The sequence below is a fragment of the Schistocerca gregaria genome, chromosome 2 (assembly GCF_023897955.1).
Source record: "Schistocerca gregaria isolate iqSchGreg1 chromosome 2, iqSchGreg1.2, whole genome shotgun sequence".
NCBI classification, from domain to species: Eukaryota; Metazoa; Arthropoda; class Insecta; order Orthoptera; family Acrididae; genus Schistocerca; species Schistocerca gregaria.
This window is the reverse complement of record NC_064921.1, coordinates 913,099,487-913,243,665: the sequence shown is the minus strand read 5'-3', so window position 1 is coordinate 913,243,665 and position 144,179 is coordinate 913,099,487. Positions and strand designations below refer to the sequence as shown.

The 144,179-nt window shown below is 41.3% G+C and overlaps 1 protein-coding gene across 1 annotated transcript; it reads left to right on the top strand.

Annotated features, from left to right (window-relative positions):
• Window positions 1–56,788: 56,788 nt before the first annotated feature.
• LOC126336645 (uncharacterized) lies at window positions 56,789–106,374 on the top strand. Its single transcript, XM_050000568.1, has 3 exons — window positions 56,789–57,124; window positions 88,868–89,026; window positions 105,491–106,374. The coding sequence occupies exons 1-3, from the start codon at window positions 57,055–57,057 to the stop codon at window positions 105,715–105,717; spliced, it is 456 nt and encodes a 151-aa protein (XP_049856525.1). The 5' UTR covers window positions 56,789–57,054; the 3' UTR covers window positions 105,718–106,374.
• The last annotated feature ends 37,805 nt before the right edge of the window (window positions 106,375–144,179 follow it).

The following is a 144,179-nucleotide window of genomic DNA, read 5'->3' as shown; positions in this document are numbered from 1 at the left end:
TTGGTGCCAAAATGAGTCACAACTTGCAGATGACTGCACCCTGCATACTTTATAGCCACAGACAAGACCAAGACTCCCAGCAGATATATCGAGTGCACATTGGCTTTCTTTCCAGCCCTGAATGTTATCTGTCTAAGGGGCTCCATAATGTGCCTAATGTTGGAGCTCCTGATAACTTGTAAATCCCTTCCCCCATGTGCCTGCCCAAACTCTGATGAAGAAGCAGCCATCTTTCAACCACAGGGTGAATGGGCAATGCCTGATGGCCAGTCTCCACAATGGCCCCCCCTCCTTGAGCAATGCAAATGTGTTAGCACCCAGCACTCACCCTGCTGTGAGGATATCTCCACTTCATTGGGTATACTATGAGGTGCCTTGGAAGCAGAACCTATGGGCAAAAGATAGGATTGGCAAGTCTTTTTGCTAAGAAGATCACTCACAGCATACAGAACCATTAACAAGCACATACTGCCAGTAATAGGAAAGGCCAAATGGTATGTTAAAATTAAGGAGTTTTTTTGGGTAATTGAGTTAACTATAGTGAAAGGTTTAAGCACCAATGTACTATTAGGATGTGATTTCCTTGCAGATAAGATGTATACTAAATTATGTTGATAAACTGATTTCCTCTAAATTTTTAAGTTGGAGAGTGTTTTCATATGTGCAAACATCAGTTCTGTCATGGAATGTTCTCTATGAAGGCTAAGAAGCCACGTTTTAATATTCCTCATTTAGACCAGGGGCAAATTGGGCACTATTAGAGGTTTTAACTCAATACACTGAGGGATTAACCAATCAATTGGGGGTAACCAGTAGAACTGAGTACAAGATCAGGTTCCCATCCACCAGTCATGTTATTGCATGTCACATCTCAAGATGGAGGATCACAATATCATGATGGTATGATTAAGTCACAGTCTCCCTCTACTTAGCATGCAGAACCATGAATAGGAGCCTACTACTGGTAATAGGAAAGGTCTTACAGTAGCTTAAATTAAGAAGTTGTTGTGGCCAATTGACTTTACTGTAGTGAAAGGATTAAGCACCAAAGTACTGTTTAGGTGTGCTTTGCTTGAAGATATATTGTGTACTAAATTATGTCGATAGAATGGTTCTCCTTTAAATTTGGACCTGGAAGTGTTTTCATAAGGCCGGTATTACACTATCAAATTTCTTTGTCAAATATCTTTGTCCAATATCTTTGTCAAAGATATCTGATGGTGTAATAAGGAGCTTTGTCAAATGTCGTCCAATATTTGATCAAATCTAGGGCCTCACTGTAGATATGATCAAAGAAGTTGCTTGTCTTCTGTTCACTGCAATGTGACATGTTACCACATGGAGCCCTAGCATCGCTGCACTCTGTCGTCTGTAGTGTTTTTATAAACATTGCAGGTAAATACAATTGGTGTGTGCCGACAGCTACAAAATTAATAGAGATGTATGAAGCTGATGAGGTGCTTTTTAATGTGAGGCACGCTGAATACAAAAATAGATTAGGAATGTTGGAGATCTGACCTGACCTGACCTGACCTAACCTAACCTAACCTAACCTAACCCTCTCCTGTAGCAAGGAATCGGAGTGTTACAGTGAGCCTGTCTTCTGCAGATGTAGCAGTTCTTAAGTGAATATTGTGCTTTGTGATATGAGGATACACTTCGTTGAGCGCATACAGAAATGTATGCTCATCCATTCTTAAGTAATTGAAGTACGACTTGACGTCCTCCACTATAAGCTCATGTAACAAGTTTTGTTGAATGCTTTTATCATGTCATCATAAAACCCACGGCTTTACCCATGTTTGTTTCCTTCCACCCGCTTCTCTTCCGCATATGCACACAGTGCAATTGTGGTACATGCAACTGCTGCAGTTGTTATTGTCAGCCATCTTGAACTTTGACGAAAAATTGGATGACAGTGTAATACCCCTTCTAGCGCTACGTCAAAGCTCTTTGTCAAATATATTTGACGGAATATTTGATCACATCTTTGAACAAATCTTTGACAAAGAAATTTGATAGTGTAATACCGGCCTAAGTGCCAACATCAGTTCTGTCATGAATTGTCTCCGTGAAGGCTAAGGAGCTACATTTTGACATTTTTCATTTAGATCAAGGGCAAGATTGGGCTTATTAGAGACTTTCTCTCAATATCCTGAAGTATCAACTGGTCAGTTGGGATAAACAATAGAATTGAGTACAAGATCATGTTTTCATATGTCAGTCACAATACTGCTTTTTACATCTCAATATGAAGGAAGTGCATAAGATCATGATGGTGTGAATAGGTCCCAGTTTCCCCGTACCTGGTGGTAAGGGGTACTGGCTGGCAGTCTTTTACCATTCTCGGTCAGAAGGTGATTCAGGAGCTTGTACCATTGCCAGACTTAGACAATTGTTTCATGTGGTTCTCAAAAAACCATTATTTTGTTATCATCAGTCTCAATCAGGTATACTATGGCAGAAGAGTCAAAACCTCTTATTGTGTTTTGTACAGAATGTAACTTACGTGAATACAACCGCATCCCATTTGGTCTGGCTACTGGGGTGTTACTGTTTCAGCAGTTAGATTCATCAATGGAAGACATTAAATTCAAGCATGTCTTTGTCTGTCTAGATGATGTTGTGACCTATAGTTAGAATTTTGAGGAGTATTTAATCCACAAAGGCCAGTTGTTGAACCACTTTAGGAAGCTGTGCTGACCCTGAAGTTGTCTAAGATAAATTTTCCATGTAGGAAAATATCTTTTGTAGGACACATAGTGTTGGCATTGGAATCATGAGCGCACAAAAGCCATTTGTGCTTTCCTGCAGGCTTGGAACGGAAAGGATTTCATGAAATTCGTTTTTTTTTTTTTTTTTTTTTTTTTTTTTTTTTTTTTTTTTTTTTTTTTTTAAGAAAATTCGTTGCCATCTTCACTCAGCTTGCAGCTCCCCTTAACCAAATATAATGGAAAAACATGAAATATAAGTTCTACATAAAACATAAACCTGTTGTGTTAGAGACAAAAATCAGGCCTTAAGTTGGGCACTGGCAAGGACTAGGAAGACTGGAGGGATAGCCATTTAGACTGTGAGAATTTCAGCTTGCTGATTAGAGATACGTCACATTTCAGCCACTGATATGCAGGTAGCTAAAATGTAGAATATTCTAGCATGAAGGTGAGGATGAGGAGGAAGAGATCTTGCAGGGTATGGAGGGACCTGTTTGCACTGGTGCTGTCCTCAATGAAATTACTGGCATTAAAAAATTTACCCGAGATACGGGATGAGGAGCCTCATGTATGTGATTTAAGAAGGTAATCAAAGGATGACAAACAAATTCACTGAAGAAGAAATTGCTCTTTTATCCCAACCACTACGATGATAAGGATAAAATACGTCCACCCGAATATTTAGTCATGCCCGTCTTTAAATATTTTCACCATTCCCTCTGTGAAAAGGGGGGGGGGGGAGATGGCATCTGGGGGTACACAAAACAATATTAAAGATTAAGGAACACCTAGCCAGGCTCACCTTAAATGAGAATCTGAGAAAATTAATCAGGCAGTTAGAAGAATGTATCAAGACTAAACCAAAATCCAGCACCCTGATAGGAGAACTCAATTCTAGCAGGGATAAAATTTTCATTGAATACTTGGCCTCCTGCCCTGTACCAAGGCAGAGAATTATTACATATTGGTAGCAGTGGATGCCTTTTCATGATTTATGTGGTTGGTACCAAGAAGGTTGGGTACTAGCAATGTGACTATTGGCCACCGAATGTGCTGGTTAGTGTTAATGCACAAGCCTTCTTATCCCATGAATTCAACTCACTGCAGTCCAATCTGTGGTCAGTCAATAATCTTCTGCAGGAGGATAATGACCCCAACATCATTTAGAAAAATGAAAAAATGAGAAACAGCACACAGCACTACCCAGCTTGGCCACCATGGGGAGACTAATTGCTGTAACAAAGACAAGTGTCCTACCACTATGGTTAGAGGATATGTTTACCTAGAAGACTTCTGGACATGTAGTAAAAGGGTGTGAAAGGTGATGTCTAAGATGTTGCCCCATTTTATAGGGCTCTACAAGGTTGTCAAGGCAATGTCTCCAGTCATCTTTCTGATCAGAGACCAGTACACATCTAAGTGCAATAGGGCACACATTTGTCAGCTTAAGTTAGGGACTGGTAACCAGATTGTTGATGAGCCATCGGGTACTTCAGCTAACTCTCTCCCTTCTGTTCCACCTTAAGGTAGGGAGAACTGTGCCATTTGCAGGCTACATCAGTGACTTGCTTTGCTATCAATATAGTCCACTGTACAGGAACCTGATGGTCGAGTTGCCTGGCACCTTGTGGATATGCTCCTGCAAGGTAGCCGCGATGAGGCTCAGAGCAGCAATGTGCAGGAAGCATGAGCTATGTGAAGGGAGGTAGTTGTGGTTCAACATGAAATGGCCTGTGCTCCCTGATATAAGGAGACAATATTTTGTGTCTGTGACCGTGGTGGACATGTATATTTTGTACCTTGTATGGACATAGTGGAATTGCAGCAACTGTGACCAAGGACAGTATGTGTTGTTATGGCATTTGAAGAAGGCTGAACACTCAACCATTGCTAGGACAATGCATAGCTATTACAGCTTGAAATTATTGGTGAATAGTTTTCTTGTTGAACTTTCGAGTATTTGTCAAGATCATAATTCACCACCCTGGTTACCTAGTGCCTAATTGTGAGTCAGTGACTACATTGTTAGCTGTAGAGAGCACATTGCCTTGTTAAATATGTCAGTAAATGTTATTCATTGTTCTATTCAAGATGAGTCAGCAAGTGGCTGAAAGTTTCTTTGTATTTACAGTTGTCAGTACATGTTATGTATTGTTGTATTAAAGATAAGTTGGCAAGTAGCTGAAAATTTAGTTGTTTTGGTGTGTAATTCACCTATTTGCTTGGGTCACATATCCTACTTCCTTTTGAGTGAATGTTTACATTGATTCATTAAGCCAATTATCACCAACTGTGGCATTTTATTTCATGTATGAATTATCTGATTACAGGTGGTGAATTTCAGGCTGTCACTAAGCTTATTTTTGTTACATAAAGGGAAGTGTAATGTAATGGAGTCTTTGGTTGGCAACATGTAATGAACACTTGTGCAAGCCCATTGCAACTAATTGTTGAGCATGAAGGTAGCACATACAGTGAGTGTACTGCACTGTAATATTGTTTTACCTTACAAGTTAAAATATGGTTGCTCTTTCTGTTAGTTAATTGTTATATCTATTACTTGTTTAAATTAAGGAAATCTGTTCTGTGTTCTGTGTGTCTACACTCACCTTTTGTTTATTAAGTTTCTGACTAGTTTTTGATGAGTACAGTGAGTAAGAGTTATTTTATTTCATGATAGGTTTGTGGTTTGTGCCGCTGATGGCCACCACTGTTGATTGAAATTGAAGTGTCTTTACTGTAGTGTCTTTCATTTATCTGCTTTTGCTATACCTGTGTTAGGCCTAATTCTCTCTTAGGATGATGAAGCATAAGTGTTATTTTCTTCTTCTACTGCTTCATAAGGTTTCAGTAGATACTTTATTTTGGGGCAATAGTACTAGTTTTTCTATTTTTTAAGGCAAAGGTTAACGTCCTCTCACTTTGTTATTGCTGCCTGGTGAAGTTTTCTGATGTAAATGTTTCTGTTAAAGGCTGAGTAATATGGTGGAATTGTTAGGATTAATACTACTTTTTGTTACTCTGTCTGTTGAAATAAATCTTTTTTGGGGGTTGTTACTTAGTTCCACCATTAACTGTACCTCAGATTTAAAAACAATTGTGTCATTGTTTATTTTAAACTTTTATGTAATCAATTAAGAAGTTGTTTTTTTTTTTATTTTTATTTTTAACGAGACTCTGGCTATGTTGCAATCATTTGACTAAACTTGTTCATATATTCTAGTAATGTTTTGCAATTGCTTGTGTGGTGGGCAATTGACAGTTGCAATGAATTCTGAATTGAATCAAAGTGTCATGTGTGCCTTGTAACATCTCAATTGTCAAAGTTTTGGCTGATTAAACTGAATTATCAATTGGGTAAGAGCTTCCACAAGACCTTTACATTTATGTCTCTATGCAAAGCCCAAAGGATGAATAAATTCATGAAACAGAAACAAAAGGTGCTACACAATATCAATAATAGGTATCGCTTTACAAGATACTAGTATATTTCATAGAACCTTATTCCAGTGGAGTAAGAGAAAACCTAAAGTAAGATCATTACTGTTCATTAATTTAGTATGCTCGAACTTATGGGTAAAATTGTCAATATTTTCTGAATGAACAGTTTCCATCTCTAAAAATTTGTTAAGGTCCTACTACTATACTGCTCATCAAATAACTCATCCCCAGTACAGTCAACACTATTAAAATATCTCCTTTCATGAGCATGTCAGTCCACTGGCCTGGTTATTGCTATTTACACAATTTTGAATAACTTTGAATAACCTTCTGTTTATGGGATTCATAAAACTAGATTTTCTTAGACCAATCAAAACCTTCCTGAACATTTTTGCAATCAACTGATTCCCAAAATAATGGTATTGCTTAGATCTGCAATTACTGAACAGCCATGCAAAAAATTTGTCATTGTAGTAAATGATACATGTTTCTTCACAATTTTACTGTGGCTCCCAGTTTCTCCTCCTCTTATTTTGATCCCCACTACTGGTATTTCTACAAGGTTTGCTGAGTAAATTTGGTCCCATACTCAGGGAACAAACGTAGCAGAGCACATACAGGAATCCTGCATTGCTATTTTAGGCAATGTCCTAGTGGAGGTGGTCTGTTATTGCCTTCCTCTAACCTATTGTGAAGTGTTGTGTATCTGTGTCACGTGGACGTGTTTGTACAATGTAGTGTTAGGTTCATGTTGTTATGTATGAAGGAAAGGGAGAGGGTGAAACCTCCTACCAGAAAATAGCTTACTCTTTTTTAATATCACTAAGGGGTCTACCAAGCTGAACAAACTCATACAACAGAGAGATCATCATTAAAAGTGCCACATGCCTCGCTTCATGAGACATTGCATAGAAGTTTGGTATGAAATCCAGGACTGTGGTGCAAAGACGTGATCATGAAGTTCACAACTCCACCACTCCTCCCCTTGCTGACAAGTTTTTGCAGTGAAAATTTTTAACAATCAGAGAGCTATTGTACCTCCAGGTCAAGTACCATTACACAGGAATGCATTAGTAACCTTGACCACAGATGCAAGTATAACAAAATCTATGCTTTGTTTAATTTTATCCCTCAACTTTTTGGATATTCCAGAGATTGGACTACAAGTGTCTGCTGAAGACTTGAATCCCTAACCATCAGCTTGAACATTAATATGTGGATTTCACAGTACCTTCTTTCCTTGAGTACCTTCCATATAAAAGATCATTTTCAGTCTATTTAAAATTCATTATTTAGCATTGTTTTCTTCTACAAGTCTCTTCCCATGTGTCTATAGAGTACTCAGGGCAATGCTAGGTTCCATCCCACTTTTACACACTACACTAATAGACTGATCATTAGCATTTTCAGTGTGTATTTTGTTGGGTGCCACAAACTTATTTATTTATTAACACATCTGTAGAAAATTTCTGTCATATGGATGTAGTCAGGACATAAATAATCTCATATTTAAACATATAACATAACATGTACTCATCTAATGTAATTTGCTGTCCACGTGAAATTCAAATCTTCATCTTCACATTTTTACAGTTTTACACTTTCACTATTTCACTTATGCAGTATATACCATGCACTCACTAATCTTTACTACGGTAGGCCTACACTCTGACAGCCTTACTTCGTAGCAACATGTCTGTCAAAGACAACCAGAATATTAAAAGAGCAATCTGCAGCAGGATCATTTTTATGTAACAACAAATAAATGCACATACATGCTTCCTGATTTATGAATACAATGACATTTTATGATATCCTTCTTCTTTTAAAGGAGATCCTCTCTACTGTTTAGCTTCTAAGTATTCATTTAGGCTATGCAGGGATAAAGAGAATAAATAATCTCATTAATTTTCTTTGAAAACTAATGTATTTTCAAAGAGCTTTATTCTGTGCATTAATTTATTGTTCAAAATGCACTCAGCAGTTGTGGGTATCTTTTTCAGTTAACTTGAGCCATTTAGTATGTAGATAATAATCATCCCTGTTTCTCATATTGTAATCAAGCATGTCTCTGTTTCATTGTGCCGTGCTACTTCCTTTCAGGCACATTATTGTTGCAGATATCTATAGTGAGACAACAGCCATGATATTATGTTTTCTAAATTTACTTCTGAATGATTTCTTGGGGTCAGATTTGCAATGCTTCCAACAGCCTTCGTTTAAAGCTTTACTAACCTATGTATATGTATATGTGCTGCATTTCCCCAGACTATAATGCAGTATGATAGACGGGAGTACACTAGGCCATAATACATTGTTAGTGGTTACTTTTGAGTATACTTTGCTGATATGGTCCTCCCAGGTCAGGTGCTTATCAATAATTATAACCAATAATTTATGATTCCCTACTTCTTTGAGAACTGAGTTACCTAGTTCAAGGGAGATATTGTCAATCACTTTAGCTTTAGGTGGTTGTAATTCTGTGTATGTTGTGTTATTTACACTCACAAACAAGTTGTTTTCACTTAGACCAAAATTTACTCAAAAATCCCAACTCAATTTTGCTGTAAGACAATTCTGAACTTGCTTTTTGATTTTGCATGATAGTGCTTCCCCATTCAAAAACATTTTTACAAACTTATTCTTAAACTCATTTCAGGGACAAAATTATCATGACAATGTTGAATGAAATCTGTAGTACACAATTTATCTTCCCCAGAAAAACTTATAAGAATGTTTGTCACATGGCATAATGGGTATTATAACTTGTTGTTGCTAAATCTTCTTGTAAACTACAAGTCTCTATGCACATCAACTATATTCTCATCTAATACAGATATACTGCTTTTACAGTAGTCAATATTAATTGCAACATTCTTTTCTACTTCAATAACATGAATGTTAATTACAAATTTTTTATCATCAGTATCACCTTTAAACAATTCCACTGTCTTTTCTAAGCTTTCTTTTGCACAAGAGTTTCTGACTATAATTTTTCATCTTCACATTTTTTGTGTCTCTGTAGAGCTACACAATGATTGAAAAGAAGAACCTGAGTAACCTCGTGTTACATCTTTACAGCCCCCAGGGGCTCAGCATTCATTTGCTGGGTACGGGCTTGGCAGCCCCGGGGTTCCTGAGCTGGGGACTGGTAAGCGCCGCCAGTCCCCTGTCACCGTAAGCTCTGGGCATGCTTCAACGACCACCGTGCGGCGCCGCGGTGGAATGTTGTGTGTCTCAGGGAGTGGGGATCTTGGCTTGGCCGCCCGGATCGCGAGGATGGAATAAACCTCTATAAACAACCCCTCAATCTCAAGGTGTGCTGCGCGCCGATGAGATGCATGGCTGTTGAGGTGGAACAGTCATTAGCAGGCAACCTCTGGGGAACCTGCCACACCTCAGTTGTATAAGGCTTACCTAGGCACGCGGGGCTCTGTCTAGGTGGACTTCTAGTTCCCTAGCTGCTCGTGGGACTAAGATGGATCCTTTGAAATCCTCTTTTCCTCCTCCCAGCAGAAAGGGTGGGCCGCTGGAGGGTTCTAACACCCAGTCTCTGAAGAGGGCTCGTGCAGTCAGTCCCCCTGACTGCAGCACATCTTTGACAAGTGAAGTCTTTAGTAACAGGATGCATTCTGGTGCTCAGAATGTGTTTCGCATTGTGAAACGGAAGGAGGGTAGTTTCGAGAAGGTTTCGCCCTTCTATATACAAAAGGGATTGGAGGGCATCTGTGGCTCCTTGAAATCGGTGAAGCGCTTACGTAATGGGACTTTGCCAGTGGAAACTTCCACTTCCCAGCAAGCAACTAACCTCCAATCTGCTAAATGTCTTGGAGAGTATGCCATAGACACTGAATTGCACAGCACCTTGAACTACAGCAAAGGTGTTGTGACATGCCGGGATCTAGTTGACATTCCCAAGGACGAACTGCAACGTGAGTGGGCTCCGGAAGGTATCACACATCATGAAGAGGGTTGATGGCAATCTTGTCAAATCCGACTCCTTTATTCTGACCTTCAGTAGCACAAAACTTCCTGAACATGTTAAAGCTGGCTTCCTTCGCCTTAGTGTGAGGCCTTATTTCCCGACCCCAATGATCTGTTTGAAATGCCAGCGTTTTGGGCATACCACCTTAGGATGTAAAGGCGAAGCGACTTGTGGCAACTGTGGTAAGGCTGCTCATGGGGGAGTTGGTTGCTCGTCTCTGGCTAAATGTATTAATTGCTCTGGGAACCACCCTGTTTGGAGTAGGGACTGCCAAATATTTTTAGAGGAACGCAAAGTCCAGGAAATCAAAACAACCAAGCGAATCCCCTATGGTGAGGCCAAGAAGATCTATAAGTCGATGCAACCTCCCACATTTGCTACATCTTTCGCATCCCTGGTTCAGAAGCCTACTCCAAAAGTCGATGCCTCAATGCAGACCGAGGTGGTGAGTGTTGGCACTAACACCTGCAGCTGTCAGTGCACTTGCAACACAGCCAGTGTTTCAGAGCCACCTGTGCCTTGGTGGAGTGCCGACTGCCGCTCTGCCATCAGGACCAGGCGTGCGGCTCTGCGTTGGTTCAAGTCTCTGCCGACTGCTGAGAATCTTGCAGTATTTCGGGTGGCGAGGGCAAGGTGTCGCCACTTTATTCACGAGAGCAAGAAGAGGTCATGGCAACAGTTCCTCAACACCATTAATAGTTCCACCAAAAGTTCCATTGGGTGGGAGACCATCAGGAGAATTTCTGGCAGAGGAGGTATGTGTCCCATAGCTGCTGTAATGAATAACGGCACTCTCCACATGGATCCGCGAAACATTGCCCAGACTATGGCAGCGTATTTTGCCACAGTTGCTGCAACAACCAGTCAGGATCCAGGTTTCCAGCGCCATAGGGCCGTTGCTGAGAGATGTAGTCTGAACTTCCAGTCCACATCTCATGAAGTTTACAACTGCCCATTTTCTATGTGGGAGCTGGATTCTGCATTGTCTAGAGCTCGTGACACCTCCCCTGGTCACGACAGGGTCCGTTACAGTATGCTATGGCACCTCACAATGCGCAACAAAGAAATCCTCCTTGCACTTTTTAATGGAATTTGGGCGTCGGGTCGCTTTCCTGATGCGTGGCGTGAGGCAGTTTTAATCCCTTTTTTAAAACCTGGGAAAGACCGCACGAGCCCGAGTAGCTACCGTAGTGTTGCCCTCACTAGTTGCATAGGGAAGACCTTGGAGCGGATGGTCAACTGCCGCCTTGTCTGGATGTTAGAATCCCGGCAACTCCTTAGTCAGTTTCAGTGTGGGCTCAGGAGGTTTCGTTCCACCTTCGATAACCTGGCCCTACTGGAGGCGGCTATACAACAAGCTTTCCTACGCTGTCATCACCTTCTAGGTGTATTTTTTGACATTGAGAAGGCCTACGATACCACTTGGAGGCGTCTCATCCTGGAGCAACTTCACGAATGGGGTTTTCGGGGTTGTCTTCCTCTTTTTATTCAATCTTTCCTCTCGCCACGATATTTTAGATACCGAATTGGTGACGTCCTATCTGATTGCTTTGAGCAGGAGAACGGTATCCCTCAGGGTAGCGTTTTAAGTGTGACTCTCCTTGCCATCACTATTAATAGCATTACGTCCATAGTGAAAAGTCCTGTCCAGTGTTCTTTGTTTGTGGATGATTTCTCTTTGTTTTGCTCTTCTTCAAGCCTTGCAACGACAACGCGTCAGTTGCAACTTACGATTAGACGTTTGGATGACTGGGCGCGGAAGAGTGGTTTTAAGTTTTCCACCGAGAAGTCTGTATGTGTTCTTTTTAACCGTTCTCATTCGATTTTAACGTTTCCTGAGTTGCGGATGAGGGACACTATTCTCACTTTTAAAGACACGGTGAGGTTTCTGGGGCTCATTTTTGACTCGAAGCTCACGTGGTTACCTCATCTTAAAGACCTGAAACGGCGGTCGCTTAAGGCTTTAAGTATTTTAAAATGTCTTAGCCACAGTACATGGGGAGCTGACAGGACTTGTCTGCTCCAGTTTTACTGGGTGTTTGTGCGATCTCGGCTCGATTATGGGTGCACGGTGTATGGGTCTGCGAGGCCTTCTTACTTGAAGATGTTGGACGTTGTGCACCATGAAGAGCTTCGGTTGGCCACTGGGGCATTCCGAACTAGCCCCATACCAAGCCTCTGTGCAGAGGCTGGTGAACCGCCACTTCCTATGCGGCGACGGCTACTTACAGTGCGCCAGGCGTATAAAACTTTGTCCACACCATGCACCCCTGCATACCCTGCCATTGCTCAGCCTCCTCTGGCACAGTTATTTCATAACCGGCAACGTGCGACACAGCCCTATGGGATTCGCGCACAGGATTGCCTCACTGCGATGTCTATGGCTGGTCTTCGTGTTTTGCGTCGCGGTTGGAGCAGGTCCCCACCTTGGCTCCTCCAGAGACACAAACTTATTTTAGATTTGACTAATTTTACGAAAGATCGCACACCAGATTTTACATTCCAATGTCTGTTTTTTAACATTTTAGATGTGCATCACGGTTTCACTGTCATGTACACTGATGGCTCCAAACAGGAGAATTTCTTTGTGTAGTGTGTAGTGTTCCCTGATCTAGTTACCCGGATTCGCCTCCCTGCTGAATATACCATTTTCGCAGCGGAGCTCCACGCGATCCTGAAGGCACTGGAGCAGATGAATCGTGTTCGGGGCGATTGATTTCTTCTCTGCTCCGATTCTCTTAGTGCCTTATAATCACTGCAGAACCTGTATCCGACTAAGGCAATGGTCCAGCTGATACATGACCAACTGTACTTGCTCCAACGGTGGGGTACAGAAGTATCCTTCTGATGGGTGCCTGGTCATGTTGGCATCTGGGGCAATGAACAGGTCGATCGGGCTGCCAAGGAGGCCTGCAGAGAGCACGATGTGGTCCAGTGTCCTATTCCCTTGCAGTCAGTCATCGCTGCACTCCACAGGAAGTGCATGGAGTTGTGGGAGGACGAATGGCTGGCGGTGACAGCCAATAAACTGCGGTTGATAAAGTCAACCACTCGGCGGTGGCGTTCCTCCTGCCGGTTGCTGAGGTGGGAGGAGGTGGCGCTCACAATTCTTCGGATCGGGCACTGTCCTCTCACACATAGCTTTTTATTACGGCGGGAGGATCCACCATTTTGTGATGCTTGCGGTGTGCACATCTCTGTCCGGCACATTTTAACAGACTGCATTTTATACCGTGAGCACGGGCAGAAGCACAAGTTGCTCGGGATCTGCCTTCTGTTTTAGCTAATGATGAGACGTGTGTGTCTAGGGTTTTTAAGTTTTGTGATGTGTCTGGACTCTGGCCTAAAATTTTAGGCTGGAGGTTTTAGTGTATTGCAGAGTGGCTGACTCCTCCCCTTTTTTCCTTGTGGTCAGCCAGCCACTTCCATCTGCTACATTGTTTTAGCTTCCTCTATCATTTTCTTTCTGTGTTGTCCATGTTTTACTGCTGACGCTCTGCTTCATCCCACACTTTGGTGTGGGTGAGCACATGTTTTTCGACGATTTTTACCCATGTTTTCTGTTCCGTTTTATATTCCTGTTCAGGGATTTTTCTTGACGCCCATCTCACTAAGTTACTGAACGGGCGCTGAAGACCTTGTTGTCGTGCGCCCAAAACCCCTCTACTGCTACTACTACTACTACATCTTTACACTCAGAAGCCATTAAGTAAACTGCCAATCAAACATGGCTCGTGTGGTCTCAGTTAACTGAAAGCAATGTCCTTTGTTGTTGTTGGCTCTCTCATCTGTAATAGTTTCAATGTTCTTTTAAGTATTTTTCTATTTATTTAGACAATTTTAATGTGACATTTTAACTTCAGTTTTCAACTACATCCATACAAGCATTTGATTGTTTGTGCCCTGATTCAACAGTTATTTCTAATGTATTAAAGTCTATCCTGCCTGCTGCAACTTATTTGCTTTTAATCTGAAATCCAATTTACATTCACAGTTTATCTAAATAACTGTGTCATTTGTTTCTGCTACCTGACTACTCGGTTCACTTTTTGACTCAGCAGTTTGATTAGACACTTTTTCATTCAAATGTTGATGTCTGCTAATTCATAATGCAGTTTCTTTGTGAATTTATTTTTTAATCTTGAAATTTTGTCATTTGTTTCTGCTACTTGTTTACTCGGTTCAATGTTCGGTTCACTAATTTTGTCATTTGTTTCACATTCTGATTCATTAAATTTCCACCCAAAAGTGGATTTCCAAATCTTTGGTAAAAACTTGAATTATACCCTCTGCCCTATCCCTCTTAAATGTTTCTACATGTCATACAATTTTAAATTTGGCATTCATCCTTTTCACATATTTCCAGTTTTTATGGTAAATAATAGTAAAGTTTCATGTGCAATATTTTTCCCAAGGAGCGTCCACTTCACTAAACTCAGAATAGAAGAATAATAATTTTCAGTACTTAGCTCTTTTTTTCAGCAAATAATGTAGTCCTGAATAATGAGTCCAAGCATTATGACTCCACATTTTTATCGTTTTAATTTCAGTCTGCAATTCCAAAATATACCTGCAGTTAACTTATTTATATTAAGTTTTACAAGAATGAAGAAACTTTTTGACACTGTTTGTCCTGTAATACGATTCTCTCTCTCTCTCTCTCTCTCTCTCTCTCTCTCTCTCTCTTAAGGAATTTAAATCAGTATTTATTTTGAACAATTTTTTTTGAAATATGCAAACTGCTACTAAAGTGCTTAATTATTTTAATTACTTCCATTTACACAAGTTTAAGATGCAAAGTTACATCATTTGGTACAACCAATTACCTTGTAAACTATATTCAATTATTATATTACCAATTGCACTATTTGGAATTTCCAGAAATTCCTATTTCACAGTTTTGTATATTTCTTGCAAAAACTGTGTTATGTAAGTGAGTTATTGTCTTCCTGAATTATAAATTATTGTTTTAGCAGAATAAGAATGTTTTTACATGAAATTCTGAAGTATAATAATTTTTTGTAACAAACAGTATAACCAGATTGGTCAAAAAATTGTTACATAATGAATAAAAAATGTAATACAAACATATGTAAATATACAACAACATAAAAAACATACAATCCCTAAAGAAATGGACTAAAGTACATTTATTATCAACTCCTACACAAACTCTAAAGCTGTTAAATTAGAATGTTGACCCCTAATTCAGTTTTTATCTCTGTGGTGACCACAACTGAAAATATGTTGTCTATAAGACTTTGTTTTATTTATCATTCTTGTAGGGCTATTTTTAACAGGAGCAACAGATTTAAAAAAATTTCCTTGTATGCAGCTTCACTCACGAGGTTTATAGTGAAGCCCCCACAGACACTTGTAATGGGTTTTTCAGTAAACATATGTCCATCAGAGACTTGGATTTATTAATGAATGTGTCTATATTCCTACTAGATGATACATGACATGTGTGAGAAAAGTAATGAGACGGACAACACTGTGAGTGACCTGGCAATGCTGTGTTGTGATATTTGTGTATATCAGTGTGTTCACCCTTCCAGATGCTCAGTCCAAGTTTCACTTCCATACAGCCATTACATGATTTTTGAGACTGACAATGAAGTTGAATTTTTACTGTGCAGTACAAAAATGGAACTGTGAAATTTAGAGCAATGTTATGCAATCAATTTTTGTGGTAAACATGGGGAGTCAGAGAGTGTGACCTTTGAAAAGTTAAAAAGGCCTGTGGGGAAAACATTCCTTATCAAGAGCACAAGTTTTTCATTGGCAAAAATAATTTTTGGAAGACCGAGAACACATTGAAGATTAACCTCACTCAGGGATACCTTCAACTTTCAAAACCAATGAAAACGTTGAATGCTCTTGTGAAATCAGACTAATGTTTCGCAATGAGGATGATGGGTGACCTGTTAAACATTTCCACCATACATCAGATTTTGATCAAAGACTTACACAGGTGAAGGGCTTGTACCAAAATGTTGCCGTAAAACCCTGCAACTGAGCAGAAGGACAAAGAAAGAACTGTGTACATTGATCTTCTTGAGAGGATTGCCAATGACCATGAATGGTTCCGTCATGTGCTCACAGTTGATGAATTCTGGATTTTTTTACAATAGTCCTGAGACAAAGTGGCAAAGTGATGAGAGGCACATTGAGACATCTCCTCAACCAAAAAAAGCTTGCATGAACAAATCAAAGATCAAAAGAAGGCAGATATTATTATTATTATTATTATTTTTTACTATAGGGGTATTGTGCATACAGAATTTGTTCCTCCAGGACAAAATGCTAACCAAGTGTTTTATAAGGATGTCCTTGAAAGGCCCAGGAAGAAGGGTGAACTGAGTGAGACCAGACATTGCAGACAAGTGGATGAGGCATCATTACAATGCCCTATTTCACACAGCCATTTCCATCACTCAATTTTTGACCTCAAAAGGCATTCCTGTTGTTCCACAGCCCCCCCCCCCCCCCCCCCTGCCCCATTCACATGATTTGAGTTCTTGTGACTTTCTTGTTTTTTTAAAAGTCAAAAAATGTCTTAAAAGGACATCATTTTGGCACTCTGGAGAACATAAAAAAATGTGACCAACATTCAAAAAAGTCCTGCCAGTGTATAGCTGCCACAGGGTAAAACTTACTCTGAAGTCAGTCTCATCACTTTTCTAATATACCTCATATATATTGCTATGATTTTTACTTTATCCAATTTGCAGCAGCATCAAAATAATTTGCAGTATTCAAAAGGCATGGTATAAGAGTGTAAGTATAGAGCATTGCCACTTGCCAATATGAATTCTTGCATCTTCAATATAGATAATTAGATCATTTTTGTAATGTATAGTCACAGCATACAGAACCACTACTGTTGTATGAATGAAAAGAATCATCATCAACCATTGCCATCAACATCCATTTGATACCCATTTTTGAATAATACCTTGCCTAAAGTTTCCCACACACAGACACACACAGAATTTAGCACACTAATGTAGGCTGAAGAAATACTTTTTATATCAAGGGTATTTCGTTTAAAAACAGTACTTAGCTTTCTCAAAGCACCGAAAGTTCTCTCTGATATGTAATACATATTCATTATTCTGTTCTGTTATTTACTTCAGAACTATAATATGGGCCATTGTACTCAAACTGCTTCTAATTATAGTCTTTTTCCTAGGATTAATTAAATGTAAAGTGGAAAGAGAAAATTATGCCCCAAAGAATTTCTGGGAAATTTTCACATGGAAGAACTTGACCCCAAGTTGTTCAGCATCATTCACCATTTAATTTCAAACAACAGTTTAATTAAACAGTTAATCAATTAAAATAAGGTTACTTTAAACCATCAGTTAACCCAGAATTTGCTTTACCAGTCTCAAGACTATGTAATGTGACTCTAATTAACAGCATCCAAAATCAAGGTTCACAATTTGGCTAATGCTCAGAATAAAACAGTATGTTAAAATTTATTTATTTTACAAAAAAACAAATCATATTCATCTGCCATGGGAAACCAGCCACTTAATCATAATTAGTTGAATAAAAAAATTGCAACCTTTAGGAAAGTTCAGTTTAGTTATGTCATCTTCTGTAGATTATTTTCATAATTATTTTATTGATATAATGTGGGACCCCCCCCCTTCCCATGAACCATGGACGTTGCCATTGGTGGGGAGGCAATACAGATAGCCGTACCATAGGTGCAACCACAACAGAGGGGTATCTGTTGAGAGACCAGCCAAACGTGTGGTTCCTTAAGAGGTGCAACAGCCTTTTCAGTAGTTACAAGGGCCACAGTCTGGATGATTGACTGATCTGGCCTTGTAACACTAACCAAAATGGCCTTGCTGTGCTGGTACTGCGAACAGGTGAAAGCAAGGGGAAACTACGGCCGTAATTTTTCCCGAGGGCATGCAGCTTTACTGTATGGTTAAATGATGATGGCGTCCTCTTGGGTAAAATATTCCGGAGGTAAAATAGTCCCCCATTCAGATCTCCGGGCGGGGACTACTCAAGAGGATGTCGTTATCAAGAGAAAGAAAACTGGCGTTCTACGGATCGGAGTGTGGAATGTCAGATCCCTTAATCGGGCAGGTAGGTTAGAAAATTTAAAAATGGAAATGGATAGGTTAAAGTTAGATATAGTGGGAATTAGTGAAGTTTGGTGGAAGGAGGAACAAGACTTCTGGTCAGGTGACTACAGGGTTATAAACACAAAATCAAATAGGGGTAATGCAGGAGTAGGTTTAATAATGAATAGAAAAATAGGAATGCGGGTAAGCTACTACAAACAGCATAGTGAACGCATTATTGTGGCCAAGATAGATATGAAGCCCACGCCTACTACAGTAGTACAAGTTTATGCCAACTAGCTCTGCAGATGGCGAAGAAATTGAAGAAATGTATGACCTGGATAAACTGACTGTACCAGAGTTTGCATAGAGTTTGAGGGAGAGCATAAGGAAACAATTGAAAGAAATGGGGGAAAGAAATACAATAGAAGAAGAATGGGTAGCTTTGAGTGATGAAGTAGTGAAGGCAGCAGAGGATCAAGTAGGTAAAAAGACGAGGGCTAGTGGAAATCCTTGGGTGACAGAAGAAATACTGAATTTAATTGATGAAAGGAAAAAATATTAAAATGCAGTAAATGAAGCAGGCAAAAAGAAATACAGACGTCTCAAAAATGAGATCGACAGGATGTGCAAAATGGCTAAGCAGGCATGGCAAGAGGACAAATGTAAGGATGTAGAGGCTTATCTCACTAAGGGTAAGATAGATACTGCCTACAGGAAAATTAAAGAAACCTTTGGAGAAAAGAGAACCACTTGTATGAATATCAAGAGCTCAGATGGAAACCCAGTTCTAAGCAAAGAAGGGAAACAAGAAAGGTGGAAGGAGTATATAGAGGGTCTATACAAGGGTGATGTACTTGAGGGCAATATTATGGAAATGGAAGAGGATGTAGATGAAGATGATATGCGAGCGTGAAGAGTTTGACAGAGCACTGAAAGACCTGGGTCGAAACAAGGCCTCAGGAGTAGACAACATTCCATTAGAACTACTGACAGCCTTGGGAGAGCCAGTCCTGACGAAACTCTACCATCTGGTGAGCAAGATGTATGAAATAGGCGAAATAGCCTCATACTTCAAGAAGAATATAATAATTCCAATCCCAAAGAAAGCAGGTGTTGACAAATGTGAAAATTACCAAACTATCAGTTTAATAAGTTACGGCTGCAAAATACTAATGTGGATTCTTTACAGACGAATGGAAAAACTAGTAGAAGCTGACCTCGGGGAAGATCAGTTTGGATTTTGTAGAAATGTTGGAACACGTGAGGCAATACTGCCCCTACAACTTATCTTAGAAACAAGATTAAGAAAAGGCAAACCTATGTTTCTAGCATTTGTAGACTTGGAGAAAGCTTTTGATGATGTTGACTGGAATATGCTATTTCAAATTCTGAAGGTGGCAGGGGTAAAATACAGATAGCGAAAGGCTATTTACAATTTGTACAGAAACCAGATGGCAGTTATAAGAGTCGAGGGACATGAAGTTGTACCAGTGGTTGAGAAGGGAGTGAGACAGGTTTGTAGCCTCTCCCCGATGTTATTCAGTCTGTATATTGAGCAAGCAGTGAAGGAAACAAAAGAAAAATTCAGAGCAGGTATTAAAATCCATGGAGAAGAAATAAAAACTTTGAGGTTCGCCGATGACATCGTAATTCTGTTAGAGACAGCAAAGGACTTGGAAGAGCAGTTGAACGGAATGGATATTGTCTTGAAAGGAGGATATAAAATGAATATCAACAAAAGCAAAACGAGGATAATGGAATGTAGTCGTATTAAGTCGTGTCATGCTGAAGGAATTACATTAGGAAATGAGACACTTAAAGTAGTAAAGGAGTTTTGCTATTTGTGTAGCAAAATAACTGATGATGGACGAAGTAGAGAGGATATAAAATGTAGACTGGCAATGGCAAGGAAAGCGTTTCTGAAAAAGAGAAATTTGTTAACATTGAGTATAAATTTAAGTGTCAGGAAGTAATTTCTGAAAGTATTTGTATGGAGTGTAGCCTTGTATGGAAGTGAAACATTTAGGATAAATGGTTTGGACAATAAGAGAATAGAAGCTTTTGAAATGTGGTGCTACAGAAGAATGCCGAAGATTAGATGGGTAGATCACATAACTAATGAGGAAGTATTGAATAGGATTGGGGAGAAGAGAAGTTTGTGGCACAACTTGACTAGAAGAAGGGATCGGTTGGTAGGAAATGTGTTGAGGCATCGAGAGATCACCAATTTAGTATTGGAGGGCAGTGTGGAGGGTAAAAATCGTAGAGGGAGACCAAGAGATGAATACACTAAGCAAATTCAGAAGGATGTAGGGTGCAGTAGGTACTGGGAGATGAAGAAGGTTGCACAGGATAGAGTAGCTTGGAGAGCTGCATCAAACCAGTCTCTGGATGGCAGACCACAACAACAAACAATGATGTGGAACAAGTCAGATTACAAGATTTTTATTTTTTACCAGTTTGGAAACAGAAACTCGTCCACAGAATAGAAGGAGTTGTCCAAAAGAAATTATGTTAAGCTAGATTTAAAACTTGATCTGCTACCTGCCAGACACTTTATGTTGTTGGGAAATGATCAAAGATTTTTATTGCTGAATAATGTACCCCTTTTTGAGCAACTAACAACTTCAGCAACGAATAGGAAAGGTAATTTTTACCTCTAGTGTTGTACGTATGAACACCACTGTTCTTCGCGAATTGAGATTTATTTATAACAAATTTCATTAGCGAATATATATACTCTGATGGTGCAGGTAACATACCTAACTCCTTGAATAGGTGCCTACATGACGTCCTTGGGTGAACACCACTCATTATTCTCACTGCTCTCTTTTGTGCAATCAGTACTTTATGTCTAAGTGGTGGGTTACCCCAGAAAACTATTCCATAAGACATTATTGAGTGGAAATATGCAAAGTAAATTAGGAGGCTGATCTGTTTATTACCACGACTAGTAATTATATGAAGACCAAAAGAAGCTGAATTTCATTGTTTGAGAATTTCAGTAATATGCTTTTTCCAGTTCAAGTTATCATCAATGTGAACACCCAAAAATTAGGAGAAATCCACCCTGTTAACTGAGCCCTGTTCATATTCTACATCAACTGTCAGTATGACTCTATTTGGTGTACAGAACTGGGTATAGTGAGTGTTTTCAAAATTAAGGGAGACTCCATTTCCTGAGAACCAATTAATAGTTCTTTGAAAGACATCCTTAACAATATCTTCAATTGTTTTTTCTGGAATGGGATACATTAAAACACTCATGTCATCTGCAAAAAGTACTCGTTCTGCTTGCTGAACGTTAAGTGAGAGGTCATTCACATGAATAAGGAACAGCAGAGGACCCAAAACTGAACCCTGTGGGACTTTCTTTGTGAAATCTCCCCATTCACAAGAATTTACCACCCTCCCAACATTATTTGTGTTTGACATGGTCCACACAGTCTTGGCAAGCCTTGGAAAGATCACAAAAAATACCAACTGGTGATAATTTGTTAGGTGGGCTTGTAATATTTGATGGATAAATGTGTAGATAGCATTCTGAGCCGAGTAACCCTTCCGGAATCTGAACTGTGACATGCTGAGTAAATTATGTTCACATAAATGTGAGACCACTCTTGAATACATAAATTTTTCGAATAGTTTAGAACATAAAGTCATCAATGAGATTGGTCTATAATTATTTAAGTCACTCTTGTCCCATTTCTTTTGAAGAGATTTGACAATTGTGTATTTCAATCTGTCTGGAAAAATTCACTGTGCCACTTATTAAATTAGAACAACACTTCAAAGTTCTGTTAGACTCCATCACCACCACAAGACCCTTGTTTTTCAGTATATTTTCAATTCCCTTTAATATCAGTGGAGATGTTGGTGCTCTTTCTAAAGTCCTGGGGAATGACATTTTTTAACATATTTTTTTGCTTCTTCAACTGAACCCTTTAATCCTATTTTTGCTGCTACACTCAGAAAGTGATTGCTAAAAATAACGTGATCAGAATAACAAGAATAATTAACATTTCTGTTAAGATTATTTATTGAAAACAGACTACAAAGTGCATAAGATTTACAAAAACGTGGTTCCTCACAGATAACAATCACACACACACACACACACACACACACACAAAGGTTCAGTTTTGTGACAAAGATGAGCACCATCTGTTCTACAGTCCAAAGATTAGATTGTGTAGATATGAAAAAGATATTGTAACATACCAACGCTGTATCAGTCAGCTGGTCACAGAATTTCATAACTGCAAGACCTCATTCACTTTGCGTTCCTCGCAGGAGTGTCAACAAATGCAACACAAAACAACAGTGTTTCATCACATTAGCAAGTCAGGCAGAAAGCAGGGCATCAGTGCTTCGCAGCAACTGGGTAGCTAGTATCAGCAGAAGCTTAGTAAAGCAATACAACTGAGAAGTATCACATCACCTCGTTAACATGAAGTAAGAAGCCATGTCGCTAATGCAAGAAGGCATACTGAACATTGTTACAGACCAGTCTGTTGATATAACAAACGTGTAAAGCAAATAGGGTGTGATATGAATCACTGATACATTCCTATTAGGAAAGGCTATGCAGCCGTTACAAGTATCAATGGGTCAACACCAGCAGATATTTCACATTTTAAATATTCCAGATTTTGAGTTCAGAAGGGAATTGGTCAGAAGGATCGATGGGGTACGGGACGCATGTACTCGATTCCCTGACGTGGTGTTAACACAGGATATAAGTCTGCAGCAATTTCCTGCTCGTAGTCAACACCACCAGCAGCCACCAGAGATATGTCTTCCTCTCTGTAAGCACCAGTCATGAGTTCGGCACTGATGACAGCTTTCAATGCAGATGGGAAGGCCTGGTGTCTTCCGTGTCAACTTGGGCCAGGACTCCAGTGTTCCTACACTTCAGTGGGGCCACAGGGCCTACCTGCATGGCAGGCCAGGTTTGGCACAATTCTTGACCACACGACAACCATCATCGGGGTTCAGAGAGCAGAGATGAGCCACAGTTACAGGAGGGGATTCAGGATCTCCTAGGCTGGCATGTGTAAGCCACATACGCATGCGCCACCTTCTTTGAATGCGGAGGGTGGAGACGCAACATCCACTTCCTGAGTAGCTGCTGGGCACTCGAGGCACACCCAGGCTAGCAGCGGCAGAGGACTGCTGTACCATCACTAAAGGACAGATGCATTTTCAGAAATAAATGGTTAAAAGTCACTCTTCTTTTACTGCACCAACCGGGATACACAGGTTACAATCACCTCCTCTTCCCTGAGGAACTGGCAAGTGACCAACTAGGAGAGTGACTCGTGACATACCATCCATCTGTCATGCCTCCCAATAGTCACCACTTACAATATGAAAAACTTGCATTACACAGATATTACAATACATTTCATTTTTCTTTTAATGTTGACACTTCCTCCAAAGAAAAATAAAAGGTGAGTACCAAATTTAACATGGATTTATTCTCCTGCATTCCAATTCTGTCACGCAACATCTTGAGTCAAACCCTTTCCAGTGGCTTGGTTAGTATATCAGCAATCTGGTTGGTCCCATCAATGTATTCTAATTCAAGATCCCCTTTCAAGAATCTCTCCCTGACATAGAAGTGATGATGAACTTTTATGTGCTTTGATCTCTGATGATATGCTGGATTTTTTGATAGTTCTACTATACTTGCATTGTCAACATACAGCGTAAGAGGTATCACTTCTTTGGTAGTTCCAATCAATTCATACAACAACCTTTTTAACCAGATTAACTCCTTTCCTCCTTCACTGGCTGATATTATTTGCTTCCATAGTAGACATTGCCACTGTCTTTTGTAATTGACTGGTCCATGATACAATCCCATGACTGATAGTTGCAATGACACCTGTTGTTGAATGTCTTGTGTCCTTGTCACCGGTATACTCAGCATCACCATAGACTTTCAACCTCTCTTTGTTGGTGTACTTTGTTCACTGTGAAAGCAATATCTAGATGTGAGACTGTAGTCAAATATATCAGACAACACATTGCCTCTTAATAGGGAACTTTGCCTGTGGTCTTCTCTTTGACATTATTTTCTTCATGTACAGTTGGAGTAGAAATTCCATTATACTCAGCCATGACAAATCTTTTCAAAATTTCCTTTGTGTAGTCTTCTTGGTTCACTGCTATTGACCCATCTTCATTTTGCTGTATCTCCATACCCAAAAAGGTGTTGAGAGACCCTCTAGTTGTATGAAACACCAGCTTCAACATTTTCATGAACTCTTCAATATCTTCTCTGTTGCTGCCCACAACTAAACCATCATCAAAATAGATTGCAACATATAGACAGTTCTTGTTGCTCTGATCGTAGAAGTAACATGAATCAGCATAACTGTTTTTATATCTAGCCTTCATCATGAAGTCTAGGAAATATTCGTTCCAACTATGTGGTGTTTGTTTCTTTATTAGCCATTCAGCATCTTTACCATGCAGTTGGTTTCATCAAAATACATTTTCATATTCATAAAAGTATAGTTGTCACATATAGAGACTTGGGAGGATCATTATGTTTAATATCCTGAAGTGCTCATTGCTGGTTTCTCTTGGGCCCAATCCTTGTATGCATCTATTTTTCCCCTTTTTTGTAATACACAGTTTGTGCCTGTCGAATTACCCCATAACAGAATCTCATATTGCAGCTGTGACTGATAGAATGCATAATAGCAAAGTGTCAATAAACTTTTACCAACAGAATATCTTAGTTTATACAGCAGGAATATCACGAGTGCAACTTTGCCTGTCAGACAGCTTATTTGGTCATCCCATGAGAACCATTGGTCTATTCTTAGTCCCAACTGATTGGACACTGTGATTCTCTTCTTGAGATTAAAATAAATTTCCTCTGTTTTTGTGCTGTTTATACATAACTGGTTAGCAATACATCACACCCTACAGTTTTAAAAAGTCCATTATTTTTGTTTAGCACCTCTTGCATACTCTCACCTGTGGAGCTCATGGTCATATCATCAGCATATAAAACATTTTTGCAGGCTATATAGTTTGAGAAGTCATTAACATAGATAATAAAGAGGAGCCCTGTGGAATTCCTCTCTTAATTTTCATTAGTTCTGCTCTTTCATTGTTCACATGCACTAATTGTTGTCTGTTATTTAGGTATTATTTAATCAAATTAAGTGGTTTGTCTGCAATACTATAATATTTTAAAAATTATCTCATGTGATACTGTATCAAATGCTTTGCTTAAATTTATCCATAGTAGGCTTCTGTTCTACAGGTGTTCAGCTTGTTTACAGAGTTATTTATATATGTAGCAGTTATTCTACTCCAGTTAAATCTTTCATCTGTTTTATTCTGTGATTGCAAGAAAAAAGTTTCCGCATAATTCAGATCGTCACTTTTTGGTACATGGACATTTATTGAATTTACGAAGTGTTCGTTGAGAGTGTTACAATTTATTAGGTTACTGATTTCTTCGTTTACCATGTTTATCCCACTTTTAACTATGTTGCAGGAAACTTTACATTTCTTTGTAGAATTTAAGATATACTTTTCATATGCTTTCATTTTTGCTGATTAAATTTCAAATTTGTATATTTTTTTGTAACTTCATATACCTATTCTTTTTGTCTTGGCTGCCTTCAATGTTGTTCTTCTGCATGAGTAGAAGAATTTTCATTTTATTGAGGTGCGTAATGTACCACTTTTTGCTATGTTGTGGTTTATGCATATAGCTAGGGTTACATCTCTAAGTAATAAGAGGGCAGTTACTGTCTAATGTATTTTTTTTATATATTAGATACAAATGCAGAAAAGCTTTCATTTGTATCTTTGTCGATGGTTAGTATTGTAGTCCATTCTACTGTATTTAGTTCATTACGTCAGTGCTCTCTTCCTTGAGAGCTCTATATGTAGTTAGCATCCTGGTATCGTCAAGTGGTCAGATTTTCAATTTTGAGCCGTATGCCAGCACGGTCAGATAATCCTAATTTGATGGTATCCCACTCTACTTGATTCCTACACATGTAACGAGCTATAATCAGGGTGTATACGACCCGTGACAACTGGGAGATCCAAGAAAAACCCGGAACTTTTTTCATCCAGGAGAAAACCTGGAAAAACCCGGGAATTTTTTAGAATTCTGGGAATTTTCAGTGTTTTAATTTTCTGTTAAAGTTGTGTAATTTTGACCGGTAAGAACCGACACTCTAACAAAGGATAATACTGTATCCCGTTACTGCAGAATAATACTTCAACAATAAAACATAAACGAGAGAGAAAAATGAAAATAACTTAAATTGCAAAGGAAATGTGCCGTATGCAACGACACACAGTGCTCATACAAGCATGTGCCAACAGCAAAATGTGTCAAAGGCTTTAGGAAGACTATGCAATGCTTCATAACAACAAATAGCCTCCTATGAGCATAAAGTCACAACTGTTTATATTTGATTCGTTTTAGCAGTTATGAGCGGGCTCACGCGCATGCGCAGTTGAGTCGCGTTTGAACAGTAAGTAGATTCGCCCGCTTCTGGCTACGGGAATGTGGCTGATGGCTGAGCAAGTAGTCGCAGCAAGCAGCTACATGCTACCGGGAAAAGGGGTCGCCAAATTAATATTCTTGAGGAAAAAATGCTTGTTTCACAAAGCGATTACCATCCAGCGCACGTTGATCTATCGATTATTCATGTGATTTTGAAACGCATCCCTGTTGGTTTTTGGACATTTTTTGAACACATTTTGATTTATGAATGAATCGTAAGTTGATTTTTGAATGCGTGCATAGCGTATGTAATGTCTCTGTCAGGAGAATCTTGGTCGCATCTAGAAATAAACTTTCCGCAGACAAAAGGGGGCAGGGCTATACGAGCTGAGCGGAGTAAAGCCGAACGGATGAATGCCAATCGCTGTCTGATTATTTGGTTGATTGGGTTTGCGAATGATTAGCATTGTTATAATTACTAGCGAAATCCATAGATTCAGACTACCAAAATGGAAATAAACTACTAACAGGGATAACAGGTGAGAAAGATTACGTATTATCTTCTCGGTATATCCCAGAAAACGAAATTTTTACAGAAAATTTTTGACCAGATTGCTACACTAGTAAGGACCAGTTGTACAGTAGCCGCTTAAGTTCTATTCTGGAAGTAACACGGAAAAATTGTTGTATGAACACGTAACAACGCCTAACCAGAGAATGGTCGTGGGATAACTAAACCTGTAATTCTGGCTGGATTAGTGAAGTTAATCGGCGAACAAATTATGACAATGGCAGGATTAGCTACAGAATTGGTGACGACAAGATTGTTTGTTAGAACGAGGAAGGAGAAGAAACGGGGACATCACACAAATTATGGAAGAATAAGAAGATTCTAAATTTATATAAAAATTTCTTAATACTGCTTTTCGATCTCATACGTACTTGAGAAACTGGTGCGTGTAAATGAAATGTGAAACTGTTTCCTAGCATAAAGCTTTTTGCTTGTAGTAGGCCTAATAGGCATTTGATATTGGTACTTAGTGAATTATATTCTGTCGTATTATAAAAATGACCATTTGTGCCAAAACAGTCTCGTTTATCTGGTGTGTGTTACAAAATTGCTGTGATATTAGAAAGGCCTGTTTTGTTTTATCTAGCAGACAGTGACAAAATATACGTGATCAAATCGAGAAACCACACCAGTTTTGGGTATTATTTGTGTGAACAGCTTTTTCAGTGTTTCGATTATTCATGTAGCAAAACGTTTGACGAACTTTGATGAGGTAATACATCCTTTCTCAGAATGGAAAGCACGCCATGTAAAGCTGTAGCAATATTAGAGAGAGAAAAAGGCTAGGAGCTAAGAATTGAAGAAACGTGTACTTTCTTGCTTTTCTCTTGTCTTTATTGGTTTTATATACCCCATATTTAATTTTATGTCACACAAAACAGCAAGTTATTAGCTAACAGGCAATAAAGAGTGCATATTTTCTGAAGAGGTCGTATTCTGCCGACTACAAATAATTCCAGCCACTATTAATTGCGAGTTTTTTTTTTCTTCTTTGTCCTGAATATAGATTGATGGCCTGCATTACGAAATATACACGATAGAAGAATGCTCTCTGAAGAGGCATGGCACTGCACTTTGACACACTTAAGACCAAACAACATGTCTTTGATTTCCTCGAACACATATGTTTTATGTTTCAGACCTTTTAGGAAGATGTGCACTTCAAGATGAACATATTTTTGAATTTTTTTTTCTCCTTCGTTTACTCTCACGTAAATGGAAAAAAACGGATATCTGTGGCCGGGCGCTATCGAGTGAATTAGAATACATTCACATAATTACGGAAGGCGAAAATATGTTATTAGTTTCAGACTTTATTTTATTTCCACTTTCTGACAGTGAAGCATTAATCGCCTTGCAGAACAATGAAGTTATTTCTGTCTGTTTGCTAAAGAAATTTGACTTTTATTAACCTTTTCGGTTGAGACAGTCAATGTATTTGAAACGAAATGTTTAGTTCGACAGCACTGGCTGCATGTTTTCATCTTCTATCACATATGGCATTATGACACAATAAAGAACCAAACATGATAAAATACAGTACTGTTGTTACAAGAAAATTTAAATCCCGAAAATCACACTGAAAAGCTTAATAGAAGGTCGAGGTCTACTTCACTGGGAATCTGGATATAAGAATGTGCACTTTAAGTATGCATTTTAAATGTGCACATTTTAGTATGGTTCACGAAATTCTGATGCTCTTGGAGTATCCTCTGATGTCTTGTTTCTTGTATGACATAATGTATGATCGTTCAATGTTTTACACGTACATACATACGGGCTTCCTACGTCATGGCAGCTGCGCAAGCGCGGTGTTGCCTGTTATATGCGATCTCTGGCAACTGCTGAAACGAACATATTTCTAACAGATCGCGGGAAAATATTGCGAATGATGGTTTGAAAAGCATTACTTTCAAAGTAAAAATCCTTTTACGTAAGTTGAAGTATGTGCGAGAATGTACCATGACTTTCTTAAATTACTGAGCGTTTGACTCTCATTTAAAAATCAACTCTTTCATGATGAGTCTTTGAGAAGAATTTCAAACCCAGACGGTCAGACATTTGTCATTATTAAAAATTTTACTGGCACATGTGTGTGATATACCTTAAAGTGTAACAAGCACAAAAAGATCAACATTATATGCGATAGCTTAGCTTCTCTGGTAGCTTATTAACCTTGAGACCAATATTATATGTGAACGCTTTGCTTTTCTTATCGCAACACTATGTATATTAAATTAAAGTATTAACTTCCCCTGTTTGTGTGTTCGTGCTTCTTAACAGTGACGTTGCTGTTGGCTGACTACATCAAGTCCTGTGCTCTGAATACCCGCTGTCATCAGCTGGTGAGATCACGTGATATGAGCAATGACTGGCTTACAGAAGCACATCACAATCTCTATTTCAATGATTCGGAAAGTACTATGTGGTGTTTGGTGGAATTCCAATGTATACATTCGTAATACGAAAATACGCACCGTACATGTTGCTGCACATCAAAGATATTTCTAAAACGTGTCTTTTTCCCTGTGTTTCGTTTTCTAAAGTGCCGGGAAATTCAAAGCCTGTGTATAAACCCATAACCATCCGAAGGATTGATAAGTTTTGCAGGGAAAATATAATGTCACTTAACATGGGAAAAGTGTGTTTTCACCCGGGAAAGACGGGAAAAAGCCGGGAATTTTTTTTTTCCTTGTGCGCGTATACACCCTGATAATGCAAGTATCAAAGGTGTCCCGATGTATCAGATAGAGTGTCTTTTTTGTTTCACATGATATCTTTGTCCCTTGTGTGATCCATGGTTTCTTATTAGACTTCTGCTTAATTTGAGTTACCTTCAGGGGAAAACAATTTTCAAATAAGGTGCCAACTTCATTAATGAATGTTTTATATTTTCCATTTGTGTCTTGGATGCTGTAAACATCCATCCAATTAATTTCTTTGAGCAATCTCCTAAATTTCTCAGTTTTTAACTGTTTTATTGGCCTTCTGTATTCAGTTCCGATAGATGTATTACCCTGACAATTTTCAAAATTTAATGTCAGGTGTTGCATGTCATTGTCATATAGCCCATTTACTACCGGTTTTATAATGTGGCTTAGTTGCCTAGAATTGTCTATAAATATATTAACAATGGCGGTCTTAGAACATTTGTATAGCCTGGTTGGGAAATTTACAGTAGAGATTAAACTGAATGACAGTGTAACTGATTTCAGTAACTGTTCACTGACAGTGTTTTTCAAGACATCTATATTAAAATCATCAGCAACCACTATTTTCTTTTTTTTTTAAATTTTAGATGAGGTAATAAATCTTCAAGACCGTTTATAAACAGGTTGAAATTTCCTGAAGGTGCTCTGTATACGGATACTATTATAAAGGACCTATTATGAAATTCTATCTCTGTCGCACATGCTTCTAAGTGCTGCTCTAAGCAAAATTTATTAATGTCAGTATCCTTAAATTTAAAACTGTTTTTAACAAATGTGGCAACTCCTCCTTTCTCCATCTTTTGTCTGCAGAAGTAGGAGGCTAACTTAAATTCTGTAAGGTTTAACATATCTATACCAGTGGTCACATAATGTTCAGAGAGGCAGATTATATCAGCTGAGTTCGATGACTCTAATTCATTAATTTGTATATAAGTAGTTAATTAATTTTACTTCTAAGCCCTCGAATGTTTTTATGCACTAAAGATAGTTGGCATTTCACATTTACTGAGATGAAATTGGGTGGAAATAAAATTTCTGCTGATTGCTGTAAATTTTTAACCAACAGCTGTGTTCGCTGTTCCAATATGCCAGGATTATGCTGTTTGATTTCTTTCTCAAACTGAAGGATTGTTTCAATCTTTACTTCTCTCAGAACTTGACTTCATTCTGTCCTACCTATCCTAAAAAAGGTGCTACTCCAACGCCTATGACCACTGATATATTACCACTCATGGCAGTGCCTCCACCCCCACCCCTACATTTCCTGCTATTAGCCCAGCCAGTTTACCCTTCCCTTTCCTGTTGAAGTGTAGGCCATGTCTAGTATAAGCCCATCTACTGAGAGAATCAACAGGAGCAGAGCAGCCGTTCGAACTCCAAATTAACTCTACCGACAGAAGAGTTTAAAAGAGGTCGGTCGTGGCGTCTCAGAACAGACACAAACTCAACACTGGTATGTCTCATTGCTGATGAAATCTTTGCCAGGTCACACTCTATATTGTAACCAGGATCTCTGTCAATTATATTGCCCGGCCCACCCCGAATAACCACGGTGTCTTCCTTGGTAGATGTTTTATGTTGCTTATATTTGGCAGTCAGTAATATTAATTCAGTTAGTTTCTCTGTGAATATCTCTTCATCAGAAGCTGGTGGTCAGTAAACTGTTGGAATAATGAGTTTCTGAGTGTGTACAACCAAGACAGATGCTTCAAAAAGTCCTTCACCAGACAGGCTTGTGAGGTGTATCTGATTGAATATTTTAGATTCAAATTTTTGTGGATGTAAATGGACACTCCACCATGGGCATCGTATGGTGTACAGTAGCTTGTTGCCAGTGAGTAGCCATTATGGTACAAATAAGCTTATTTCTGCTGTTTTAATCAGATGTACATTCACACAGAGAATGCCACACTTGATTTCCTCCAGCCAGTACTGTAGTTCACTGACTTCATTTCTTAGGGACTGTACATTAGTATGTAACAAAAGTAATTCATTTTTATTCATTTTTGCTGCAAGATGGTATGTTGCTTGTATTGGGCTTAGTTTGATTATTTACTTTAAATGTAACTAATATAACATTTGTGTTTGTTACGTTGCTAGTGTTGTCTTCAGAGCTGTGTCACTGCAGCTGTTTCATTATGGTATACATTATTGTAACCACCTATAAGAACTGCAAAGTCACTCATTGACAAATGCTGCAATCTTCAGTGTTGGTGAGGATCTGGTTGAATCTTGATCCAGCTTTCACTATGCCTTCAATTATTTTATTTATTTTTTATTTATTTATTTTTGAGTTGTCAGTGTGTTCGTTTTTGTTGCCATCCCTCTTCCAAAACCGTGAGAGTAGATTATGATGTATGTTGCTTTTTCTCTTGGTATTTCTTGACTGTGTTCCATCTTGTTCTTTATCTGTTGCATTTGATACATTAAAATAATTAATGGAAAATCTCATATAAAGATGTGAAACAAATGCTAACAAAGAGATAGAGGGGTTGGCCAGTACTTACCTCAGCTCAGTACAGCCGACAGATACACAAAAAAAACGAAAATTTACGTTCCTAGCTTTCGGAATAAATGTTCCTTCATCAGGGAGGAGAGAGGGGAAAGAAAGGGAAGAAGAGAAAATGAGAGAGGGGAAAGAAAGGGAAGAAGGGAAAATGGATTTAGTTCCTCACAACCCAGCCCTTCTTCCCTTTCTTTCCCCTCTCTCCTCCCTGATGAAGGAACATTTATTCCGAAAGCTAGGAACGTAAATTTTCGGTTGTTTTTGTGTATCTATCGGCTGTACTGAGCTGAGGTAAGTGCTGGCCAGCCCCTCTATCTCTCTGTTAGTATTTGTTTCGCATTTGCTACGTTGTTTGTTTCACTCAGTTTCAAAACAGACACCATCAAATCTGGGTAGCTGCAAGATTTCTTGCTATTGTTTTTATTAGATGATTTAAAAACTTCTGCACTTTTTGTTTGAGATCATACAGAATTCTCTTCAGCAGACAAACATGCCCAGTACCATCTCCAAAACGTTCCAGTTGTCCCGTGTATACTCCTTCTTTAGGTACACGATTTAGAAAAGCTGTTTTGATATTAAACTGGTCGAGCTTTAATTTCTCTGCAGCAGACACTGCCAATGGGGTTCAAATTGTACCATGATGCATGACAGGGTTGAAAGTGTAAATCATGGAATTCTTTTAGATAAGCTAAATCATTATGGTTTGAGGGGGGCAGTGCACAAATTGTTTAATTCATACTTAACTGGAAGAATGCAGAAAGTTGAAATAAGTGGTTCATGTAATGTTAATAAAAAAGCTGATTCCTCAAACTGGGGGGCTATCAAGTACGGAGTCCCACAGGGTTCGGTCTTAGGTCCTTTACTGTTCTTGATATACATTAATGACTTACCATTCCTTATTGATGAAGATGCAAAGTTAGTTCTTTTTGCTGATGATACAAGTATAGTAATAACATCCAAAAACCAAGAACTAAGTGATGTAATTGTAAATGATGTTTTTCACAAAATTATTAAGTGGTTCTCAGCAAACGGACTCTCTTTAAATTTTGATAAAACACAGTATATACAGTTCCGTACAGTAAATGGCACAACTCCAGTAATAAATATAGACTTTGAACAGAAGTCTGTAGCTAAGGTAGAATTTTCAAAATTTTTAGGTGTGTCCATTGATGAGAGGTTAAACTGGAAGCAACACATTGATGGTCTGCTGAAACGTCTGAGTTCGGCTACGTATGCTATTAGGGTTATTGCAAATTTTGCTGATAAGAATCTCAGTAAATTAGCTTACTATGCCTACTTTCATTCACTGCTTTCATACCGTATCATATTCTGGGGTAATTCATCGTTGAGTAGAAAAGTATTAATTGCTCAAAAACGTGTAATCAGAATAATTGCTGGAGTCCACCCACAGTCATCCTGCAGACATCTATTTAAGGATCTAGGGATCCTCACAGTATATATATTCACTTATGAAATTTGTTGTTAATAATCCAGCCCAGTTCAAGAGTAATAGCAGTTGCATAGCTATAACACCAGGAGAAAGGATGATCTTCACTATGCAGGGTTAAATCTGACTTTGGCACAAAAGGGGGTAAATTTTTCTGCCACAAAAGTCTTTGGTCACCTACCAAACAGCATCAAAAGCCTGACAGATAGTCAACCAACATTTAAAAATAAATTTAAAAAATTTCTGGATGACAACTCCTTCTACTCATTGGCTTAATTTTTAGATATAAATTAAGGGAGGGGAAAAAAAACTAACTTAAGCATTAGTGTCATGCAATATTTTGTGTAATGTAATATCTTGTACAGACATCTTTCTTTAAACTGACACGTTCCACATCATTACGAAGTGTCGTATTCATGATCTATGGAACAAGTATTAATCTAATCTAATCTAATCTAGTCAATTCCTTGTCTTTGTACATGTCCTTTGGCCACAAGTTGACCCTTGAAGTGAACTTTCCCAATTTCTGCAGTTTTCTTCTGTAAGACCCATCAATTTTGCAAAATCCATACACCACTTCGATGCTCATCTAATATCCAAATATTATTCTTTTTCAGGGACTTTAATTCTTCATGAATGGCCTCCAACCCCTGATTTTTATTGCTAGACTGCAAAACTTCTGCGTCAGCTTGGATCCTTGTCCCTGATGATAGGAGTTCCACCAGCCATGTACACACAATCTCCACTGGCCATCCATTCTGGTTTCTTCCTCTCAAAACTTTTCCTCCTTCAGAACTTGACACCATATACAAATCTTCTTCCTCCTTATTTGTTCCTCTGGAACTGGACATTGTCTCCAAGTCTTCTTCCACTTCACTTACTCTTTCTGTTCTCTCATCATGGCTGACAGCTTCTGATTCCTTTTTCTCATCATAAGCCTGATTAGGCTGACTCTGTTGAACAGTGTCTTCACCAGCAACTTCAAATTCAGCAGTACAACTTCAGGCTTGAATTTTACATCATGACTTGGTACAACTTTACTTTGAGATGGTTTCCAGACCCTAAAGCCCTCTTCGTCATTTATGCAGCCCACCAGATGTCCGAGCACAGCCTTGTCATCAAATTTTGAACGAAAATTCTTATTCACATGTACATAATTTTATGTTCCAAAGATTCTGAGATGATTCAGGTTGCCAACTGGTCATCCATACCACAGTTCACATGGAGGTTTGTTTTCAGCAGAGAACATCTCAGTGTGATTTAAAAGTATTGCAAATGTATTGCATGCTTCTGCCCACAGTTCCTTTGACAATTTATTGGGGTTCAACATAGAACATTTACACTCCACAATAGTGCAGTTTTCGCTTTCTGCAACACCATTTTGCTGTGGTGTGTAAGGTGGAGTGATGAAATGCTCTATGCCTCTGCTTGCCAGCAATTCTGAGACTTTCTTGTTATCAAACTCCCCTCCTCATTACACCTGAACTGTCTGGCAACATGGCCATTTTTCTTGGCTTCATTCAAGAACTGTTCCAGGACTGCTGACTTCACTTTCCTGCTTAAGAAAGAAAATTTCATGGAACTTGTTCAAAACATCTTTGAAATGTACATAATGGTGAGCTTTTCTGAGAGACTGTGTAGAAATAGGTCCATTTACATCAGCATGGATTTGTTTACCTGTAACCATTAGTTGATTCATTCTGTTCCTTAATGGCAGCCTATGCATTTTTCCAAGTGCACATCCATCAGACAATTCTTCTTTGCACCCATCCACATTGATGTTCATCTGCTTTAAGATCCATTTCACATGTTATTTGTGTCAATGTCCAAATCTCTCATGGCTAAATAGCAGCATGTTTGACGACACCACCAAATACACCTGAGCTGGCTGTACAGATTTAATGACATGTTTGTCAAGAACATAGAGACCATGGCTGACATGACCAGTCACCATCTTTTGCCCAGTCGCTTAGTCTTCAATTTTGACACTTTTGTCATCAAGTCTGGTGCAACAACCTCTTCATGCAGCTGCTTTGACAGAGAACAAGTGAGCACTCGCTTCAGGAACATAAAGTATATCTTTCAATTCAACATTTTTTCTGACATTATTCAACTGCATTTGAATTTTCACAGTTCCCTGTCCATGAGCCAACATGCTCACACCTCTTTTTCCAACAGAAATATTTTCAGGGATGGCGAATTTCATATATGATACAAAATATTTGCAGCGATGTGATTTGTGGCACCACTGTCACAGTACCAACTGTCAATTCCAACACAGTTTTCGACTGAAGCACAAAAAATGTGACAAGAATGCAACTTTCTTTTCCATGTTCTTTTCAGATTGATTGATGCACATGTTATCTGTCTATTTGGTTGGACACTCTGGTGCCCAGTCACCTACATGTCCACATTTGTGACAAAGAAATCTTTGTTTCATGAGTTAAATATTCTTTTTTGATCTTCCGCTACCAATATCATCACTTTTGTTTCACTGAATTTTCTTTTTAGGGCAACTATGTGGAACAAATGCAGCTGATTCAACAATACTATGATCACTTAATTCAATTGCGCACGGTTTTTCAATCAAAATATTCACACTTTGATTTTCAGACAGAAGTGTGTCCCAAAGGTCATTGAAATTGTTGCATCCTTTGCCTAGTGTGGAGAGAATTTGGCTATTCAAAATTCCTTCAGACAAAGCATTTTCATTGTGCTTCTGTAATTTGTCATTCAAATCCACAAAAAGATTCTGTAGTTCTGCAAGGTGTGTGCTAATGTCCTCTTTTGCATCACATTGAACACGAATAAATGCTTCTGTCAACATGTTCAAATGTTGTGTACTGCTTTGTTTGAATCGAGCATGTAACTTATCCCAAATTTCACTTGCATGGATGCATGTTAACATGAGCTTGGCAACGGATTTTCCTAACGTAGATGCTAGTAAACTTGCTGCTTTTGCATTGTCTTTCAACCACTGCTGATGTTCCTCCTTTTTCTCCATGGTTGAATCTTGTGGCAATTCAGGACATTTGTACATATCATTTATGAGATCTTCAAGCACATATGCTTGCATCGACATGTGCCACTTCCACATCACCCAGTCTCTAAGTACTTTGAATTTTTCCACTTGTATTTTGTAATCACCAACACCAGCTGCCATTTTCATTGAACACACAAACAATGGGCAACTTTGAATTATTTTAGTCATGAGGAAAAACAACTAGTTTGTGGCTGTTCACATGCGGTTTGGGTCCATAACCTGTTAAATTTATTTATTGAAAAAAGATTACGAAGATTTACAAAAATGTGGTTCCTCACAAATAACCATTACACACACACAAAGGTTCAGTTTTGTGACAGAGACAAGCACTCTCTCTTCTACTGTCCAAAGATTCAATTGTACACATATGACAAAGATACGAAAATCTCGTATTGCATAGATATTACAATACATTTCATTTTTCTTTTAATATTGACAATTTCATCAGTAATATTGCCTTAAAGAAATAAGAGTCAGAACAATATATAATTAAGGGAAGACTAGTCCCTTAAAACTATTAACACAGTAACAGACCAGATGCAACAACATCAAACAGTAAGCAGATTCTTTGTACATGAAAAACATATATTACATGAAATATTAAATTTTCTAACCACAATAAGCAAAAACTTAATATTACCAAATAATTACATGGACTAGTTGCAACAGGCACAAAATACAGACAGAGTCCTTCTGGAATGATTACACCCAACATAGAGTGTCACCCAATGTCTAGATGTCTCTTGCAGATCATAGATGTGCGGACTGACCAGTGTGACCCTCTCAGCAACCCAAGCATGACAATTACTGCAAGTAAGGTAGATCCATACAAGCAAGTGCATTAACAACTATGATGGGAGGCAGACCTAGGATACAAAATTTATTAGTCAAGATACAAGAGGGAAAACTCACGTTAATCGCACAGAGGTGTAGGCCAGATTTGAAGTATAATATAAATATTAAATTTTCTTTAGTAAAATCTTGAACCAGGTCACTATGCTTGGGACTCACACATATTTAAACAATTACCTGTAATACCTGGCCTTCCTACCTTGAAATCTCAATAACATGAACAAGCTTACAAACATGATAAAATGCAATTAATCTACTGACTAGACAGCACAATAAGTTTACAGAAATCTTAAATATATAATTTGAAATAAAATATTAACTAGGTAACAAATTTGCATCAGCAAGACTTTTAATGCTTCGCAAGATGCTACACATTAAATTCCAGAAATTGAAACAAGGAAAATTAAGCTTCAATAGCTTACAGTTTACCACAGTTCCAGGAGTGAGCCCAGGAGTAAATAACAAGTCATATCCATTCAGTAGAACAACCATCCAGTGATGTAACCATAGTTTAAACTGAGCAGTCCATGTGGGCAGTACTGGAACACTCCAAGATTTGAGTCAGTTTTCAATCTGCTTAAATGCATGAATTTAAAACAAATTGCTCACATGCAAGGTTAAACAATGTCACATTACACAAAGCTGGACTTGAAGCAGATGATGGCAGTCATTTTAAATACAATCTCAAGCCAGCTGTCAGCAGCACTGGCAGTAAAAATGACAAGGACATGATTACTAGGTGTGTTTTTTTTTTTTTTTAAGTAAGTACCGTTTTGAAATTAGAAAAAAGAGTGGCTAAGATATCTCACTAATTTTACTTTTACTTGAAAGCCTGTACCTTAATCTATGCACTGACGCTATTACAGTTTGATTCTTCCTTGTTTATGTTGTGTACTGAGGGTTTAAGATGCCTCCGATAATTGTGAGTCCCGCCGACTGTGAAGTACTGGCTGTTATAAGATATCTTAGTGCTAAAGGTCTAAAATTGATCGATATTCATCATGAGATTTGTGCAGTTTATGGAGAAAATATTATGAGTGATGGAATGGTAATAAAGTGGGTGAGAGCATTAAAGATGACCATACAAATGTGCATGATTAGCAACGGAGTGGGTATCCTTCAGCCGTTAATGAAAGTTTGGTGCAGGAAGTGGACACTAAGGTGAGAGAAAACAGATACTTTACAATATCCTCCTTGGGGGATGACTTTCCTAATGTTTCTCATAGTGAAGAAACACCTGGGCAGTCAGCGTCTTCAAGGAGATGATGAAGTCTAAACAGTGGTGATGCAGTGGCTAACAAGTCAGGCAGCAGACTTCTATGAGAAGGGTATTCAAAAACTGGTACAACATTATGACAAGTGCCTCAATATTGACAAAAATTATGTAGAAAAGTAGATTGAGGCAGAGGCTTTCATTTAAAAATAAAGTTATTGATACATCTTAGCACATCTTTTTATAATTTCAAAACGTTACTTAGTTAAAAAAACACGCCTCGTACAGTACTTGAATCCAGAGTTCTGGAAAACCAGCTTTGTTCTCCACAGATATGGCTTTAATGGACAACTGGAAGGGGCAGAAATTCAGTTTTGGACTTTGGTTGATGTGGAATCAAAATATGGCATGACCACCAGGATAGGGACCACTGCAAAATGCTGCCAGCCCCCACTGCCTGCAGATCTACCAGCAGAATGCAGCACACCCAATAGCTTCCTCATAAAATGTCTTGACACACTTGGTGCACTCACCTCACTGCCAATATACCAAGTCTCCCTCACTATGCTTACCTTTTAGCCCCAGAGCACCCTCTATCCACATGGCAGGCAGCCAACCATAGATACACAAGCAACGATAGATCAACTTAAAACAGGTGGCCACAGATAATAATGTATTTTCAGTGTGACTGGTCAAAGTGCTCACCTACATTATATCACCCCTTGATAGCTCTGTTTGTTAAAGAACCTGCTTCTGAGTCACAGGGACAGGGGATAGGGGGGCACCATAAAGAAGTGGATCCCACTTTAAAATAAATACATAAAAGTCATCAGTCTTGTGACTGATTTGATGTGGACTACCATGAATTACTGTCCTGTGCTGACCTCTTCACCTCAAAGGAGCACTTGTCACCTGTGTCCTCAATTATTTGTTGGATATATTCCACTTTCTGTCTTCCTCTACAGTTTTTGCACTCTACAGCTCCCTCTGATACCATGGATGCCTTAACAGATGTGCTATCATCCTGTCCCTTTTTCTTGGCAGTGTTTTCATATATTCCTTTCCTCAACAAATCTCCTGAGAACCTCCTCACTCCTTACCTTAAGAGTCCACCTAATTTTCAACATTCTTCTGTAACACCAAATCTCAAATGCTTCGATTATCATCTTTTTTGGTTTACCCGCAGTCCATCTTTCTCTACCATACAATCCTACACTCCAAATGTATATTCTCAGAAATTTCTTGCTCAAGTTAAGGCCTATGTTTGATACTAGTAGACTTGGTTTTGCCAGGAATGCCCTTTCTCGCAGTGCTAGTCTGCTTTTGGTGCTCCAACCAGTATGGTTTATTTTGCTTCCTAGGTAGCAGAATTTCTTAACTTCATCTACTACATGATCACCAATCTTGATGTTAAGTGTCTTGCTTTTCTCATTTCTGCTACTTCTCATTACATTTACCTTTCTTCGATTTACTCTCAATCAAGATTCTGTACTCATTAGACTGTTAATTCCATTCAGCACGTCTGTAATTCTTCTTCTCTTCAACTGAGGGTAGCAATATAATAACCAAATCTTGTCATTGATATCCTTTCACCTATTGAACCTTTCTTTTATTACCATCATTGCTTCTTTGATGTACAGACTGAACAGAAGGAGCGGAAGACTATAGCCCTGTCTTAAAACCTTTTTAATCCAAGCACTTCATTCTTTGTCTCCCACTCTTATTGTTTCTTTTTGGTTCTTGTACATATTATACATTTCCTGTCTTTCCCTATAGCTTACCCCTATTTTTCTAGGATTTCTAGCATATTGAACCATTGTACACTGATGAGCACGTTTTCCAGGGCAACAAATCCTATGAATATGTTTCAGTTTTTTTTTCCAGTCTTGCTTCCATTATCAACTGCAATGTCAGAATTGCCTCTCTAGTGCCTTTTCCTTTCCTAAAGGCAAACAGATTGTCATATAACATATCTTCAGTTTTCTTTTCCATTCTTCTGTATCTTATCCTTGTCAGGAACTTGGATGCTTGAGCTTTTAAGCTGATTGTGCAATAATTCTCACACTTATCGCCTTCTGCAATCTTTGGAATTTTGTGGATGGTGTTTTTCCAAAAGTCAAATGGCATATTGCCAGACTCATCCATTCTACACACCAATGTGAACACTCGTTTTGTTGCCATTTCCCCCCATAATTTTAGAAATTCTGATTGAACGTTATCTATTCCTTCTGCCTTATTTGATCATATGTCTCCCAAAGATCAGTTAAATCCTGATTCTAATGGTGGATCCCCTATCACTTTTATGTCAACTCCTGTTTCTTCTCCTATCATCCCATCAGAGAAGCCATCCCCCTCATGGAGGGCCCCAGTGTACTCTTTCCACCATTCTTCTCTCTCCTTGCATTTAACAGTGGCGTTCCCATTGCGTCTTAATGTTACCACCACCAAAGGTTCTTTTGGCTTTTCTCTAAGCTGACTTAGTCTGTCTGATAATCATTTCTTTTTTAGTTTCATCACATTTTTCTTGGAGCCATTTTGCCTTAATTTCTCTGTACTTCCTAATAATTTCGTTCCTAAGTGACTTGTATTTTTGTATTCTTGAATTTCCATGAACAGTATTGTACTTCCTTCTTGCAACAATCAACTGAACTATTTCTTGTGTTATCCATGGTTTCTTTGCATTTACTTTCTTTGTACCTATGATTTTCTTTCCAGTTTTTGTGATTGCCTTTTTTATGGAAGTCCAGTATTGAATTGCCTACTGAGCTATTGCTTATCACAGTATCTGTAAGCTCAGAACACTTCAAGCATATCTCTTCAGTCTTCAGTACTTCTGTATCCTACTTCTTTGCCCATTGATTCTTCCTGAACTGTCTCTTGAACTTCAGCCGACTCTTCATCACTACTAAATTCTGATCTGCTCCTGTGTACATCTTACAATCCAGTACCTGATTTCAGAATCTCTGCCTAACTACGGTATGATGTAATCTAACTGTAATCTTCACCTATCTCCCAGCCTTTTCTGAGCATATTCCTCCTCTTGTGATTCTTGAATAGAGTGTTTGCTATAACACCTGAAATTTATTGCAGAACTCAATTAGGCTTTCTCCTCTCACATGACTAGTACCAAGCCCATATTCTCCCAGAACCCTTGCTTTCCCCCATCCCCTACCATCGCATTCAAATCCCCTACGACTATTAGAATTTCATCTCCCTTTACATACTGACTTACCCATTCAGTACCCTCATATACTTTCCCTAGCTGTTCATTTTCAGCTTGTGACATTGGCCTGTGTACCTGAACTAATGTTGTCGGTGTAGATTTTCTGGAAATTCTGATGAGAACAACCCTTTCACTGAAAAGTTCACATTAACTCACTTTCTGCTCTATCTTCCTGTTCATAATGAAACCTACTCCCATTATGCCATTTTATGCTGCTGTTGATATTACCCTACATTCACCTGACCATAAATCCTTGTCCTCTTTCCATTTCACTTCAATGACCCTCACTATATCTAGATTAAGCCTTAGGATTTTCTTTTCCAGGTTTTCTAGTTTCCCTGCCACATTCAAACTTCTTCCGTTCCATGGCCTGACTTATAGAACAATATCCATTCATTGGTTATTTAACCTTCCTCTCATGATTACGTACACCTTGGCAGCCCCTTCTGGAGATCCGAATGGGGACTAGTCTGGAATCTTTCACCAATGGAGAGATAATCATGACATTTTTTTTTCTATTTCAGGCCTCAAATACTGTGGGTACACAGTAGGTGTCTTTAATACTGTGGTTACCATTGCTTTCTGCACCCTCATGCCACTAATCATTGTTGATTCTCCCACCTTTAGGGACAGTTTTCCATGCCATCACCAAAAGAGCGCCCTGGATGTCTGGCTTCTCTTCTGCCCCCTCTCACAAGGCCATTTCCAGAATGAGGGTGACTTCTTATCCTGTACATCTTTTGCCACCACTGCTAATGATATTTACTCAAAATTTGGGGGGTGGTGTGGTTTGAACCTGGGATCAACAATGTTTTGATTACTAATCACTGCTGCTTCCTCTAAACCATTGTTAGTACAGTTGTCATGGACATGTTTATGAAGTTTAATGATACATTGTCAACTTAACTCTGAGCCACCAATGACCCTATGATCTCAGTACATGGAGGATCATGTGTTATAGATAAGTGAAATTCTCCACTGCCCATGGACATTCCACGCTACTGATGTAAATGCACTGGTTTTAGGCATGGACTATCTTTGACATTTCTACTTCTCACTTGACCTCAAAGAAGCAGCTTCCATACACCATGTGACCCAGTGCCTCATCCCTGGGGTTTTTGCCCTGTTACCACCTCCAGCAGGACGCATGCCTCAGGGTCCACTGGTACACCTAACAGTGTCAACAACGAGTTACCATTCGAGAATTTGCAGTGGCCATCGACATGATTGTGGCAACAAATCAGCAGTACCATGGCACTAATCAACAAGCAAAGAGTCTTCACATAGATAATAAAAACCTATTCCTCCATCTTTACAGTGTTTCACAAGAACTCAAGCACATGCCCTAGCCATGCAGGTCACTTGCGGCTTCCCATCCACAAAATGACTCCACCCTGCCAGACTGCCACCAAGTCAAAGGCACCACCAATGCAACAGAGCTCAACACTGCAAATAAAGGTTAATCTGGCGCCTCCAGCTTCACCTCCCAGTTGAGTGGTTGCACATGCCATTCTCTTTGTGCTGCACTAGAATGCTCATTAATGAGCCATTTGCAGAAACACAAAGTGCATTGCATTCTTACTATCCTCCCATGTGCCAAGTGCAACACAAAGCATGCTGCTTAGCTCCTGCTCTTCTGCAAGCAGCCAAACTGGTGACCAATGATCTCCTTCAGTCATTGGTTGTTCACACCTCTGACAGCTCATGGTCATCAGAACATAGTGTGATTTGCACTTTTGTCACTGGGGAGTGGGGGGAGGATATGTCATAGTACGGTTATATATTTTTCTTGTGTATGATACATATTAAATACCTACATATAATTTGTGATTTTCTTCTGAAAAGCACATTCATCCATTGTTGTTGTTGTTGTTTGTCTTCAGTCTAATGCAGCTCTCCATGCTACTCTATCCTGTGCAAGGTTCTTCATCTCCCAGTACCTACTGCAACCTACATCCTTCTGAATCTGTTTAGTGTATTCATCCATAATGATATTAAAGATTGTACCTGATTTTATGAAGAAGTGTGAATTTTTTTCATTTCTGCTCCTACAAACATAATGATATTTTGGCATACAAGTTCAGAATGAAGCGTATTAGTGACTGATAAATCATTAATCTATTTTACTTCCATTACCCTGGGATATGTTTTGAATGATAATTTCTGTTTAGCTATTACATATGTGGATCTGAACAACAAAGTTGTTGTGATTCCTATCTCCTGATGTTGCATCCTCTACAGCTTTTAAAAATGCTTTATAGATATGCACACATTCCCTGTTTCCCAACCTAAGTTCTCAAACTTCTGAACACTCGGTGAATATTAACAAATCTTTGCCACTTACAGACAGCCATGACCTAGTATTTTGCCAGTTTTGAAAACATGATAAAGGAACACAATTTCTGTCTATAATTTCAAGTCTGCTATGACTTCTCACAATTTTTAGTTCCCAGAAATTTACTAAATTTCTCTTTGTTAGCACCATCATTACCATTTTGTTCTTTTAGATGCACCATTTATTTACACTCTTTTTAACACCACTGTCAGTATCCGGACTGTCAGTGTTTGCATAGTTTCCACACTTTCTGGTATTGCACTGCTATTAAACAGTAACAAAATTTTGCTCTGTTTGAAGAAAGACTTTGAAATTCCATAGTTCATACAAACATACATGTACTCAACTCACTAATAGTGCTACTTGGCTTGAAAGGTCACAAATAATGGATTTTGAAGGTTAGAATAAAGCAGCAATGACACAATAAGAATGACAGTTCAGTTTGATATGTTTGAATAAAAAACATTTTCTCCAAAGTTAATGAGCACACATGTTACTGTTAAAATAGTAATAGTGTATTAATACTTTCTGTGTATGGCTCCATAAATTTAAATTAAATGTTAAGTTTTATATAACCAGTGAACAGGAAATAAACATCCCTGGTTGAGATGGGTAATTTAAAATCAGAGGATGGGATGGTTTGATACAGAGGGATGAAAATCCCCCCATTGCATGCTAGGCATCATCCATAAAACTGATCGGAAAGAGGATAGTTCTCTCTGGTTTTGTGGGGACTACAGAATGTTCAATTCTCAAACTATATATGATAATTACTCCATCCCCAACTTTCAGGATTTTACACACTCATATGCAGGTGAGACAGTCCTCAGTGTGATAGACTGCAAAATGGCTTATCTGCAAATACTGATGCACCCAGAGGACATTGCTAAGATAGTGTAGTAACAAGTTCTGCCACCGAATGTATCAGGATGACCAAATATAGCGGGAAGAGGTAGAAGGCATCATATTAAGAGTCGACCAAGCTTTCCAAGTGATTTATTGTTTCTAACTACAGTGCCCCAGTTCCTCTCGATCTGTGTCACCGGGTCCCGCAACACTGAGGACACCACTTCACTGTCTACGAAATGGCTTGGCGTGGAATGGCTGCTGCAGCAACCCGTGCACAAGCTGCTGTGTGTCAGCCTTGTACTCCAGTGGAGTTGTGTCATCGTGAGGATGCCGGCAGTCAACTCAGTGATGCTCGGTGTCAGCCGCAGGCGGCCAGCTGCTTGCTTCTCACCAGTGTGGCTTAGGACATGGTGACGACAAGTGCCTGTGATCTGTAGCTGAATCTGCAACCCTCGCTCCGGATGTCACTAGTGTGTGTTGGAGCCCAGAAGATTGCCCGTGGTAGTGAGCCAAAGAGTGGAGCCAAAGAGTGGCCCACCGCTGGCTGGTGGTCTACGGAACCCACGTCGGCCTCAGAGGGTCGAACCAATGACCCGCTGTGGACTGGGATGCTGGCGACCCATCTGTTGTAGCATGTAGTAGGTGATGTGACACGCCCCGCCGTCCAGGAGAGCTGCCACACTTGAATGAATCTCGTTAGAAACCCGCACCTATTTATACACGGCTGTGTGCCTCTGTTTTGCCATACGCATTGCTTCGCGTGATGTACTCATAACACGTTAGATTGGTCAGTGGGTCCCTTCTGCCTGTGATTTGTGACATACAAAACCGTTACGTTTACTCTTTCAGCAATTTGACGGCCATCTGGCCTCAATTCTACTTCGCAACTGTTGGTATGCGCAACTCACTGCAATCCGGCCTACACCTGGCTGTAACTTGTGCTCAGAATATTGCACAAAACTAACTTTCCCTACCCTAAATGGTGATGCCGCTACATTATTCCTCTCTTCGGAAAGACCCATTCCCCAGGACGACCCCTAACTAGCTCTTAACTTGTTTGGATCGGCACCTAGGTCATATTTCCTTACTATTAGAAGACTTAAATGTGGCCTACTGCCCCGTAAAACCACGGCATGAAACAAAACGTAAAAATTCCTTACTGGACGACCACTGCTCGATCAACCCCTTACCTATTCGTCTCACGCCCTCGGTATCCAATCCACTGGGACTTGGACTTCCTTGGTCCCCTCTTGGAATTAGCTCTCCGCCTGATCAGAAAGGAAATAACACATAACAAATTTAAGACTGCGATGACACTTGGCACAGAGGTGGTCAAAATGATCGTTATTTGCCATTGCCTTTCCCTATACTGAGCGACATGTAGCACAAGCTGTTCGGCTGATATGCGCTCCTCTTGCTCTAAAATGAACTGGTTTACGGATCTCAACAGATCTGGCTCCAGAATTTGATTTAACAAGGTCAGATGCTGCCTTGGCAAAAACTCTTTAAGTGGCTTCTGCCAGTACAGCTGTGGCTGCGTGACTCCTGAAATTGACGCTGGCAGGTGGAAGGTTGGTCCTATTATGTTACATGCAGTTCCATTGATAAAAATTCCGCTGCCCTCGAGCTCTAAACGTTTCGCTTTTGCAAATACTCTCGGCACAAAACAGTTTGCTACTACTATTCATTTTTAAATAGGTGGAGAAGATCAAATGCATCCCGACCCGTTGCAAAGTCAATTTTGGCTTCACAATGTCCCTTGGACAGTCTGTTCCTTTCCCCCTGGCTAAAAATAACTGCACCGTGCACATGTCCCATATTTGTTGCTTCACAGATTTTCCTCCAACATTCTCTAGTTTTGATCTAAACCCAACACCTATTGTGTGACTACTTTCATCCTTAAATTTATATTATATAAAATGGTGCAATAAACACGACTTTCCTGACCCAGCAATGTCGATAACCAAAAATTTAAACAGGAAATCGTACGACTCTGACATCGTTCAACACATATTTATTACGGCTTTGCTGCAAAATTTACTCCGACGCATTTAGTTCTCCAGAACTGCGTTTGATTTCTCCTCCAACAACACTCCACATAGGTCAGGCGCTACACTTTCCTTTTCAATGACCTGAGGACAGGGATCACCATCGCCCTTCTTCCCTCTTTAAAAGGACTGCTGTCCGCAGCAGGCTACATTCGAAAATACATACAACATATTCTCTGTGCTTAGCACCTTTCTTGGCTCTCTCTTTCTTCCTCTTTCCTTCCTGTGACACGCCTGGAACCACATCCGCGCAACCCTTAAATAGCCGTAACCGCCCAGTGTGTTCTATCGTTGTTCTAGTTGGCAGCTGAAACTTAACATTAACGGGGGATGTGGTTTCAACAACTTGGTATGGCCCTTGATACCTCGTGAGGAACTTCGTTTTCCTTTTTGCTTATAGGGGCTGGACATCATTACCCATTCTCCCACTCTATACTGCGGTAAACTTCCTTTCCGCTTTACTGCGTCTTCCTGCCTTTCCAAAGACTTTGTATTCGCCTATTGTACCCGTTTCCAAACATCTCGAACTGTCCGTGCGAACTGACGTACAGATTCACCGATCCTTCCTTTCTGTAGCCTCACCAAATCAAACGGTGACGGCAGTTTTCGCCTGTACACTACCTCATATGGAGACAAACCGGTATTCGTATGGACTTTTGCATTGTATGCGCATACAATATGCTTCAAATACTCGTCCCACTGATGGTGATGAGAATCCACATAAAAACTCAGCATCTTCACGTTTGTTCTGTGTACCCGTTCTGTCCTTTCGTTGGCCTCTGGATGCAGCGCGTTCGTCCTCAACTTCTTTACGTACAGCAATTCACACAGTTCCTTCATTAAATCCGACATGAAGTTGGTCCCTTGATCAGTAATTATTGTCTTGCGTACACCAAACGTCAAAATCCAGTTATTTACTAATGCTTGCGCGACCATTGCTGCCTGTTGATTTGGCATAGTCATCATCTCCACATACCTCGAAAAATGGTCTATTATTGTCAGAACGAATCTGTTCCCCGATGGTTTTCACCTGAAAAGTCCTAAGACATCGATCCCCAACAAAGAAAAAGGACATGTAGCTTCCGGAAATCATTGTAGCTGTATCTGTTTCCGACTCAAATCTGCTCTCTGCGCACATAGTTTAATTCTTGACAAACTGATCCATATCTCCTTTCCTATCTCTCTACCAGTACTTCTCCGCTACTCTTCTATTCTTCGCTCTACATCCTCCAAGACCAGGTAACACGTGATCACGTGCTTCCCTTAAAACCTCATCCCTCAACTTCGCTGGCACTACTACCCTTGGCCCTAACTTGGTTTCCCTGCACAGAAGACCGGCGTACATATTAAATTGTGGCTGTGTCCGATACAATTTACAATCGTTGTCCACATCCTGTAATTCTTGCCATACTGCTAGGTATGACCTATGACTTTTATTTTTGCCACCTTCCTACTTAGTGCATCCGCATTACTGTGCTTCGTCCCAGGCTTGTCCACCATCTCATAGTCGAATTCACTAAGCCTCACAGCCCATCTAGCGAGTCTAGTGGACGGATCCTTCAACCCCAACAACCACTTCAATGCAGCATGATCTGTCACTACCCGAAATATTCTCCCATATAAATAACATTTAAAATATGTGATTTCATAGATTACACTAAGCATCTCCCGCACCGTTGTTGAGTAATTCCTATCTGCTGCATTCAACTGCCTAGACGCATGGGCTACAGGATGTTCTTTCCGATCAATTTCCTAAGAACACACCCTAATGCTTGATTCGATGCATCGCATGCCAGTATAAACTCCTTTTCAAAATCTGGAAAGAACCGGACTTGATGTTAACACTTCTTTCAGTTTGTCAAACGCTTTCTGACACTCTTCTGTCCACTCAAATTTCACACCCTTCCGTAAGAATTGCGTCAACGGCTGTGCTAAATCTGCAAAACCCTTCACGAACTTTCGATATAAATTGCAAATTTCGATGAAACACTGCACTTCCTTAACTATTTTCGGTTCCCGAAAATCTCTTACAGCCTGTACAACCTCGAATTTGTTCGCACTCCGTCCTTACTGATAAAATGACCCAAATATTTTACTTCTTCTAATGCAAAATGACACTTCTCCAGGCTCAACGTCAAACGAGCTACTCTTAACCTCATAAAGACTTTCCTTATACGATGTCTATGTTGCTCCATACTACATGAAAATACTCTAATGTCATGCAAATAGACCAGACACTGCCGTGGTTTCAAACCCCTCAAGACACTGTCTAGCAACCTCTGAAGCGTTGCCGGAGCGTTTTTCAAACCGAATGGCATTCTAATGCATTGGTAATGTCCTCCAAGAGTAGAGAAAGCCGTTTTTGGACCATCCTCTGGAGCCACCTCTAACTGATGATAACCTCTTGTCAAATCAATCGTAGAAAAGTACTGTCACTATCCTATGTGATCCAAAGTCTTCGACATGTTTGGAATGGTGTATGTGCCCATTACTGTCTTATTATTGAGGTATCGGTAGTCACAACAGAACGTGAATTTCTTAGCTCCATCCATAGATTTTTTAGGCACAACGACAATGCCCGCTCCCCAGCAACTATTACTATGTTCTATAATACCGTCCGCAAGCTGATGATCAATGAAATCCTCCACAATCGGCTGCAAATACCTCGGTATTCTGTTTGGTTTACGGTAAACAGGTGCTTCATTCCATGTTGGTATCCTACGTTGAACTAATGGAGTTGCTGGTAACGGCCCTTGTGGAAAAAACAAATCCTTAAATTCCCACAACAATTCTTCCATATGCTCTCTTTCTCCTCCTTTCAAATACTTAATTTTGCCACGCAATGCAGTTCTATCGACAGTTAATCGTTGATCGCTTTGCTTGACTCTCGAACACGTGCTTCGTCATCTGGTACATCCAAATTTTCTACTAAAATTCCTTTCCTCAAATTCGCGTCTATTCGCCCGTCGTTCCCCTCCTCTACGCGTACAACACTACGTTTCACAAAACAACCCAATGGACCCAAAACTTCATTATCCTCCAATGGTTCAATAACACATACTGTACACACAGGTAAATTTGACTCCACACTTACCCAAAGCGGCTTCCCGGTGCCTCTAGACACACACTCATGCGAATTAAGCCTTAATGCTAATGTACGTGGTTCAGTTGGTCTGTTCATTACGTTGAATGCACCTTGTGACAGCTCTGCATTGACAACAGTTTCCCCTGTCTGAAATAACATTCCACCAAGTTCCACAGTTCATTGTCCAAGGTCAATTTTGGCATGATGTTGATGCAAGAAATCTACTCGTAGGATCATGTCATAGCCCTCGTTACCCATGGTACTACCTCCAAGCATGCATTAAATCGGACTTTCTCTATTCTAAAGTCAACTGTCACCGACCCCAAAAGCGTGACCTCCTTATCCCCCACTCCACACAATCTCTAATGTGGTGGGTCTAGCTTCCTTCGCCCCCTTATATTCCTAGTAGCCGCTTACACTTGCACCCCTGTGTCCAACAAAATCTCAAACATTTAAGTTCCTATTTATCCTACCACTGAACATTCCGCCTCTGCATACGTATTTGTAACACTGAAATTAAACGGGAGATCCCTTAGGTGTGTCTCGGGCCCCCTCTGCCGTTTAACGCTTGTACACTTCTCCTATTTCCGCTTCTCTATCCTCCCAGCTGCCGATTTCCATCTCTTCCTATATTCCTCGTTGACTGGGTACGTTGCCTCTGCACGTGTCCCATATGACCACACTTGAAACGTTTCACACCCGCTGTAAACACTGTTTGCCTCTCGCATACCGCTGTTGCCACGTCTATTTCCTCACATTGAATTGCCAGCTGAATGGCCGAATACAAATCTTTTGGAGTCCCTTCGCGCAGTTTCCGTGACATATGCGCCGGTAACCCTCTCAAAAATACATCAAGTGCCCTTTACTCAGACTCCTGCAACAGAACACTATTCGCTTAATCGCTCTGACCGAACTCGTAAGTATACTCATTAATTTCCCTTATCCTGTCCGCAAATTTCTCCATCGTCTCCCCCTGTCTCTTTGTCATTGTACTAAACCTCTCTCTAAAGTACCGAGTGCTATTCTGTTTTTTGTACCTTTGTAAAAGCCCTTCATTTAACTGCTTAAACTGTCCTGCCATCCTTAAGGCCTCAGAACACCTTACATATGTTTTCGCTTCACCTATTCGTCTAATCTTGGCTGTATGTAACAACTGGTCATCAGAACAACCATTCATCACCGCTGAACTCTCCAAGTCCCCCACTAACGAACGCACATCCTCAGATGCCTTGCCAGAAAACGGAATAATCATGCTCGCGGCAGCTGTATCAATCTCCTTAGGCAACAACGACTGATCAGGTGTGATATCCCACTCACTTCTAGATGTTAATTCATTTCTCAACTGCGTCTGCTGTCAATTGTGATACATTTTCCAACAAAATCCGTACCGCTTCTGGATTTGACACAACTCGCGTCCCTGACTCTGCCATTGTGTTGCTTTCATTCCCAGTTAGTCCCGAAACAAAACATTTAAGTACAAGAATAACCTGACTCCCTACACCTCAGTATCATCATACTGGGTAACATCATACCCAAACCAATGCAAAAGTAATTAAATGCTACGAAAAAAAATCTTACTGCCCCAAATATACTAACACTTATTCTGATATATATATATATATATATATATATATATATATATATATATATATATATATATATATATATATATATACGCAAAACATCTAAAATGGCCTGCCATGAGCCATACACAAAAAGGAAAGAAAACGTCCAATACTCAAAAGAAAACTGGTCGAAACTCACCACATCTTGTGAATGTAATGTGGGCAGTGGGCTCGAACGTCGTACTGGACAGACGACGTCTGCTGTTCTGACACCAAATGTAGTGACGACTTCTGGCACTGAATATATCAGGATGATCAAATGTAGCAGGAAGAGGTAGAAGGCACCGCATTAAGACTCGTCTGAGCTTTCCAAGTGATTTATTGTTTCCAGCTACAGTGCCCCCATTCCTCTCAATCTGCGTCACTGGGTCCCTCAAAGCTGAGGACTCTACTTCGCTGTCTCTGAAACGGCTTGGCGTGGAATGGCTGTCTCAGCATCCCGTGCATGCACTGCTGTGTGTTGGCCTTGTACGCCAGCGGAGTTGCATCGTCGTCAGGATGCCGGCAGTTGACTCAGTGGTCTATGTCTCTGCCGACTCAGCAGCATTCGGTGTGAGCCGCAGGCGGCCAGCTGCGTGGTTCTCGCCAGAGTGGCTGGGATCACGGCGACAACAAGCACTCGCAATCCGGCGTCCTAATCTGCAGCCCTCGCCTTGGGATGCCTCTGGCGTGTGTTGGAAGCCAGGACGCTTGCCTGCAGTAGCGAGCCATGGAGTGGCCCACCGGTGGCTGGTACGGACCCCGTGTCGGCCTCAAGGGTCGAACCAGCGACCCGCCATGGACCGTAACGCTGGCACCCCATCTGCTGCTGCGTGTAGCTGCTGGTGTGACACGCCCCGCCGTACTGGAGAGCTGCCACGCTTGAATGAATCTCGTGAGAAACCCGCACCTATTTATACGCGGCTGTGTGCCTCTGTTTTACCACACGCCACTTCACGTCACGTAATCATAACAGTCTAGATTAGCCAGTGGGCCCCTTCTGCCTGTGATTTGCGACATGCAAAACCGCTACGTGTACTGTTTCAGCAATTTGGTGGCCATCTGGCCTCTATTCTACTTCGCAACTGTTGGTATGCATAACATACTGCAATCCAGCCACACCTGGCTGTAAATTTGTAACTTGTGCTAAGAATATTGCACAAAACTAACTTACCCTATCCTAAACGGTGGTGCCTCTATAATACAGTCCTGGAAATGGAAAAAAGAACACATTGACACCGCTGTGTCAGACCCACCATACTTGCTCCGGACACTGCGAGAGGGCTGTACAAGCAATGATCACACGCACGGCACAGCGGACACACCAGGAACCGTGGTGTTGGCCGTCGAATGGCGCTAGCTGCGCAGCATTTGTGCACCGCCGCCGTCAGTGTCAGCCAGTTTGCCGTGGCATACGTAGCACCATCGCAGTCTTTAACACTGGTAGCATGCCGCGACAGCGTGGACGTGAACCGTATGTGCAGTTGACGGACTTTGAGCGAGGGCGTATAGTGGGCATGCGGGAGGCCGGGTGGACGTACCGCCGAATTGCTCAACACGTGGGGCGTGAGTACACGGTACATCGATGTTGTCGCCAGTGGTCGGCGGAAGGTGCACGTGCCCGTCGACCTGGGACCGAACCGCAGCGACGCACGGATGCACGCCAAGACCGTAGGATCCTACGCAGTGCCGTAGGGGACCGCACCGCCACTTCCCAGCAAATTAGGGACACTGTTGCTCCTGGGGTATCGGCGAGGACCATTCGCAACCGTCTCCATGAAGCTGGGCTACGGTCCCGCACCCCGTTAGGCCGTCTTCCGCTCACGCCCCAACATCGTGCAGCCCGCCTCCAGTGGTGTCGCGACAGGCGTGAATGGATGGACGAATGGAGACGTGTCGTCTTCAGCGATGAGAGTCGCTTCTGCCTTTGTGCCAATGATGGTCGTATGCGTGTTTGGCGCCGTGCAGGTGAGCGCCACAATCAGGACTGCATACGACCGAGGCACACAGGGCCAACACCCGGCATCATGGTGTAGGGAGCGATCTCCTACACTGGCCGTACACCTCTGGTGATCGTCGAGGGGACACTGAATAGTGCACGGTACATCCAAACCCTCATCGAACCCATCGTTCTACCATTCCTAGACCGGCAAGGGAACTTGCTGTTCCAACAGGACAATGCACGTCCGCATGTATCCCGTGCCACCCAACGTGCTCTAGAAGGTGTAAGTCAACTACCCTGGCCAGCAATATCTCCGGATCTGTCCCCCATTGAGCATGTTTGGGACTGGATGAAGCGTCGTCTCACGCGGTCTGCACGTCCAGCACGAACGCTGGTCCAACTGAGGCGTCAGGTGCAATGGCATGGCAAGCCGTTCCACAGGACTACATCCAGCATCTCTAGGATCGTCTCCATGGGAGAATAGCAGTCTGCATTGCTGCGAAAGGTGGATATACACTGTACTAGTGCCGACATTGTGCATGCTCTGTTGCCTGTGTCTATGTGCCTGTGGTTCTGTCAGTGTGATCATGTGATGTATCTGACCCCAGGAATGTGTCAATAAAGTTTCCCCTTCCTGGGACAATGAATTCACGGTGTTCTTATTTCAATTTCCAGGAGTGTAGTGATCATTACCCCTTTCGGCCTGTTTGAATACCTGAACATGCCTTATAGTCTGAAAAATGCTACCAAAACTTGGCAGAGATTCATTTATGGTATCCTCTTTAAAATAGACTATTGCTATGAATATCTTGATAATATTTTGATTTTCTCCCAAAACAACCAAGACCATGAGCATGACTTCAAATTAGTTCATGCCATCCTTCAAGATGGAGGGTCATATAAATGAAGGCACATTCTAGTTGATGACAGCATTAAACCAAAACCAGAATGGTCTGAATTCATCGGACAGTTACAACTTCGATAAACGTATCACAATTTGTAGGAATAATCAGTCTTTATGATCACCATTTGTCAACATGTTAGAAATTTAAAGCCCCACTCAACGGTGATCCCACTGTACCAAACATTCATAGCAAGAAGAAATTGGTATGAACATCGCAAATGCAAATCACATTCTGCCGAGCAGAGACCAACCTCACAAAGGCAATGGCTCTTGTCCTACCCCTGCCAAATGTGCCACTCATGGTCACAATGGACACAAGTGATATCGCCATTGGTGCAGTTCTTCAGAAAGTAGTCAATGCTGATGCGATGAAGTGGGAATTTCCCGTACGACCATTTCATGAGTGAACCGTGAATATCAGGAATCCGATAAAACATAAGATCTCCGATATCGCTGCTGTTGGAAAAAGACCCTGCAAGAACGGGACCAACGACGACTGAAGAGAATCGTTCAAGGTGATAGAAATGCAACCCTTCCGCAGATTGCTTTGATTTCAATGCTCGGCCATCAACAAGTGTCAGCGAGCGGACCATTCAACGAACCATCATCGATATGAGCTTTCGGAGCCGAAGGCCCACTCATATACCCTTTATGACTGCACAACAACAACCTTTATGGCTCCCCTGAGCCCGTCAACACCGGTAATTGACTGTTGAAGACTGGAAGCATGTTACCTGATCGGACGAATCTCGTTTCAAATTGTAACGAGCGGATGGATGCGTATGAGTATGGAGACAACCTCATGACTCTATGGACCCTGCATGTCAGCAGGGGCAGTTCAAGCTGGTGGAGGCTCTATAGTGGTGTGAGGCATATGCAGTTGGAGTGATATGGGACACCTGATACGACTCTGACAGGTGACACGTACGTAAGCATCCTGTTTGTCCATTGTGCATTACGACGGACTTGGAAAATTCCAGCAGGACAATGCGACACCCCACAGGTCTAGAATTGCTAAAGGGTGGCTCCAGGAACACTCTTCTGAGTTTAAACACTTCCGATGGCCACCAAACTCCCCAGACATGAACATTATTGAGCATATCTGCGATGCTTTGCAACGTTCTGTTCAGAAGAGACCTTCATCCCCTCGTACTCTTAAGGATTTATGGACAGTCCTGCAAGACTCATGGTGTCAGTTACCTCCAGCACTACTTAAGATATTAGTCGAGTCTTTGCCACGTCGTGTTGCGGCACTTCTGCGTGCTCGTGGGGGCCTTACAGGATATTACTCAAGTGTACCAGTTTCTTTGGCTCTTCAGGGTAGAATATAATTATTGTTCCACTCCTCTCTCAATTATTGCCCTCTTTTATGTTCTTTGGCTCTTATAACTGCAGTCAGATTTCTATACAAATTATAATCTTTCATTTCCTGTATTTATTCCTGACACTTTCATAATTTCAAAGAATGCTTTGAGTTATCATTGTCGAAAGGTTTCTTCGAATTTTAGAATGCTGTTAAATGTAGGCTTGCCTGTCTTCAGTCTGTTTTCTGAAGTAAGTTGTAGGTTCAATGTTGTCTGGTAGCCAAACTGCTCTTTCCCGAGATCAGCTTCTAACAGTTTCAACTTGTCCCACATATAACGTACGATTACAAAACATTCCATCAATGGGATTCGATCCGTGTACTTCAATGTCGAGATCAGCAGCACTCTTTCTTTGTTGTGACTTTAGCAACATTGAGATGGAATTAATGGATGGGGATACGTCACGGCTCGTGTAAGAGGCAGCTGAGGGGAAAGGGGACACGGAAGTGTGCGAAATAGGAACTTGAAGTCGTGGACCAGGAAGTGAGCGGCAATGACGAATAGATAAGCGTAATAGAAGTGCACCGGAAAGTGCTCCCCACCCCTTTTTATCATACAAGTAGCACCCAGCACCGCCGGCTCTCGGAATCACACAGCTTCCTTTCAGAAGTGTTGACAACAGTCTTGTGCAAAATGGATGTCCGAGTGTCTCAAGATCTTCTTCAGGCGCTGCTGATTCTGCTCGCCATCTTCGTGAGCCCTGGTGAGTACGAATACATTCTCGCGCTTCAGCAGTCATCTGTCAGTAGTTTGGCCGAATGTTTTTCTCTGTATTTATAGCAATTTTCTTTAGTGATCATATTTCTAAGATAACGGAAGCTATTGAGGGTATCGACAGAGATATTAGGAAGAACAGCAGAGCTTTTATAACCAGCGCACGAAATCAACTGATAATGGCCCCTTAGCTGAAATAGAATGTTTAAGATTTACTTTAATCTGATAATATCCTTTTATTTTATTATTCCTTGTTCCATGTAGTGAGTGTTTCGCTCATATGTAGAACACGTTACATGTTACTGTTAGAGTATCTATTGTTAGGGACATACTTGACTTCATGGCCAGGTTTCTACGGCCATAATGATCATGAATAACGCATTATTATTGAGGAAGTATTATGTTAATTCAATTACAGACTTTTACTAAATACTGCGCAAATTCGTTGCATCATCATACAAATACTAAGATGCTGTACAGCTAATACACACAAGATATTACAGCGACAATAAGTGGTTCATTACATTATAATCTATAAAAATAAAATATAAATGTTTGTTTGTTCAGAATCGCATATCTCTGAAAGATCGTCATCGACTGCTCTGAAATTTTGACAAAACGTTGCATTCAAATATGCGCGTTTATTTTCAAGTGTGCTGGAGCGCCATGTACAATATACAAATATATATGCAACGATTATAGGGAAAACCTATATAAAAATGTAAATGTTCTTCTGCGCAAAATCTTAAAATCTTTGAAATTTCTTAACCGACTGGTTTGAAATTTTGACACAACATTGAATTCGAATATGCGCGTGTTTATATATACCTATTTTTAAATATATGTACTATATAAATAGATATGTAATAAGTAAAAGGGAAAATTATTACCAGAAATCTCAAAAACTACTCGGCCGATTTACTTCAAATTTTTGTACATTGGTGTAATAAACGTTTGGACAAACACGGGCTACACATTTTTAAAATATATACTGGGTGATCAAAAAGTCAGTATAAATTTGAAAGCTGAGTAAATGACGCAATAATGTAGATAGAGAGGTACAAATTGACAAACGTGCTTGAAATGACATGGGGTTTTATTAGAACCAAAAAAATATAAACGTTCAAAAAATGTCCGACAGATAGCGCTTCATCTGATCACAATAGCAATAATTAGCATAACAAAATAAGACAAAGCAAATATTCTTTACAGGAAATGCTCAATATGTCCACCATCATTTCTCAACAATAGCTGTAGTCGAAGAATAACGTTGTGAACAGCACTGTAAAGCACGTCCGGAGTTATGGTGAGGAATTGGCGTCGGATGTTGTCTTTCAGCATTCCTAGAGATGTCGGTCGATCACGATACACTTGCGACTTCAGGTAACCCCAAAGCCAATAATCACACGGACTGAGGTCTGGGGTCCTGGGAGGCCAAGCATGACGAAAGTGGCGTCTGAGCACACGATCATCACCAAACGACGTGTGCAAGCGATCTTTCACGCGTCTAGCAATGTGGGGTGTTTTTTTTTTGTTATAATAAAACCCCATGTCATTCCAAGCATGTTGTCAATTTTTGCCTCTCTACCTACATTATTCCGTGTCTTATTAAGTTTTCAAATTTATAGTGACTTTTTGATCACCTGGTATATTTGTGAAACGTCGTTTGCAAATACGGAAATTTTATCGGTTTATGATTAGAATACTACTATATAATCTGGATTTGCAATAACAATAAACAAAGGCAAAGGCCAGGGGGAGGTGTGGGAGGAGATGGGCAGAGAGAGAGGGAAGGAGGAGATGCAAATAGAGGGGGAGGAGAAGATGGATGGAGAGAGCAGGGAGAATATCGTGGACAGAGAGGGGAGGAAGAATGAGGAGATGAACAAAGAAAGGGGGAGGAGATGATGGACAGAGACATGGGGAGAAGAATATTGGGACGTATATTCAATTCTCATATATGTTAGAAATGTGTACCTTCTCTTTTCTTTCTTTTCTGTCCAACCAGATTGAGTCACGGCAATGCATGGCTAGGAATAGCTAGAATACTCTACAGTAATTGTACTTATAGGAATTAAGTTGTAAAATGGAGATTATTGTTGATTTTCCAGAAATTCTTATTTAGAGTAAAAGGATTTTTGTTTAAGATAATGTTTTAAATGATTATTGAATTTGCACGGTTCACCAAATGACAGTTCTGACAAGAGCTGGTGAGCATGGTATATCTTGATGCTTGCGTAAGGTAATCCTTTCACTACCACGCTCAAACATTTTTTCTTTGTGTAAATCATGTTATTTCGCATATCACGTACGTGATGCATACTGTTGAATCCGTATAACATTTTACTTTTTATAAAGAAGGAGATCAGTGAGAGAATGAACCTGCAAGACATAGTGAGGATTCCCAAGGGTGTGAATATATTCTTCCAGGAGTGTCTGGGACGGGCTCTGACCGTGATCCTGTTATAAATAGACAAACTCCTTTCTTGACGATAATTACCTCAGAATATAGCGGCGTACATCAAAACAGAATGAAAGTAATCGTGGCTTGCTGCTTTAGTAAACTCTTTTAAACAAATACCGGCAATCACGCCAACATCAAATGAAGCTGACTTCAGTCTTCTGCATACACTGATGAGCCAAAAGGGTTTGGCACCCTCTGGTCCACCTTTGGGACGCAAAATAGCAGTGAATCTGTGTTGTGTGGATTCGATGACTCCTGGTAGTTTACCGAAGATACGTGGGACCAGATGTCTACGCACACGTTATGCAGATCCCATAAATTACCCACCGATGGTTTTTGGGGTGGAGATGATGCCAGATTGTGTCTCATATGTGTCCCATCGGGCTCAGATCAGGCACATCTGGTGGCCAAGACACCTCCGTGAGTTCAATATCATGTTCCTCAAACCACTGTAGCGCGATTCTTGCTTTGTGACAACGGACATTTATCCAGCTGAAAAGTGCCATCGCCGTCAGGGAAAACATCAAGCATAAAGGAATACTGGTGGTCCGCAATAATTTGCACGTTTTAAGTTCGTGGTCCAAGGCATATTTCTGCGCCTAACGTTTCTTCTTCCAAAGCTGGAACATCATCAGGAGCTATAAAGACTCATATAATATGAGGGTTGGAACTTTAATAGTGGCAACTATTTATTTACAGCTCATACAAAGTAGATACGCGTTTCAAAGTTTTACTTACTTTCAAAGTAGTCACTAACATTGTGTATAACCCGTTGCCAGCGATGTGGAAGTCGTAGGATACTCTTAGCAGTGCCAGTTGTGTTGACAGTTCGGGCGGCGCGGTCTATTACCCGACGAATTTGTAGCAGTTTTGTAGGAATGCCGCGAAGGTTTCCTTCAGTTTAGAAATCGAATAGAACTTACGAGGGCTAAAGTCAGGGGAGGGTAGTAGGTGGTATAGCACTTAGCAGTCCTATCAGTCAAACAACTCGGTAACAGCTTGCTCTATACGTGCTTGAGCATTGTCCTGCAAAATGATGGAGAAAGTGTCATCACATCTGTCTCTATGCTGTTCATTCTTGGAACACAACCTATGACCAGCTTAGAGACAGAACTGATGACACTTTCTGCAGGACCTGACCATCATTTTGCAAGACAATGCTCAAGCACGTACAGTGCAAGCTGTTACTGATTCCTTTGACTGATGATGCTGCTGAGTGCTATACCACCTACTGCACTCCCCTGACTTAAGCCCTCGTAAGTTCAACTCGTTTTATAAACTGAAGGAAACACTTCACGGCATTCGCTTCAGAACTGCTACTAGTTTGTCGGTCAGTAGACCGCGCCGCTCTAACTGTCAACACAACTGGCACTGCTAAGAGTATCCTACGACTTCCACATCGCTGGCAACAGTTAATACGCAAAGCTGGTGAATACCTCGAAGGTCAGTAAAACTTCGAAACACGTATCATTTTGTACGAGCTGTAAATAAATATGTGCCACTATTAAAGTTCCAACCCTCGTAGTTTCAAACTTAAAGAAGCTCAGCTAGTCGAAGTGTTTATACGTATCCACGCAACGATTGTGTCGTGACATCAACAGCCTGCTGCCTAATATCGTAGTTGTCATGGTGCCTTCGGTTACTACCACAGGCCCCATGGAACCGCAGGCGATTGTCTAGATTTATTAACACTGCCCCCACTGGCTTGCATCCTTGGCGTAGAGCACGTTTCGAACTCCTTTCGCCTGGATGACGGCGTATCAGAAAACGACCAGTGATCTGTTGTAACAAGAAACTTGTTTCACCCGATAAGGCGAAACGTTTCGATTGGTCAAGGGTCAGATTTCGATAGTCTCAAGCAATCTTAATTGACGATGTCGTGATCTCAGCATGACAGCAGGCGGAGGTCGCCTGCTGCAGGGACATCATTATCAGCATATACAGTTAACGACATGCTGCGAAACATTAGTGCCTGCACTATCATCTTACAGAGCGGCCAAGTCTCCGACGGCCACAATCTGGGATGAGGCGTGAACTTCCAACACCTTGTCCAGTATTCGTGGTTTCCCCTTTCTTCAACCACTTTTCACAGATGTTCACAGTCTTACCACGCGAACAGTCAACTAGCTGAACCGTTTCGGAGCTTTTCGCAGACTGTGCGTCGTTACTATGTTCTCTTATGTCAAGGCAGCCCGTATCGTCACAAGAAAGATTTCCTATTCGCCTCTGCTCCGCTTATGCAAGTACTTTCTTTACTGTACTTTCTTTATTGCGTTACGAGCAGGCATAGCCACCATTCTCGCGGTGATCAGTGGTCATAATGTTACCAGTTGGGTCTGATTCAAGAAATTGAGAAGGTCCAAAGAAGAGCGGCAAGATTCGTGACTGGTATACATAGCAATCGCGAGAGCGTTACAAATCTCATAGAAAGTTTGAAGTGGGACACAATAGCAGATAGACGACGCGCTAATCAGAAGGGGCTGCTCACTAAATTCCGAAATCCAATATTCACCGAGGATGTAGAGCATATATTATTACCACCAACTTTCAAATCGCGCAATGATCATCACTCAAAGATAAGGGAAATAAGAGCTCGTACTGAGGCGTTCAGGCAGTCGTTTTTCCCTCGTGCGATCCGCGAGTGGAACAGGGGAGGGGGAATATGACTTTGGCGCCAATTGTGCCCTCCGCCACACACCGCTTGGCTGGCTAGCGGAGTATATATGTAGATGTAGAACTCATCACTGTAATTCACATGTATCTACTGTCCATCTGAGCTAGATATTGACGTTTGGTTCAAGGAATCGGGGAAGTATCTGCTCTTGCTACATCTTCATCTTTGTATTTTATGGTCAAATTACGTCTTATTTAGATTTCTGTTTAAAACTGTGTAAACTGTGTGTTGCTGACAGTGAGAGAGAGAAAATTCGATTTAAGGCAGTCCAGAAACTATTGAAAAGCAGTGATGCAAGCAGTGCTACTGTTGGTGGGTTTATCAGTCAAGTGGTTGTGTTATTCGCAAACTCAAGTGATTCGAGTGAATGTTTCGCACTTCTCTGGTTTTAAATAACAACATTATTTGGAATAAGCGAAGCCTTTGGGATATGGACAGTTGTGGGAATGAAGAGAAACAATCTTTAAAAATGAACCTAACGATGTGAAATATTAATCATGAACTGTCATCACCTGCTTGTAATTTGTCATTTTCGACCGTAATATTTACATTTACCTGTTGTTGAAGAGACGTTTAATGAGAAATACGAAGATTCGGAGCATTCACACAAGGTTGGCGCCGATGGCGACACCTACAACCACACCTACACCAACAACCGATTTCTCATACACAAACAGCAGTTGAAACGTTGTTGTGATGCCTCGTGTAAGGAGGAGAAATGCGTACCATCACGTTTCCGACTTTGATAAAGGTCGGATTGTAGCCTATCCCGATTGCGGTTTATCGTATCGCGACATTGCTGCTCGCCTTGGTAGAGATCCAATGACTGTTAGCAGAATATGGAATCGGTGAGTTTAGGAGGGTACTACGGAACGCCCTGCAGGATCCCAACGGCCTCGAATCACTAGCAGTTGAGATGACAGGGATCTTATCCGCATGGCTGTAACGCATCGTGCAGCCACGTCTCGATCCCTGAGTCAACGGATGGGGAGGTTTGCAAGAGAACAACCATCTGCACGAACAGTTCGACGAAGTTTGAAGCAGCATTGACTATCAGCTCGGAGACCATGGCTGCGGTTACCCTTGACGCTGCATCACAGGCAGGATACCCTGCGATGGTGTACTCATCGACGAACCTGGGTGCCCGGATGGCGAAACGTCATTTTTTCGGATGATTGCAGGTTCTGTTTACAGCATCATGATGGTCTCATCCGTGTTTGGCGACATCGCTGTGAACGCACATTGGAAGCGTGTATTCGTCATCGCAATACTGGCGTATCACCCGCCGTGATGGTTTGGGGTGTCACTGGTTACACGTCTCTGCCACCTTTTGTTCGCATTGACGGCACTTTGAACAGTGGACGTTACACTTCAGATGTGTTACGACCCGTGGCTCTACCCTTCATTCGATCCTTGTGAAACCCTACATTTCAGCAGGATAATGGACGACCGCATGTTGCAGGTCCTTTACGGGCCTTTCTGGATACAAAAAATGTTCGACTGCTGCCCTAGGCAGCACATTCTCCAGATCTCGCACCAATTGAAAACGTCTGGTCAATGGTGGGCGAGCAACTGGCTCGTCACAATACGCCAGTCACTACACTTGATGAACTGTGGTATCATGTTGAAGCTGCATGGGCAGCTGTACCTGTACACCCCATCCAAGCTCTATTTGACTCAATTCCCAGGCGTATCAAGGCCGTTATTGTGGCCAGAGGTGGTTGTTCTGCGTACTGATTCCTCAGGATCTGTGCACCCAAACTGCGTGAATATGTAATCACATGTAGGTTCTAGTATAATATATTTATCCAATGAATATCCGTTTATCATCTGCATTTCTTCTTGGTGTAGCAATTTTAATGGCAAGTAGTGTACTTTATGTTAGTACGTTGGGCCGTAACAGCAATAAGTAAATCACAACTCAAGGCGACAATGACAAATACGTTTGTCGCTTCGGTAAATATATTCGTTCAGAAAAGTCAACTTGTACGACGGGTAGAGTAATGGACTACCGCAGTAATCGCTGTTACTGTCTATGACAAAGCTGTATTCAAGTTATCAAGTTCATAACTACTTGAGAAGTAAAATGGTCAGTAAATTTTTTTCAGAATATGTCACCGTATTCTAATTGTGTAAAATCCTACGACGTATCGGCCCCTTTTTGCAAACGGCCTTTCTATTTAAATAATAATAGTAATAATAACAGGGCTAACCCCCATTTTTGTGTGATTAGTTGGTTCAGAACAGAACTAATGAAGCCTCGGACAAGCGCTGTTATGTTCGGGGACGACGCTTGACCCTATGCCCGTCCACAATGGTAACGACACTGCTAGACACACGGAAAAATGATTTAAATCCAAATAGAGGTGTTTTGCAGGATATGCTTCTTGCAACCACTCTAGAAGGAAAACAAAGGCAGAGGATGAGATGGTCAGATGAAATTAACCGACACCTCATGTTCTGTTATTACCAAGCAACAAACTTAGGAACCAACACAACTGGATACAGATCACAAGTATACCCAACATTTATTACCAGACACCCAGAATTAAAAATTTTAACAGAACAACGCCTAGCTGATCAGATCCCGGTAATAATCAAAAATAACAGGATACCCCAGTCAGAAAACATCAAACAACAAGTACAACAAATACTGGAACAAAATAATGTGGAATCAGAAGAAGAAGAAAATACAGTAATGGACTCAAACATCCCAGAGCAAACAAACAAACAAAGAACAACACGCATAATTTAAACAATCAGAGGAAAACGAAATCTTAAGACAGCCACCAGAACAAGCACAAATAGAACATGAAGTGACATAATTTCAGCTGACATATATAGAATAAAAAGAATACAAACATTAGACCATTCTTGCATAGACCTCCAAAAAACCCACAAGTCGAAACAACAATAACAACTATCAACACAATCATATACAACAAAATAAATGAAAATACAACTATGGAAGAGTTACAACTACTGGTTTATATAGGAGCACTCACTACACTAAATATACACACTAGGCACAGATCAGAACCAATCAACACACAGAAGAAACCCACAAAACCAGCATGCCAACACAGGCTACAGATCAGAATAGAAAAACTGAGAAAAGACATTGGAGAGCTAACACAATTTATAAGAAACGAAATATCAGACAAAAAACGAAAAAGGTTAGTTGAAATCTCACAACAAGAAGCGATAGAGCAATTAGATGAAAAGAATCAGAAATTAGAAGCATTGGCCAAACGACTTAGAAGATACAAAAAGAGTGAAAATAGAAGGAAACAAAACCAAACATTCAACACAAACCAAAAGAAATTTTACCAGACAATAGATAACACACACATTAAAATAGACAATCCACCAAACATAACAGACATGGACACTTCTGGAGCTACATATGATCAAACCCGGTACAACATAACAGACAAGCATGGTGGATACAAACAAACATACACATACAAGACGATACCACAAATGCCTGAAGTGATAATTTTGCAACATGAAGTCACCCAAACAATTAATGCTACCCACAATTGGAAAGCTCATGGAAAAGATAAAATAGCAAATTTCTGGCTAAAGAAGTTCACCCCAACACATTCGCATCTAACTAAATTATTTAACAGTTACATTGCAGACCCAGGCACAGTCCCTGATACACTTACACAAGGAATAACTTTACTGAAACCTAAAGATCAAGGAGACTTAGCAAACCCAGCAAAATATCACCCCATATCATGCCTACCAACAATATACAAAATATTAACTTCAGTCATTACACAGAAATTAATGACACATACAACACAGAACAAAATTATAAATGAAGAACAAAAAGGCTGCCGCAAAGGAGCATGAGGACGTAAAGAGCAACTGATAATAGATGCAGAGGTGACATATCAAGCTAAAACTAAACTGGATAGTGTACCCCACTCATGGTTACTACAAATATTGGAAATATACAAAGTAGATCCTAAATTGATACAGTTCCTAAACATAGTAATGAACAATTGGAAAACTTAATATCCAAACAAATTCAAATAATGTCACATCACTGCCAATACAGATTAAGTGTGGAATATACCAAGGAGACTCATTAAATCCTTTCTGGTCTGCCTTGCTCTGAACCCACTATCCAACATGCTAAATAACACAAATTATGGATATAATATTACTGGAACATACCAACACAAAATCACACATTTGCTATACATGGATGATCTATTGGCAGCAACAAATCAACAACTCAACCAATTACTAAAGATAACAGAAGTATTCAGCAATGATATAAATATGGCTTTTGGAACAGACAAATGTAAGAAAAATATCATAGTCAAGGGAAAACACACTAAACAAGAAGATTACATATTGGATAACCACAGCGACTGCATAGAAGCGATGGAAGAAACAGATGCCAATAAATATCTATGATACAGACAAAAATATGAATAGATAATACAAATATTAAAGAAGAACTAAAAGAAAAATATTGACAAAGACTAACAAAAATACTGAAAACAGAATTGACAGCAAGAAACAAGACAAAAGCTATAACTACTTACGCTATACCAATATTGACCTACTCATTTGGAGTAGTGAAATGGAGTAACACGGACCTAGAAGCACTCAATACACTTACACAATCACAATGCCACAAATATAGAATACACCACAGACATTCAGCAACAGAAAGATTCACATTAAGCAGAAATGAAGGAGGGAGGGGATTCATCGTCATAAAAAACCTACATTATGGACAGGTAGATAATTTAAGAAAATTCTTTATAGAACAAGCAGAAACTAGCAAAATACACAAAGCAATTACTCATATAAATACATCGGCTACACCACTGCAATTTCATAACCACTTCCACAACCCTTTAGATCTCATAACATCAACAGATATGAAGAAAGTAAATTGGAAAAAGAAAACACTACATGGCAAGCAGCGTATCATCAAACACAGCCACACATCGATCAAGACGCATCCAACACATGGCTAAGAAAAGGCAATATACAGGGTGATTCAGAAATGCATGTAAATATTTGAAGGGTGTATTTGTGAGGTAAATATAAGACAAAAATGTTCTATAAATGTTTTTCCATAAACGTTTAATTCCAGAGTTATCGTTAAAATACGAAAGTCAGGTCCGTATCAAAACGACGTCAGTGCAAGCAGCAGGATGCCATATTCTGGTACGTAATGCACATACGTATCTCCCAACAGTTGATTCGAAACTGCATGAATAGTGTTTGTTTGTGTTTGCAATTGCTGTTTACTCCTACTGTACAGAAGATGGCGCTGATGTTGTTGGTAACGGAAACGTACTTCCTGTCGTTCATTCATCGTCGGAAGGCTACAGGTTTCGTGCACATGATGTACTCAAACAGTGAGTATGCTGATATGCACCTTGTGTATGGTGCAGCAGATGGAAACGCACTTGCAGCAAGACGAAGGTACAGTGAGCTGTTTCCAAGACGACGGTTACCAAGTCATCAGACGTTTGTATCTGTGGACAGACGTATGCGGGAGTATGGCATTCGTCCTGGGCCACATTCAGGTCGACCACTTGAGCATGCAGTGAACGTCGAGGAACATGTTTTGGACCTGGTAGACCAAGATCCAGCCATCAGTACGAGACAAATTAGTGCAGCTGTACGACTTCCACAATCTACTGTATGGCGGCTGCTTCGGAGACAACAGTTGCATCCATTTCACCTGCACAAGGTGCACGAATTGACACCTGCAGACTATCCTCGCCGTCAGCAATTCTGCCAGTGGTTACAAGAGCGTCATTTGAATGATCCAATGTTCATTCGGCGGATATTATTCACAGATGAGGCCATGTTTACTCGTGCGGGTATAATCAATTCGCATAATATGCACCAGTGGGCTGTCGAGAATCCTGGCGCGAGAATTGTGCGTGGATATCAACATCAATTCTCCATAAACATTTGGTGTGGTATTGTGGGGAATGACTTTCTCGGACCTCATGTTCTACCTCCAAGGCTGACTGGGCACGCTTACCGCGAATTTTTGGAGGGGGAATTGCCTGGATTGTTACAGGATGTCCCTCTTGCAACACGAGCCACCTTGTGGTTTATGCACGATGGTGCTCCTGCCCATTACAGCCGCAACGTAAGGGCGTACCTCAATGATGCGTATCCACATCGATGGATAGGTCGCGGAGGACCAATTTCTTGGCCAGCCAGATCACCTGACCTGAACCCTTTAGACTTTTATTAATGGGGCCGACTAAAGACATTGGTGTATTCTTCTGCAGTACCGAACAGAGAAGTGCTACAACAAAGAATTGAAGGGTGTTGTGAAATTATTCGTGGAGAGTTGAACGGACTGTGTAATGTGCAGAGATCATTGCGGCGACGAGCACGGGTCTGTCTGCAAGTTCAGGGACAGCATTTTGAACATGCATTGCATTAAGATTTGTGCAAATACAGTACAGTACAGTCTGTAAATTCTTCACGTATTTTCCTTAGTTATTTTGCATTGATTTAGTTCAATCAACAGGAACTAAAGTAATACAGTATTCGCGAGGAATTGTTTCAGTTTGTTACGTCACGTGTATTTACCAGTTTGCGTTTTTAGTCCAAATGCACTGTAATTAAACTGTGAACTCTGGGAAGTAAATACTTTACGTTGTATTGAATGTATTATCATGTTTTGTTCATAACTCTGTAATAAGCCAAGTATAGCAAAAATTGTATAGAACATTTTTGTGTTATATTTACCTCACAAATACACCCTTAAAATATTTACATACATTTTTGAATCACCCTGTATACAGTGAGACCCAAGGATTCATGGTTGCAATACAGGATCAAACAATAAACACCAGATATTACAGCAAGCATATTATTGATTATCCCAATACCACAACAGATAAATGCAGACTTTGCAAACAACAAATAGAAACAGTAGATCACATCACAAGCGGATGTACAATACTAGCAAATACAGAATACCCCAGAAGACATGACAATGTAGCAAAAATAACACATCAACAACTTGCCATACAACGTAAACTAAAAAAACAACACGTTCCCACATAGAAGTAAGCACCACAAAATGTACTGGAGAATGATGAGTACAAATTATACTGGAACAGAACCATTATAACAGATAAAACAACACCACATGACAAACCTGACATCATACTCACCTGTAAAAAGAAAAAATTAACACAGCTAATCGAAATATCTATACCCAATACAACAAATATACAGAAGAAAACAGGCTGAGGAAGTCAAGGACATGTGGCATCAGGATAAAGTTGACATTATATCAATTATACTATCAACTACAGGAATCATACCACACAATATCCACCAGTACATCAACGCAATACAGCTATGTCCAAATGTATATATACAAATACAGAAATCTGTAATTATTGATACGTGCTCAATTACCCGAAAGTTCCTAAATGCAATGTAACATATACCGTACAGTTAAAAGGAAGTCACGCTTGATCAAGGTCCGCGTCACTTTCCATTTTTAACCTGACACAACGTCTGAGAAAGGAACGAAATAATAATAATAATTATTATTATAATTTTCCACAAATGTAACTTTTAGCGCAAAATCGGTATGCAATACCGAAGCTGATTAAAAAACCTTTCTAACGATATCACTTTCATCCCTGTACGATTAGTATGTGTTGATAAAAATGGATGTTGACTTGAGAAATAATACATATGATAAAAAAACTACCATAAGATTGAGAGACTGCAAAATAAAATGTGGTGGTCTTCCATTTCGTCCCTCGTGAACGGGCGGGACTGTGATGCTTCACGGCAACGCCAAACGCCCGAATTTGAAGATGTACTGCGTCGCGTTCAAGAAAACCACTCAACGAGTACTTGAACAATTGCGTGTGCAATTGGTGATAGTCACATTATCGTCTGTGACCAAGAATTACATCCACACCACATACAAATGATACAAGCTATGTGTCCAGCCGATTTTCCACAACGCGTTGCCTACTGCACTTGGTTCCTGCACCGGTGCATAGACACACCCCTTTTTCCACGTCGAGTTCTGTTCACAGATGAATGTAAGTTCACTAGGGATTGTGTCCTGAATTTGCGAAACAGCCGTGCCGGACAGACGAAACCCTCGTGCCACGCATCTTCAGGCATTTCAACACCTTGTTGGTATTAACGTGTAGGCAGATATTCTGAATGATCTTGTGATTGGACAGTACTTCCTTCCACTGAAGATAACTGCATGCTTGCCCTTACTACAAAACAAACTGGACCCGTTCTTGGAAGCTGTGGTACTGAATGTCAGTTAGGAAATGTGGTTTCAGCGTGACGGTGTACCACCTCACTGAAGAGATACTAGGTGGGATGGAGAGTGTGTACCAGAACATGTTTAGTAGGTTCAGTGTCTGTAACGACGTTGGTGGTCGCCACATCGAGCCGCTGTTGTAATGCACCAGTACTGTTCTGTATGTACAGTATACTGGAAACTTTTCTGTTTTTGGATAATGTAAACACGTAATATTTAAGTGGTAATACAAACAAATGTGATTAAGCGATAATTGAATGTTTCCTGTCGAGCTGTTACTTAACAACTGTGCTGCGTCACGCCAAATACACACTGAAAGGCCAATGACTGGTATACGCTCGGGTATTGAAATGCAGAATACGGAGCTGCGGTCGGCAACGCTTAAGTGTCTGACGCAGTTGTTATACCGGTTAGTGCTGATACGATGACAGGTTATCAAGATTAAAGTGAGTCGGCGCACGAGCAGTGGGACACGGCATCTCCGAGGTAGCGGTGAAATAGGAATTTCCCGTACGACCATTTCATGAGTGTACCGTGAATATTAGGAATCCGGGTAAAACATCAAGTCTCTGACATCGCTGCGGCTGGAAAAAAGACCCTGCAAGAACGGGACCAACGACGACTGAAGAGAATAATTCAGAGTGATAGAAGTGCAACCATTCCGCAGATTTCAGTACTGGGACATCAACAAGTGTCTGTGAACGAACCATTCAACGAAGCATCATCTATATGAGCTACCGGAGCCGAAGGCTCTCTCGTGTACCCTTGATGACTGCGCAACAAGCTTTAGGCCTCGCATGGGCCCATCAACACCGACATTGGACTATCTATGACTGAAAACATGTCTCCTGGTCGGACGAGTTTCGTTTCAAATTGTATCGAGCAGATCGACGTGTACGGATATGGAGACAACCTCATGTATCCATGGACCCTGCATGTCAGCAGGGGAATGTTCAAGCTGGTGTAGGCTCTATAATGGTGTGGGGCATATGCAGTTGGAGTGATGTGGGACACTTGATACGTCTAGATACGACTCTGACATGTGACACCTACGTAAGCATCCTGTCTGGTCATCTGCATCCATCCACGCCCATTGTGCATTCCTACGGACTTGGGAAATTCCTACAGGACAATGCGACACCCCACACGTCCAGAATTGCTACAGAGTGGCTCCAGGAACACTCTTCTGGCTTTCAACACTTCCGCTGGCCACCAAACTCCCCAGACATGAAATTATTAATCATATCTGTGATGCCTTGCAACGTGCTGTTTACAATAAATCTCCATCCCATCGTACTCTTATGGATTTACGGCAGCTCCGCAGGATTCATGGTGTCAATTCCCTAAAGCATTAGTTCTTCAACAGATGTTTTTTCCTGACTGAGGTTTTTCATTTTCATTAGTAGTATACATAGATTTTAGATCGTTCAATGAAAAAAAGTATTAATAATATCAGAACATGAATGTTTGTATGTACTTATATTTCAGGCGTAAAAAGTAATCTACAATGTTTTAAGTACAGTAATTCGCGTACTTCATATCAAATTTTGTTCTTAATACGACACATTCCCAAATTCGTCTAATCAGATGTGTCAAAACTAAATATGTGGAAATTTACCCTCCTCTTGCGTAAATTTCTGGTGACGTCCATGATATGAAGTCATTTCCTGTTTCGTTCAAATAATGATCTTCGCATTCCAGATTACGTAGTCGTTATTTTCGTAATTCTGTTTGTACACAATTGCTTACAACATAAGCATATATACATCTTTGCCGTATACTATTGAAACAGAGCTATTCCGAAATTGTGTGGGGTTCGTGATAACTTCTAAAAAGAGAACCGTTCAGCATGCATGTTCAAGACTGTGCGAAGGTACCTCTAATTTGGGGATTAAAATAACGAGAAAAAATAAATTAAAGTTTTCTAGCGCCTACAATTAGTTTTATCTTTTGACTTCTGAACATTTAATTCTCGATGCGAATATGTTCACAGCGAACTACATTTCAGCACCAAGCTTTATCTTAATGCACTACGAAAACACTTGCAAAAGGCAGAAGCACTTTAGCACAACGTAACCATGTGATGCAATATTTTCACTTCAGTGGACAGCTTCTAATGGCCGGGCACAACACCAGTAGGGAATGCCAACTGCAGTGAACTGTGTACGTTTTCAACCTCAGGATTGATGTAGAAGGCAGCGATTCGATCATTGAACAGCTGCTCACTGTAGTGGACGCTATGCGCCATAGAGGCAGGCAAAGACGACAGTCAAGACAAAGCAACTGTTGCAACAGTCGCGATTTCCGCTGTATCACTTCTCGGGTGGCCCACAGAGAGATAATATAGGGAAGAGGACAGCATCATCGCTATAACTGTTGCTCAGCTCAGCCAAAATGACGAATAAGGAACTGTCCGGGTTGATTGAACCATTTGAGCAGCTCGTATTCCCCATCATATACGTGCAAATGTAGATTGGTTTGCGTTTATACAAGGCAAAGCTATCAGTCAGTTCTAATTCAAAACTTACATAGAGAAGGATTATTAAACCCAGCGGAAAAATGCTCCTGTCGGAACACAAAACAGCGTATGTGCGTCTGTTTAACAATCTCTGACTGAAAAGTGGGTTATTAGCTGACTCATCCTACTTTCCTTAACACTTTTAAAAATTTTGCTATGCGAACATTCGCAGGCCGTTGTGCCCGAGCGGTTCTAGGCGCTTCAGTCCGGAAACGCGCGACTGCTACGTTCGCAGATTCGAATCCTGCCTCGGGCATGGATGTGTGTGATGTCCTTAGATTAGTTAGGTTTAAGTAGTTCTTAGTTCTAGTGGACTGATGACCTCAGATGTTAAGTCACATAATACTCAGAGCCATTTTTTTTAACATGCAACTAACCTCTCACTTCCACAAGCTGCCCTAACTGTAACTCGCTCACACCCGCTAGCCCATAACTGTAAGTCGTCCATACAATCCCACTTACACTTGCCCATTTTCGCTCACTCCAACAGCCCAAATCTTTGTCATTACCTCTTTCTGTCTCTCCAGTTGTCACTGTCTCCTTCGTTCTGTCCAACTACTATTGCCTGCTCTTACAAAAAACTCTTTCTCCTCTATCTTATTGCTGCTATCTCATTTATTCCTTACCCTTTTCCTAGCACTGTTCTGTCACTGTGTACTGTGTACCGCTTCAACCATGTCCCTCTCTTTCTCTCACATTGCCATGTCTGCGTCGATCTTTTCCATCCCACGAACACTGCTATCTTACAGTATTTATTACTTTTCTGTCTCTTTACCACTGCTACTGTCTCCTCCTCTCTTAGCATAAGACGGCCCAAATATGTTCTCATAACAACTGTTTTAAGAAAAATTTTAAAGTTCCTGACGAAGGTATAATAACACAGCTGGTACCACAATTTTCGGTTAGAATATTTAAACAGGAACATATGCACTTTTTTTGTCCTCCGATGGGAGCACTTTTCTGCTGGTTCAATTCTTTTCCGTGCTACAGCAGGAGATATCACTCATATCAAAAGAACTTTGTGGGTCATTAAAATTTTGATACTTTACTTAAATGAAATTGAAATAACACAAAACATAATTTTACACTTCAGACCTGATTTTACGTGCACAAAAATTTTGCGTGTGCTTCGGTACTACAACATGAGGTCCCCAGAACCCTTTAGATGACAGCAGAGTCACTTTACAGCATATTTCTCATGCTGCATTACTTTATAAACAACGTTTTCGTCTCTCAGAGTATTTTACTTGTTAAAGCAGGGTAATTTTAAACCTCCATATCCCAGAAGTGGAAAAGGTTCAGAAAAAATTTTCAAGGTTATTCGAGATCGGGATATTAGGAATATTTCGTAAGAAATTCAGCCATTTGCTGTGCATGGCAGTCTTGGAATCCGCCGCTCAGTTTCAGTACGAGAAAATGGTGAAAAACGCTATTTAGGGGTTTCCTAGGGAACCGCCGATGAACTAACAAAGATTTTCGAAAACGGGAAGACTGCATTTCTAGATATGCCAAAAGAATATGCCGTTAAAATGTGAGCAATTTCCTGGGTCATTTATTATTTAGATTTCGTCTCATACCGGATTTTACGTGAGGTGTTTTACGTGTAAAAGAAGGATAACTTTAAAAGCCTGTATTTTGGAAACAGGTAAAGATATCAAAGAAATTTTGAAGGTTGTTCGAAGTTGGGGTCATATAAATGTATCGTAAAAATGTCAGCCGTTTGCTGTGCATGGTCGTCTAGGAATGCGCGGCTTGGTTTTGGTACAAGAAAAAAGTAAGAAAAGGCTTTTTTCGGGTTTTCTAAGGAACCGCCCCTGGGTAACGATGCTTCCATAAGCCCCTTAAGGTCCAATTTGCCCGTTTACGTAAGCAGTAGAAAGTGGGTAAAAGGATTGATACCTTGACCCTGTGTTGCAGTGTATTGACACTAAGACTATACTTTTGTTAGTTACATAAATGATCGCTAGCCCAAGGGCTACCCAAAACGCTTGATCCTACATTTCTAATCAAAAATGGTTCAAATGGCTCTGAGCACTATGGGACTCAACTGCTGTGGTCATCAGTCCCCTAGAACTTAGAACTACTTAAACCTAACTAACCTAAGGACATCACACACATCCATGCCCGAGGCAGGATTCGAACCTGCGACCGCAGCAGTCGCGCGGTTCCAGACTGTAGCGCCTAGAACCGCGAGACCACCGCGGCCGGCCATTTCTAATCCCAATAGAAACCGAGGTATGAGACCCGGCAGAATCGCATTTTTATGCACAGTGTTTCAGTAAAATTAGGTAGCGCATGCAACATGGTAGAGTCATGGGACGTACAATCTCAAGGAAAGCCTTTATAATGTTATGAAAAATAACATTTTCTTCATGTATCGTGAGAACAAAAGGACAAAAGTCTAGAGACGAAACAATAACCTTCTGCATCTCTAAGAAAGCCTAAGGCCAGTAACAAAAGTGGAAAATCGAGGAAGACAAGCTCGTGGTAAAAATGCGTATTAAGATCGCAGCGCCGGTCTGAGTGGCCGTGCGGTTCTAGGCGCTACAGTCTGGAGCCGAGCGACCGCTACGGTCGCAGGTTCGAATCCTGCCTCGGGCATGGAAGTGTGTGATGTCCTTAGGTTAGTTAGGTTTAATTAGTTCTAAGTTCTAGGTGACTGATGACCTCAAAAGTTAAGTCGCATAGTGCTCAGAGCCATTTGAACCATTTTGAAGATCGCAGCTTATAATCAGTTTTGCGTCAAAGAAGCAAAAATAGAATAAGAATTTATATCAAACACAAATGTGGGAGGTAAAAAACCACTGATCTAAAGGTTCATATGCAACGTTTCCTGCTCGAAAGACAGAACATGTAAAAGAACTTTTAAATGACGTGAGAAGGCCTTTTAAAATTTAACTTGTATTTCTGTTAAATTCTAATAAGGGCTACAATTTTGAGTCACAGTAGTGGTAGCAGAAGTACCAATAGCGCTTTGGAAAATACTGAAATCGTAAAAAGATATAATAGAAGTAAAGGAAACAAGGTTACACAAGTTGGCCGACAGAAAAGACACGACAGATTCAGATTAACAACACTAGTGAAAAACGTTTTGTTTTTTCCTTAGAGATACAGCTGCTCTAATTCAGCTAATTAAAAGACTGTTTGTACTGTGCCATAAGCGTTTCACTTCTTTTTGTTTGTGAAGCATTTGCAGAGGCGATTTGTGAACTTATTAGTCCAGGAGTTGTACTTAGGTGATCGGAGTTCAGCAGGATGTTAGAACTTCGGCGTTTTTCGGACACGTCTCAACTGAACAGCTCACACTTTCTGTTCGCTGTGTTCTGGTTTGGTGTTTTAAGCTCTCTTCATAGGTAGAAGTTCTTTGGTGTCAAATATCAGCTTAAAGCAGAAGAAAAAGTTTCAGAAACTGTGCATTCAGGGCAGCATTGTATGGAACTGGCGTATGGCACGTGGGAAAAGCAGAGAGCCTGGAATATTTGAAATACTACGCTGTGCAAAGAGGTTAAGAATTATATGGACATCAGATGTTTTATATGTGCTCGAATCATACAAACCAAGACCACTTATTTCTTCCCAATGAATCTACATTTTCATTACTATAGAACAGTTCTTTTAAGACGCACATCGATCGAAATAGCACTGTAATTAGAGCAGCGAACATGCATTCGGGAGCAGTAGGGCTGAAATCTCCATCCGAGCATTCAGATTTTGGTTTCTGTGGATTCCCTAAATTGATTATGGCGTCTTTGAAAAGAAGATATCTGATTTCCTGGGCCACCCTTGTTCTATGAAAGTTTGTGTTCTGTCTTTAATTACATCATCGCCGACACGACGTTAAACTCTACTCTTTGTTCGTTCTTCTTCTGTCTCACTTTCAGTATCCTGTTATCATCTTTCAGTCTTTTATTTTACAAAAGTATGGCATCCACAGAAGTATGGAATGCAAACCTCGTAAGAAAATAGCTTCACGATTTCCACATTCTTTAAACTTCTTGCTAGTAGCATTTTATGAGAACATATATTGACAACGCTCTGTTCTATTATTTTCTTTGCTCATCTTTAATCCTGAGTATTTCCAGAGTTCAGTAACGAATTGGTTTTCAACTGCGACCAATCAAGACCTGAAGAGGATATGCATATGAAAGAAACCCCGGAAATTAGAGGTGCCAAGAGAATTCTTTCAAGATCAACTAACATCATTGCCTTAACGCATTCGTATACAGTTATGGCGACTGTTATTCTCTGTGAGAAATTGACAGGGAAGTTATTTATTTTGCTGCGAGAAGTCGGAGGTGTTCTGCTCCCTATGATACTTTCTCGTGCGAGTGATCTTGCAAGGGTGGTAGGGAATATTTACGTGACAGAAAGCAAGAGTGGAAAAATGGGCTACGGTATGATCGCTGCTTTTGGCCATTATATGCTCAAAATAACTTGCTTTTTCTTTATTCCTGGTCTGCGTACAAAAATCATACTTCTTTAGAGCACACTGTCCTTCCTGAAAAGTGTGTGACCCTGCAGTCCATACCACCTGGAACCACTGGACAAATTCAGTCTCTGGATATTTGTTTTTTCTGTGCCTATAAAACATATTCTCGTACTATTTGAAGCTGCGTGTTGAAGGATAACCAGTTTCACGATAAGCTACACGATAGACCCGCATTCGGCTGCATGCCATCACGTTCCAGCAGTTCTCATCTGTCCGTTAAACCAGTATGGTTATATATGCCTTCTTAAAGTAGTTGAACACCTTGCACGGTTTGTAAATCCCAAGGAGTTCGCCTTCGACATTGATTATCACAGTGGCACACAATTTTTCATTCGGTGTTCATGGTGCAATTCAATGGCTTGTTTTGAGCATTTCCTGAATGTCGACGATGTTCATTCCGTGAAGTGTAAAACGTACATCCCATAGAGGGTTAACTTGCACCTCCAGGACACTAATTTTCTGTCACCCTCCTAATGCACATGTTGAGTCATTAGCAGTAATATTTTTCCTGTCATGATCGTTAACACAAGATTTTCAAATGGGCCTTACTAAAAATTGAACTTACAACCTCACACTCATTGAAGGGATTCCTTGTAAATCGTCTGTGTGGTAGCTAAGATATGGGTTTTGGCGTTATGTCGTTCGCGCTCCTCATTCCGGACGTTTAAACTCCGAATGCGTGACAGCTGTCTTACTTCTTCAGTTTGGGTGATGAACTGTTTAATCATCAGCATCGTTAGGTTGAAACAGGAACAAAGTATCCATTTCTGGTTCAATTATCCGATAGCGGATGAAGAAACACGGTGTGAAATCCTTAGTGTGTTGCTCTACCAATGTCGCGACAGGTAGTATTGTATCCTATACTCTGTTCGACTTGATGTGTAAAGAGAGCATACTTTTTTTTTAAGATTTTACATTCTCTAGGTAAAATGTATTGTTCGAATAACGACCTTTGTAGAGTCACGGACATTTCAACCAAACACCAGGCGAGCTGGTAGTAGAGCAGTAGATGTCTCAGTTGGGAATATTTGGGAGATGTTTCCGGTTGAGGCTTTCACCTAACAAACAAGAGAAACTCCCCAAAATTCTTGGCGAGAACCCGAGGATATGAACTATTTTGTCCCAAAATGCCCAGTCAAAAAAAAGTGGAAGCCGAGGATTTGCTCGATTTGTGTAGTGCGCCCAAGTCGTGACTGAGTGCATATCTGCCAACGTCACATCAAAATATTCCATCAGGTGATTCGACTGCAGGTGGTAGATAGTTCTCATCCTGTGAAAGATACTGTATCGTAAAATTTCTTCTGATGCCAGTCGTGACAAAAATACTTTCCCACAATGAGTGATCAGTACACAGGTTGTCACGTGTTTCCAAATCATGTCTTCTACAGGAAATCTGGAGATTTGCTGAGCTTCGGCATCTGGTACAGCTCTTATGACAGCGTAACGATTACTAGTCAATGTACACTGTTAATCACTTATTCCAATTTGTTGACGCCGGAAACCTCCAATCCGATGAAATGGAGCAACTGCAGGAAGAATTTGTGACAGGTGTACTGAGGTTGACTAAGGCGCATATTTCCAAGGCTAGCATTCCTTGCATAACGTCCGATCGGTACGGGGAAACTCGACCAGATGGTTCAAATGGCTCTAAGCACTGTGGGACTAAACATCTGAGTCATCAGTCGCCTAGACTTAGAACTACTTAAACCACTAAGGACATCACATACATCCATGTCCGAGGCAGGATTCGAACCTGCGACCGTAGCAGCAGCGCAGTTCCGGACTGAAGCGCCTAGAACCACTCGGCCAGAAAAGCCGCAGATGAAACTCTCAGTTTACAGAATTGTCAATCGCTGTTTGGTTTCTCCCCTCTCGCTTACCATTTACTGACCAGTGTCTGAAAGTTCAACAGCATAAATATTGCATTGCTTTCTCTCATGACTGAACAACATTCTAGCATTGAAATATCATGTTATATAGTGATTCTTGTTGCCAAGTAGGTTCTACCGTGATGTACGTGTAGTCTTATCCCCAGAAAGTTTAATTCCTGTAATCTACGGTAAACTCAGTTTGTCATACAATCCTGTCTGCCAGATACCGTCACTAATTCACCAGCTCAAGCCGACCGATAGGACTCTTGCGACAGGCTGTTTATGGAGAACTTACCCTGAAGGAACTACCTACACCCCGCCCAGGGTGCCAACAAAAACTCAAAATTTCTGTCTTATGCAGGAGCTTCTGTTGATTCAGCTCCGTATAAATTTCCCGCTCTTTCTCTACGTGTATTTGTTCAAACTGTACAGCTCTCCGAACAACGGACTCTGAGACAATTTTCGCCAATCTAAGCAGTGATTTCTACAGTCCCATGCTACTGGTCATTACCCAGTCTCTGTTCTTTCAGCGGCAATTTATCATCATATTTCGCAGAAGGTGCTCTGAACCTCTACATAATTCTTGGGAGAAAGAGGGTGACTCCTTGCAATTGAATGCTTCTACCGTCACAGTTTGTGAATTTATACAGCGTTTCAGCACTGACTGACTTCAGATCTCGAAACTTTGGACTAGTAACCAAAGACATTCATCGCTAGACCACGTCAACAAGAGTCACGACGGTGAAAGCATAGATGAAGACGACACTGCATAGAAATGTCCTATCAGGTAGAGAGAAGCTCAGTGGAATATTCGCCGAACTGCCAGATGCTTTGGTAGTTGGAAGAATACTACGGATGAAAAAATTATGGGCTAACTAATATCAACATACGCACAACAAATTGAGAACGTAAGTTGCAGTTTATTTCATAGATTAAAAGAAATAATGGCGATCCTTCTTCATAAAAACTGAAACATTGTGCAGCCATACCAGAGAGTACGCCAACAGTGTGGGCAAAGCTCTGCCGGCCGAGCGGTTCTAGGCGCTACCGTCTGGAACCGCGTGACCGCTACGGTCGCAGGTTCGAATCCTGCCTCAGGCATGGATGCGTGTGATGTCTTTAGGTTAGTGAACTGATGACCTCAGAAGTTACGTCCCATAGTGCTCGGAGCCATTTGAACCATTTTTGAAAGCCTTGCCGTGTTGTGTACGGTGGGAACACACACAGATATACAGATGTTGGAAACAAATATGGAAATACCGCCAGCACAACACATTATCATCCCTGTTATGTTTTAGGAAACACGTTGGCATCCAAAACAGCTTCCAGTGGTCTCGAAATGGATAAATACAGGCTCTATATGGTTTTCAAGCAAATCTCGTAAAATACATCCTGCAAAACACGCTGAGATGACAAAAGTTATGGGATACTTCATAATATCGTGCCATAACTCCTTTTGATCGGTGGAGTGCTGCAACTCGACGTGGTACGGTCTCATAAAATCGTTGGAAGCCCCCTACAGAAATTGTGAGTCATGATGCCTCTGTATCCGACAATGATTACAGAAGTCTTGCCAGTGTAGGACTTTGTGCACGATTTGATCTCTCGATTAAGTTTCTTGGGATTAAATTCAAAATTAATAGCCTCAGTTGCGGAGTTACCTAGATTTACCTAGGTTTCAATTGGGATAACCCAACCTTCTTCAGAATTACACTTACTAATGTTTGTCCATAATGGACATTGTCAAATTAAAGATACAAATACACCAAGTGTCGTCATATTTTAAAAACTTAACTGAAACTGCCTCAGCCCCACTTCCCGACCGCGATGCGGCAGCCACAAGTGTTGTAGGTTCCAGTACAACGGCAGCCACGAGTGTTGTAGGTTCCAGTACAACACTCGTGGCTGCCGCATCCCGGTCGGGAAGTGGGGCTGAGGCAGCTTCAGTTAATTTTTTAAAATATGACGACACTTGGTGTATTTGTATCTTTAGTTTGACAATGTCCATTATGGACAAACATTAGTAAGTGTAATTCTGAAGAAGGCTGGGTTACCCCAATTGAAACCTAGGTAAATCTAGGTAACTCCGCAACTGAGGCTGTTAATTTTGAATTTAATATTTATACTGTTGCTGACAGGGCCGCGAAATGCTGAAAGTATTGAATTTCATGGGATTGATGATGGGCGATCTGGGTGGCGAAATGATTTGCTCAAATTATCCAGAATGTTCTTGGAACCAATCGCGAACGACTGTGAGCCAGTGGTATGGGGCACTGTCATGCATAAAAATTCCATTGTTGTTTGGGATCATGAGGTCCAGGGAAGTATGCAGAACTGACCATAGCCAGCTGGGGAGCGGCGAAGGGAAGTGACAATAGGCAGCTTATGGCGGCTCAAGCTGTGAGAAAGCAGTAACGAGGTGCGGCCTCGAGCTGCCTTAAGATGAGTGACAGTGAGTGGGTGGTTGACCCCATGCTGGTGTACCGGGAAGCAGACGGAGCACTTGTATGCCTGTTGATAAATGTCCTTCGTCCCATTTTCAATGAAACATGCGAGAAAGCCGCTCAAAGCTATGGTGTAGCGGTCAACAGAGGTCAAAATATGGGTGTTCATGACTGTAGCAACTTCACACTGAATTCACGGTCCGCAGAGTCTGAAGTAAATCAGGTGAAGAGCGACAGAGTGAAATACGCCGGCCTCCGATGGGAACGTAGGACCAAGTAATTTGAAGTACTCTCCTGGGAGTCATAATTCCGGAAAAATTGGTGTTTTGTGCAGATGCTAACCTTGATGGGTGGCCTGGGAGGAGCTAAATAGCAGAAGTTGAGAGGAAGGGAAATTTTGTGGGAATTTGTTCACTTCCCAGAGCAGGCATTGGTCAGTGCTGGGAAGTGACACATAATTAACGTGACTTGCGCTGCAATTGGCGTAAGTGATTTTGCTGGGGGGGGGGGGGGAAACTGAGGCGAATAGCGGACTGGGAGAAGTCTCCGTAGTGGTCTTCTGTTCCCAGCTTGCCTAGAGTGCGGACGTGGTGTTCTTTACTCAGCTTGCCTGAGAGAGAGTGAGCATCTCTGCAGTTTAGGACTTAGCAAACAGAACGATTGAGCTTGAAGATAGAAAGTTTTCGTTCAGCTACGTACTGAACAAGATAGCTTGAAGTGAATAGATGAGCGCAGCCTTGCAGCACCACGAGGTCGGCCGACATCCGCATAACGACGCCACTCCACCACGCTGAATTTGGTGATATTGCACCCTATCCAGCCGCTGATTAATTTGTTGGACCACGTCGGCAAAGTTCCCACGAGGATTTCTTGTGCCGTGTATTGTAGAATTCTTCTCGCACTTCGAATTACGCCTGGGTCAGTCAATAGGAATTACTTTTGATTTCGCGCTTTGCTCCATGCAAACGCAATTGATTACCACTGCCAGTTAGGAGAGTCATGTAATGTGATGATTGAAGGTCGTGAGTTAAAATAAATTTGTGCTAATTGACTGCATCTGTTTTCAATCAAGTAGTTGAAATCCCAAGTCACTTTCTTAATTAATTTTATGTTCAACATTTGCATATGGTGTTCAATAGCTGAATTTAACATCAGTGTGCACCTCTTTTTAATTAAAAGGGATCAATTCTAAATCAATTAATGTCAACACTGCCACCACAGTTCCATCAGGAGTCACAGGGCCTTCTAAACTTTCTTTGCATTATCCAACATCGCGGCAGTTTTATACTCTCTGTTGATCTGTTAGTCAGTTACCTGGGGTGAACACACACCAAAACCAGATAAGTGACGGGTGGGTGTTAGACCATTTACACCCGACCCACACCATTATGGAAATACCATCAGCTTGCACGGTGCCTTGTTGACAACCTGGGCCCATCGCTTCGTTGGGCCTGCAGTACATTCGAACCAAACCATAAGCCCTTAACAATTGAAACTGGTATACATCTGACCGTGCCACGGTTCTCCTGTAGTCTAGTGTCCGATCGATATTGTCACGATCCCAGGAAAGGCGCTGCAGGCGATGTTGTGCTGTTAGCATAGAAACTTACGTCGATCGTCTGGTGCTATAGTCCATTAAAGCCAGTTTTCGCCGCACTGTCCTAACGTATATGTTCCCTCTACGTCCAACATTGATTTCTGCGCTTATTTCACCGATTGTTGCTTGTCTGTGAGCACTGACAACTCTACGCAAAGGCCGCTGCTCTCGGTCGTCAAATGAAGACCGTCGATCACTGCGTTGTCTGTGTTGAGAGGTAATCACTGATTTTTTTTATTCTTTTGTTTTTTTTATCGTGGCACTCTCTTGACACTGTGGATATCGGAATATTGAAGTCTCTAACGATTTCCGAAATGGAATGTCGCATGCTTCTAGCGCCAACTGCCTTTCCGCGTTCAAAGTCTGTTAACTCTCGTCGTGCGGCCATAATCGCGTCGGAATCCTTTCTACGTGAATCACCTAAGTATAAATGACAGCTCCGCCAATACATTGCCCTTTTATACCTTGTGTACGCGATACTATTGCCATTTCTATATCTGCATATTGCTATCGCATGTCTTTTGTCACCTGAGTGTACGAGCAGCACTTCTCGAAACGGCGTAATAGCCCTCACGGCAGCAGCTAAAAAACAAGAGGTGTTTGTCGAGTCACAGATCAGCACGGGCGAAGACGTACCCAGTGTAGAACAGATCTTGCGGAAAATAAGAGACCGAAACCGCTACCTGAAACGAACGTTTCAAAATGACTGAACACATGCAGCAGCAAGTCGCGAAAAACACACCAAGCAGTACAGCAAGTACGGACTCTGTACAAGCAAACTCAGGAAAGCAATTATTGAGCACAAATAGAAGAGTGCCCGTCCCAAACCCAGAACAAACACGACGAAGGAGTTGGTGATATCAAACAAGAAGGAAGTGATAGGAAAAGCGGAAGCAAAAGAAAATACATCTGCAATTTGCATGAAAATGTTGTGACACGATGAGGCCATTTGGGTGCACTTTCGGTAACTTTTCTTAAGTATTGACCACATTTTTATTTTTACAAAAAGCTTTCGCGTTTCGACTTTACGTTATTTCAAAGGCCGTGTTATGTCAGTTAAATACAAATTTCTGTAGATACGTTGTATGACGTCGACATTTTAAGCCGCGAGAGAAGTGCACTCTGTGACGCCGACATAAAAAACGACTCAATGTCAGACTGACACCGACATCGGTGAAGATCGTCTGATGCCTCCATCTGCCGAGATATTCACGACTAGCACACGACGTAAAAACGGAATACAGCCAAATGTCAATGCAGTGCGGAAGAAGAACGAAAACAAAGATTCCAAAGACCTCAGTATTGCTACTCACGGAAAAGACTCTCAGTCAGAAACTCAAATGGAGATGCAATGAGACCACGATCGTTAAGCCAGCATTGAAACCATTGTTTTGATGTGGATACTCGGAAAAACAAACTGTAATGTAACTTACTGTGTTGTAATATTTATTGATCTTCTGTATACTGAATACTCGGGGGTAAGAAAAGTCATGGGGCAGTGCTATGCGCATATACAGATGGCTGTAGTATAGTGCCGCGCGGAGTGGCAGCGCGGTTTGAGGCCCCACGTCACGGATTGCGCGGACCGTCCCGCCAGAGGTTCGAGTCCTCTCTCGGGGACTATGAACGCGAAATGGTAATTGGAGCTATACGCGTGGGACGTTCCATTTCGGAAATAGTTAGGGAATTCAGTATTCCGAGATCCACAGTGTCAAGAGTGTGCCGACAGTGTCAAATTTCAGGCATTACCTCTCACCACGGACAACGCGGTGGCCGGTGGCCTTCGCTTAATGACCGAGAGGAGAGGCCTTTGCGAAGAGTCGGCAGTGATCGCAGACAAGCAATACTGCGCGAAGTAACCTCATAAATCAATGTGTGACGTAGAGCGAACATATCCGTTAGGACTGTACGGCGAAATTAGGCATTAATGAGCTATTGCAGCAGACGATCGACGCGAGTTTCTTTGCTAATAGCACGACATCGCCTACAGCGCCTCTCCTGTGCTCGTGGTCGTATCGGCTGGACCCAATACGACTGGAAAACAGTAGCCTGGTCAGATAAGTCCTGATTTCAGTTAGTAAGAGGTGACGGTAGAGTTCGAGTGTGCCCTGTATTACAAGAAGCGATGGACCCAAGTTGCGAGCAAGTCACTGGGGTAGCTGGTGGTGGCTCCATAATAGTGGGAATGTGTTTATACGGAATGTCCTGGGTCTTCTGGCCCAACTGAACCGATCATTGATTCTAAATGGTTATATTCGGCTACTTGGAGACCATTTGCAGCGCTGTCACGGGGCCTCAGGTGTTCGCGATTGGTTTGAAGAACATTCTGGACAATTCGAACTCATGATATGGTCATCCAGATCGCCTGACGTGAACCCCGTAGAACATATGGAACATAATCGAGAGGTCAGTTCGTGCACAAAATCCTGCACCGGCAGCTCTGTCGCAGTTATCGACAGCTACGGAGGCAGTATGACTCAGATTTCTGCAGGAGGACTTGTTGGATCCAATCCATTTCTGGCTGCTGCACTATACCGGCAAAAGGAGGTACGACACGATATTATGAGGTATCCCATGACTTTTGTCACCTCAGTGTGTGTAATGTACCTGAAACAAGAACTGTTGGTCTTGTCATAGGTGTTTGTGAATAAAGCTTATTTTCAGTATAAAAAGTAAAAAAAAATTAAAAAATTAAAGTGGTTAATTGCACTGTCTGTCTGTTTGTACGCTAGTTTTCGATTCCCATTGCTGTCTTAATTTTTTTCGTGTTATTTTATGCATAACAATTCATTATAGAATTTAAATATATTTAAACTGTTTTATCCATGACAATACTGAACAATTAGTTATAGAATTTAAATATATTTGAACTGTTCAGCTTATGTATACCCAATTTCTATATTCAATTTAGTTGCTATTACCATCCTCGCAAATAAGAAGGCTATAGGGCACCACATTGCACCACATCGGTAAAATTTTGGAATAGCTACCAATGTTCTTACATGAAATATGTTTCAAATTTTTTGAATTATTCCTCATCTCCTCTTTCACTTTGGATCTGTGAAAGTAACATTACCACATCTCCCCTTTTTCGTAAATATGTATTATGTACTCTCTTTTCCTGAGATGTTCAACGGCCTGGAATAGCTTCAATATGCATCTATGGAACAAACCTATAACGTGAAGGAAAAACGCACTTGGTGGTCGGCATGAGATTCCTCACCCAAACTGAAGACAAAAGTGTAGCTAGCAGTACCTACTGTCGCCAGTAGGTTTAAGAAAAATGAGCCTTAAGACTCGAGACGCTGGCAACACTCTAACTGAGGGACGCGTGGCCAAAACCAGGTTGCATGAACTCCGTCCTCTGCTGAAGTTGTCCCTTCAACTCAGTGAGACGAGGCAAAGCTGTGGGGAAGGGATATGAATACGCGCCGCTGATCTCGTCAAACATTTTTATTTTTTCAGTTACAGCATCAATTGTATCCAATTTAAACCACCACTGTGCGGGACCGTACTTGTTTCGTCCAGACATAAGGCCAACAGAAAATAATAGTGAGTAGAGTAACATCGTCTGTTTCCAATGAGGCACAGAAAACACAATACGTAGGTTGTACTAGATTGCAGATTATGCTACGCACAATAATTCCATTCTGTATGTTGACGTCCAGGGTTATCTTCACAGAGCCGGTACGTACACCTAAGAGCAGCCTTCGCTTTAGAGAAGACGTTCAAAGCGACCACCTAGCCTTTGTAGACACTTCGCCACTCACAGGATCATATTTTGTTGAACTCTATGCAACAAATCTGATGCACCCATCATTGCTGAAGCGGCATGTACGCGAGCTATTAGGTCGTGTACATCCATGGGTGGAGTACTGCAAACTTGTTCGTTTAAGCGGCCCAACAGATAAAAAGCTTATGAATGAAGACCGGGGGAACGTGGAGCCTACAACACTGGAACTCTACGACCAATCCATTTACCTGAAAACACTTCATTTAAATAGTTACGCACATTCATTCCGAAGTGTGACCGAACGTCATCATGCTGGAACCATAGCTGTCGCCGAACACCAAGTGGAACGTTTTCTAATGCATAAGGCAAAGTATTGCAAAGAAACGAACAATACAGGGTCCTATTCGACTTTTCTGGTAATAGGTAAGGGTCCAAAAGCACTCCTCCCACGATTGCAGCCCACAAGTTTATGTTAAAGTGTGCCTGAAAGCCATGTACTTAAGTGACTTGTGGGTTCTGTTCCACCCAATATCGGCTGTTGTGAAGGTTGAAAATACCTTCAGCTACATTCGCCAGTCCACATCACGTTGTTTATAAAATGTTAGTTACCTTCCACTTGGTGCAAAAGCCACTCACAAGTCTGTACTCGTCGAATGCCGTCTGGCTACTAGTGATGAGTCGATGTGCAATGACATGGATGCAGTTCTTCATCATGAAACAAATAACCCATTTTTGAGATATCTGGAACTGCCTTGAAATATCACGGATACTTTGCCGAGGTGACTAGTGATCGGTTTCAAGAATCGCGCCCTCTGTTTGTGGAGTACGTCTAGTCCTTGGACGACTTGTGTCCATTACTTATGGACGAAGATTACCAGTTTCCGAAGGCGTTACACCGACGATCAAAAACATTCTTCTCGGGATGGTGCCTTTGATGGTAACGTGCAATATACGCATAGGCTGCAGCAGCAGCAGCAGCAGCTTGGTTATTGGATGCACCCAGCGCCAACGCATATCGATGTATTCATCGTCTGTGTACTCCACGGAGAAGCCGCTCTACATTAACTTGGCAGTATCAGGTATAGTCGGGTGCTGCATTGTTAGTAGAAAGATGCATTCAGTTGAATGGATCCCACTCATGTGCTAGGTAATTATAGTGCGACAAAATGATGTTCTTCTTACAAACGACGAGAACTGGGGAACGGACGCCTAAAAAATGAAAACAGAGCCCCGATGAGGGTTCGAACCATAGCTCCAAGATGGATGTGAGTTTGATGTCGCAACAGTCTACGCAGCGAGTTGCGACAGATGGTTCAGTAGCATGTGGTGATACATGTTTCTCTGTATATTAAGATGCACTGTGTGATAGTGTTGTCAGCTCCTCGTTTTCATACATGTGTTTTCAAAATTCACCCGATCTCATTTTGCTATATAAATTGTTGCCTTGAATCTGGATGAGAAATCGCATGTCAATCTCCAAGTACGGCGCCTTTTCTTCATTCTGTGTACCTAATATAATTTAAGAGTTCCTCAAGACTGTACTAGTTTTAAACGCTAAAGTATTCACTAGTGGTAATTACTGAGCCTAATACTTTTTAAAGTTGTTGCTAAAATCTCTGTTGTTACAGGCGAAAGTCTGCGTTGTTACGTATGCAGTTCATCGAATGACCCAACATGTGAACACAGCCCAAGGGGATATGATAAATGTGGGAAAACATCAACGTTGGGCAGTTTGGCGTTGCAAGTAATACAGGGTCATTCCGTCTGCATCAAGGTTACGTATAAAGGTACGTGACCCGCCATAATTAAGTTTAAGAAACAATCCATGATGTATATAATAAAAGCTGTGTTTTGTGATGTTTCAAACCTTTCTCGGAGTAACAGATTAACAGGCACATTCCCAGGCATGATGCGCGCAGGTTTTGGATTTCACTGTCACACGCTACGTCGTCAGCTGATTGTGAACGATTCTCTGCTTTGCCACCTGGATATTCATTCCAACCAGTTTCTATCCCTCCCTCCAAATTATTCAACGCCATACACTGTGTTCTGACGGTCGCATCTACTTGCGCGTCTCTTTTACGAAATGGTTATTCAATTTCGTTGTTCTACTGTTTTTATCAAATTATTTATCAAATACCTTAGCTTTGTGATCCACGTTAAACATCTCCGAATATCACAAACATTCGTAAAACTCGAACTGAATATCCCCCTCCTCCCAGCCCAATCACGACACGCTGCACTCAAACTTGGAACCTTATGTTTCACGGACAATGCTTATACTGCTCAATTGGTTTGAGTCTTGGTATGGCACACACCTACTCCCATAGGAATTTTAATGACGCACAGTGCTCTGCATGGTGAAAGTTTCATTCAGGTTGATGATAGTTTCATATTTGTTCGTTGTATCAGGTGCAAGGGCCGCCTTCTAAGCTTATAATGAAGTAATAGCATTTTTAGTACAGACTGTTTTATTATCTCTCAAAATATTCAGTGTTATCATTTATACACGTTTTCATGCGTTCCAGCGGATTCAGGAAGCACTATTTTCCACTTTTACGTTGCTTTCTCAAAACATATTTTTGGCAACATTCAATAGCTTCTTGATGAAATTAAAATCTTGCCCAACGAATTTTTGTTTGATAGTAAAGTAAAAAAAAAATAATTGTGGAAGATAGTAGAGTAAAAAAGGACGTCATTAGACGATAAATCAAGCATATAATGGCAATGAGAAATTAGTTCCATGTTTTCTCCGTCAAATAACCGATAGTTTGATGTGCTGTCTGACAGCTGGTATTGTCATCTTGAAGAAAGATGAGAACCTTTCGATCGTTTTTTCTCGGTTCATCCCTGGACTTACAGAAAACAATTTGTATACCATTCAGCAGTAACAGCTCTTCGATCTTACAGAGGTATGATTGCGACCTGTCAGTGTAACCAAAGAAACAGACGATTATTTTTGAATGATAAAATATTTTTAATATCCATTGCAGGCTGTCAAATTCTTTATACAAGGTAACCTTTACTTCATCGTATATTACATTATATTACGTGCTGCATTGGGCCTGTGGCCATTTGCAAATGTCTGTAGTAACAATGCTAACAAGATAAAAACGTGTCTCACTATAATGACACAGTTACACCTTGGTTATTATAATTGCTGTTGCATTACTTACAGTTGCGTCTGTGACATCTTTTAAAATAATTTGGTGCTACATACTTGTTCTCACACTCATATTTTCTTTATTGTTATTTCACCCCCCCCCCCCTATGATCCCCATTCCGCTCCCCCCCCCCTTCCCGCGCCCCACGTAGGCATGAGTGGGCTGCTAGCTGTACAATATCCAGTTCTTCATCCAAAAGGCTGTAAATATTAAGACATTACAACAAGATTCAAGGCAGTAAACTTAAAATTTGTAAGAAGGCGATTGTATGATACTATTTACACAGAATACAATGTTGTTTTTCTTCGTTTTTTTAATTGAAACCAAAAAAGACTAATAAGTAGAGATAGAAGAAAAAATAGGTATTTAAAATACTTTTCCCAAAAAAATTGAAGGACATTCACTGAGGAAACTTTGGGTGTTTCTCTCTCTCTCTCTATCTATCTCTGTGTGTGTGTGTGTCTTTCTCTGTGTGTGTGTGTGTGTGTGTGTGTGTGTGTGTGTGTGTGTGTGTGAGAGAGAGAGAGAGAGAGAGAGAGAGAGAGAGAGAGAGAGAGAGAGAGAGTGGGTGCGGGTGGGTGGGTGGGTGGATGGCTTTTGGGGGAGAAAGTGGGGTTAGGATGGATAGTGGGAAGAAAGCAAGGAAAGAATAGTTTGGTAAAGATATAGTTGACAGGACAGATAAGTATCAGGGCAGTAGCTGACTGGTCAGTGCGACATAACGTCAATCCTAAGGGCCTGGATTCGATTCCCGGCTGGGTCGGAGTTTTTCTCCTCTCAGGGACTGGGTGTTGTGTTGTCTTAATCATCATCATCTCATCCCCATCGATGCACAGGTCGCCGAAGTGGCGCCAAATCGAAAGACTTGCACCCGGCGAACGGTCTACCCGACGGAAGGCCCTAGTCACACGACATTTTTTTAGTATCGGGGCGCATTTGTTGTTTGAGAGTGGGAGTCAGTTGAAGTTGCGTTGCAATAGGACATAGAATGTGTGTAGATTTATGGACATTGGGAATAATTTGTCAAGCGGTAGCAGCATAGCAGGATTCTTGATCAGAGGAGAAGCAATGGTGTTATTGGAATCTAGTTTGCGTACAACACAACATACGCAGAGGAGTTCGATGTGCATGAGAATGGGTAGGAATTTGATAAGATGGTAGAGAATCCACACAGGGAAAGATTATTGGATGTGGAAAACATGGTGAAGTGAAGCTTTTTGGTGGGACTGATAGAAATTAGGTGAAGAAGATAACCATGCAACATTTGCACAGGGAAGGATGGGTCAGATAAAAGTCTTGTAGATGCGGAGGATAATGGAGCAGTAGAATCCCCAAGTTCGAACAGTTAATGGTTTTAGTAGTTTTAGTCCATTGTGGACTTTTTGTTGGTAGAGATGTTTAGTCCAAGGGATTTCAGCGTATTAGTTTTCTGAATAGGATGGTAGTAAACGTTGAGGCGTAAGTCATTATTGAAGAGTTGATCTTTGTTGTGCCAGGAGCTAAACTCCGGTGTATTTGGAGGGCTCGTTGGGATTTATGGAGTGTAGTGTGAAGGACCAGGAAAGCAGTACCATCAGCATATTAAAGGAGATGAACTAGTGGATGTGGCTTGGGCCTATTGGCAGTCTAGTTAACCAATACAACAAAATCTCTTGGACTAGTTCTTGACCGGCAACTAACACATAAATGTCACCTACTAAACATCCATCAGAAAGCCCACAGCATATCAGAACTGCTAAAAACTACTAAGTGGCCAAACGTAGTGACCACACGCCATCCTTGTACTCCACACCTACAAAATATTGATCTGATCCATCATCCATCCTTTTCTACGCAAACACGGATATCCACTACAGATAAGTTCTATCAGTCTCTGTAAATCCTTTAATGTCTACACTCCCTTTGTTTTCCACATACGTTTACCTTGCTCCACGTGGTTCCTTTGCCATCTCATCAAATTCTCACCCCTCCACATCCAAATCGATCTCCCCCACATTTACTACACTATCCCCAAATTAAATTCCAATAACCCCATTGTTGCCCCTGGTAAGCTGCCATGCCTTTACAAACATGTCTCACCATCCGTAGACCTACACTCACTACATATCCTATCCCAACACAACTTCAAGCAAGTCACTCACCCAAACAATGAAATTCGCCCCATATTTATTCAGCCTTTTAACTACGAGGGTTGGAACTTAAATAGTGGCAACTATTTATTCACAACCGATAAAAAAGCGTTACATTTTTGCACCTGTTACTGTCCTTCAAAGTAGTCACCAGCGTTGTGCAGAACCCGTTGCCAGCGATGTGGAAGGCGTAGTATACCGTTAGCACAGCCTGTTCTGTTAATGGTGCGAATGGACCGGTCTAAAGTTATGGTGATTCTCGTGTACGACTGTGATGGTGTTATCGTAACGCATTACGTTCCTCTGCGGCAGACTGTCAATGCACAGTATTAGCGTTAGTTTTTGGAGCTTCAACTGCGACCAGCTTTGCGAAAGAAGCGGCGTCACTTTGTACGCAACCCAACCATCATTTTTTCACGACGATGCGCGGGCGCATTACAGCGCAAGCTGTGTGGCTGCTCTGTTCAGTCGATGGGACTGGGAAGTACTGTACCATCCACCATACTCCCCGCACTTAAGTCCTTGTGACTTTGATTTGATTCCGAAGATGAAGGAAACACTTCGTGGCATTCGCTTCAGAAGTGTTCCAGAGATTCGACAGGCAGTCGACCGCCCCATTCGCACCATCAACAGAACAGGCTCTGCTAACGGTATACTACACCTTCCACATCGCTGGCAACGGGTTCTACACAACGCTGGTGACTACTTTGAAGGACAGTAACAGGTCCAAACATGTAACTCTTTTGTATCGGTTGTGAATAAATAGTTGCCACTATTTAAGTTCCAACCGTCGCATACTCCACTCCACGTCAGGGTTCTACCCTCCCTCTTTCCTCTCCCTCCATCCCGATCCCTTCTTGTTTGATCCCATGGCCCTGCCCACACACTAAATTCTTCATCATTTTCACATGCTCACCACCCACACATCCATTTCCATAGATACCACCTGAAGGCCTACATATAATACACCTACATTCTTCTCCTCCACAAAACGTCCATCTTTCCCTCTTCCCACACCCAATTCTCTCCAGTACAGGGGATTCAGCTTTTTAGCGAAAGTACTGTCGTCACCGACCTTTTCAAAATGATTTCAATACCTGTTTTTCCCTTTTGTGTAAACCTGTTCGACTTTTTTATTTTAATTTTCAAAAACCCACAAAAAGTAACATTCTGTTTTATGTAAACAGCTTCATACTATCATCTTCCTGTATGTTTCAGAAACGTTTTAAAAGTTGCAGCATTGAATCTTGTTGTAACGTCAATATTTATGCGATAAAGCTCTTTGGCTGAAGACAGATACTGTACCACTGGCAGTCCATCCTGCGCCCATATGGGGAGGTTCAAATGGTTCAAATGGCTCTGAGCACTATGGGACTCAACTGCTGTGATCATCACTCCCCTAGAACTTAGAACTACTTAAACCTAACTAACCTAAGGATATCACACACATCCATGCCCGAGGCAGGATTCGAACCTGCGACCGTAGCAGTCGCACGGTTCCGGACTGCGCGCCTAGAACCGCGAGACCACCGCGGCCGGCCATATGGGGAGGGGAGATGAACTAACAGTAAAGAACAAAATTAAAATGAAATATTCACAATAATTTCATCAGCATAATAAACTATTGTACAATCGCTGCCCAGAACACAGATCACAATGCTGCTCTGCAACGTTGTCATATGTCACTGCCGCCGGCCGCGGTGGTCTCGCGGTTAAGGCGCTCAGTGCGGAACCGCGAGACTGCTACGGTCGCAGGTTCGAATCCTCCTTCGGGCATGGATGTGTGTGATGTCTTTAGGTTAGTTAGGTTTAAGTAGTTCTAAGTTCTAGGGGACTGATGACCACAGATGTTAAGTCCCATAGTGCTCAGAACCATTTTTTTTTAATGTCACTAAGTTAAAAAGTGTCCCCTGCGTTCGTTAGTTCGTATAATACTAAAACCACTTCGACACTTACTTAAAAATCTTATGTTACCCAAACATATTCAAATTTTTTACAGTAACGTCTTTAATATGAGGGCTGAATGAAAAGTAATGCCTCCGCCGTCGTTAGTTGGGTTTGGATGGGAATATTTTAATAAATCAAAAGCAGAAATAATACTTAGAATGTGATCTTCAATTATCAATATTCACTTTTCTGCCAATGATGAACAAGTTTTCTGAAGCCGTCACGGAAGAAGTCGACACACTTTCCGCAACCACAGTCTCACAGTTCTCTCAACGTCTTCATCAGAAGCATAATGATGTCCCCGCAGATCGTCTTTCATTGTCAGGAACAGATGGAAGCCAGACGGTGCTAAATCTGGACTGTATGGAGGATGCCATACGGTGCTGAGATTCAGTCTCTGAAGTTCTGCGTGATGACACGTGAAGTGTGTGGTTTGGCATTGTCATGCTGCAGGAACGCATTTCCCTTTCCTTTCGGACCCTTGTTAGCCGTCGTTTCAGAGTTCGCAGCGTTGTGATGTAACGCTCTGGATTTATTGTTGTTCTAGGATCAAGGAAATCAACATGGATAACACCATCTGCGTCGCAGAACACTGTGGCCATGATTTTTCCAGCTGAGGGCTGCGTCATGAATTTCGTTTTCTGGGGGCGAGTCTTTGTATTGATATTCCACAGACTGACGTTTCGTCTCCGGGTCGTAATGGTGTACCCACGTTTCGCCTCTTGTCACAGCTGAATGGAGAAAGGGGTCACCTTCACTCTCGTAACGTGAGAGGAGTTCCTGGCAAATTTCAAGCCTTTCATTTCAGGAGTCAGCATCCGGGGTACCCATCGTACACAGATCTTCCGATAGCCAAGCAAAGCAATAATGTGACCCACACGTTCTTGTGAAATGCCGATGGTGCTTGCAATTTCTCTCTGAGTGATACAACTATCGTCTTGAATCAATCTCTCAAAATTGTGTTTGTGAAACACGGTGGTTACTGTCGCAGGACGTCCAACGTTTGTCACGCAGGTCAGATGTTCCCTCCTCAATATCTTTAAACTTAATCGCCTCATGACGCACAGTACTCACATCAAAACAATCACCATAAACTGCTTTCATTCTCTGATGAGTCTCCTTTGGGGTGACACCTTATGCTGTCAAGAATTCAGTGACTGCAAGTGTCTTAAACCGCAGTGACTGACCGTCTGCGCAGGGTTCCATACTTTACACTGTAACAACACAACCGCCCAATGCTAAGGCTTCCTGCCAACTGGAGCTGTAGAGAAGAGGCTACGGAACAAGCCAGTACCTGTTGCATTCCAATGTTCTAACTGTTGAAAAGTTACGAAGGAGGGGGCATTACTCTTCAGTCAACCCTCGTACAACCAGAAACTTTTGTTATTCCTGCATAAAGTATATAGAGGCGCTTTGTTTATATTCTTCTCTGTCAGAGATAAAACGATCTCTGTGTTCTTTTTTTAACTAGTATGACACTTTAAGAATCACAGTGGCATCACAAATACACTCCTGGAAATTGAAATAAGAACACCGTGAATTCATTGTCCCAGGAAGGGGAAACTTTATTGACACATTCCTGGGGTAAGATACATCACATGATCACACTGACAGAACCACAGGCACATAGACACAGGCAACAGAGCATGCACAATGTCGGCACTAGTACAGTGTATATCCACCTTTCGCAGCAATGCAGGCTGCTATTCTCCCATGGAGACGATCGTAGAGATGCTGGATGTAGTCCTGTGGAACGGCTTGCCATGCCATTTTCACCTGGCGCCTCAGTTGGACCAGCGTTCGTGCTCGACGTGCAGACCGCGTGAGACGACGCTTCATCCAGTCCCAAACATGCTCAATGGGGGACAGATCCGGAGATCTTGCTGGCCAGGGTAGTTGACTTACACCTTCTAGAGCACGTTGGGTGGCACGGGATACATGCGGACGTGCATTGTCCTGTTGGAACAGCAAGTTCTCTTGCCGGTCTAGGAATGGTAGAACGATGGGTTCGATGACGGTTTGGATGTACCGTGCACTATTCAGTGTCCCCTCGACGATCACCAGAGGTGTACGGCCAGTGTAGGAGATCGCTCCCCACACCATGATGCCGGGTGTTGGCCCTGTGTGCCTCGGTCGTATGCAGTCCTGATTGTGGCGCTCACCTGCACGGCGCCAAACACCCATACGACCATCATTGGCACCAAGGCAGAAGCGACTCTCATCGCTGAAGACGACACGTCTCCATTCGTCCCTCCATTCACACCTGTCGCGACACCACTGGAGGCGGGCTGCACGATGTTGGGGCGTGAGCGGAAGACGGCCTAACGGTGTGCTGGACCGTAGCCCAGCTTCATGGAGACGGTTGCGAATGGTCCTCGCCGATACCCCAGGAGCAACAGTGTCCCTAATTTGCTGGGAAGTGGCGGTGCGGTCCCCTACGGCACTGCGTAGGATCCTACGGTCTTGGCATGCATCCGTGCGTCACTGCGGTCCGGTCCCAGGTCGACGGGCACGTGCACCTTCCGCCGTCCACTGGCGACAACGTCGATGTACTGTGGAGACCTCACGCCCCACGTGTTGAGCAATTCGGCGGTACGTCCACCCGGCCTCCCGCATGCCCACTATACGCCCTCGCTCAAAGTCCGTCAACTGCACATACGGTTCACGTCCACGCTGTCGCGGCATGCTACCAGTGTTAAAGACTGCGATGGAGCTCCGTATGCCACGGCAAACTGGCTGACACTGACGGCGGCGGTGCACAAATGCTGCGCAGCTAGCGCCATTCGACGGCCAACACCGCGGTTCCTGGTGTGTCCGCTGTGCCGTGCATGTGATCATTGCTTGTACAGCCCTCTCGCAGTGTCCGGAGCAAGTATGGTGGGTCTGACACACCGGTGTCAATGTGTTCTTTTTTCCATTTCCAGGAGTGTATAATACAATACAACAGTCACTATTACACAACATACAAGGTGGTCCTGCAACACTGCCAGATGTGACGGTAAAAGTAGTCGCTTACGTTCATTGGTTCACAGGATACTTGAAATTGGACTAAAGTTGCCCAAAAACGTCTCGTTTCGCAAATATGCCTGCTCATTTAATATTTGCAATTATTGCTTTTTCAGATGCCCATGTTTTTCTATGTCCTCCTAAATGTTCATGGGCTTATTAGCTCCAAGTAAAATTTTGATTTTTTTTTAATGTCTAACGCAGATTGGGTGTTTTCTCTCAGGAGTTTGCAGAATGTGGGTGGATTATTCTCACTCCATCTGATATATTCCTTAAAACATTCATTCAGCGTTATTATGCCCTCGTTTTTATAACGGCTGTCTTTTACATCTATGAAAGTGGAAGGACATGATGTGCTGCTAGATACATTAAGCAAGGACTTAGAAGCTGCCAGTTAACAGCAGTATAGTTATATGACGTGTTACAAAATGTTTTCCTGTATGTAGTATGCGATGTGCAAGACTATATGTGCTGATTTTCGACATGTGTGTGGCGAAAATAAAACCTTCCTCCAACCCTTTCACACCATCTGAACCTCTCCCTAAATGCTACACCGTACAGATAATCTCCTTACCTTCGCCAGAGGTGGAGTCGCAATCGGCCACAATCCTTTCACAACTCTCCCACTGATAACGCTAACCTTACCGTAGTCTTCAAAACATTAGCTGTTATCTGTGCCACCATATATTATCTGTGCCACCATTTACATCCGTCCTAACTACCTCATCCCCTCTGACCCCCCCCCCCCCCCTCCCTCACCCACATGGAACGTGTATTTTCTGCCTGGACTTCCACAGCAGATCCTCTGCAGAACTCCCGCAGTAGTGTCTGCTTATATTTCCCTCCAAGATGACATTGGCAACATTCAAAAGCTTACCAATACTGAAAGTAACATCAGTACAGATGCCGTCTCAGCATCTCCCTACTTCTTTGAAAGCCTCAGTGCTGCAGTCCTTGGTCCAATTGGAAGTGACCATCACCTGTCCCACATACCATTCCCTACACGGTACCTCTTCCCTATGAGCCCATCCCAATATCCCTCCAACAGTATTACCACACCAACTAAAATGACTACAGAGAATCTATAGATATCCAGAACTGGAAACTATCCACCAACCTTCCAGCAATTTGATGATGTTCCTTATTTCTACCAAGACCATATATCGCCATTGCCTCACCCTCCCTCCACAAACTATACTCCTCCTCCGAGAATCCCGTCACTTAAACAGCTCCTCCACGGCGATTACGATGGGATACAGTCACACTCCACCAGAAAAACACAGACACGCCGCAGGAACTCATTAAATACTAAAAAAAACACTGAGACTGGCGACAGACATGCATCAGCCTTGATGCTACACTATAACTTGACTCTTACAAGTACTGGAAATCATTAGTTAAAACTTTCGGGCTGAGAAGCCGTGGTGTGGCAGTCAGTCGTTGCCTCGCCTAGGAAGATGTTGCCCGCAGTTGGCAACGAAACGTCATAAAGAAGAAGTTTTACAGACCGACCACGGCCTCTCAGCCCGGAAGTTTCAACTAATGAAGACACCTACACGTTATGAATACTGGAAAGCATGTCATCGACTCACTAAAAGTAAGTCCATCCCTCACTACCAGCTCCTCCACATCATCATATTGTACCTGATAACCTGAGCAAGCTGACGACCTTCCATCCTATCTCTCCGACAAGTTTTCAGTTCCTGACGACATTCGTTTGGAATAACTCCTATTGGTGGTGGTGATTAGTGTTTAACGTCCCGTCGACAACGAGGTCATTAGAGACGGGAATAACTCCTATTGCGTACAATCCATGAATGCACAAATAGCGCTGTCCCACTTCTGGCTCCAGCACGATACGCGGACTATTCGCGCAGTGGCTGCCTAGAACGGCAGGAGGCGTGCCAGCCCTGCATTACGACTACTGAGGGGAGAGGAGCCGTGAAGGGAAGGCATCGTCGGCTGCTTGCCGCTGTGTGCACAGTAGTACTTCGCAACTAGGGCCAGTTTAATGTACTCGGAAATATATGAACACCTTTAAGCCAGTGCCTATTTTCTCAACTGCTAGCAGCACCGGTAAAATCTTCGAGTTGTTGGACAACATGCGAAAAACAAAAATAAATACAACAACCACATAACATGATATACAGTGAGGTCACTAAATTCATTAGTTAGCGATATGCATATATACAGATAGAGGTACAGTACTGGCCATTAAAAATGCTACTCCAAGAAGAAATGCAGATGTCAAACGGGTATTACATAGATCCTGAGAAATCAGTACCCAGAACAACCGCCTCTGGCCGTAATAACGGCCTTGATACGCCTGGGTATTCAGTCAAACAGAGCTTGCATGGCGTGTACAGGTACAGCTGCCCATGCAGCTTCAACACGATACCACAGTTCATCAAGAGTAGTGACTGGCGTATTGTGACGAGCCAGTTGCTCGGCCACCATTGACCAGACGTTTTCAATTGGTGTGACATCTGGAGAATGTGATGTTCAGGAGAGCAGTCGAACATTTTCTGTATCCAGAAACGCCCGTGCAGGACCCGCAACATGTGGTCATGCATTATCCTGTTGAAATGTAGGGTTTCGCAGGGATCAAATGAAGGGTAGAGCCACAGATCGTAACACACCTGAAATATAACGTCCACAGTTCAAATTGCCGCCAGTGCGAACAAGAGGTGATCGAGACGTGTAACCAATGGCACCCATACCATCAAGCCGGGTGATACGCCAGTAAGGCGATAACGAATACACGCTTCCAACGCGTGTTCACCGCGATGTCGCCAAACACGGATGCGACCATCATGATGCTGTAAACAGAACTTGGATTCATCCGAAAAAATGACGTTTTGCCATTCGTGCACACCGGTTCGTCATTGAGTACACCATCGCAGGCGCTCCTGTCTGTGATGCAGCGTCAAGAGTAACCGCAGCCATGGTGTCCGATCCGATAGTCCTTGCTGCTGCAAACGTCGTCGAACTGTTCGTGCAGATTATTGTTGTGTTGCAAAAGTCCCCATGTGTTGACTCAGGAATCGAGAGGTGGCTGCACGATCCGTTACAGTCATAGGGATAAGATGCCTGTCATCTCGACTGCTAGTGATACGAGGCCGTTGGGATCCAGCACGGCGATCCGTATTACCCTCCTGAACCTATCGATTCCATATTCTGCTAACAGTCATTGGATCTCTATCATCGCGAGCAGCAATGTCGCGATGCGATAAACTGCAATTTCGATACGCTACAATCCGACCTTCATCAAAGTCGGAAACGTGGTGGTACGCATTTCTCCTCCTTACACAAGGCATCATAACAACGTTTCACCAGGCAACACCGGTCAACTGCTGTTTGTGTATGAGAAATCGGTTGGAAACTATCCTCACGTCAGCACATTGTAGGTGTCGCCACCGGCGCCGAAATTGTGTGAATGCTCTGGAAAGCTAATCATTTGCGTATCACAGCATCTTCTTCCTGTCGGTTAAATTTCGCTTCTGTGACACGTCACCTTCGTGGTGTAGCAATTTTAATGGTCAGTAGTGTAGTATTGCGTACACAAGGTATAAAAGGGTAGTGCGGAGCTGTCATTTGTACTCAGGTGATTCATATGAAAAGGTTTCCCAAGTGAACAGCGTCAGGAGCGTGCCGGGAGTACCACATTTCAGACATTACCGCTCACCATGGACAACGCAGTGACCGACGGCCTTCACTTAACGACCGGAAGCGGCGTCTTCTGCGCGCAGTTGTCTGTGCTAACAGACTAGCAACAATGCGTGAAATAACTCCAGAAATCAATGTGAGACATTCGAGGACTGTATCCGTTAGGACCTTGCGGCAAGATTTGGTGTTAATGGGCTATGGACTGAGACTACCGACTCGAGCTTCTTTGCTAACAGCACGACATTGCCTCCAGCGTCTCTCCTGGGCTCGTGGTCATAAACACTCCTGGAAATGGAAAAAAGAACACATTGACACCGGTGTGTCAGACCCACCATACTTGCTCCGGACACTGCGAGAGGGCTGTACAAGCAATGATCACACGCACGGCACAGCGGACACACCAGGAACCGCGGTGTTGGCCGTCGAATGGCGCTAGCTGCGCAGCATTTGTGCACCGCCGCCGTCAGTGTCAGCCAGTTTGCCGTGGCATACGGAGCTCCATCGCGGTCTTTAACACTGGTAGCATGCCGCGACAGCGTGGACGTGAACCGTATGTGCAGTTGACGGACTTTGAGCGAGGGCGTATAGTGGGCATGCGGGAGGCCGGGTGGACGTACCGCCGAATTGCTCAACACGTGGGGCGTGAGGTCTCCACAGTACATCAATGTTGTCGCCAGTGGTCGGCGGAAGGTGCACGTGCCCGTCGACCTGGGACCGGACCGCAGCGACGCACGGATGCACGCCAAGACCGTAGGATCCTACGCAGTGCCGTAGGGGACCGCACCGCCACTTCCCAGCAAATTAGGGACACTATTGCTCCTGGGGTATCGGCGAGGACCATTCGCAACCGTCTCCATGAAGCTGGGCTATGGTCCAGCACACCGTTAGGCCGTCTTCCGCTCACGCCCCAACATCGTGCAGCCCGCCTCCAGTGGTGTCGCGACAGGCGTGAATGGAGGGACGAATGGAGACGTGTCGTCTTCAGCGATGAGAGTCGCTTCTGCCTTGGTGCCAATGATGGTCGTATGCGTGTTTGGCGCCGTGCAGGTGAGCGCCACAATCAGGACTGCATACGACCGAGGCACACAGGGCCAACACCTGGCATCATGGTGTGGGGAGCGATCTCCTACACTGGCCGTACACCTCTGGTGATCGTCGAGGGGACACTGAATAGTGCACGGTACATCCAAACCCACATCGAACCCATCGTTCTACCATTCCTAGACCGGCAAGGGAACTTGCTGTTCCAACAGGACAATGCACGTCCGCCTGTATCCCGTGCCACCCAACGTGCTCTAGAAGGTGTAAGTCAACTACCCTGGCCAGCAATATCTCCGGATCTGTCCCCCACTGAGCATGTTTGGGACTGGATGAAGCGTCGTCTCACGCGGTCTGCACGTCCAGCATGAACGCTGGTCCAACTGAGGCGCCAGGTGGAAATGGCATGGCAAGCCGTTCCACAGGACTACATCAGCATCTCTACGATCGTCTCCATGGGAGAATAGCAGTCTGCATTGCTGCGAAAGGTGGATATACACTGTACTAGTGCCGACATTGTGCATGCTCTGTTGCCTGTGTCTATGTGCCTGTGGTTCTGTCAGTGTGATCATGTGATGTATCTGACCCCAGGAATGTGTCAATAAAGTTTCCCCTTCCTGGGACAATGAATTCACGGTGTTCTTATTTCAATTTCCAGGAGTGTAGTTGGACTCTAGACTATGGGAAAATCGTGGCCTGGTCAGATGATACCCGATTTTAGTTGGTATGAGCTGATGGTAGAGTCCAAATATGGCGGAGACCCCAAGAAGCCATGCATCGAAGTTGTCAACAAAACACTGTACAAGCTGGTGCTGGCTCCATAATGGTTTGGGCTGTTTTTACACGGAATTGACTGAGTCCTCTTGGCCACCTGAACCGATGATTGACTGGAAATTGTTATATTCGGCTACTTGCAGATCATTTGCAGACATTAATGACTTCATGTTCCCAAACAACGATGGAATTTTAGTGGATGACAGTGCTTGATGTCACCAGGCGACAATTGTCCACGATTGGTTTGAGAAACATTCTGGACAATTCGAGAGAACAATTTGGCCACCCTGTTCGGTCAACATGAATACCATCCAGCATTTATGGAACATAATCGATAGGACATTTAGTGCAAAAATTCTTATAATCTTACACCTGCAACACGTTTGCAAGTGTGGACGGCTATAGAGGCAGCATGGCTAAATATTTCTGCTGGGGACTTCCTACGACTTGTCCATGCCTTGTCGAGTTGTTGCACTACGCTGGGCAAAAGGAGGCGGCCCGTTTCAATGATATCGTATGACTTTTGTCAGTTCAGTGTAAAATAAGTAATTCTCAAAAAAAAAAAAACGCCACACTTCCTGATGGCTCTCGATCTTCCACCATAATCGAGTCCTTCAACATGAGGTGGTAAATATGAGGTAGCCAAGGAGATGGAAACGTGGGTTCTACTATGCCAAGACTACTTGGTAGCTACAACAGGAAAACATAATTAATCAGCAGGAGTAAAAAATAAGAAAGTATTTATAACTTAACTTTGCTGTAGTCCATGACAGTTGGTTGACATTTATAGAAGACGCTACTGGACTAAGCGTCTGTAGAATGACTTAATTTACAATTCACAAATCTGGCAATGACGATTTAATCTCTCCTAATCTTGAATGTCGAATCCGGTGAATTTTAAGACTAACTTGGAACGGAGCTACAAAGACTTGATGGCAGCAGTGACTGAGCTGCAGACGATGACTAACATGGGCGCTGGCTGACCACTGAGCGCGTCTACGAACTGTAGACTGGCACAACTGCACTACTCTCCTGCTGCACGTGAAGCCTTGCGGCGAGCATAAGTACTGCGACTGGCTGTGTACTCTTTGGCTAACACAGCCGTTCTTCTGTTCCGTTTATCGAGAGAATCGCATCCGGCGGATCGATCTCTCGGGAGGCGGTGTGGTCGTATGGCTGACGACATCACACTTTCCCCGGTGACGGCCACATTACCTATCGACACCTGTAAGAATTCTCCCTCTCCTATATACACGCCCTTCCAACTCTAATTACTATCCCGACGATGATAACACCGAGAGAATGCCACTTCTCTGATCTAAAAGCCATTCCCACGACCAGTAGCTTCCGCCTCCATGACTACTACCTCACCATCATATCCATCCTATCCAGTTAACTAGCGCAATAAAACCTTTTAAACTATCCCTCGACCACTAACTTACAATGGAAACCCTATCTACAAACCAGCGAACAGTGGGCCCACAGTAGACTAAAAGTACTAAAACTACTAATTGGGCGAACTTAGAGATTACGCTCCTTCGCTGTCCTCCACACTGACGAAACTTTGAGGCAACCCATACATCCCTACGTAAATGCATGGTGCATGGATATCCGTTTCACCTACGTTCTATCGGTCCCCTCCAATTCTCTAGTGTCATGCGCTCAGCCTTTGCTTTCTGCATCCGTCTACCTTCGCCCACATTGATCCTTTTCCATCTTATCAAATTCCCACCATTCTTCTCTCATACTGAACACCTTCAACTACCTAAATCATCCAGAACTCGGTTCCATTAACCCTCTTTTCTTCCCCCCTTATTACTTTTCTAGTACATTGCCGCGCCAATGCCGACACATCACCAACCTACCACCTGTAAACTCTTTAGGTCCTCTTCCAACGACATTCCTCTGTATGGTCTGAGGTTCACGTTTGATAAGGTGTTACAGCCAAGGATCCATCAGCAAACCAGGAGTTTCTCTACTGAACCCGTCCACTACCTTCCTACGCACTGGGATCAGTGTATCTATGTCAGTGGGTATAATGCGTAGTTGTACTGTTCTACACGAATTGTAATTGTAATACTGTTACTAAAATTTGTTTACATATAATTTTTCATCTGGGCACACATTATAACTTCACTATTTGTAAACTAAATCCCATACAGTCATGGTACATTTAGAATCCACCAAACGTAACCCGGACTTAGCGACGCAGCTTCTACATTACTGCCTATTAACTATTGTTGTTATTCATTGCTCTGACAACCATCTGAAACTGTTTATAAAGAGTGAGTTTCAATATGTGAGGAGCTGGTTCCAGTTAACTCAAAGACACCATGTCTAGAAATTCGATTTTTTTTAAAAGTGAAACAACCCAATTTTTGAAACTTAATAAGTACAACTGAGTTATAAACAAAAACATCCTAACTACCAACCTCACAGACTATTGTTGGCTTTAATATTGGACGAATACTGTAATGTATATTTGCATGAGGAATTTCAAGTGCTAAAATTCTACTTTTATTTGCAGATTATGAGGACAACAAATTGTATATCCAGAGGGCGTGCGCTGTGGAAAGCGAAGTGATAGATGCTTGCTCATTTAAAAACTTGGTAACGCAGTTTAAAAACTCGGAAGTGGTCGACTGCGAAATCTGTACAACCGATTACTGCAACAGTGGCTACAAAAACACCAACCAACTCTTCCTCGCCTGCTTGTCGTTATTGTTTTCTTTCTTAGTTTCATACCTGTGGTGATAAACTGATAAATCTCTAACCTGTATATAAAGACTGTCTTCTTTGTGATGTCACAAACTTTCAAGACTGAAGAGGCATAGTGATAAGTTTTAAATAGGTCATTCTACATATGAAACATTCAATGCGATGTGTTGTCAACCGATTTCTACTGACGTTTTGAAACTAGCATCTTGTAATGCACAATACAGAATGTCAAACAGTATAAAATTTAAGCTAAATCAGTCCAGTGCTTGCAGCCAACCGTCAATTATCACAGGCGAAGTAAAGCCTTGAATCTGTACACATGCAAGATGAAGTACAGTATATCATGCTGCTAAATAAAAAACATCGTACAGGCAATGGAGTGGTACAACGGATACTATGTTCCGTCTGATATTACATGTTATATGGTCATAGAAAATACATTAACGCATAACAACACGCTCACTTATAAATAACGTATCAGGTATGCTTCATCGTATAACATATTAACTGAAATCGGTCGACAACACTTTGCAATAAAGATTTCACAATCAGATGTGATTTATTATGTTTGGGTAGCGTTACGTCTACAAAACATATGAAAAAAGGCATGAAATAGGATATGTGATCGGTGTTTTGGAACGATATGATGTTTTCCATCAATTTATGTAGTCAATAAAGTGTGATACAAATGTGTATACGGTACATCCCTAAAGTTGTTTTAATAATTTACAAACATTTGAACCGAGAAAACTCTGTGTGTTTGTGTGTGTGTGTGTGTGTGTGTGTGTGTGTGTGTGTGTGTGTCGCAGAGAGAGAGAAAAGGGAGGGGACGGGGTTATGTCTCCAAGTTAAATGAAAGTCAGTTGTTTCTTTTTGTTTCTAAGAGTTAGGGACTGAATGGTTTCTTTTGGAAGAATTGCCTGCTGCGCTAACAGAAGTTTAGTGGTACCAGTAAAACAGAGCTGAGTTCCTATCCTTCCAAAAGTCCTGCACCCATTTCCAGATTAGAAATTGCAGGAGTGAGGTTGTCACAACAGAAAATATTGAAACGTCTATGAATAACCAAGAGTAGTCAAGATAAGCAGTGTTGATACCAGATGGGCTAAAATTTACAGACGCGCGAAATTTGGCACGTACTTGGATGCGAGATGCCTTTAATAGGTTCCACAACGAAACATTGTCTCGAAATTTGGTAGAAAATCCGAAGAAATTCTGGTTGTATGTAAAGTACACAAGCGGCAAGACGCAGTCAATACCTTCGCTGCGCAGTGCCGATGGTACTGTTATCGACGACTGTGCCGCTAAAGCGGAGTTATTGAACGCAGTTTTCCGAAATTCCTTCACCAGGGAAGACGAATGGAATATTCCAGAATTTGAAACACGAACATCTGCTAGCATGAGTTTCTTAGAAGTAGATACCTTAGGGGTTGTGAAGCAACTCAAATCGCTTGATACGGGCAAGTCTTCAGGTCCAGATTGTATACCGATTAGGTTCCTTTCAGATTATGCTGATACTATAGCTCCCTACTTAGCACTCATATACAACCGCTCGCTCACCGATAGATCTGTACCTACACACTGGAAAATTGCGCAGGTCGCACCAGTGTTCAAGAAGGGTAGTAGGAGTAATCCATTTAACTACAGACCTATATCATTGACGTCGGTTTGCAGTAGGGTTTTGGAGCATATACTGTATTCAAACATTATGAATCACCTCGAAGGGAACGATCTATTGACACGTAATCAGCATGGCTTCAGAAAACATCGCTCTTGTGCAACGCAGCTAGGTCATTATTCGCACGAAGTAATGGCCGCTATCGACAGGGGATCTCAAGTTGATTCCGTATTTCTAGATTTCCGGAAAGCTTTTGACACCGTTCCTCACAAGCGACTTCTAATCAAGCTGCGTAGCTATGGGGTATCGTCGTAGTTGCGCGACTGGATGACTGGATTCGTGATTTCCTGTCAGGAAGGTCGCAGCTCGTAGTAATAGACGGCAAATCATCGAGTAAAACTGAAGTGATATCAGGTGTTCCCCAGGGAAGCGTCCTGGGACCTCTGCTGTTCCTGATCTATATAAATGACCTGGGTGACAATCTGAGCAGTTCTCTTAGATTGTTCGCAGATGATGCTGTAATTTACCGTCTAGTAAGGTCATCCGAAGACCAGTATCAGTTCCAAAGCGATTTAGAAAAGATTGCAGTTTGGTGTGTCAGGTGGCAGTTGACGATAAATAACGAAAAGTGTGAGATGATCCACATGAGTTCCAAAAGAAATCCGTTGGAATTCGATTACTCGATAAATAGTACAATTTTCAAGGCTGTCAATTCAACTAAGTACCTGGGTGTTAAAATTACGAACAACTTCAGTTGGAAGGACCACATAGATAATATTGTCGGGAAGGCGAGCCAGAGGTTGCGTTTCATTGGCAGGACACTTAGAAGATGCAACAAGTCCACTAAAGAGACAGCTTACACTACACTCGTTCGTCCTCTGTTAGAATATTGCTGCGCGGTGTGGGATCCTTACCAGGTGGGATTGACGGAGGACATCGAAAGGGTGCAAAAAAGGGCAGCTCGTTTTGTATTATCACGTTATAGGGGAGAGAGTGTGGCAGATTTGATACACGAGTTGGGATGGAAGTCATTACAGCATAGACGTCTTTCGTCGCGGCGAGACCTTTTTACGAACTTTCAGTCACCAACTTTCTCTTCCGAATGCGAAAATATTTTGTTGAGCCCAACCTACATAGGTAGGAATGATCATCAAAATAAAATAAGAGAAATCAGAGCTCGAACAGAAGGGTTTAGGTGTTCGTTTTTCCCGCTCGCTGTTCGGGAGTGGAATAGTAGAGAGATAGTATGATTGTGGTTCGATGAACCCTCTACCAAGCACTTAAATGTGAATTGCAGAGTAGTCATGTAGATGTAGATGTAGATTACTTGCCCACTTAAGTGGTGATGACGTTAGATACGATTTAAGAACCTTCTACGTATGAGTAAGTTTTTCCTTCAAGCAATTTTGTAAATGCGAATGTTTTATCTCGTTCTTTATTTTCTGTTATCCCCAAATGTTATTAGCTAATTTTTATAACATTTTCTTTTTAATAAGGTAAGTGGCCTCTTCCTCTTGCAAATGATTACATACATTTTAATTAGTTTTAATTTTGCTTGTCGTTAAGTAATGCATTCGATGTGGTTGTCACTTATGCCATCTAGTCCACACAGATTGTACTATTACTGTACCTTTTGTCGCATACCTCACAGTAGCTTTCGCTGTGGTGCTTAGCAGGCCTGTTTCATTGTTACGCTCTGTATCTTGCAACATACATGTTGTGCGTGTGTTTCTATGCTATGTACACCATGCTGATCCAGTCTTAGCACACATATTTTATTCATTCTACATTCTTATTGCCTCCCATTAATTTTACTTTTCATTTTCATTCCTGTTTAAATTCCTTCGGTTCTCATAAGACTTCTGACTAGCGAATGCCTTATCCAGATGACTTTTTTTTAATCTGCTTATGTGCCCTGTTGTGACAAGTGATGAATCAAGGTCCTTTTATGTTAGTTTAGACATATACTACAAGCCCTGGATGTATGGTTGCACAATTTAGAATCGCACTTCATCTCGTTATCGTTTGTTACATTAAAAACTTGTGTTCGGTTCTATTCAAATAATCCGTCGGTGCCTCAGAAAACGATACCCGTAATTGGTATTAATAAAAACAATTTTGCAACTCAGACAGCTTTTATTCAAAAAATATCATAATTGATTGCTGTTCCAGACAGTCAATGATGGAATGGAAGCAGCACAGAGCGATATTGGTTTTTTCATCAAATATCATAGTCGTGCTGTTTTTCAATGGAGATAGACATTTATCTAGCAGAGCTCATAAAATTAAGATTGTTAGTCTTGGAGTATTCTTTTCCAGCCGCCCCTAACATTGTACACAGACGCTGACCAAATATCGGCCCATCCGGGAGCAGACATGTTTGGATTTTAATTTCTAGCCGTAACGTTAACTCTTAAGTGCAGGTCTGCCTCTTCTGCCAGTTCCGGTGAACCGGTGATCTTCATCTCCACCATCGCTGCTATTGAGCATTTCACTGTAACCCTATCAAGGGACCCTTACATAGTACTGTCAGCTGGGTCAGATGATCTATGGCTTTTTTTATATATATATAACACTGTAACTCCTCCCCTTCCTCCTTCACAATCACTTGCGAGGTGAGGCCCCGCACTTGGGGCTTCCAATGGCAGAATTACCTACATTGGTACGGCAACTATTGGTACTAACAGATCATTCTTGCTTGTTTGATATCATGTAAGAAGAGCCTTTATGAGATTAAGACATACATTATTTGTCATGAACCAGTTGTAGATCTTTTCAGCTATCGTGTAGGCTGTGACTGTGAAGGTTGAATGAGAACCCTTTATTAGAAAGCTTGTATCGTCATCAAACATTACAATTTTTGTATTTCTTTTAAAGTTTATGAAACCTGACACTGTATCAAGTGGAAAATATGCCCGTGACAATGATTATTATTCTGATATTTTTACTGCAGACTATTGTCTTATTTGTCTGTACAATGATTACTGATTTAGTTCAACATTCGAACACCTTCATATCTATTGTAGTTGTAAAGCATCCCATCAGTTGCGAGTCCAGTGCACGGCCTCCACAAATCACTAGTGTACATGCATTACAAAGTTAGGAACTATAATAAAAGTAGTGGCAAGAACATGTCGATTGAAAGCAGAAGAGTGCCAAATACCGGAATTTGTGGAACAGCACATGTTATGTCTGCTCATTCTGAATTTAGTTTTATTTCTGTGACAGAATCTGTCAGTTTGATACTTAGATCAGTTAACTGCAAGCATGTTTATTTACAGTTCCCAAGTGTAGTCACCATAATTATTAAAAGTATAATCAACAGAAATCAACTTCTGTAGTGTAGATAATTACTGCTATACGTGACATTTTATTACATTCTGGCTGAAAACTCACACAACAAGCAAATCAAAATCCTGGACTATAACAGACTATAAATGCTTGTTTTTTAGTCGTACTATGACTCTTGAAGATAGTCTACGATTTGCTACGATTTGTGTTATAATAGGTTTTCTCATTTTGCATGCTATGTGTACTAATGACAATGTCGTTTATGTTCCAAAATTGTTTTCTCAATCACACCATTGCATTGGACGATAAAACGAATACCTCTCAGTTTTGAATAATATTCCAGTTGCAGATTTTTAAGAAATTAGCTTACTCATTTTAACTCTAGGTTTCATTTTAGCAGAAGAAATGCAACTGGAGCCTAGTAAACCTGTTAGAACTACTGCATATGTAGTGTAAGGTGTTCAACAACACTATTGCTTTAAGGGTATGAAACCCACAGCCACTAGCTCTGAATACATTGAACAGAAGATTGCACAGCTGACAATATATACAAACGGTACACTGCTCATGACATTTCTAAGTGTTATTTATTAATTCATCTTTTTGAGAACCTTATTGGATAAACAATACATTCTGCTGGTTTCTTCTAAAATTAGTGACAGACAACAAGGCTAAATTTGTTTGTATCTTGCACACACAATTATAAGGAGAAGAACGTTGACTTGTATAGTGAATCAACTGCATATAGAAAATGTAACAATCATTTTGGGGAATGAGCACCTGTGAGAGACAAGAGATATGTAAGGTAATTGAACCAAACATTTATTACAACTACAACCATATCTGAAGCTTTCATTACATTCTTTGCTTTGAATCAATAGCAAATTGCAATTGAAAGATAATGGTGATGCAAATTTTCATCAAGTGTACCTGGCAAATATGCCTTGAAATAAACCCTGTCACTGCAAATAACGATTTAGAAGAAGGTATGATCATTATTAAAGTGGTATGGTATGTTGGGCAAAGAAACAAATCTGTGACTTAAAAGACACACACATTAAGATGAGCAATCAAGAAGGTGCACAGCACATAAAATAGTGAATTCAATGTTAGAATATAAAGGCTAGAAACAGCACAAGCCAACAACCAATGCAAAGTATCAAGCCACTCGATGTGTTAGAAAATGTAGCTCTAGACCAGGGTTTCCCGAAGTGTGTTCCTTGGAACGCAATTGAATAAGTGCTGTCAATAATATGCGTTTTCCTTTACTGAAAGTTTTTAACAATTTCATGATGATTTCAGTGTTATTAGTTATGCTTGAAGTAACACTGGATAAAACATGATTTTCTCATTTTTAAATTTTTTTTTATTAATCTTCAAAATAAGCAAGTTGTCCCATCAAAGTATCGAGATTCTCAGTGTACTCCCACAGGGGTAGAGAAAAGAACTCGGCATTGGCACATTCTGAGGGTGTCAGATAGTTACTGCAGACTGAAAATATAGGGAACCTGACTAACTTTATATGAACTGCCTTTGACGTGACGATAATGGGAAATGGTAAACTTAACGTGAACACTTTATGTGCATCAATGGCTAACGAACATATCTACATACACTCACACTCAAATAACCACTTTGAATGTAAGATACTTTATAGACATAGAAGGCACTTAGCTTATTGTGGTGACAGATTTTGTAGTTGTACAGTTTCATAACTGTTTGTTTCACACCAAGGCTGAATTTATTTATATCACTTGTCAACATCGGACAAGAAACTTTACTATCCGTCTGAATAATCCTTGAGCCTAACTTTTAATAAGCAGAGTATTATTTCATCGCACCCACACACGCTGGTTGATAATTTTCGTAATGTACAACCCACTACAGCACTTTTAACAAGAACAATAGAAGTTTCACATTACCTTGAAATGAACTCTTATTGAGTTCAGCATCAGGAACATGTAACATTTACGAGAGGATTTAGCTGGTTCATAATTTATGTATTAGCTCCATTTAAGTAACTGGCACATATTTATGTTCATATTTCTACTAGTTTTTATCACTGCAAAACTTAATCAGTTTAACACACATTCTCAAAGGAAAAAAAGGATCATTCGACATCTACACAAATAATAAAACAATAAACGCGTTTGCTTTTGGAATAATTCAAATAATTATAATGGAGCATGAAAATCAGAATAGAGCATGGCTTCACAACTTAAATATGATTTCTCTGCATGAGGTCCGAATTATATAAAAGCACATACTGTGTCATGAGCTATGTCCAAGCTTCCATTGAAAATGCAACTACAAAATACATTTCGCAGCATACGCTTCTCTGGCTCTGACTAATACTGTTTCCTGCTTTGTACTAATAACCAGTATCATGTATCTTGAAATTTCGCAGAGCTCTCAACTCCACAATACATGTGGCACATATTTTGTAATAAATCAGAGCCCACTTCTTCTTAGATGATTATACATATTTGTTTAGCTGTAGAGATGGAGCATTATACTGTTGCCTTTTGAGGCTCTCATTAATATTTTGCTCAACTAACACCACACACATATTATGTCTTCAAGTCTTCCTCTCTGAACTAGAGCTCTCCATATTGGACTGTTCTGAAATTACAGTTACTGAAAAAGACAGGATGTGCCCACACTAATAAATCCACTGAGATTTCCCTACAGAAAATTTCTGAATATTGATTCGTGTCTCCTCACAATGAAAAATACATAACATTACAATATTCTTAATAACATTGTCATTTTAACAAAATAAATCAAACAACATACATTTGCATATTTCACAAATAAGGGTTGTGAATGCCTGCAGCAACATTACATGCAACTTGAGCCATGAGGCAGCAGCTCATTACTGTCACTTCACAATGTTAGTTCTCATTACACTCACATTCTCTACGACATGGATCTTTACTCATGAGAGCAGACAAATGCTTAATTTTTGTCACCTATTAAAATGCAAAGTCATTAGGGAAAAATTATATGGCTGGCAGCTTACTGTTTATCTTATTAATGATACTTACATCGTTACATAGACTACTGCGATGTTTTCTTAAAAGCTGCATAAAAGTGTTTAACAAAACTCGACAAAAGTTTGAAAGCTGAAGTAATACATGGATTTAACAAGTGTATTTTCTGTTTTGTCGTAGAAAATGTTTAATGATATTTGATGGCTGGAAGAGTATACAAATGTTATCTTGCTGAAAGTGTGCAGTCAAGATCATTATATGTAATAATTAATAAAAAAATTATTTTCAGAGATTATTTAAGTGCGTTCTAATGTTAAATATAATAAAATATAAAATTCTTATTCGAGAAATGAGCCTGGAAAATGAGTGCGACTTGTTTTTGTTTAGCAACATGTGGACATATATGAATGTTTGAATTAAATAATGAGTAAGTTTTGTTCATACATGAATTTTGATTTTCTGTTATGTGAGCGTAATTACTAAGAAGCAATTATGCGAATCCGAAATTACATAGGTCCTACAAGCCATATATTATTTTCCAATAAATGGGAATCCAGGAAACGTTTTCCAAAAGGTTTTCCAGACAGTAAATATCAATTTCCATATTTAAGTTTACAAAAATGGGAACGGGTACTCAAAAGTTAATAACCCTGAATACAGCAAAAGTAATAAATACATTGAACTAAACTGCACAATGAAAACAGTGCTATTCCATTTAAAGTGTTACGTGATGACCGTTTTTACAAACTTTATTGGACCATGAACCGCCCTAGGATTTAGAAAGATAAGATTCTGAATATCCCAAGGGTTGACCGATCCAACAGGAAATCGCTACACTGCAATATCTTGTAAGAAGGCATTGGTACGGTGATAGGGTTGGCTTAAGTGGTATTAGTAACACCTGCAGTACATAAGAGAATACATTTCTATTAACTGTGGGAGAAGTACGTCTAGCACTGCAAGACATAAACGGTATACCAACCACGACCTGTTTGGATAGACAAGAAGAAATCTCTTTTACCGGCTAAACCAGTGCTTTGATTTACTGAAAGAGATGGTGAAACTGGCAGCCTGAAGGGAAAGGGAATTCTCTCCACCTTACTGTTTCTTTTCTCTGGAATGTCGGAGGAGAAGTATTTAATTACTCTTATAAACAAATGCTGTTGGTTCCATATTATTCCTTCTATTGTTGTCGTCGTAAGGAAACAGTGATACCAAAAGGAAGATTTGAGCGCTCATGGTTGATGTGTCGACACTGCACTTGATACATGGAACAACACCACAACATTACTATAATGAAATTTTCACTCTACAGCGGAGTGTGCGCTGATATGAAATTTCCTGGCAGATTAAAACTGTGTGCCGGACCGGGACTCTAACTCGGGACCTTTGCCTTTTGCCGGCAAGTGCTCTACCAACTGAGCTAACCAAGCACGACCAACGACCCGTCCTCACAGCTTTAATTCTGCCAGTACCTCGTCTCCTCTCTTCCAAACTTCACAGAAGCTCTCCTGCGAAGCTTGCAGAACTAGCGCTCCTGGAAGAATGGATATTGTGGAGACATGGCTTAGCCACGGTGTGATTTATTTGACGTTCGAAAGGATGTGATCATTGGCTTTCGGGCCCAGGGTACAAGAATTTCCGAATCGGCTAAGTCTGTAAATTGTTCACGTGCCACAGTGGTTTAAGTATAGCATGCGTGGAAAATTACACTATCTGAAAAAGGCGTCGAGACAACTTTGGTGCACCACGGGCCGTATACGACATGGGTGAACGACAGCTCCGAAGATGTGTACGGGCACAAACGTTGAGCAACTCACCACCCAGATCAACCAAAGGGCTACCAACAGTGTCTCTTCAACGACCGTTCAGCGAACGTTGTAGCATATGGACCTCCACAGCAGGCGCATGGTTCTTGCACCCGTGCTAACTGCTCTCCATCGGCGACGAAGGTTGGAATTTTCAAGCCAAAAACGCATTTGGACGTGCACTGGGTGCCGACAGGCGGCCTTTTCAGATGAATCACACTTTACGCTCCATTGGACAGATGGCTATTGGCCTGAACGACGTGGAACTTCTGAAAGCAAATACTCCTCAACAATCGTCGGGAGGTTCACGCCGAAGGAGGGCGCGTTGTGGTCTGAGAACTACACTACTGGCCATTAAGATTGCTACACCAAGAAGAAATGCAGGTAATAAATGGGTATTCATTGGACAAATATATTATACTAGAATGTGATTACATTTTCGCGCAATTTGGGTGCATAGATCCTGAGAAATTAGTACCTAGAAAAACCACCTCTGCCCTTAATAACGGCAATGATACGCCTGGGCATTAAGTCAAACAGAGCTTGGATGGCGTGTACAGGTACAGCTGCCCATGCAGCTTCAACACAATACCACAGTTCATCAAGAGTAGTGACTGGCGTATTGTGACGAGCCAGTTGCTCGGCCACCATTGACCAGACGTTTTCAATTGGTGAGAGATCTGGATAATGTGCAGGCCAGGGCGGAAGTCGAACATTTTCCGTATCCAGAAAGGCCCGTACAGGACATGCAACATGCGCTCGTTCATTATCCTGCTGAAATGTAGGGTTTCGCAGGGATCGAATGAAGGGTAGAGCCAGGGTCGTAGCACATCTGAAATGCAACGTCCATTGTTCAATGGACAGTCACTGCGAACAAGAGGTGACCGAGACGTGTAACCAATGGCACCCCGTACCATCACGCCGGGTGATACGCCAGTATGCCGATGATTGAATACACGCTTCCAATCTGCGTCGCCAAACACGGATGCGACCATCATGATGCTGTAAACAGAACTTGGATTCATCCGAAAAAATGACGTTCTGCCATTCGTGCACCCAGGTTCGTCGTCGAATACACCATCGCAAGCTCTCCTGTCTGTGATGCAGCGTAAAGGGTAACCGCAGCCATTGTCTCCGAGCTGATAGTCCATGCTGCTGCAAATGTCGGCGAACTGTTCGTGCAGATGGTTGTTGTCTTGCAAACGTCTCCATCTGTTGACTCAGGGATTGACACGTGACTGCACGATCCGTTACAGCCATGCGGAGAAGATGCCTGTCGTCTCGACTGCTAGTGATACGAGGCCGTTGGGATCGAGCACGGCGTTCCGTATTACCCTCCTGAACCCACCGATTCCACATTGGATCTCAACCAACGCGAGCAGCAATGTCGCTATACGATAAACCGCAATCGCGATAGGCTACAATCCAGCCTTTACCAAGGTCGGAAACGTGATGGTACGCAGTTCTCATCCTTACACGAGGCATCACAACAACGTTTCACCAGGCAATGTCGGTCAACTGCTCTTTGTGTATGAGAAATCGGTTGGAAACTTTCCTCATGTGAGCACGTTGTAAGTGTCGCCACGGGCGCCAACCTATTGTGAATGCTCTGAAAAGCTAATCATTTGCATATCACACCATCTTCTTCCTGTCGGTTAAACTTCGCGTCTATAGCACGTCATCTTCGTAGTGTAGCAATTTTAATGGCCAGTAGTGTACTTTTGTTGTATTCTCTGGTTATGCTCGTAGTTCGGGAAGGCGCAATGGATGAACACCATCTCCACTCCTGTATGCAGTTTTCTTTTCCTGTGCGTAATTGCATCTATCAGCAGGACATTCCAAAGTGTCACACAACTTGTAGTGTACCTGAGTTGTTCGAAGAGCACCAGGATGAGTGCAAACGTAGGCTCCCGAGGCCGTTATCACAGTCAATAAAATTCTTCTGGCTTTGGGACCGCATTGTCAATTATTGCACCCTGAGGAAAGCGTCTCGCAATAGTCGCCGAAACGTCGGAATTTTATAGTTGACAATGTGGCCCCAAACCGAGAAGAATTTTATTGACAGCACCAGATGAGTTTACCGTACCCTCTTGAGCACCGAACTCCTTGGAATTATACCCAATCGAGAATCCGTGGTACCACCCGGATCGGACTGCTCGCAGCCCGAGCTGCAAAAGGTGAGTATTCTGCCTTTTAACAAGTGCTCATATTAATGTCACTGGACAGTGTATTTCCATTTTAGAAAACACCTGGCCTTTAACAGTAGCCTCATACAAACAACAGTGAAGTAAAACACGTCACTGGTAAAAATATGAGGATCGTAACAGGGAAAAGCAAAGAATGATGTACACTGACCACGAAAAAAGTGATGCGCGCAGGAGGGGAGGAGGAAACGAAATGAAACTTCACGGGTTAACAAAGTGTGTTATCACTGTGACGTTACACCCCTGTAGCCTGGATGCATGCACTGACATGGCAGGGAAGTGTCTCATAAAGCTGCGTATCCTCTCCTGAGGCAAGATGGCCAACAGCTGCTGTAACTGGTCCTTAATTCCCTCGATACTGATACTGGACGGAGTTTTACGTCTGAGCTCTTCCCACATATGTTTTATCTGGGTCCAATAAGGTTATTCTGCTGGCCATACGAGCAATTGATCATCATGCCGAAAGCTCATAGCGACAAGTGCAATATGTGGACGATCAATGTCCTGTTGGGAAACGGTACAACGAAACGGTTGCATGGCAGGTAACAAAGGAGGATTCATGACGTCAGTGTCATACCATTGTGCCATCAGAGTGCTCTCAATCGCTACCAGTCCTGTCCTGACGTCATACGCCATAACTCCCAGATGACGCCAGGAGTAACACCACTCTGCTTCTCCAGAACGTTGAAAGAATGGGTCGCCGCCATACTCGATGACCGTGGTCATCTAGCGTAGTGCAAAGTCGCGATTCAGCATTGAATAAATGCGACACCATACATCAGCAGCCAATGCCTCACGATCACAGCACCAGTTCAAACGTAGCTGTTTCTGCTGTGGTATTAACTGCAGCCTAACAATGGGACGGTAACACCTTAGTCCAGCTGTTGCTAGTCTCCGACCAATGGTATGGGACGATACAAAATGCTTCAGGAAGTCCATTAGTTGATGGCACGCATAGATGTGAATGGGTCAAGATGTGTTTGGAGCACAATACGAGCATTCTCCCTTGCGATGGTAGACGTAGACTGGAACACTGATGATAAATATGCCTTCCCTCACCTTCTCATGCTGTCCAATACTGAGCCACTGTTACATACAAATACCCCACAAACTTGGATTTTGCACGATTTTACGAACCGGCCGAATGGAAGTCCACGATGAGGTCCCTTTCGAACTTGTCAGGTGCTGGGGCTGTTCCACATCAGTATGGGGCATCTCCCTGTCCTTGACAGTGATCACATCTCACTCTGTTCGCACCTCTTACGTACCTCAGCAAGCTTAGTGATAACACAAATCACGATCACCACTAATGCACTCTGGTGGCCGGCCTACTGTCAGAGAGACTTGCAATTCTAATCATTCACATATCTGCAGATGGTCTGTATGGGTACGAAGTTATGACCATGTCTTTTTCGTGCTTCAATTTTTTATCAGGCTGTTACCTTCGAAAATATTTCAGTTTCTGCCTCTTGTGGGAAAGGGACTGAAGGTGAGTCATTTTTGAAACGAAATGAACCCGTACCCATCATATCATAAAGATAATAATTTATGCCACTCGACTACAAGTGTGTAGCTCCAAATTGGCAAGACCCTGTCCATTATAAATTGTTATGTTATAGTACCTCATGGCCATACGATGGAATAAGTCACTAGTCCAGTCCCCTCATGATACTCGCATCAGTGAGAAAGTCATCACTTTATGCAACAGATGGGTAACAATACACACACACACACACACACACACACACACACACACACACACACACACGGAGATAAACAAATAAAAAAACGCTTGTGGTGATCGGGGCTACAAATGTTCCAACCTTCCTCTCATACGGTTTTTAAGGTGTTGTAACAGCTTGTTATGTTAGCTGTTGGTTTCTAAAAGTTGTGGGAAGTTACAGTTTCAACGTCTGTATAAAAAGAGAAATCTCTGCAGGGGTGGCTAGCACAGTTTCAGGAGGTACGCCCAAGAACCCCCCTATGTTGATGGAAGTAGCTATGAGCTATGTATCACGGGGACTTGTAAAACTCATATGCCCACCTTTACTGTACGAGTTGCCTACCTTTACTGCACGAGTTGATTTGGAAATCTGTGATAAGTTCCAGGGGACCAAGCTGCTGAGGTCGTCGGTCCCTAAGCTTACACGCTACTTAAACTAACTTACGCTAAGGACAACACACACAACCATGTCCGAGAGAGGACTCGAACCTCCGACGGAGGAGAGCTGCGCGAACCGTGACAAGGTGCCTCGGACCGCACAGCTACCAAGCGCGGCTGCACGAGTTGATCTAAAATATTCCTGGTACAAGGGACTTTACTAAAAGAAATTTCAGGATATTAAACACAGCTTCGCCACCTTATTAAGACAGAATTCTCTGCTTTTGTGACGTTTTACATACGCATTCGCGATCAGACGGCCACCAGTGAATTTCTATACAACTCTGAGAAAATCGAACGGTAGGTTAGGGAGCGTAGCCCACCTTAACATAACAGTAGCGAGAAATGATGCAGGGGCCGAGAGAGGACTCGAACCTCCGACGGAGGAGAGCTGCGCGAACCGTGACAAGGTGCCTCGGACCGCACAGCTACCAAGCGCGGCTGCACGAGTTGATCTAAAATATTCCTGGTACAAGGGACTTTACTAAAAGAAATTTCAGGATATTAAACACAGCTTCGCCATCTTATTAAGACAGAATTCTCTGCTTTTGTGACGTTTTACATACGCATTCGCGATCAAACGGCCACCAGTGAATTTCTATACAACTCTGAGAAAATCGAACGGTAGGTTAGGGGGCGTAGCCCACCTTAACATAACAGTAGCGAGAAATGATGCAGGGGCTTGCATAAAATGTATTAATTACTGTCTAATCACGTCGAACCCTGGAAGTAATGTCTGCATAAAAGTCAAACACTTCGCTATTTTACGCATTCACACATCACATACAAACAAACTTGTTTCACAGCTTATGACGCCACTCAGACTCGACTGGAACTGCTGACATGATCTGCTCTCAGTGGAAAACCATCACTGTCTCCTCTCCATAATGGGCTGCTTCCCCTATAAGCAAATTTTCTACGGTCCGTGGCGTCATGTACGAGAGCGTCAGTTTTCGTAGGTAATGCACTCCGGACAGTTTTATTAGTAGAAAATGTGATGAAACCGTATTTCCACTCGAAACAAACATTACAAAGATTGTATTGTTTCTGCTTGTATTTCAAATATTATGGTTCTTGACGCACTATTTTGTATTCATCCTGTTTCAGGGACATGGACGAGAAACAAAGCGTTTCCTTTCACTTAATCTGCATATTACTTCTATTTGAAGGGGAAATGTGTATACACGCCACCCAACTAGAACAGGGGTCTGCTAAATAAAGCCCGCGAGCCGTATCCGGCCCAGAAAGGGATTTAATCCAGCACGTGCTTTTGTGAAAGTTTTTAAATTAAGACAGGCCGCGGGATGCATTGACTTCTCTCGTTTGTAACTAACAGTGTTGCCACTAGAGGTGGTCTGTCTGCAGCTGACTATGACTTCCTGGTGGTGTTGTTATTTGAAGTGTCCTTCCTTTCAAATACGTATGCGCTATATTTACCGAAACCAAAGAGAAAAGCGGGTAGTGAATTAGTGAGTGTAGTATCTTCTATACAATATGGGCCGCGAAATATTTCCTCATAAAGAAAGACAACAAACTAATGAGGGTTATCTGTAAGTCAGTTTTTGCTGTTCTTAAGAGACACAACATTCGTCGTCACTATGAAAAAACAAAGCATGGTGCACAGTTTGATAAATTCAAGGACAAGGTACTTGAACATAATACTGGTAACACGGAAACGTGGACTTCGTTTTTAGCAAAACATTTTTAGCAAACCTGTTTAGGAAAGAGAAGCCATTACAAGTTTGCCAATTGCCAACGAAATCCCCAAATAAGGCTATTCATACACTGACAGTGATTACATAAAGTGGTGCATTTTAATTGCAGCTGAAGACCTGATTCCTGGCAAGATCTACAACGTAAAGCAGTTATTCCTTCAACAAATACAGTGACGAGTTGAGCTGAAGATATTGCAGGCATCTAAGTTTGCCTGGTTCTCAATAAATCTGGACGAATCTACAGACATCTCTAATACTGCTCAGGACTTGTTTTTATGTGTATTAACACTGACTTCAAAGTTACTGAAGAACTAGCAGATCTGATTTCCTTGCATAGTATGTTTTTCAAGGGTTACAGTTAACTTCAGCTGAAAAGTACCATCTCCCTCTTACTCAGCTGAAATGTGCAAAACAGATGGGGGGAGAAATACAATGTGGCAACTATGAATGTTTCTTTGAAAGACTAAACTCAGAATGTGAAGTTAGTGGTGTTACAAAAGCCTTTACAATACACTGCATTCATCAGGAAGCATTTTGTGCAAAGTTACCGGATATGTCCTGTGTGGTTGTAACATCACACTTGTTTAGGCGAGCTGTTCGGCCGTCTAGAGATGGTACTGGGGAAGAATTTGCTTCCCTGGCTGGAAACGAGTCGGAGGGGCGAGGATGGCACACAGCCGCCTCAGGTGAGCTCAGGTACCAATGCAATCAGCTTGCGGCTGGATATGGCTAATCCCAGAGCAATGCGCTTGGGTGGTGGTTGCCCGCAGGGATTGGGTGTAGATGTACCAGTAACTGTGGCGTTTAACTCGTAACTGGTGTGGTGAATTTTTCATTGCGTTACTGGCATAATTGAGTCATCAGGACTCAAGTATTTTGGTTTCAAAATTACGGGAATGATAACGAAACTATCTCTTACAATTAATTTACTCTTAATAGTTATTAATATTTCAAGATGAATGAGTACAAAAAGCTTAATTAGGACTTTACAATGATTTTCTACAATACAGATCAAGATATGCGTCATCGCTGAGCCAAAACTCACACTCTACTTCATCAAGAATTGACAGCAACCTGTTTATCGATTTCAGAGTCAGTTACTTTCATTTCATTATGGAAGGTAAAGCTATTTCAGTCTAGGATAGCAGAAAATAGTTAGTTAGGATTGATTTCATACTCACTCTTGTAGGAGAGGTGGGGAGGGGGGAGGGGATGGGCGGGCGGTCAGTCCTGAACAGAAAGAAAAATTAGTCTACGGTCATAACTAACGCACTGTAACCACAACTACTCTGTTCAACAGCTCAGGGCACTCCGTCTGAAAAGATATAGAGACCAGCAGCAATGCAGTGTTACGGTTATTCAAACTAAACAAAAAACAATATTCCCTGGTGTCCACATGATCCGACTATACCATTTGGAGGATAAGGCAGTCTAAAATATGGGTACATACAACATTTAGAATTTCCGTAATAAATCTCAGCTCCAGGGCAGAACGAATGTGATTACATCTGCATTCTGAGAAAAATGAGGCGTGTTCTGTGAAACAGTAATATTTTCAGTTCAATTTTGTCAAATAAGGACATTGTTGGAGACCGTGACTGTTATATGAAATAAATTGTTGATTTTACATTACTTTATTGAAAAAGTACTGTTACCGGTTTCGAATTGTTCACATTTCATCGTGAAATGGTTTTTTTAATGCTTTCATCAAAACAAATAATACATTGCAACTTCCTGGCAGATTAAAACTGTGTGCCCGACCGAGACTCGAACTCGGGACCTTTGCCTTTCTCGGGCAAGTGCTCTACCATTTTTTTATTTTTTTGGATCTCATTTTATTCTATATTATTCGTTGAATTAGTTCGTGGCGGACGTCCGATGACACTCGTTCAGGTGTACGTTAATCCGTTCACTCAGTTTTTTTATTACAGAGGCTAGCTAAGCCCTTTGATCGAACACGCTGAGCTACCTTGCCGGCGCCATCTCAGCTACCAAAGCACGACTCACGGCCAGTCCTCACAGCCCAACTTCTGCCAGTATCTAGAAATAATACATTGTTTTCCTTTGAGTTGCCCTACGATAAACAATAATTTACAATCATAAACAAGTAACAAAAATGGTGCGTTACCGATTTATGTTAGAATACAACTTACGTGATATGTTCATCTGGAGCACTTGTTTTTGTAGTTTTCTTCCAGTGGATGTTGAAATTCTCACAATCACGTAAGCTGGCTTGCATTGTAAAATACTTCCGTTTTATGACGAAACATGCAAACTAACGCATGTCACTGTGAGAATACGACCACCCTTGAGAATACATTTTATTGGAAGAACATTGCAGAAACAAATGCTCCAGATGGAGATTTCACGTAAGTTGCAGTCTAACACAAATCCGTAGCGCATCCATTTTGGTTATACTTTTCTCAAAGAAAACCGTTGTATCTTTTGTTTTGATGAAACCATGTAAAAACCCTCTGATGATGAATTGTAGCAAAAATTCGAAAGCAGTAATGGTACTTGTTGAATAAAGCATACCGACAATCCTTCTTTCCACGTACAATACGAGACTGGAATAGAAGAGAGAACCGATAGAGGCACTCAGGGTACCCTCCGCCACACACCGTCAGGTGGCTTGCGGAGTACGGATGTAGATGTAGATGTAGATGTAGATAAAGTAACGTAAAACCAGTAGTGGCTGGTTGCTGTACACCATCAACAATTTATTAATATTCTCATTATCTCAAAAATCACAAAAGTTAATAACTTATAGTGACTGAATATTTTCAAAATAAACCTTAAAATTAATAACTACTAAAGTCTACAGAATGCATTCTAGATATGGCTGGACAACGAATGTCGGGTACAAAATTTCGAGCTTCATAACTCTAATGTTTTAGTTACATGTTCACCTAAAGGTGTGGCTCTTAGTGCCATGAAACCGGTAGTGATCCAAAAATAAAGGAATAAAGAAAGTTGAAGGTGTTCATTTATACCCGAGATAACTATTAAACACTTAATGCAGTTGCAACAAGGAGTTTCTCAGATGACAGCATGGTACTATAAAATTCATCCCTGAAAGCTACGCTTCTGTATGTAGTTTATTTATTGACTTACTACGTTTCTATACCTTTTTCATCATAAAATGTTTGTCAGAACGTCGATTCTCCATAACACCGAAACTGAATGCGTCAAGGCACGCCTCGTATCCTGTTATATTTGTGTAGTTATCTAATGAATATTTTATTATTTTTTGCCAGTAGCTTTATTTAAAAGTTGACCAGGGCCGATATTAAAAATTATTATATTTTAAAAGTGGTCGATCACACGTGCAAGCTGACACTACCATTGAATAGAGCGCCAAAAGACGGTTCTGTTCTGTCAAGCAGGCAGAAGTTATTGTTTAACAAAATGCTCATACTTAACAAATTTTACCATCACTTAACGTAAGTGCACATGCACGAGAATTCTGTACTATTTATTTATGATCCAACTATTATTTATGTTTATTGTCAATGGTGTGAGTGGAGTCAAATGTCAGTAACATTCCATTTATTAAATATTATAATAATATATTAGTTTAACACAGAAGGTGGCGAAGTTTACTCCAATCAAGCCTTTAGAACCTAAGAATACTGTATATCTGGCTGGGGATGGCCTTCATCCAATGAGAATTAGATAGTGGCAGAACGCCACTGGAGCACAGAGCTAAGTCGGGTGTGGAAGATGCACACTTACTTCCAAGAGTTGGGAGAAGGCAGACCTGCCTTAGGTAACTAATTTTATTCAGTCGTGAAGGTGACAGGTTTTTGGTGGTAAATGGCCACCGGAGTATTCTAACTTTCAAGGGGATATTTACTTTTGAGAGTTCTAAATGTGTTCCAGTTCCAAACTTTGATTTTTTCCGCTTGTATTACGGAAATAAGACTGGACAGAACATGAGTTTCTACTCATCAAGGAAAGTATGTAGGTAACCATACTGAATTCTAAACCATTTGAACTGGCGTAAATTTCGTGTTTTATGATCACGGGATGGGGATTCTGCCACCATTCTTGAAGGGCACAAAGCAACATTACTGCTTTTCAATATTTTATTGCTGTCTATATTACAATTATGTAGGACCACTTCTCCACATATTTCTATCTGATTGAATAAACCAACAATTATTCGACACAATCCCCTGGTGTTATCTACATCAATTTCAAGCGTTCGAAAAAGAACCTTTTATTAATTGTTTAGTTATCTTTTACTTTGATATATCTCTTCTCTTAGTTCGCAATTCTAGCGACTGCATAGATTGTTTGACTGCTGAGTCACATGCACCAATTATTATTTGCAGCAGGTTTTGTAGCTGGATACGAAAGCAGATATAACTCGACCCTACGAGTTCATCGAGCCATCCTTCGTAAACAGAGCCGCACATAACCCAATTACTAGTCGATTCTGTTTAGCCAATTTAGCAAGGTTAAAGCAGCTGTAAAAGGCTATTTACATCGCATGATGAAGCCTGTAATTTCTGTTGTCATTTGACGTCATGAACTCAGACAGCGTCAGTTAAAGTCCTTCCTAGAATAGGTAGAATATTTGTCAAGTTATCTCCCGTGCAACACAGCAGTAAACTGAAAAACTACCGTAAAATTTTACCAAGCTTATTTTCTTTGAGAACAGAGATTGGAAAAATTTATGAATAACAAAAACAATTCTTTGGAAGTCCTACTAGATAAAGAATGGCTGCGGAAACTAACTTTCTTAGCTGAGGTTGCTCTCCGTTTGACTGAACTGAAAAAAGACTTTACTTTCAGTGGGTGGACAATATTTATGATCTTTACATACATGTTAAAACCTCCAGACAGAAACTGATTTTTTAATACAACGGCAGACATCCAATTTTCTCGCACTTCGCCAAATATCGGTCATTGAAGGGTGAACTTGTTTCAAGTTTCCCACTCTTTTTGGGGTGAAGTTTCCTGGTGAACTGCAGAAAAAGCTCTCTTTCAAGTTCTCAGATTTAGATGCTCATTTCAACGAAATCCAAATATTCCAGGACCCCTTTTTTATGATGTGGGTGGTGGCCAGGCAAAACCGCAACTGGAAATAGTCGATCTGCACGCTGATTATCCTATTAAGTACAAGTTTAAAGAAGGAAACTTTTTTTCAGATTTACAGGCTTCTTCCAGAAGAAAAGTGTCCTAAGATAAATGAGTTTGTTATCTGGTTTTGGCACCACTTAGACATGTGAAGAACATTTTCTTCGTTGAATATTAAAAAATCTAAATACAGAGATACACGGAAGGACCAAAGGAACTGGAAGATCTGCCTAATATCGTATGGGAGCCTCGAGCACGCAGAAGTGTCGCAACACGACATGGCATGAACTCGACTAATGTCTGAAGTAGTGTCGGAGGGAATTGACACCATGGATCCTGCAGAGCAGTCCACAAATTTGTAAAATTCTGGAGGGTGGAGATCGCTTCTGAACAGGACGTTGGAAGGAATCCCAGATATGCTGAATAATGTTCATGTCTGGGGAGTGTGGTGGCCAGCGGAAGTGTTTGAACTCAGAAGAGTGTTCCTGAAGCCACGCTATAGCAGTTCTGGACGTGTGAGCTGTTGCATTGACCAGCTGGAATTGCCCAAGTCCGTAGGAATGCACAACGGACACTAATGGACGCAGTTGATCAGATAGGATGCTTACCTAGCGTATATACCTAGACGTATTAGGGGTCCCATATCACTCCAACTGCACACGCTCCACACCATTACAGAGCCTCCAACAGCTTGTACAGTCCCCTGATGATATGCGGGATCCATAGATTCATAAGGTTGTCTCCATACCCGTACACGTCTGTAAGGTGTCAGGCAAATCCAACACCTTACATGAAAACCCTGACATAATAAGCAAATCTACTAGTATGTCACATAGCTCCGAATAAATCGTGACATTAAATTAACCAAAGTAATACAAGTAACGAGTGAGCAAATGGAATGCCACAGACTAACACAAGAATGCCTAAATGCATGTCGTACCTTCCCACTGTGAGGCAGACGCAGTTCCGAGGGGAGAAACGAGGACAGAAGCCGAGAGCAGAACCATGTTAAGCTAGATAAGCACCCACGCCGCGAGCCTACCTGTACGACTATACAACCCGCACGTTTTAGCGTGAGGCTTTTTCGCGTCTCAGGTACGTCAAGGATCACCCCCAGCCCATGTTAAAAGCTAGAGCCCGCCAGAAAAGCAGTATAGATCTTACGATAACACGAAAAGGGCCACTACCACCCGCAAGTTTTAGCGTGAGACTTTTTCGCGTGTCTGTTACATTAGGATCACTCCCCAGCCCATGTTAAAAGATAGAGCCCTGCAGAAGAGCAGTATAGATCTTACGATAACGCTAAAAGGACCACACTAGTTGCAGGTTTTAGCGTGAGACTTTTTAGCGTCTCTGTTACGTTGTAAACTTTAAAAACATTGCCCCACCACGAAAAGTATAACGTTTCTCATTGGATAGACAGATTTTTTGTAGGCGGAGCTTAAGGTTAACATTGAGACCCTGATTGGTCAGATTAAAACACAGCCAAATAGTTTTTTAAACTAACTTCGGTAAATTGTAGTAAGGAGAAGTTAGGAGAGAGTTGGTTCCGAGACGGCGAGCTGGATGGCTGCTGCGCCGGCCGCTGCCGCCCTGACGCTGCTTAGACACCGACAAGGTAATGAACGCACGCGATGCCGCATTTTTGAGCGCATAAGGCTTCACTCAGAACTGCAGAAGTCTCATCTGTTACAACCCCTTTTGCGTAATACTAGTGTCGATCGTCAATTAAAACTCATGGTGTTCACATTTGCCACTTGAAGTGAAAATCTGAAACGCGATAATTTTTCTATTTTATATAGTTATTGAGAAGCCACATCAGCCACTGTAATTTACGACAAGTTAAATAAGTAATTAAAGATAATTGAGGGTCACTGTAGACCATTTTTATAGTTGTAGACCATTTTGATAGTTTTCTCTTTTGTGAAACTTAAATTAAACCGAGATTATAGATGTGATATGGCATAGGTCATCTTTCGATCGATTGTAGAACTTGGAAACCCATTTAGGGAATATTCGTTCACATTTTTGTTGAACGCAGTTGGTTTTTACCATCCTGTATTAAAACATTTCCTTTTATCAATAGTGCAATTTATAAACGATGTTTTGAGAGTAGAATAAAAGTTCCAATGGTAAACTTAACTGCTTTTTCGACGTTATTTTACCAGATAACTAAAAATATGAAAGCCTTGAACCCTTTCCACTAAATTTAGTTAGTATTAAGATTCCTTTACAGGGAGTGCAGTGGAGCTGACGCTGAGATCATTTAGTATTTGGTTATATCATCGCTAGTCTCACCGAACTCTTCTGAATTCTACATGTCATGTGTGGTCTGGCGTCTCCTTACCAGCAACAGGTCCCAGGTTCAAACTAGTTAATTCCCTAAAAAACACGCTAAGAGCGTCGTTGCGCGAAAGTGGTAGGGAGACACGATATAGTACAATCAGACACCACCATGAATGTTTAGACGTCCATCTGCTCGATACAATTTGAAACGAGACTCGTCCGACCAGGAGACATGTTTCCAGTCATCAACAGTTCAATGTCGGTGCTGACGGGCCCGTAAAGCTTTGTGTCGTGCAGTCAACAAGGGTGCACGAGTGGGCCTTCGGCTCCGAAAAAAGATATCGATGGTGTTTCTTTAAATGGTTCGCACGCTGACACTTGTTGATGGTCCAGCATTGAAATCTACAACAATTCACTTCTGTCATGTTAACGATTCTCTTCAGTCGTCGTTGGTCCCGTTCTTGCAGGATCTTCTGCCAGCCGCAGCGATGTCGGAGATCTGATGTTTTACCTGATTCCTGATATTCATACTACACTCGTGAATTGGTCGTACGGGAAAATCCCCACTTCATTGTTTCCTCAGAGATGCTGTGTCCTTCCTCTCGTGTGCCGACTATAACATCACGTTCAAACTCATTTAAATCTTGATAACCTTCCACTATAGCGGCAGTAACCGGTCTAACAACTGCGCCAGACACTTATTATCTTACATAGGCGTTGCCGAAAGCAGCGCCGTATTCTGCCTGTTTATATATCTCTGTTTTGAATACGCATGCCTATTCCTGTTTCTTTCGAGCTTCAGTGTATACAACTATACTACAGCCACAGTTCTGATTAAAAAAACGTATCTCATACCTTGCAATAATCGAATTAAAGAGTAAAATACGTTAGTATACCTAAGGTTTCACTGAATGTTGTGCTTGTGTTAAACAACAATTAATTTCGTTACAATTTTCTTCTTTAATTTCTGAGAAAATGTATCTTCCAGCCTCTTCAGGATTTGCACCTTTACGTGGAACCTCTTCTGCTTCTGTCAGCAACTTACGCCACCCCATCCTCCTGCTCGTTAGGCCGACCTTCCGGAACAATGAAATACCTGGCTCCTGTGTTCATCTGTGAATTTTGCTGTTACACTACCTTTAAAACTGAGCGGGACACAAGTTACTGGTCTGATTTTGATGCAGAGTGGAGTAATAAACTTACAATGTTCTACTGCTTACAATGAAACCTAAGAAATAATTATATCTTTTTAAATAAGGTTTAGTTATTACTAAAATTTAGATTCGGAAGTGATTGTGGGCAGGAAAATGAAATAGCACTGCCACATCGTGGGGTGATTGGAGCACTGGTCCTGGACAGCATAGCTCTTCCCCCGTAGTTGATGTCTAGCATTAAACTGGCGAGCAGCTTAGTGCAGTGTGGGTGTCTTCCTGCTGTTACAATTATGCCACCATGTCGGAAGTGGAGTGTCCATGTAGCAGGTTTACACAATACGCACTGCTGGCCATTAAAATTGCAAAAAAAATCAAATGCGATAAAGAGAAGTGTGCTACATTCTTGCATACGTAAATGACAAGCACTTGAACGTAACTGCAACTAAGTAAACAACAGCAACGCCAAGATCATTCCATAAATAAGAAAAGACAGGGTGTCTCACAAAATGGTTTATACTGTGTGAACTTTAATAGCTGAGTAGGAATTAATGAAAACCTTATCCAGTCGTGATTATATGGTGCTCTCATGACTGGTGCGTGTAGCTATATATATTTTTTTTTTTTTTTTTTAATTTTCAGTTGCCAGTAACTACACGCACGGTAAGTAAATATATGGCTCGAAACTTGTACTTACAGCAAAGAAAGTGGTTTTTAAAGTTTTATTACAAATTTGAGTCCATCAAAGATGTACAGAGACGTTGGCTGGAAGAGTTTCATACTGCGCCACTTTCACGTCTAACAATAAAGAAGTAACGCAGCAGTTATGAGAGGGAACGAAGTATGCGTGGTCTGAGAAAGAGATATTGTGGCGGGAAAAAATCTTTAGAGGACGAAAGATGGGTGGACACAGCGGTTCAGGCTTTCACAAGATCCCCAAAGAATTCCATACGGCAAGCTACGCTTGAATCATGTGTAAGCAGATCAAGTGTTCACCTCAATTTAAAACGAGCGAAGTGGAAACCCTACATTCGCCAATTTGCTTCAGGCGTTGTATGAGGTATATCCAGATAGCGCCTTGAATTTTGTTAATGGATTTGCGATAGCGAACAGTTGAATGAAGTTGTTTGGTCTGATGAGGCGACGTTTTAATTGGATGGAACCATCAACCGCCATATCTTTGTGTACTGGGCAGGAGGCAATCGCATGTTACGGAATAACGAACTTTTAATCTACTAGGAGAATCAGTGTGTTATGTAGGGCCATTTTTTTTGAACGGATAGTGACAGGTGTAAAGTATCTTACAATGTTACAGGACCTAATTCTACCGGCTGTTCACCATCTGTATCGAGGTGAAGACTGTTTTTCTTTTTTCTTCCAACAAGACAGCGCACCATCAGTTTACCACCGTGCGATGTATCAATTGCTGGCTGAAACATTTGTTTATAGGTGGATAGACCAACAATGAGGTGCTGAGTTTCACCCAAATCTCCCGATCGAGTGTCATTAGACTTCTTTCCGAGAGGAACTCTGAAGGACACCATCTACGCCTCAAAGCCACGACCACTGGATACCTGAGAGAGGCGATTGTGACGTCCTGTGAATCCATTCCAACGGCAACCATAATACATGTGTATTGATCTGCTCCTTTCTGCAGCTGATGGAGTGCATTTCGAAACATCTTCAATAGTGAAACATAATCAGCCATGTTGTGACTTAAAAATTCCCAGTTTTTGTTATTTGTGTTCGAGTCGTTAAAGTTTAAACAGTGTAAACTCCTTTGTGGGACACACTGTATTACGCATTGGGTTTCTGATCGAAAAATCGCATTTCAGTGTTGTTTGTCTTTGAGAAATAGTGTTTTACCTTGTGTAAGAAGGAGAAAATCTTCCAGCACATGTCAGAATCCGGCACCAGAGGGATCATGGCCTATCGAAACTGTGGTTTATCGCTCCACGATACGGCTGCCCACGTTGATCGAGCTTCAAATGACTGACTGACATGTGAATATGGAATAGATGGATTCAGGAGCGTCACACGTAGCTCTATATAGTTGGCCCCACACGACCAGCGCCTGAGAGAATAGATATACAGGGTGATTCAAAATGAATACCACAACTTTAAAAATGTGTATTTAATGAAAGAAACATAATATAACCTTCTGTTATACATCATTACAAAGAGTATTTAAAAAGGTTTTTTTCACTCAAAAACAAGTTCAGAGATGTTCAATATGGCCCCCTCCAGACACTCGAGCAATATCAATCCGATACTCCAACTCGTTCCACACTCTCTGTAGCATATCAGGCGTAACAGTTTGGATAGCTGCTGTTATTTCTCGTTTCAAATCATCAATGGTGGCTGGGAGAGGTGGCCGAAACACATACCCCCATAAGAAAAAATCGCAGGGGGTAAGATCAGGGCTTTTTGGAGGCCAATGATGAAGTGCTCTGTCACGGGCTGCCTGGCGGCCGATCCATCGCCTCGGGTAGTTGACGTTCAGGTAGTTACGGACAGACAAGTGCCAATGTGGTGGCGCTCCATCCTGCTGAAATATGAATTGTTGTGCGTCTTGTTCAAGCTGAGGGAACAGCCAATTCTGTAACATCTCCAGATACTGTAGTCCAGTTACAGTAGCACCTTCGAAGAAAAAGGGACCAAAAACTTTATTGGCTGAAATGGCACAGAAAACGTTCACCTTAGGCGAGTCACATTCATACTGAGTTGTCTCCCGCGGATTCTCAGTGCCCCATATACAGACATTGTGACGGTTGACTTTCCCCTTAGTGTGGAAAGTTGCTTCATCACTAAACACAATCTTTGAAACGAAAGATTCATCTGTTTCCATTTGAGCAAGGATAAAATCACACAAATCGATTCTTTTAAGCTTATCAGCTGCAGACTGTGCTTGAACCAATTTCAGACGATAAGGTTTCATAACTAACCTTTTTCGTAGGACTCTCCATACAGTTGATTGTGGAATTTGCAGCTCTTTGCTAGCTATGCGAGTCGATTTTCCTGGGCTGCGAACAAATGCTTGCTGGATGCGTGCTACATTTTCATCACTCGTTCTCGGCCGTCCAGAACTTTTCCCTTTGCACAAACACCCATTCTCTGTAAACTGTTTATACCAACGTTTAATACACCACATATCAGGAGGTTTAACACCATACTTTGTTCGAAATGCACGCTGAACAACTGTCGTCTATTCACTTCTGCCGTACTCAATAACACAAAAAGCTTTCTGTTGAGCGGTCGCCATCTCAGCACTAACTAACGCTGACGCCTAGTCAACAGCGCCTCAAGCGAACAAATGTACTAAATGAAACTTTATAGCTCCCTTAATTCGCCGACAGATAGTGCTTAGCTCTGCCCTTTGTCGTTGCAGAGTTTTAAATTCCTAAAGTTGTGGTATTCTTTTTGAATCACCTTGTATTGTTCGCTCGGCCTTGCAAGATCGTACACCCACATCACATACCTTAAATTAGGAAATGGGTTCGTTTGCGGTAACACAGCGATTCACGCAGAGAGTGTGTGATGAAGTCTGGAGCCCCACTGGCTGTCAGCACGGTGACCATTGCTGCACTTCCAAGAAGGAAAGAAGGATGGAAGCGTGGGTTTAATGTCCTGTCGACATCGAGATCGTCAGGGACGGAACACAAGCTCGTAAGGTGTCAGTGAACGGGAAGGAAATCGGCATTCGCCTGGAGATATCTAGGGAAATAACAGAAAATGTAAATCTGGATGGCCGGACGCTGGTTTGAACCGACGTCCTCCCGAATGCGAGTCCAGTGTGCTAACCACTGCGCCCCCTCACTCGGTTTGTTGCACTTCCCTTGTGATGGAAGCAGAGAGAGGCACGACCACAATGGACATAGGAGTGGTACCACGTCATCTTCTTAGATGAGTATTGGATCTGCATACTGCATTCATTCTGAGCAGGATGAGTGTTGTCAGATCGCGTTTGACGTCCTCCTGCGGGTCCACCAAGTGGATTCATGGTGTAAGGTGCCAGCATGACCATCTTTCGTTAGTGTAGCCAGTAATTTAGACAGCAGACGTAAGGTGAAAGTCTCTACCTTATCTTCAAGTTCCCCCTGAGGTTATCTTTCAAATGGCTCTGAGTACTATGGGACTTAACATCTGTGGTCATCAGTCCCCTAGAACTTAGAACTACTTAAACCTAACTAGCCTAAGGACATCACACACATTCATGCCTGAGGTAGGATTCGAACCTGCGACCGTAGCAGTCATGCGGTTCCAGACGAAAGCGCCTAGAACCGCACGGCCACACAGACCGGCGATGTTATCTTGCCATGAAATAATGCTAGATCATATGTTGTTGCCGTTGCCGTCCTGATCTACCTCACTACGGAGGATGTTCAACTCTTGTCCTGGGCAGCACGTTCTCGATATCTCTCACCCACTGCAAAATCTGATAATGGGTTGGTGAGGCACTGACAGACCACCAGTTCCTGGTCATTACGACTGCTGAACTCTGGCATATAGCTGAAGCAGCACGGAATCCAAGCTCAGTGCAGCTTGATGTCCAGGCGGGTTGCGGCCATTGTTGTTGCCCAGATGTGGTACTTCTGTGCTAAATTTCGTATACTGTACACCTCAAATCACCTACATATTTATTCGTATGTCCCTCCTGCTTACAATAAGCAAAATTTTTTTATTTTATATCCTTCCTGCAGCTACAGTTTTGGTGGCCCGTAGTGTAAGCCAAGTACTTTGATATAACATGCTTGTAGCATACCGCTCTCAGTTGTCTTATCGACGACCAGTACAAAATGTGACGTCATCCCACTTACATGATGCGTCGAACTATTCGATTTACAATGGAACCAGCAGTTCTGTTTCCCTCCAACACAGCGTTTTTATTTGGTTTTTATTTATGTTGTGGTTGAAGACAGGTATAGTCAAGATCGCCCGTGAAATCTTCTTTATCTGGATTGATTACTGTTTGCAGCTAGCAATCTAGTCATCTTCAGATATAAAATTTGAAACACATTTTCCCTCACATTAGAAACATGCAACAGCTTACAGAACTACACATAATATTGTAGCAGGGTTCAAGAGTAAATACACGAACTAATTACAAAATACATACAATAAAAATACTTGATTACTGTTGACGGCTTTACGGCTTCACAAATCGTTAAAATCTTTTTATAATTATAACATCCATAACATAATTAAAGACCGTCTTGACTCCTTCGTGATCATTGTAACTGAACGATGGTCAGAAAACTGAAAATATACATTAATATAGGGAAGAGGCATTGAAAATAAAACAATATTTGCATAAGCAACTATTCACTAAAATCATTAAATGTAAAAAAAATGGCTCTGAGCACTATACGACCTAACTTATGATGTCATCAGTCGCCTAGAAGGTAGAACTAATTAAACCTAACTAACCTAAGGACATCACACACAGCCATGCTCGAGGCAGGATTCGAACCTGCGACCGTAGCGGTCGCTCGTCTCGAGACTGTAGCGCCTAGAACCGCACGGCCACTCTAGCCGGCACTAAATGTAAAAGGCGTTATACCGTTATACAACTTAGTAACTGGCACAATGTGAATTCACATCATTCCGTAACAGAGATCATCATATATATGTTGCTATAAGATGGTATATGTGAACAATATTTCAGCTGATGCCCACAATTACTCTTGTGTGGCCGGTACTGTGGTGCAACGAGGACTGACGGCCATACGTTTTGACACGTTGCTTGAGGCGAATACCGCCAGATGGACTTAGCAGATGTCTGTATAATTTATATAAAATCGACGTGTTCTGATAACAAAAGACTACTGGCCTTAGCCACTGCCAGAAAATATTTTTATTTTTCATACATGTCTGCACAACGAACAAAATGGTAAGGAACATCATCAACACGCAAATTATCAAAACAATAATGCATTGCATCAAGTTACATCGCTTGGTTTATATAACGTTCGCAGATTTCTGTCATGCTAGTTATTATCCTTAAAGTCCTGTTCGTTCGACTTAACACGAGCTGTATTCGTGTCAGCTATTTAATTTTAATTACATTTGCATCTTGTTCCTTCAGTTGTTATTAGAACATATAGATTTTATACAAGCTATAAAACCACCTACTAACACCTAAAGCGACGTGTCGAAACATAGTGGCCGATAGTTCCCGTTTCGTCACAGTATCGGCAACACATGTGTAATTGTAATGGGCATCAGCTGTGTAAGTAGGCTGTTTACGTTTTCTTATTGGTAACGCCACGTAGCGCTCTGTATGAACAATCACTGGCTGTGCCGTGTGCAGTCTGTGGCTGGTTTGCATTGTTGTCTGCCATTGTAGTGTTGGGCAGCGGCAGCTATCGCTAACAGCGCGTAGCGTTGCGCAGTTGGAGGTGAGCCGCCAGCAGTGGTGGACGTGGGGAGAGACATGGCGGAGTTTTGAAATTTGTAAGAATTGGTGTCATGAACTGATATATATATTATGACTATAAAGGTAAATACATTGTTTGTTCTCTATTAAAATCTTTCATTTGCTAACTGTGCCTATCAGTAGTTAGTGACTTCCGTAATTTGAATCTTTTAGTTAGCTGGCAGTAGTGGCGTTCGCTGTATTGCAGTAGTTCGAGTAACGAAGATTTTTGTGAGGTAAGTGATTTGTGAAACATATAGGTTAATGTTAGTCAGGGCCATTCTTTCGTAGGGATTTTTGGAAGTCAGATTGCGTTGTGCTAAAAAAATATTGTGTGTCAGTTTAAGCACATTCGTGTATAATTGTTCAAAGAGGACGTTTCACATAGACCAGTCGTGTATAATTTTTCCAAGGGGACGTTTCATATGTCGACCCTTAGCCGAGGATACCTCACTGGAATCTCCTGATTTTTTTCTTGTACTTTGTGTAATAAGTGTAGACTTTTTTTATTGCTAGCGCGTAATTGTAGAGAGAATCTCCTTTGTAGCTGTAGTCTTTCATTGTTGTACAGTAAAACAGTTGTGGCATGCATGTAGATTTGCACCAAGTATTTCGCAGCTGCGCTTGCAATTAACTAGATACTATTTTTCAGTGCTACGTTAATGTATTCTCTTATTTTTGCTCTTCGAATTGTGTTTTTCTGTGTTGTCGTGTGAAATATTGTGACAATAATGGCGTGTGAAAAACGTAATACTAGGCTCCAAAGTAAACTGAGAAATGACAGTGAAGACGAAAGCAGTGTGTTAGCCCCACCATGTAATGAATTAACTAATGTTCAAAGTAGTAATTTGGTAATAGTGCATAGGGAAATGGAGCGGGCTGCAAACAATAGTGTAGGCAGTGAAACAATTAGTGAACAGGGAAGCATTATCGATCGATCGGTTGGCAACAGCTCGCGTCAGGAATGCGAAATGACAGGACACAATCTAGGAAATACTGTACATTCAGGTTTTGCGTCCTTACCGTTTTCTCAAATAAGTCAAGACACATTTTCTGCTTGTCAAAATGTGAATTTTTGCGGTGCAAATGCACTGCCGAAAAGCATAGAGTAACAGATTCCAGACACTAATACATTATTATTGCAATTAATGCAGCAAATGAAAAAAAATCAAAGACAAACACAGCAACAGTTAGACACAATGGAACAAAATCTTCAAAAGTTAGGCACAATGGAACAAAATCTTCAAAAGTTAGACACAATGGAACAAAAGCTTCAAAAGTTAGACACCACACTTGAACTAACACGTGAAGATTTAACTAATGAGTTACATAACATCGAATCGAAATGTCAAAAAGTCTGTAATGACGTAAAAACACAAATTTGTGAGCATTTCCAACCTATTTTTTCGCGGCATGAAAATGCATTACAGAATCAAGAAGAAGCCATAAAAGAACTGTAAAGTATTGTTCATGAAAATCATGAGACCTTGCAAGCTAAAATTGACTCAGTTGCATCTACCGATTTGGTTACGCAACTTGCAAAAACTCAAGCTAACTTAAAGGACACAGTAGATACTCTGAAAATTCGTTCAGAAAGACACACAGAGGAAATAATTTCACTGTCGGATAAAGTAGCCGAACTTTCAGATCAGTTCACTAACTTATCTGCAATGGTAGATGATGATCTGAATGACACAAAACCTGTAGCCTTCACTGACACTGAAGAGTATGAACAAATTAGAAAATTCAAACAGAATCAAAATCAAATCAACACATAGTACAAAAGAGAAATGCGGGAAGTACAAGATCAGTTGGCTCAAGTAATACAAGAATTACATATTTCAAAGGACACTCGCGCCCCAGTTCGGGAAGAGGGACATAGCAATACAGAACAACCACAAAATAATAACACAGGGCATTTCGGAAATCATGAAAGAAATTGGCAAGGTACACTGAATTTTGAGATGGAGCCGCCGAAACAATGTAACAATGACCGACATGCGACTCGCCGACATGATGATTTTGATTATAAGCTGTTCATTACTACACGTAAATTCAAAACATTTAAGAATTCTGGCAACGACATTCATCCACAAGCGTGGCTTCATCAATTCTCTCATTGTTTTCCTCCCAACTGGTCATTAGAACACAGATTAGAATTTATGTGTGGCTACTTGGAGGATGAACCAGCTGTAACAATGCGATAGGTTATTCACGATTGCCACAGTGAAGGAGAATTTTATCATGCCTTCCTCTCAGCACATTGGTCTCAAGCCACACAAGACCGAGTAAAACATGGCATCATAATGATGAAACATTTCGAAAAATCTGAATTTTCCAGTCTTGTGAAATATTTTTAAGACATGTTGCACAAGAATCAATATCTTTCAAACCTATATAGCCCTTCAGAAATCATCTGCATTTGCTTAATGAAATTGCCTGAACAATTAAGGAATATTATTTTGGCAGCGCGTTGCAAAGACGACATTGAAGCTTTTCAGGGGCTCTTACAAGAATTAGAAATTGACACTGACAATCGCGGAACGCGAAAACAGGAGCACAACAATTACAGGTCACATCCGTCGCAATTCCGCGATGAAAGAAGTAATAACTGTACACGACAAGGCTATTCTCACAATACAAATCGTGACCAAAACAGACACCACCCGTATGACAACCGTTGGCAGAGTAGTAATAATTACAGGGAAAGATCACCTCTCCGCGGTAGTGAATATCACAGAGACAATCAGAGAAACAAACAATATGGAAACCAAAATAATTATTATCAAGGGAGACAGAATAACTTAAGACGCAACGGTCCAGCGCGCAGTTACGATTCAGAGAGAAATTCTCCACCACGTGACCGACAAGAAAGAAACTATGGAATCTACCGACATGACGACAGACGATATGATCGTAACGACAGACCTGAATTGCAGCAGAACTGGCGGGATTCAAACAGAGCAGGGCCTTCTCGTCAAGGTGAATTTGTAGAAGTTAGGTCTCCTAATCCCAATAACGACGCACGCCAACAAAGAGGCAGACAATGACTCGCACTGCAGGCAGCCGCGTACGCCTGCTGGCTTAGCGAAAAATAAGAAAGGCGCTAACCTTGAGAAAAACTCCAGTATTCTTTACCGACGTATACCGCATGATTATTGCGTTCAAGTTGAAACTGAGTACTACAACGGGTAACAGAATGCCCCACATTTCACATGTAAAACCGTTTATTGAAAGATAATCTGCTTAGTCTCGGCCATAAAATTTTTCACTTCACGTTACTAGTATGCTTTGTCAGACTTAAGAACTTTTACTATGCAACAATGTTTGAAGTTAAATATCCAGTCTAGGACCTAGGGAACATTTTTAAACAGAAATTACGAATGCACTGTTATAGTGAACAGACGACACAGTGTTGTTATTTGTACATTCTTGCTTCTTAGTTGCACGATTACGTAACGACTATAAGGCTCACATACTTAGAACATATACTGTTAATGAGGTTTTAATGCAACATTTTGGTTTAGTTGAAAAGACATTCTTTATTTGAAGTACTTTCTGTGAGATTAAAGATGACTTAGCATTTGGTTTCTTTGATAGCTACACGATTATATCACGATGCTACTAATGTGTGGCACAATTTACAGTGTGCTTTTGCGGTGTATCTGTTTTATATCTGCACAGTTTTTCTGAATTCTTCTGGAAAGGAAAACATGTTTTAGTAGTAACTTTGTGGTATAGCTACAATGAGACAGCCTTTTCTGTAGCACAACAATACGTTACAGTACAGTACTTACTTCATCACAGCAATAAGCGTAGTAACTACGATATCAATACGCAAAGCATTTCACTTTTGTTTATCATGAGGTAAGTACATTGACTTCTGCAGAACTTAGCTTTCGGAGACGATAACTACGACACTTCCACAGAGATTATCTTACAACAAGACGCACAGTTTAGCACTACAGTACTCGTATTTGAGTGATTAATTTTGTACTTAAAACATTTATTTTTAAAGATATTTGAAGTACAATGATACAAAGGTTTTCCGTGATACATTTCATTCCATTGCTGTAATCTGTAACACCTGAGGATATAATTACATTAATCCTCAGGGGGGTACACGCTTACTTTGTGTACCATGTGTTTGGCAAGCACAAAGAGCCCTAGCTGACATGGTATTTGCTTATACAACTTTATACATCGGTATCATATTTCTCTAACACATAAATTACACAGATATCTGATCATTTGACAGAGAAACAAATATCTTTTTACTACGTCAGTGACACATGTTTAAGCAATTACGCAGGTGGATAACTTCACACGTATGAAATTGTATTTTGTCTGTACTTTGTGAACTGTTCATATTTTTTTCAGAATCATTGTGATACTATGAGAGCTTTGAATGATGTATTTGGTATGGGATCATGATTTTTAAAGTACGTTTGAGGCAGATGACACTTTAGACATGAGCAGAGAATTTTTTTAGGTTTTGAAATTATTGGAGGAAGCTATGACGATTTTGAGAGTTGACTGAGGTGTTATCAAGTTATTATTACGATGACTATGTGTATTATGCTGTTGTGGTATGTTTATGGTCAATAAGCTGATGCTATATGAGTTATTTGATTATGCTATGTATCTGTTATGATGAAATATTGAAGAAGTGTGGACGAATAAGGTAAGGAATAAAGAGTAGTGGTTAGGGACTCTGGTTTGTGAAAAAGGTTGTTGGAAACCAAGAATCGTACTTTAAGAGCTATGAAATGTATGTAAATGTGTGAATGTATGACAATGCCGACGAAAATTTTTTGGACACTGTTATATCAATAGGATTTTGTTTCTACAGATGTGTAACGCAAATTCTTGACCTGTGAATTTTTTTTATATGAGACTGCCACTGTAGCGGAAACTGGTGTTGTAAATATTTCGGTAAGAATGTTAAGTGACCACCTCTATGTAATGCGTCGTGGGCACCCAGCTGGGTGACAGCCACCTGGAAACAAGCCATTAGTGTGTACCTTTCAGAGGCACAGGTGGAGAAAAAAAAGGAGGCCATTATCCTCGCTATTGACATTCCTTTCTAGAAAGCACCGCAAATACGACACGCACATTACTTGGAAACATTCTTACATCTGCACACCTGAGTCTTTCTACGCGTGTTGAGAGAACTTCTACTTACTTATGAAATGCCACATAGCTATTGAACGATGTTTTTATTCTTTACTTTGCATAATTGCTTATTTCATTTGAAATCTGTTTTCCAGCTGTGCTACAGCATTGGTTTTATAAAATAAAATTAAATGCATTTGCTAATGTGAAAACTTTCTGTCAACAGATCTGTTAAATAATAATTTTATGATCCACATTCTTCAAAAAAAGGAGCACTTGGAAAGGAAAGAACAATAAGAAGGGACTAGTAACAGTAACTGCATACATAATTTTCTTTTCAAGTACTTGGTAATTTCTTTTGTAGCATAAGTTGTGGTGCACCACTTTAATTATATAGACAGTAAGATGTGAATATACATTTCCCTTATCTGAGTTGTTGTCTTTAGTGTACTATTTTTTCTGCTTGTGGGTTTGTCATCTTTAGGTATAAGTTATTACATTTATTGCTGCTTGCTTTGCTTACTTGGATTTTTTTGTCATTGCTGTTTGTATTAATTGTTTTGTACTGCTGCATTGCCTCGTCTCTTAGTTAAGAATCATAGCTCCGTAGCTTTAAGTTAGCTTAAGATGGGGTAGGTTATAAGAGAGAACGAGTTGTGATAAATTGGAACAAATGCATTGAGAAGCTATAAGAAATGATTTGGCCAAAAAAAATGTAGTGTACAGTGCAGAAAAACTATTTTTTGAAAGAGGATGTGAACAAAATACAGAAAGCATTCTTGGATAGGATATTTTTGGTGGAAAGAAATGTTGAGATACGACGAAAGATCTACAGAATGAAGTTTTGGGTTGGTCTGCAGTACCAAATGTTACCCTGAAAACAAACACTGTCCTTTCCTTTTGTGTTATCCCACTATGTGTTTGTGTACCCTTGTGTATTTGTTTTCTTCCTGTCTATGTGTACTGTTTCATAGAATTTTTTCTCTTCTAATACTAAGCTACATTCACTATGATGAGGAATACTGTTATCCTCAAATATAATTTGCATTAATAACATGTTATTTACTTCGTAAAGATGTTCACACATTATTTATTCTGTTTTATTCTAATGCTCATGTGTGAAGTTGATGTTTCAAAAGTTATTCTGATCTTTATGTATGTACTTATGTCACAATTTTTGTAACACTGATGTATTTGTTATTTCGATTCTTTTGTAAAGCCCCTATTACTACAAATATTATCTGTATTGTTATGTTCTTTTATAATGTATTTTGTACCTTTGTTATTGTACTCTTATGTTACGAAATTTATAATTGTATAGACACCAGTTCTTCAAATTAAGTATCATTTCACTGAACACGTTTCTGTTGGTCATAGCATATGGACAATACGTGAGAAGTAGGGACTGTTAGTGTTTGCACATGTGTTGATAATTCAGCAAGGGACTGGTTAACAGCATTGCTGGTTCTAAGGACAATTCCAAAAACTTTGTGTGTGCACAAGTGGTGGTTTATGGACTTGCTATATTGTCCACAAGACTCTTCGATGGTGATAGTGCACCTGCACAGTCGCAACAGTTGGGTGCTAGCCATCTCTACAAGGACTACAGTGGGTCTACACCTTTGATGACTCACCAATACCATTATTTCTACAAGGACTGCAGTGGGTCTGCACCTCTGGTGGCCCACCAATACCGTAATCTCTACCAGGACTACAATGGGTCTACTCTGTGTTGACCTACCTACCAATATTCTTCAAAACTTCGACTGACTGGTGTGGGTTTGCTCTGTTGTGGCCCATTACCTGTCTGCATGTCAAGAGTCAGCACTGTCTTTCCGTTGGAAGGACAACACTACTTCTTCAAGACTGCATGGAAATCCACTACTTCCATGTGCATTTTCTTTTATTGCTCAGTCTTTGAGAAAAACACTACTATTTTACTGTGATGAATGATCAGGACTGTCTATATGGACTGTGAGAAAATTTTAGCTTTTAACCAACATGGTATCAATAAGTGTGTGCATTTGATTTCTTTACTATTGTAATCATAATTATGAAAAAATTTTTAAAATCTGTATTGGCCACTGCCCAAAACAATTTGTAAATTTTTTTGTGTGGAGCATGGGGGCTATGTAAGTAGGCTGTTTACGTTTTCTTATTGGTAACGCCACGTAGCGCTCTGTATGAACAATCACTGGCTGTGCCGTGTGCAGTCTGTGGCTGGTTTGCATTGTTGTCTGCCATTGTAGTGTTGGGCAGCGGCAGCTATCGCTAACAGCGCGTAGCGTTGCGCAGTTGGAGGTGAGCCGCCAGCAGTGGTGGACGTGGGGAGAGAGATGGCGGAGTTTTGAAATTTGTAAGAATTGGTGTCATGAACTGATATATATATTATGACTATAAAGGTAAATACATTGTTTGTTCTCTATTAAAATCTTTCATTTGCTAACTGTGCCTATCAGTAGTTAGTGACTTCCGTAATTTGAATCTTTTAGTTAGCTGGCAGTAGTGGCGTTCGCTGTATTGCAGTAGTTCGAGTAACGAAGATTTTTGTGAGGTAAGTGATTTGTGAAACATATAGGTTAATGTTAGTCAGGGCCATTCTTTCGTAGGGATTTTTGGAAGTCAGATTGCGTTGCGCTAAAAAAATATTGTGTGTCAG

Bases quoted from the DNA above. Each gene is read 5' to 3' on its own strand.
- LOC126336645 (XM_050000568.1), top strand. From the start codon at position 57,055: ATGGATGTCCGAGTGTCTCAAGATCTTCTTCAGGCGCTGCTGATTCTG. The intron at 57,125-88,867 runs GTGAGTACGAAT...CTGTTGTTACAG, and splicing joins CGCCATCTTCGTGAGCCCTG to GCGAAAGTCTGCGTTGTTAC. The intron at 89,027-105,490 runs GTACGTGACCCG...TTTTATTTGCAG, and splicing joins CATCAAGGTTACGTATAAAG to ATTATGAGGACAACAAATTG.